At 47.0% G+C, this 144179-nt stretch overlaps 2 protein-coding genes and 1 long non-coding RNA gene across 4 annotated transcripts in view; 1 reads left to right on the top strand and 2 right to left on the bottom strand.

The window, feature by feature from the left end:
* The window catches only part of LOC119384044 (uncharacterized), a 30682-nt gene extending 4781 nt beyond the window's left edge, over positions 1 to 25901 (bottom strand). The window contains exons 1-2 of the long non-coding RNA XR_005181837.1: positions 25780 to 25901; positions 8316 to 8410 (exon numbers count right to left, since the gene is read on the bottom strand). This is a non-coding gene — a long non-coding RNA (uncharacterized LOC119384044). The remainder of the gene's footprint in view (positions 1 to 8315; positions 8411 to 25779) is intronic.
* Positions 25902 to 52447: 26546 nt separating this feature from the next.
* Positions 52448 to 84765, top strand: LOC119384041 (DDB1- and CUL4-associated factor 13). 2 transcript variants are annotated; one of them, XM_037652332.2, is made up of 11 exons: positions 52448 to 52627; positions 53560 to 53759; positions 55767 to 55874; positions 56999 to 57088; positions 60356 to 60511; positions 62333 to 62493; positions 68028 to 68095; positions 71466 to 71562; positions 72535 to 72670; positions 81604 to 81767; positions 84668 to 84765. In XM_037652332.2, the coding sequence occupies exons 1-11, from the start codon at positions 52558 to 52560 to the stop codon at positions 84753 to 84755; spliced, it is 1338 nt and encodes a 445-aa protein (XP_037508260.1). In that variant the 5' UTR covers positions 52448 to 52557; the 3' UTR covers positions 84756 to 84765. The 2 variants fall into 2 exon arrangements, with proteins under 2 accessions (XP_037508260.1, XP_049268702.1); XM_049412745.1 differs by lacking the exon at positions 60356 to 60511 and having other exon boundaries at positions 52463 to 52627.
* On the bottom strand, positions 84764 to 143559 carry LOC119384040 (succinate dehydrogenase [ubiquinone] flavoprotein subunit, mitochondrial-like). Its single transcript, XM_037652331.2, is given in 17 exon segments — positions 84764 to 85204; positions 85590 to 85703; positions 85993 to 86136; positions 90888 to 90986; positions 91642 to 91734; positions 97452 to 97640; positions 98068 to 98263; positions 111071 to 111206; positions 117031 to 117151; positions 117153 to 117189; positions 121893 to 122041; positions 125333 to 125497; positions 126255 to 126342; positions 133029 to 133084; positions 134804 to 134965; positions 142556 to 142624; positions 143440 to 143559. Coding segments are annotated over 17 exon segments (2016 nt in total). The 5' UTR covers positions 143551 to 143559; the 3' UTR covers positions 84764 to 85117.
* Between the last annotated feature and the right edge of the window lie 620 nt (positions 143560 to 144179).

Raw genomic sequence — 144179 nt, 5'->3', positions numbered from 1 at the left:
TCTAGACTTTAAGTTGTGTTAAGTGACTTCAAGGTGCATTTATTATTTCTCTTCTGCGTTACTCTACTGATGCTCAAATTAACATGTACACTTTATCTTGTTATTTTGAATTCTTGTGGGTCCTTAGCGGCTTTTAGTTAATGTGTTCATATGCTAGGGTCTGCTGTGCCAGGTGTTCTTATGCATACAAGTGATGTGTTTGCAGTATGCTTTTTAATAAAAATGCTGTTGATCTGCTTTATGTGCAAGTCTATGCCTCAGTCAGATCATCACGAAAAGCTGCACGAGTCTTATTAAAAGGCTTATAAGCATCATTTCTGATGACTGCATGTACCAATGCAGTCAACATTAAAGATGTTGAACTTGCTGGGGATGCTATGGGTGTTGTTGAATGGGCTGCTGCTGTGGATCTTGTGCTCTGTGCTAATATGTTGTCACTCATCCAACCGTTACCAGTGAGACTGTCCTATATTTGCCTTGGCGTACGTATTAGTGAACACAACAGCACAGTAAAGCAAGGGAAGAATGGTGCATATAATTGGTGCTCTGATTCTTGAATAGAGTACAACCTCTATAGCATGGAAAAAGCTGAAGTATGACAAGCGATACACCAACAAAAACCAACTCATACTTCTCCATTTTCAATGCTTCAGAAGCTGTACTCCTAACAACCTATGCACCATGCTTCACTTTCTTTACTGTGCTATTGCGTTCACAAATGTGTGCCCTCAAAGCAACTAAAAGACCTTCTTACTGGTAAAGGTTGCATGGGTGACAACATATTACCTCAAGACACAACATCCTCAGCAAGAGCCCATTCAACATATTTAATGTAAGTTACATTGGTGTGCAGTCATCATAAATGTATGAGAACTGCTTCCACGTGCTCCAAATTAGCCAAAATATGCATGATAAAGGCACTGTATATTAACTTGAATAGTCAGCTGTTAATTTAGATATTAGGCTTGTTAATGTGGAACTGAATGATGCATTATTAACCAGTATGTGCCCATTGTGCTGCATATAGGACGCTTCTTTGATGCACTCCCCAGTACATCGCTATTTCTTTAGCTGATGAGTAGCGCCACCTACAGCACATCATGCAGGCCTCAATGAGGCCTGCTTGATGCGCGGTAGGCGGCGCTAGTCATCAGCTAAAGAAATAGCGATGTTAGAGTGCATCAAAGAAGCGTCCTACATGTAGGACACTGGGCATATATGGGTTAATTAAGGCTTCAAAAATTCCGGATTTATCACGGATGTCCGCATTTAAAATCCGACAGGTGTCCCGTGGACGTTCATGTCCAAATTATTGAGTCCGACGGACGTCTGAATATCCGTGAAAGACGTGTCCAGGACGTCCAGTTTAACGCCTTTTTGTTTGCGCGGGACGGTCCGTCAGATATCCGCGGTATGTCATTGGGATGTGTACGGATGTCCACTGGACTCACGAACATCCGGCAATGAACATCCATCGGATGTACTGGGGATTGTTTGTGGTCCATTGGGCGTGTGAAACACCCTTCATGAATGCAAGCCAACATTTGACGTTACGCACTATTGAATACAAAGCTTGCCGGTCATGTCATAGCAGTGAAAGAAAGGCTGCCTGTGCTAGATGCCCCCCCCCCTCCACTTGCGGGTGCACCCTCCTGCAATAAGTTCTGCGGACGCCCTTGCCGCTATAATGAATATAGTCCCACAATTGTATCCGTATTTTCTGCGTGAGATATAAAAAGTAGTCTCCTTTACTTTCTACATGTATACCTTTTTGGAGACAGGACACAGCTCACACCAGTGAAATATTTGCATTTGTTTTACTTTATCGTCACTTCGCGTTTTTGCACGAGTGAGAAAGTCGCGCCTTTCAAGCGTACCTCGAACGCTAAGCGGCGTCTGCGTCGATATGAAACGCTGATTACGCGCAGCCGTCACTTTCCACAGCGGTGCGAAACGCGCGCCATACAGGACTGCTACGCTGTTCTGTGGCAGAGGTCTTTTTGTTCTGTGGTAGGAGCACATGTGCAGAAGCTCCGCCCCCGTAGCTTTCCCTTCATTGCCAGCTCTGTTCATTGCCAAGAAAAGTCCGCGTCTTCAATTATCGCAGAGTGCCCGGCACTTCCAGCAGCCCACGAATCACAAAAACTCTAAAAAACGTCTTGAAACGGCTATAGACGTCTTGGTCTACGAGAAGGCCTAAAATAGACATTTAAAAATATATATATAACATCTGCGTCTCAAATGTGCTTGCATATATACTGTTTATTAGCATTTTCAACAGCTACGGCCCAGAGTCTATTTTGCCAAACAAGTTCATAACGTCTACTCCGAGACATTTTTTAGACGTTTTATCTGAAAGTGCGAGTGCACAACGACTACCTCAATGATTCTTCGAATGTTTTGTCGAGAAAGGCCAATATGCCAAAACTGCATGTGTCAAACGAGCGGTGACTGTCGGTTTCACTCAAACAAATGACGCAGGCACCAAAACCCGCAAAATATTTGGCTTCACATTTATTGGCGACTGACAACTGGAGCAAAACGCAAGTGCACGCACGCAGCGCGCCGGGCAATCTGCAGCTTCGGCGGCACTCATGTTGAAACGTGTCCTTCACGATCGTGCACCGGCGATTGCGGAGGGCCCCTTTGGCGTCGTTTTGCGCAGGCAGCAGCTCGGCGGTCATCGTTTTGCGTTTTGTGTAGCGTTGCAAGCTTTTCTGTACGGTTCACTGGCTGTTATCTGGCATCAAGTAATTGTGCTCATGCCTTTTGGCGCATATTTTCCATCAAAAGCAGCTATTCGCAGGGGCGTAGCCAGGGGGAGGGGGGTTCAACCCCCCCCCGAAAAAAATTTCTGGCTACGCCCCTGGCTATTCGGATAACGTACTTCTTTCGGTAAGTGAAATTAAGTGCGTCTGACTTTTCATCATTACTGCTGGAACTTTTTAGCTGCCTTGTAATTAATACACTAAATATGACAGGAATTCTTTGCTGGCGGTTGAATCGTGGTCGAACGCGAAACTATATTTGGAGGACGCGCCGGTGCGAATCGTAAGACAGACTCTTAGCCAATCTGTTTACCGCTCAAATTAAGCCACTCCTTACTGGGCTGTCCCTAATCTCGACAGCAGTGTTTTTATAGTTTAGACAGGCGTTTTGGCACTGTTGCGACCGGGTTTTTGGATCAATCCCACCGCTGACTCCAGTTGTCGTGCCGGTGTATTTGGATCCGTCCCTTCTCGACAACCATGCTGTTGCTACGAGAGGGCAGCGTCGTACCCGGACTCCGTTTGGTAGCGTAGTCGAGTCGACGGGTTGAGGAACTGATACTAGCAAGGTGGGAAAACAATAACAAGTTTACTGGCACTTTTTGAACACTCAATTACATCGTTACAAGGAAAGAGTTCGGCGACGAGCGAATTGGATGAGCCTGTTGCTGTTACCGAGGGCTCAGAGCCCCATTTCTCACTCAGCATCGTCGTTTTAACCCCTCAGTTTGGCTCCTCCCTCTTGATGACCACCAATCACACACACGACACCTCCCACCATGGCACAGTCCATTTCACTGTCGCGGAGGGGTCATGGCACACTTGAAGCGGCAAGAGTCCGGCGGTTGTCGACACGCAGGTGGGGAGAAGCAGAACAGGTTCCTCGTGCTTGCCCATGCAGATCTTTTCCCGACGCAGCGAAAGGGTTGCGGAGACTCCCGTCCAAACATACCCGTCAGGTGGCTTCGGCAGCGTACCAAGCCAAGCCCAGGTGGTCCATTGTCTCCGGCATCGCCGTCCCAGACTTTGAGGCCGAGATTCTGCCCATTGTTGGTCACTCGCCGTCCCAGGAATTTTCGTTTCCAGGAAGGATACAGGTGTTCTAGCAGCGTGAGAACACCTCGTCCGCCGATTCTCTTGGTCAGTGCTTCGCCACCGACAGCCGGTCATAACAGCACTCTCCCATCATGGCGCTCTCTCTCCTCATCCAAAGCTCTCAGCGATTCCTCAATGCGTGGATGCATCTCAAAGTTGTTTACACACTTTTGCGCCATGTGTCCGCAGGCCCACCCTCACTGAACACCCGACGTGACAGCAAGTTCGCATGCCACGCCTGACATACGAGGGTGGTCTGAAAAGTTCTCGGCCTCAATAAGAATCACGTGAGCGAGAACTTGTAGCACTCATGTGCACGTTCATACAAGTCTCTGCAAGTCTCAGATGAAACGCCATCTAGTGCCGATTAGCAGTTTGGCTTTGACAGTCGATCACAGTGGGTGTAGTGTGAAGCACCGGAAGGCATGGAGAAGCTTGAGTACCGTGCGATGATAGAGTTCTTTGTAAAAGAAGGTTTATCTCCGAATGAAGTTCACCAATGGTTTGTTGAAGTTTACAAGCAAGATTCACCTTCATACTCCTCAGTCAAGAAATGGGCTACTGAGTTTAAGCGAGGGAGAGAGAGCATTGAAGATGACCCACGCGAAGGGCGCCCAAAAAGTGCAACAACTCCTGAATTGATTGACCGTGTGCACGATATGGTTTTGGAAGACAGGAGAGTGAAGTTGCGTGAAATTGCCGAGGCTGTTGGCATCTCAGTGGAACGTGTATGTCACATTTTGCATAACGAACTACACATGAACAAGCTCTGTGCAAGATGGGTGCCGCGCATCCTTACTCCTGAGCAAAAACGCAACCGCATGACGATGTCACACTCACAGCGTGCTTTGGAGCTGTATAACAAAAATCCAGCGCACTTTTTGCGCAGATTTATAACAATGGATGAAACTTGGATTCACCATTACACACCGGAATCGAAACAACAATCAAACCAGTGGACTGAAGCCGGTTCCTCTGCACCAAAGAAAGCCAAGTCAGTTCCCTCCGCAGGAAAGGTGATGGCCTCTGTTTTATGTGACGCTAAAGGCATTCTGCTTGTGGATTATCTTGAAAAGGCTAAAACCATAACTGGGGAGTATTATTCTGACCGTTTGACTCAATTGAATAAGAAAATTCGTGACGAAAGACCAGGTTTGCAGAAGAAGAAAATCATCTTTCATCAGGACAACGCACCGGTGCACAAAGGACATCTTGCAATGGCTAAATTTCACGATTTGAAGTACGAATTGTTGGAGCACCCAATTCATTCTTCTTACTTGGCCCCGTCGGACTACCATCTGTTCCCAAAACTCAAAATCTTTCTTGGTGGGCAACGTTTTTCATCAAAAGAAGAGGCGATTGCTGCTGGATGAGTACTTTTCAGGAATTCCACAAAATCATTTTAAGGACGGTATCCTGGCTCTGGAATATCGATGGACCAAGTGTGTAGAGTCTAGAGGAGACTATGTTGAAAAATAAAAATAATTTTGAAGGTCCAAGACGCTTTTTCTACATCAGGCCGAGAACTTTTCAGACCACCCTCGTATATCCACGCCATCTCACCACACTCAGCGAGCCAAAACCGCTGTGCCGGTCGTTCGAGTAATAGTGAACCGATCGCCACTGTCCCCTCGCACGGTAGTGTTTGCCTGTCATCGCATCCCCCGCGTTCGGACCGCGCGTCGCCGCGCCACGACCTTGAGCCCAAGCCGGCCTCTAGGAAGCAGAGCAAGGTCGTGTAACCGAAGCCACGGGGAGCTTGCGTCTGGCAGCGGACGAGACGAGCTGTTCGAAGGAAGCCGCTTGCATTCCAAAGATAAACGCACAGTCAAAGACCATACAGAGAGAGAGCCGAGAAAGCAATTGTATAACGTACAGTGCCGCGCTGTCCATCCTGCACGATCGACTTATGAGCGGCAAAACATGACAGCCATCACCTGCAGTTGTTTCAAAATTTGTTTGCTTGCATTCATGCATGCCCTTTGTCGCCTTCCTTGGCTTCGATCCGGTGACCCACGGAGAAAGAAGTATTTGAGGGAGAACCTTCGAAGCCTCGGCAGCGCGCGGCGCGGATGGAATGCGGTTTTCGCCGCAGCACGACGCTTCCGACGTGTGCTGTTGGATCCATAGGCGTGCGCACAGGGGGGGGGGGGGGGGGCAGAGGGGGCGACCCCCCCTAATCACCTAAGAGGGGGGGCGCAAAACCTGCCCCGTACATTGACCCTTTTAGTCACCTAAGAGGTGGGGGGGGGCGCAAAATCTGTCCCATACATTGACTTAGTAGGATGGGGGGGCGCTGCGACGAACCTTTGCCCCCCCTAATGGGGAACCCTGCGCACGCCTATGGTTGGATCACAAAAAAGACGCACCAATGGAACACACGTATGTACACAAGACGAGCGCGAACTAACAACCAGGGGCGTAGCCAGAAATTTTTTTCGGGGGGGGGGGGGTTCAAACATACTTTGTGTATGTTCGTGCGTGTGTTTGTATGTGTGCGTGTATATATACGCAAGCAAAACTGAAAAATTTCAGGGGGGGGGGTTGAACCCCCCCCCCCTGGCTACGCCCCTGCTAACAATTATAAAAAAACTTTTAAGAAAAGATCGTGTTCTTTTTGTTCGTCTTTCTTTGTGTTACAGCAGCGCTTCTCAAACTTGTATTGTCACGTGGTAGTGACGTTGGAGAAGGCGGAAGTCGGCGTGTTCAAAGACGAAACTCTTTATGAGGGCGAACTTGTGTCCGGAAAATGAAAGGCCAAAGTGCAAGCAGTTAACACTGTAAACTGATAGCGGCGAGCACAGTCGTCGGCCATCGAGTAATCTGCCAAGCGGTAAAGCACGTCGGCATTTATACATGTGCCATCGAAGATTCTAGCTTTACTGCCGGTGCCAGAGCAAACTCTTAAAGGGACACTAAAGAGAAACAATGAATTGGTTTAGATTGATAAAGTGTGCTCGGAGAACTCTTGTGTAGTTTATTTCACCACCATAGGTTTATTATTAGAGGATAAAACAAAGTTAAAGTTTCATTTTTAAATTTCGCGCCGAACTTTGCAATTCGTGACGTAAAAGGTTTCAAAGAGCATTTAACGTATTTTGGTGCCACAGGCTGGACTAAATTTCCACAAACTCGTTATGTCAAGTCTCTGGCCCCCTCAGAGGACAATGTACTTCGATTTAACCGATTAGGAACTACGTAGGCCCAAGCAGGCGCCGTCAAAAATATGTGACGTCACGGCAAATGGTGTGGGAATTCCAACGTGGCGTCGCCACCTGTATTTTCTTTTTGCGCGTTTTCTCGCTTATTAAGCGTCTTCTCGCAGCAAGCGTGGTGTTTTTGGTATCGTGGAAGACTACTTTACTAATGCCAGAAAAATGGTTTTGCTGTTTAGTGTCCCTTTAATGGTCATATTGTGCGCGTATCGGAAGGTCCTAAAATAATCTGGAAGGTTCCTACCATAAAATCCTGAGCAAGCGCCCCCCCCCCCCCCCACAAACGGCAAAAGATAATCGGACAATTGTTTTGGAAGGGGGGCCCTTGCTCGGTCTGGGACAAAAATTCAAGATGGCAGTGGAATAGCCGCTAGAATGCACACCTGTGCTTCTAATAAAACGCGTTATTGAACGCGCATGCATTTACTGTTTTTACTCAACTGGAGAGAATCCTCGTGTGAAATTTCACGTGTTATGACAAGGGGTAAAGACGTTTTTGAAATGTTCTGACAATTTATCAACCATGCACAACCAACTATAGCCCCTACACTCGAAGAAAAAATGGTGTCTTTTGACTCTATTTTGCTACACATGTGACTATCGAATGTATAAATCTTTTTATTGTCAGCGTGTCTTTTTAAAGATAGTCATATACATCCCACGACTCCGACTCTCTAAAGATTGTTATACACAGTGAGAACATTGGGTCCTGACCCCCGTTGTGTCCTGACTGGGAGGGACACCCCTTGCAAGTGTCCCCCCTCGAGATTTATCGTTAAAACATCATATATTTGAATTGCTTGACAGTTCAGCATTCAACTTTCTTTTTTAATTGCTGTTTATTTTTTGCTGTGTTCAATAACCTCAGCTGTGTGAGGGGACCATTAAAATCGCAACAGCCGCTCGAAGAAGACCGAGTAGAACGATGCAATTACGCGAGCTGAGACACCATACTCGTTTTTAAAATTTTATTTGGAAGCATGATTTTAATTCTTATACAAATACAAGCCACACTTATCAAGACAAAATGGCCGCCATGGCAAGATGTGTCTCCCGGCTGGTGATTTTTATCAATAATTTAATCCACTGTGTGAGAGTCACATCTGTAGCAAAGAAGAGTGTACTCTTCAAGGCGGGTTCGATTCCCGGACACGGCGTAATGCAAGAACTTCCACTCAAAGCCAATCCGGAGTTTCCTTAGACAATTAGTACGACACAATCGATCGTCATCACTCACCCGCACGTGAGCAGAAGGTGCCTGTCAGAACCACAACCCAAGCTTGTTGTTGCCCTTGTGCTCCTGTGGGGCCACAGTGGACTTGTCCCTTTTCTCTGCGCAACAAAGGAAGAGTCGTCACAACTTTTCTCATCACAATCCATAAACTGAATATCTGTTCGCATAGAGGCGTATACACACAACTTGTACAATTAATCGAAACGCATAATAATGGTGTAATTGGTCATCACTTTACGGTATGCAAATTATAATCTATAGGAATTGTAACCGCTGAATACATGCGAGACATATTTACGAGCAACGAATTTCCGCTTCGAGATACATCATCGGACTTTAAGTAAGGATAATCGAGGTGATTCCGCTTAGAATTCTCTTTTTGACAAAATGGCTTTTATGCATTGAACCACAAAATTTGCTGGACTGCCAATGCGTTTCGTGTCACTCTTAAGGACTACTGGAAGTGGTGCCCTCGTCGATTCCAAGTCGGAACTCATCGACTATACCGTTAGTAAATGCGATATACACTACAATATATTACGGATGCTCGAGGTACGATAGCTCCGTTGTTATCCATGATTGTTTAATTTATTAGCGTTTATAGATATTGTTGCGACTCCGGCTGTGCTCGGAATGGGCTCCGCACGTGTGAGGGTCGCCGACCGCCAAACATCCGTCCTGTTTCATGTTCTTGCACATTGTCCTCATGACGTCATTTTCGGACTCGATTTCTTGTCTGACCATTCCGCTGTAATTGACCGCTCAGCCCGTGTCGTACCACTTGCCTACGTCCGCCGACGTGTCGGAGCCAGTTCGGAATAAGCTTTCGTGTGCGGACTTTGTTCGTCTGCCACCACAAGCACTAAGCTGTGTCGCTGTTGACCCGTGCCCCAGTGTACCGGGTGGTGATTATGTGGTCTCTCCCGCTCCGAGTGTTTTATTGGCACGCCACGTATCTTCTCCATACACAGTGGTAACTATTACGGCGAACAAGCCGTGCCTCCCTCTTTTAAACTTCGGGGACAGCCCTCAAGCTCTACCACAAGGCACAGCTCTCGGTCGCCATCGCAAGAGTGTCAAATCTCATCGGTGTCACCTGACTAGCTGCCCGCTCTTCGAGACCCGACGTAGCCACATCCTCAACACTGCACAACAACACAACGAAGATGATTGCCTCCGGCCTTTTGCCCTCTGCATAGGCGGAGAGTACGGGGGGGGCTGGGGGGCTTGCCCCCCCCCCCCCCGAACTGCCTCATGGGGGGCCAGAGCCCCCCCCTGGCGCCGGCCCACGGTATTTTTTAAGAGCTTGGCTTAGGTCCCCGGGTCGTCCTGTCTGGCAGCTATTTCACAGGAGGCTGTTTATGCCCGCTTCTTTTTCACTTCAGCCATTTAAAGTTCGGCACATGGGCCAGTGACAAGTCAAACATTCAATGGAAAAATGCCCCTCAAACGGATTTTTACGTGCAGAATATGTTGTGCTGATGAACAACTGAAGCGACGACTTAAGCTATGACAAATTAAAAAATTCACCGGCGATTACGATACTGCCTAATTCGCTGAGCGTAGCCTCGTGTTCGCGCAACGCCAGCTGTGTTTGAAGTTTTAACTATCCGCAGTTGTAGCAATGTAACATTCGTTACATATTGCCACAGAAACTGCCAGCGCTCGAGCGCTACGCACACTATATACTCTGTGCATTGCAGCTGTCGCGAACCAAGTGAAACGCCCACAGCCCCGTTACGACAAGCGAAACCAGCCGCAGTGCACGTGCCAGCCCTGCATGCGCACGAGCTCCGACCGAGGGGCCAGCGCGCGCGACAGAGGAAGAAAGCGAGGTTAGAGGCCAGTATCTCGTGATATCGACAGACTCCGCGTTCGCTCTCTTTCGTCCTCGTTCGCGCTATCAGTTACGCCACCGACGCCAACGGCGATGCCGCTCAGCGCAGGAACGGACGCCTAAGAGCTGCGCTCTAATTGTCTTGAACCGCGTAGTGAATGGTTTTGAGAACACAAAAATGATACTGAGAACACAAAGCAATCCCGATACAGTCAGTCAGTGAACGCTTTCGCACAAACTTACCCGCCAATAAAAAAACGGGTAATTTCTTGGTTGCCTACATATTAGTACCCCTCGACATGCCTGCTTATATAAGTGCCGAGAAAAGATTGTACGCAATTTTGATTTATCAGTAAAGAGTTTTACTAAAAGTTCGGCCACCAGTGAGTTACTCGTCCAGATTCATAACCGCAGCTGCGCACAAAAGGTGTAGTGGTAGCAAATGGTATTAGCTACCATCTCAGAATTACTTTCGGCCGTCTTGAACTCACTGGCATATAATTAAAGCTTCCCGCGACCGCGTTAGCCTACTGTCTCCTGTGTGGCGCATGTTTTAACAAAGTAAAGCCTAACCCCACGCATTGCGTGAATCGATTTTACGCGACGCAGTCAACGAGTAAACGAAAAAGGTCGCCTACGCGACCTTTTTCGTTTCGAGCCAAGAGTTACGAGGTGGATCGATGTCTTTGTGTAAATTGAAAAATAAATGTAGGGTCTTCCACTTACAGATCTTCATTATGATATCGCAGGCACCTGTGAGACTAAAGTTACATTAAATTCTTTAATTTGGAAGTTGGACTCCTCTCTCTCTGTCTCTCTCGCGCGCTCTCCTCTCTACACAAACACACACACACACACACACACACACACACACACACACACACACACACACACACACACACACATATATATATATATATATATATATATATATATATATATATATATATATATATATATATATATATATTATATATATATATATATATATATATATATGTAGAAACATCAAACAGACGCGCGTGCGAAGCAACTTTATTAACGTTTCGCTCGGGGTCCGAGCTTCATCAGAATATATATATAGGGAGAGTTAGAGAGAAATGTGGAAGAGCAACAACTCGGGCCCCCGCCCCCTCCGAGAAAATGAAAACTCTCCATCTATGCTCGGTGATCTCCTTATAACCTACTCTGACATATTTGACTGTGATGGTAGGCCCTTAGGTGAAACCTCACAAGTCAAGCACCGCATATATAGATACTGACGATGCGCGGCTCCAACCCACAGGCGTCTTACCCAGTGTCACTATCAGAGCGTCAGGTTATCCAACAGGAGGTAGACAAGATGCTCACAAAAGGCATTCTTCGAGTCCGTGGGCTTCCCCTGTAGTCCTCGTTAAGAAGAAAGACAATACCTGGTGTTTCTATGTGGGCTATCGGCCCTTAAACAAGATCACTAAAGAGAATGTGTACCCGCTTACTCGCATTGACGATGCTCTGAGCTCCCTTCACGGTGCAACCTATTTCTCTTCGATAGACCTACGCTCTGGTTACTGGCAATTCGCCGTAGACGACGTTGACTATTACAAGACCGCCTTTGTAACGCCTGACGGCCTCTACGCAGTGACGTAAATCATGGGAGGGGGGGGGGGGTCATGACCCCCCTTGTATTCAGGCTGGGGGGGGGGGCACCCCTTGCAAGTGTCCCCCCTTGCCCCTTGTGATTTACCTTTCAAACATCATATTTGAATTGCTTGACAGTTAAGCATGGCTCACTCTCATTAAAATCAACTCTACTCTGAAGCCCTTCTAATGAGTAGAGACGAAGCACCAAAGTGAAAGCTGTTTTTGGTTTCAAAAGGCACTGTAGAGGTCGTGCTTCCTGATGCTACGGGTGACTTCTGACGCACCACAAATGTTTATTATGCTGCCCTTCGCCGCGCAAAGTAAAGAATCCCTGATCATCTGCTGTTATTTATTTATGTGGACGATTTGGTGGAAGTCATTGGCAATCACGTATGAATGCGATTGCTCAAATATAATTGTGTTTTTAACAAATCCCCGGTGAATATAAACACGTTTTACAAGAAAACAAAGGATCATTTTCACTTGAAACCCGAATGACATATCTACCTACGAGTCACACTTATAAACTAGCCTTGCCAACTTATTGACTGCTCAGGCCCATGTGCGTTTCCTTTTTAACTGATTCGAAAAATTATCTTAATTTTCATACAATTAAAAATAAAACGTATATTTATGAAAAAATTACGCCATATCCACGAAGTGAATGATGATTGAGGAGCTGGCTCGGAGATAATCGGGTAAACCGTGAATGCTCCGTACCCACTGTCATATAAAGATGTGACACGTTGTTAAAGTAGCGACTGTGGTCAGGTTGTTGTCGAACCACAAGCGGTCGCAGACCTTGCAGCTGTGGCCGAACGTGTCGCCGAGGAAATCACTCTTGAAGCGCGCGTCGGCGCCACCAACTTCAGGTAGCGACCGCTTTCGGCGCTTGGCCGCTGCATCCGCGCCCGTACCTCTTCGAAGTTCTCTTGCCGTCGCTTCCGCGCTGCTCTTCGCCTTCGCGGGCTTGTATCTCGAGGTCTGCGCGACGCTGACGTCTCTCTGCGGCCTCGCGAGCTCACACCTCGGCGAGCTTGCGCTGCTGCTGCCTTGCGAGCCCTCCGCTCCGCCGCTTTGTCTTCTTCGTTCATGTTATTAGTATCGAAGCGCACTGACTGAAGACTGTCGAAAGAGAGAGGAATCGCGCAGTTGTGGCCCTCTGACTGTCTCCTATCAAACTAGAGCACGCGCCGGAGTGGAACGAGTGCCGCATGCTACAGTTGGCTATGCTATATGTGGTTTTACCAGCGTTAATATCACCATCGAGACTCTCGAAGAACAAGAGGAAGAAGACTTCTCTTTCGCGCGAGCTGCGCCTGTAGCGGTCGCCTCTCGAACTAAGGTTACGGTTACGGCGCGGGACTTCACCCCAGCTTAAAAATGGCCGCCATGGCATCGAGATATGTGTCCCCCCTTGAAATTTTTCTGGATTCACGCCACTGCAGCCTCTACCAATTCAGAGTTATGCTGTTTGCCTTGTGCAGTGCGCCGGCCAAGTTCGAGCGGGTGATGGACACACTTTTACGCAGCTTTATCTGCCTTTGTTACCTGGACGACGTCATTGTGTTTGCCCCAACCTCATCTCGACCGACTTTCATCCATCCTCTCATTGTTTCGTGCACGTGATGTACCAACCGCCGGTCACCTTGGTGTTGCCAGAACATATGACCGTGTCCGCCGACGCTTTTTCTGGCCCGGCCTCTACCATTCCGTGCGTCGTTACGTTGCTTCTTGCGAGTCGTGCCAGCGCCGGAAAAGGCCAGCTATACACCCCGCCGGGCTCCTTCAACCTATCGACATACCTGCCGAGCCTTTTTATTGCGATAGCAATTATATGGACAGTCTCGGCTGGATTTTGCCGTCGCCGTCGCCGTCGCCGCCGTCATGCACCGTATATGTATAAGTATGTATATATATATAAAGGCCCCAAAGAAAAATAACTCAGAAAAATGCTTCCGAAGCGCGGAATCGAACCAGGGACTTCTTGCTCCGCAACGAGCGGCGCTATCCACTACGCCACGAAACGCAGATCCTCCACTTAGCTAACGGCGAGCGTTATATACACACCATTTAGCGCTGGACGGACTCGGAGACAGAAGGCGATAATAAGCGTTTCTTCATTACCAGCGAGGTGGCGCTAGGAGCCCGACGGGCGCATTTAAAAGTCGTCGGCGAGCTCGCTCGCTTCTTCTTATATTTGCGCATGGGAGAAGCTTGCCCTTCCGCTGTCTGCTCGCGCGGTTTTCTCGTGGCGCGGGGTAGAGGAATGTTTCACGCTTTCACCGTGATGTCCGCGCTCATGTTACGGCGCGTACGAATGTCACTCGAGCTCAGGGACGCCGCTAAACGAACAAACAGAAGATGAGCGCGAACTATCAAGTGTCACAGCTCGACACTTGAAGCACGCTAGTTTCCTTCGCTGCTTCGGCCGCCTTTGCAACAGAAGCGCTGTTCAAATTGAGAGTATCCATTGGCGAGCCTCACTTCGTATAGCATTAGTTCCTTGCTATCGCATTCATTGCTTCGCCCTTGCGGCGAAACTGTGACTTTTTCTTCGTGTCCGCCTTGACCTTCTCAGTCCTTTCCCTCTTTCGAACACTGATGGATCGCCGTCGCTACCGATTATTCAGCCCGTTTTGCCATCCTCTCCCGAGCAGCTGCGCTACAGACGTCGCCGGCTTTTTGATACAAGACGTCATTTTACACCACAGCGCTCCTCGTCAACTTCTCACGGACCGGGGTCGCTGCTTTTTATGCAAGGTAATCGATGACCTGACCAACTTCGTTCTTGTTCAACCAGGCACAAGCTTAATTACGATCGTCCACAAAAAAACGGCCTCACAGAACATCTCAATCGCACGGTCACTAACATGCTCGCCATGTATGTCTTGAGTGATCATCGCGACTGGGACACTGCGCTACCCTTTGTCACTTTTGCTTACAACACCTCGCGTCTCTTGTAAGGACGAGAACCGACTTTGCCGTTCGACGCGCTCGTACCCAACGCTGTCGACAGCCACAGCCGAAAAGGCCCGCCAGATCGACGTCTTTCCGACTCGCACGTGCACCATAAAGATGCAGTTGACAGTCACCACCGTCCACTTTAATCCGGGTGACGAGCAGCTCGTTCTCGGCATGTTGGCCTGTCCGAAAAGCTTCTTTCTAAGTACCCCGGCCCCTGCCGTGCTGCGCCAGGTGACTGACGCTACCTATGAAATAGACCCTCTAGACCCTGCCGCGCCTTCCATATCTTCCGACGTCGTCGCCCGCTTGAAGCCGTACCTTTCGCCCAACAACTTCTAGCAGGTGCCGGGTCGGCGCTTTCGCCGCTGGGGGTCGATGTTGCGGTGTCGCAGCTATCACAAGGGTCAGGGGCGTAGCCAAGGGGGGGGAGGGGGTTGGGGGGGTTCAAACCCCCCCCCCGAAATTTTTCAGTTTTGTTTGCGTATATATACACGCACGAACATACATAAAGTATGGTTGAACCCCCCCCCCCCCCCGAAAAAAATTTCTGGCTACGCCCCTGACAAGGGTCAAGTGAAGGAAGAGGACGACGTGTCCTGGGGGTTAAAAAGATTGCTGGAGTGGCAGTTATTGCGCAATAGTGAAGCCGTGCCCACCAAAAGATGGCGGCTGCGCCCGCCATCTTAGTAGGGGCATGATAAACCATCCGCGTTTGGCTAAGGAAAGAGAGCGTTTTCCACGCACGCCAGAGAAGTTTAATATGGCAACTTTGACGGGTCAGATACTGCTGCAAGTATGTCTTTGTTATAGCATAGTCCCTCGTTATAGTGTACTAGAATATTCTCCTAGTGGCGCGTCCTCGAGGGAGGGGCAATAGGCCGGTTCACGGCCGGTCTAGAGGCGCGCGCTCGCTCCTTCCCTTACGGCCTGAGCAGCCGCCGGGAGTACAATGGAACTTCTTCTATACAGTCACGACGGCGCGCTCCGCGTGAGGGCGTCGCGAGCCAACCGCCCAAAGCGCGTTTCGCCGCATGCGCTTCGTGTTGTAAACCAGCTGTGCCCGGCCAATTTCTCGTGCTAATTACTTCTTTCGGTTGTAGCAAGCGGTGAAGGAAGTACAGGTGCGTGTGGGGACAGTCTGCCTTTCTCGGCGATCGGCAATAGAAGACGCACACGCAGCGCTACTAGCAACAATATTTTTTAAGACCCGACCACCTTATATTAGATGGAGGCGAAAATGCCTGAGGCCCGTGTGCTTAGATTGCTGTGGCTGGAAAACGAATTTTCAGGCTACATTAAGCGCATCCGGGATTCTTCTGTCGCCGCTGGCGTTGGAAACTTTACAGACGAGACGTACACTGCCCTGCTTTTCACCACGGAGTCCACAGTGGACACAGTCTGATTTCTTCTGAGAAAAGGAGTAAACTATGTGCTCACGAAGAAATTTAACAGTGATCCTATAGAGGCATTGTTTGGAAAATTGAGGGCAATGTGCGGGGGCAATGACGCGCTAGACGCAAGAGCCGTCACAGCTGCTTTGACCCACATTGTCAAGGAAAAGGCGCAACCTTCAAAAGACATGGGCATTCGCGACGAAAACATTGAAGAAGAGGCGGTGTATATTCCGGAAGATGTCATTGAGGAACTTGAAGCTCTGCGAGAACCTCCTCGCAAACCACCGAACTCTGTTGCCTATTCAGGCTTGGTGTATGTAGGTGGTTACATTGCCAAACTCATCACTGATGTCGGTTGCGAAACATGCGCCATGCTAGTGACGACAAACAAAACGAGCAGTCCTTTGCATCATCTTCTCCGTCAGCAAGAAGCCTATGATCTACACTACTCAAAGCCGGAGTTACTATCAATGCTGGACACAATTGTGACGTTCTTCGAGAAAGCAGTCAAATATCTTCCTCGAACGAAAATCCTCGAGACTGCAATTGACTGTTGAGCCATACCTTGAAGATTCGCCACTTCTGGACTGTCCGAAAGGTGTGGACAAGAGTCACGCGAGAGTGCTGGCTCATATTATTTCTGAGAAGTTTCTCCAGATTCTTCTTATTAACTACACAAAAAAGTTAACAGATCAGAATGACAGGCCTTCCGGTTTTATTCACAAGCCCTCGCGGAAGCGTATCAGGCTGTGACAGACTTGACTCCTTTAAACTGTGATCGTCACTAGCCGGCACATACATTTGAAATAAGCATTTCCTAAAGCATGATTAAACCGTTTCCTCAACCAAATGCAATGTTCATCCTCTTACTTATTCTCGAAGTTACAGAAACCTAAAAAAAGCAAGGTTTTGTTATAACCGCGTCGATGCTTTGCCGAGCAACAGAAGCGGGCTTATTAGGGCTTATGAGCGGCTGCGCCACCACTTCTGTAAAGCGGAATTTACCAGAGTCATCATATATACTTGCTACCGTGTTTCTATCGCATTGGTACCATGAATACCATATAGAGTTATAACTTCAGAAAGCGCCACGGTAAGTCGGAAGCCGAGCACTCCCTGCGCGCGCTAGCCTCCGCAACGGCCGGGAGTGAGTTAGGGAGCAGTTGGCTCGGAGCGCCCCCACGAAATTGCGGCCATAGGTAGCAACAGCCCCCCGTGCCAGTGCCTCCTTTCCGTGCGCAGGCCGTAAAGGAAGGAGCGAGCGCGCGCCTCCAGACCGAGCGAGCGCGCGCCTCCAGACCGGCCGTGGCCGGTTGAAGCAAACGCCAGTACACGCCACTGGTGGCGTTGCTGCGCCTTTTTAGAAGCGTGGGTAGAACAAAATGATATTTTGGGAGAACTTCAGAATGGATTTCGAATCGACAGGCGGTTAGACGATAATCTGTTTGTTCTTACCCAGTGTATAGAAATATCGAAAATAGAAAACAGGCCCTTATACGTAGCTTATCTAGATATTACCGGGGCGTATGACAACGTTAATCAGGAAATTTTGTGGGATATACTGAAAGAAGTGGGCATAGGTGACGACTGTATACAGCTTTTGAGGGAAATATACCGAGAAAATACAGTTTGTATAGAATGGGAAGGAATAAGTAGCAAGGACAGCGTTGAAATCAGCAAGGGGCTGAGACAGGGATGTCCTTTGTCCCCGCTGTTATTCATGCTGTACATGGTGAGGATGGAAAAAGCGCTAGAAGGTAGCAACATTGGATTTAATTTGTCACACAAACAGGTCGGCACGATGGTTGAGCAGAAGCTTCCAGGTCTATTTTATGCTGATGATATTGTCTTATTTGCGGACAGTCAAGATGATATACAGCGACTGGCAGATATATGCGGAAGGGAATGTGAGGCTTTAGGACTAGGATTTAGTGCAACAAAATGTGGATTGATGGTATTCAATGATCACGAAGACCATGCGGTCTTTATACAGGGCCAAAAAATACCGAGGGTAAGCGAGTACAAGTACCTCGGAGTATGGGTAAATGAGGGGGATAGATATATGGAGGTACAAGAGAAAGCATCGGTAGCAAAGGGAAAGAGGAATGCTGCAATTATGAAGCACAGGGCTTTATGGGGGTACAATAGGTACGAGGTGCTTCGAGGGCTGTGGAAGGGTGTGATGGTCCCGGGGCTTACATTTGGGAACTCAGTGGTGTGCATGAAGTCAGAGGTACAATCAGGAATGGATGTAAATCAAAGGACGGTGGGCCGCCTCGCGTTGGGCGCTCACGGGAAGACGACAAATGAGGCTGTAAAGGGTGATATGGGATGGACAGGCTTTGAAGTGCGGGAAGCTCAGAGCAAAATGAGATTCGAAGAGAGGCTGAGGAAAATGAAGAAGAGTAGATGGGCAGAGAAGGTTTTCAGGTATTTGTATAGAAAAAGCGTTGACACGCAGTGGAGAAAAAGAACTAGGAGGCTTACCAGTAAATATACGGCTAGCAGTGCGGGCGATATGGCAACAAGGAGCATTAAGCGGAAAGTCAGAGAGGCGGAGAGGACTTATTGGATGGCAGCGATGGAAAAGAAGCCGGCTCTGAGTAACTACCGAAAGGGAAAAAACGAAATAAGGAGGGAAAGGTTTTATGATAATTCAAGGGGAAGCGCTTTACTGTTTGAAGCAAGGTCGGGCTGCCTTAGAACGCGTAGTTATAAAGCGAGATTCAGTAACGAAGAAGAACAATGTACATGCTGCGGGGGAACTAAGGAAACGATGGAACATGTACTGATTGAATGTGGCGATATTCACCCAGGTATACGTGTGGGCACGAGTCTACATGAAGCCTTGGGTTTTAGGGACAACAATGGAAAGCCGAACACGTCCGCGATAGAAATAAGTAAGAGACGGTTAGAGTATTGGTGGCAGAAAAGTAGAGATAAAGAACAAAAATAAATAATGGGGGGAAAAATAAGGTCATTCTGCCTTAAGAGGCAGAGAGATAGACCGTGAATTTATATTTTTTTTGGTATAATAACATAGATTTAATCAATGTAAATAAGGTATTAGGCCAACATAAAACAAGGAAGGTTTTTTTTTTTTTTTTTTCCTCCGAGCCTGGTGGCAGACATGTCACCGCCCCGTTACAAAGGGGACGCTCATAGCATCCATCCATCCATCCATCCTAGTCGCGGAGCCGGTTCGGGCTGGTTTGGGCCGGTTCGGACGCGCTTTGCGACTGCTTACTTCGTTCGTCTGTAGTGCGACGCTATACATTCCACGTGGTAGCACTTGTGAAAAAAAAAAACGGTGGAGGACTTGTTTTTGTTTTCTTATTTTCTCAGACGTTTCTATGTACGATGCTAAAAAGAAAGAGAGTCTCGTTGTACGCCGTGAAATGGTGTAAGGAAACGCCGGAATAATTTTGTTTAGATGCGGTTCTGTAACCGATAACAAAGTACAAAATTTTTATCACAATCAATGTGTGTCTGTCGAGGCCTTTATTTATTTGTACGCATTCTGGCATAGGAACGCAGCAGCGCAGACGTTGCTGTGCACTTTTATGTAGTTTGTGACCAGCACGCGATTTAAATGTGATATATATTGCGCCATAGAAGAAAAACAGGTCCATACATGCTGGGTTTGTGCAATGTATGATAAAAGTTGCGAATACATACTGCTGAGGCGACGTCCCGAACTGCAATGAATCCGCCGGTCTGCAGCCTTTACGCTAGCAGACGACGTTGTCGATACTTGTGTGTTGACGTGGTTTTCAGAAACTTTCTTTACACTATACTACAGTAAATACAGTCTTTTTGTGCTGTAATAAAAGAATCCGTTGCATAAGGAACGCCTACAAACTCGGACAACGTCAAACGCACCGGGAGACGGCGGCCGGTCTACTAGAAAAAGGCGCAGCGGCGGCACCTGGTGGCGTCTACACAAACGGGCACGCGCGCTCCTTCCCGGACGCGTCACTAGGAAATTGTTCTAGTACACTATAGTCTTTGTGTTACTAGTTTTCTTATAAAAGCCTTAAAGTCATGGCAAATTTCATTGGATATCAATCTACAATACTTCTCTCGACGGGTTACTTTTGTCGGCAACAACGGCCTTTTATTTTATAATTAACGTAGCATTTACACTAACAGATCAAAGCCATTTCATCTCTAAGTAGGCACCACCAGGAAAGAGCATGTTTCCGAGCTCTTTGGTGGGCAAAAGCTGGCTTCACTTTCGCTGGCAGGGTGTTTCGAGAGCTTCCACTCCAGAATTTTCTTTAAACCTCCTTGGGAACAACAACCATCACATTGACTGTCGGACTATTTTCCTCTGTGAATATCTTGTAAATATTAAGGGAGCTTGTGACGATGAGATGCTCTCGGATAGAGCACAAAAGCACACACGACGATTTCACAAGGCATGAAACAGCCGTGGGAAGTGTACAGTTCAAATGGCACGAAAATTCCGAAAATCCAAATAACATCGAGGACTATCTGAACGAAGCAGTGCCCGCCATTGCTGTCCACGATTGATATTAAGACACGAAAGGACTACCGGAAAACATGGTTTGATTGTATTCATGAAAACTTGATCATCTTCATCCATTCAGCCATGATCTTCTATTGTCACCGTGAACTTTAAAGATGGTATTTTTCTTGCGTATATCATGAGACCGTTATTTATAAACGCGCTGAGAATTCCTGAACAAAGTCAGTTCCAAGTCTGCGGCATACGCATAGAGTTCAATTTATATTGCCTATCTTCTTCACCGATAAGTAATAATCTTTTCGTTAATCGCACGGGTGCACGTTGTTTTCCTTCGCCAGCTCTGACGTAAATAAATAAGTAAGTGAGGCAACAGCAAGCAGCAATTTTCTTGCAATGAATACTTGGTGTGAACGAGTCGCCACGTTTCAACGTCGAGTAATCATTCATTTCTTTTTTTTTCTTTTATGGGAAACGAGCAAAACTAAAACGTTTCTAATGAGCGTTATGGATTAGTGCAACATTTGTGAGATGTCGCCCAAGTCTATGCAATAGACAGCTCCATCATGCATGCATCCCTGTACTGTATTATGGAACACAAGGACGTAAAGAGCTTCACGAATCAATTGCAAAAAAAAAGAAAAGAAGGAAGAAGGCGTGGTTTGCGCTGTAGTGGCGCAAGGCTGGGCCTTGTTTCTCTTTATTTTTTCTCTCTCTTTCTGTCTCTTTTTTTGCCTATCTCTTTTTGTCTCTGTTTCTTCGTATTTCTTTCTTTCTTGTTCTTCTTATCCTTTTTCTCTTCCCTTCCTCTCTCTCTCTCTATTTCTTTCTTCCTCTTTCTTCTGTCTCCTTCTTTCTCTGTCTTGTTCTTTCGTTGTCTTTTCTATTTTATTTCTTTTTCTTTCCTTTCTCTCGATAAGCTCTTCCTTCCTATTTCTTTCTCTCTCTCTCTCTCTCTCTGTACCCGCTCTCTTCCCCATCCGAGTTACAACATGCCACGCCGGACAATTGGCCGCAGCGGGAGGAGAGGGCGCGCCGGCATGATGATGATAGTTTTTGCGAACGCGCTCCACGGTGGTCTGCCGATCATAAACAGCTGCGCTCTCAATTTCAGAATCTGTCTAGTACGAGCCAAGAGCGGAGCATACAGGGATTTGTTGCACATCTTTGAGTGCCTTTTCTCTCCTTCCGTCCCGACGAGAGCGCTGAAACGCGGCGGCTGCATTTTCGATGGATGCGAAAATGCTAGAGGCCCGTGTACTTCTCAAATTCTAGCAAACTGCAGAGCGCGGGGAAGCACGTGGCTGCGTTAACAATGCAACACAAGAATGCTCATATCAGCCAATGGCCGGGTCCTTTCCTCCGTTGACGTAGTCGGTTTTGTCGATTAGGTAATTTGCCGAGAGAAGAGCGAGAAATTTCACGCTCTCCTTGAAACGTAACTGTGAATTCCCCGCTGTGTACAGAATTGTAGTATACTAACGATCGGCAGCGTTGTCTGACCATGTTCAAAAAGTGTTGCAGGGCCCCCTTAATTTGTGACGCCGCTTAGCGGCGCGCATGCACTGCGATGATATCCAACAATTAGCAAAGACTTTTGCTTTTGGCTCAACAAAACTCGTGCCGTCCACAGGACAATGCCGCCGCGTTTACATGAATGCGTATCAACGAAACAGGGGGCACTGGTCGAGGGCTCGTTTCTTTGTTAAACACAACGTAACGAAGATAAGGAAACTAATTAAAGGGCCCCTGACAGCAAAATTTTTGTTGGTGGCTTTTTTACTGTAATTTGTAGCTTTGTGTCTGGTAATCCCTAAGTTAAATCGTAAATGCTCTAGCGTATCGTATAACTAATTCTAGCGTAGTTAATTGTGACCATTTTAGCGTCACTTCAAAACGCCCGCCTAAAAACCACAAGAAACTAGCGCCCCATGCGGGGGAGCGTCAGAGACCACGTGCACTCAAGCTGTGGTGACGTTGAAAGCGCGGTTTTCAAATCGGGGTCCCGCGCGCGGTAGAGATTGAAAGTATGTGGGCGCCTCGGTATGGGTTAAACCTGTTAAGCGCGTGTCCCCTCACGAAAACTACCTCGAGAGCAGCCCGATAACAAAGCGAGAGGGGTGCGGAACAATAGACCTCGCCGGGTGCCAGTCGTCGTATTGTGCACGTGCACCCCGCAAACCTTCCGTGACGTCCACAATACTTGCTTTACTCGTGGAACGTCACACGGGGCCTCTATCTACGTCATACCAGGATGTCGCGAGGTGCAGCCAACTCAAATGAGCACTCACGCTTACTTTTAAAACCAAATTAAGATATCTTAAAGGCAACATTCGTCAATAATAATCAGTCAGGTGTGTCCCCGTATACAGGAAAGTCAAACAACAAAAACATCTCGAGGTTTCAATTTTGGTGTCAGGGGTCCTTTAAGGAAGGTATGGGGGACATTTTCTTGCAGGCTTTAACTGCAGTTATATATCGTATTTCCTAGTGCACCTTGTGGAGCACCCCCTTGGGTCCGGCGAATGCGTTTTGTCTGTACACGCCGGCAGCCGTCTCATGTTTGCACTTTCCGACGACGTGTGGCGTGCTCTTCATCGTCTTGTCACACTATCAGCACTTCAGCATCTTGTCACACTATCGGCAAATCACCTGGGCAAACTCGGATTGCGCTTCAACGCCAAGAAATCAGCGGTGCTGGTGTTCGCAGGCACGGACACATCGGCGGTGGTGTCGCTGCCGGAGGGTGGGCAGATTCCGTGGAGAGATGAGTACAAGTACCTCGGTGTTCAGCTGAGCACATCGAGCCATGTCCTAGACATCCACGAGGAAAACATCCGTCAGACATCACGCAAAGCGGCGAACGTGTTGCGCAAGCGAAGTCTCTGGGGCTGCAACCGCTTCCTGCTGGTTCGAGAAATGTGGAAGTGTGTGCACGTCCCATGCCTCTCGTTTGCCAATGCTGTGCTGACCTTCCAGTCAGGAACTAGACAGTGGCTGGAGCGAGGGCAGCGAGAGGTTGGTCGACTGGCGTTGGGCTGCCACGGGTGAGTTGCCATAGAGGCCATTCAAGGAGACGTGGGGTGGTCGTCGTATGAGGCTAGAGAAGCCAGGAGCAAGATCGCCTACGAGGGCCGCCTGCGTCTCATGAACGACCGCAGGTGGGCACGGCGCTTGTTCTGCTACACACACTTGACCGGAACGAGGACTCAATGGGCTGCGCGGTTGCACACCCTCCGCCGAAAGTTCGGGTTCTTCGCGAAGCCCGTGACGGCAACCAGGGAGTGCCAATGGGCTCGGGCCGTTCAAGAACAAGTACGGGAAGAAGAAAACGAAAAGTGGCGGAAGGCGATGTGTTCCAAGACAACATTGACGGAGTACCGCAAGCACAAAAGTGTTATAGAAAAGGAACGCATCTACGACACAAATGGGGGTAGCGGCCTTTTGTTTGAAGCGCGGGCTGGGGCACTGCGAACACTTGTGTACCGCCGTCGATTCGACGAAGCTACCGACGACACGAGGGCTTTATGCCGGGTGTGCGAGCAGGAAGAGGAAACCATCCCCCACCTTGTGCTACGCTGTACGTCTCTGTGCCCCCGCCAGCGAGAGGGCACTACTCTGCCCGAGGCACTGGGGTTTGCGCGCACGAGTGACACGGTGCTGCACGCAGGCGATGAAACGGCTGGTGCAGTGAACTATACAGCAGTTCGCACCACCAAAGCAAGGCTGGTGCGGTGGTGGCGAGCGACGCAGCGGCAGTGAATTAGCCGTACAGACTTATTTACGGTGCTGTGAGTGTGTGTGTGTGTGTTTTTTTTCTTTCTTCTTTTTTTTTCTTTCGCTGGCTAGGGCAAATTAATCTTGCCCGCCCGATACAAAGGGAATAGCCCCAAGTCATCATCATCATCATCAGGAAAGCGCGCACTTACAACGGGGACAAAGGGAGAAGATCACGACAACACAAGCGCTTTCAACTAAAGTTTATTCAAGGAAAAACCAACTCGCCCAGTTTTCTGCTTTGTTGTGGCGTGCTCTTGTGTACTGTGGGAATTCAGGCGTCCGCATCAGTTGCTCGACGCCATCTTCCCTCGCAGAATTCTCGTGTCTCTCTCCTCCCGACCGGACGGGTAGCAGCTGGTCACAAATAGCCGTCCCTTCTCTGCCACCACGCCCCTAAAATTTTAAACACGGTGTCCCATTGGCCTAATTTTGGCGGGATTCGGACCTTGCTCGCGCTCGCCCGAGAAGCGGGGGCGCACGACGGGGTTCGGGGAAACCACTTCGGGACGCCTGAGGGTGCGTATGCGCTTTGGCCTCTCCGACCGGCGGCGATCCTTTGTTTTTTGTTCTTCGTCGCCAGCCGGTGGTTACGTCGTCGCGTCAGGGCCCCGTCCTCGGCGGGCTCGCGCTGCCTTCCGCGGTCTCGAAGTCCCGAGGCAGCACCTCGCTATCGAGCACCGTATGCTTCTCTCAAGTGTTCGTATGTCTGTTCTGTTTCTTCTGCTCTGGGGTGCGAGATCGCGGGAGCGCTGGCCGAAGTGTAGGTCGGCTCTCCAAACTTGATTCTTTGTTTGTTTGTTTGTTTGTTTGTTTGTTTGTTTGTTTGTTTGTTTGTTTGTTTGTTTTATAGGTGTGCTATTCACGGCCACTAATCGATATAGCTTATAACTTGTGTTAGCTAATTGGTGCCATGTGTAATTATGTTATTTACGATAGGTTCTGGTGTAAAAACGGTTGATCTCTTTGTACTAAAATCCCAGTAATAAACAACTAATTTCGAGAGTGTCGCCTAGGGTCTCCCTCGCTGCGCGCGAGGGCTCGCCGTCCCTTCGCGGTGATCGGCCGAGTTGCAGCACTGCGAACAGTACACGGCGCGAGACAAGCGAGGACGCGGCACCCTGCATGAAGCTCGCAGGGCTCGAACCCGCGGTGGTGTTCGGCGCGTGTGGCGAGGCCGTGCGCGCCGGGGGGGGGGGAGGAGGTGGTAAAGGCAACGAATAACATAAGTAAACCCAAAACAACAACACCACAATACTTACATGCATTCTGTGAATGCGCCGCTTCAAGTGTCAGCAGCGCTGATGCGATTCGCGTTTCACGCGTTTACACGGATCCTATTGACGTAGGCCACACTGTATATATGGATATTGTGCTTACGTTTCGTGATGAGGCTGAGCAGGAAGAAGACGGTGGGGAAGATGACGAGCGCCATGAGCACGATCATTGCGATGATGGGGAACCAGGAGCGCGGCCGCGGCGAGTGGGGGAACTTGTCCATGGCCATAACCCTGCACCGTGGCATTAGCTTTGCTACAACGACGACCGCCATGCACCATGCGCGTCGGCAGGGGCACTTCAAAACGCCCGCCTAAAAATCACGAGAAATTGGCGGCGTAACATAATCTATTTTGAATCGGGTCCGCGCGCGCGGTGAGGAATAAAGCGACGTGGGTGCACTGTCTGCAATAGAGTCTTTTAGCAAGTTACGGAAGTACGGTACGCAAATACGGTAAGGCAGTACGGTAACGCTCCTCCTTTCCCGATCGTTGAGCGGCAAAAGCACAACTAGCGGGAAAGGAGGTGCGCTACCGTACGGCCTTACCGTATTTGCGTACCGTCACGGCCGCTGGATGAAGAGCATGCGTATTTCTGTAACTTGCTAAAAGACTAATGAAATAAGGATCGACACACCCGCCTGCCAAGCACCCACTGGACTGTCAAGAGTGCGTCCCCTCAGGGATTACAGGTAGTTATTTTGGCTGCAGGGGTCCTCCTGGAGCGCCCTTCACGCGAACTACAAGCCGCCATGTTTAGGCCGCCGCAGCAGAAGACACTCTGCGAGACTGCACCTGCTGGTGCGTGACGTTTCGCTAGCACGGCAGACAGCTCGCGTGTTGTGAATCGTGCCGGAAACGTGTTGCTAAGGTGGTTCAAAAGATGTGTTCCGTTGTGTCACCAAAGGCTAACGCGACGAGAACAAAAACATAAGCCACGGACATTTGAAAATTATCGATGTAAACAAATACAGGTACTGCACCTCGGCACAATACACTGCCAGTGTCATTATGGTCGTGGAAGCGCTAGACCATGTACGTCTGCATATTGTGGATTTGTACGTAAAATTCTTGTCCGTTCTCCGAGGCATGGCGCGGTATATAGACCATCGTTAGGGAGCCTTCATACACACACGCCTCCCGCCCGGTTTTAGGGTGGTGTCAGCCTTTGAAAGGGTACACGCCGACGCCCGCAAGTTTTGACGGTCGCCCTTGTTGCCAACTTCGTCTGCCGCCATTTTGATTCTCAGCTCAGCCGGCTCAACGTGGTAAACGTCAGTGCCGTGAATGTTCAGGTGGTTGCAGATTGTCTCCGCGCTCGCGGCGTTAGTTATGTAGCACTGCGACGACCATGGAAACAGTGGTTACACGTGCTCTATATACCTGTGCAGTTCGACGAGTGGAACTTGACGCCGTGAATTCTACGTTTTCTGTGGTGCGCTCGCGCGTCAACGTTCGCTTGCACTGCGTCACCGGTTGCTCGCAGCGAACAAAGCATGACAGGTTGTTGCGTTCCACAATGTTCAAACAACAGTCGGAACGGAGTGAGAATGTTTCGCTTCCCGTCGAGCCCAACGCGAAAGAATCGTTGGCTGGCCCAAATCAAGCGAGACCGGTGGTTGGTGATGCCGTCATCATATGTATGCATGATGAGTACTGTGTTTTGCAATGCTCTCTGTACCGCAGTTACATAGTGACGTAATTTGTACGCTATACGATTGCGTACTGCAGGCTGCCACGCATCGATTACATTAATTACGGTTACACAACATCAAAAAAAAAGGGAGGGGGGCTACCGCAGGCGTGGGTGAACGGGAATCTGGACTTTCGCGTGTGCAACCGTTACGCGGACTCGTACCAACCAGTGACCTAGGCAGAAATTTTTTTCGGGGGGGGGGGCACGGGCCCGGTGTGCCACCCGCTGGCTACACCACTTGTACCAACTCGCCTGACCTCCAATCATATTTTGAGAGAAAGTTTTACCTCCGTCCAACTCTAGTTTTCACGTTGGAATACACATAAAGCACGGAGACATCGTGAGGCAACCGTTGGATCGAATGAAAAGATATCTGTAGAGAAACAGTCATATGTAAGGAAAAAAAAAGAAAGAAAAGGATCTGTTATACCGAATGCGGAAAAACTCGTGTTAGGTACCATGTTCTTTTTTTTTTTTTTTGCTTATTCTGCGCAAAGTCGCAAGAGTAAGCTCAGCACCAAGTTTACAAACATTTACTTTTGCAGCAAACGCAGATATTGCAGAAGTGCAAACTACATCTGCTCGATCATCTGTGAACTTCATTATTTAACTGATGCCAAGGGTTGTACAAAGTCGCGCTCAGAAATTAGTGTTCAAAACTTTTCTCTACATCTCTTTCCTTTAAATGTTGTATGCGATTGCAGTTTACACAACTGTCATTTCCTGCCAAGCTGTCAGCTCAATTCTGTGGTTTTTAAAAACTGATCTTCAGAAATATTCCTCATGGCCTGAATTGGAAGTTTTTGGCGAAAGCGGGTAAATATCTTAACTGAAGCAAACCTAATGAAAATGGGTGCAATGGGTTTCAAGCATGACATTTTTTTTCTATGTCAGTGTGCTTGACTCCTTCATTGGCAATGATAGCTTAGCAGGTAGGTGTTGAAATGCTCAGTTCGAACTTTCTGTGGCATGGGTATGTGGCACAGAAATTGGGTAAATCCCACTACTCTCCACTGGTCCACGAAAAAAAAGAAGGCAACAATTAGACCAACACTAGGGAACGGGAAAGGCAACGGCGGCTACGAGAAGACCGCGAACCGACGGAAGGCCGACGCCAACAACGACGTGCCCGCAGATCTACGAGAGGTGCGAACGCTTGGTTTCAGCGCGAGGGTATCTCGTTGGACATCCATGTCGTGTCTGTGAGCCTATGAGAGGTGCGAACCAGGCCCGTAGCCAAGAATTTTTTTCGGGCGAAGGGGAAGGGGTAGGCCCTCACCTCCCCCCCCCCCCACCCCGGCTACAGGCATGCTGCGAACGCTTGGTTTCAGCGCGAGGTCCTGTCTCTGGAGTTTGGACAACCGTGTCGTGTGTGACTGTCTGTGGTTTAAGTTGAACCTCTCGGCTGAGAATCAACGTAGAAACAACCTAGCATCACCTAGCTAAAGCCTAGCAACGACCTAGAAGGAGCCTAGCTAGAAACAACGCTCATAACGTTAAAAGGGTGTAAACTTGAGCTCGTTGGCTTGGCTTCATAGCAGGGAATAGCGCAGATACATGAGACAAGAGAGACTGACAGGACTTGCCGCTGGCTAACAACATGAGCGTTTATTTCGTATGTGCACAAATATATACGCTTCTTGGAAAACAGAAATAAACAAAAGAGGAGGAGGAAAAAGGTCAACGCATGCGTCCCAACTTGTACATGATCACGTGCGGAGATACTTAATTTCCTTGTCGGTTAGTGCGACTGATGGTGTGCTTACACATGGTGGCCCAATAGAATTAATTGCGAGTGCTTCGCAGATTTCCCGGGCGCGGCTATAACGATATCTGCGCAAGATGCGCGTCTGATCAAAATTAGGACTGCAGCCACATTCAGGACAATGAATGAATGGCCAAATTGCTTCCAGTACGGGCCTTGAGGTTGTTCTTGTGTTCTCGCAGACGGTCGTTGATGCAGCGGCCCGCCTGCCCAACGTAAAGCCCTCCGCAGGACGTAGGAACCTCGTAGATCACTTCGGTCTTGCTAGGCACAAACAGTGTTGCATGATGCTTCTTGCAAGTGGAGGGACTTTGGCGAGGGTCATTCACCTTCCTGCACAATGAAGCCAGCTTTATCGGCGCCGAAAACACCACTCTTACGCTTGCACGTGTGTGTGTGTGCGTGCGTGCGTGCGTGCGTGCTTGTGTGTGTGTGTGTGTGTGTGTGTGTGTGTGTGTGTGTGCGCGTGCGTGCGTGCGTGCGTGCGTGCGTGCGTGCGTGCGTGCGTGTGTGTGTGTGTGTGTGTGTGTGTGTGTGTGTGTGTGTGTGTGTGTGTGTGTGTGTGTGTGTGTGTGTGTGTGTGTGTGTGTGTGTGTGTGTGTGTGTGTGTGTGTATAAACGCTCCAATCGCAATTCGCTAATAGTTCAAAAGCATGCTTAACAGTGGCGAACTATGGCAGAAGTTCAAAAGTAAATAAAAGCTGGCATACGAATAACCAGGCGACGGTGGTAAGTCCCGAGAGCCAAGGAGTCGCAGCCCCGCAGAGTGCTGGCGAGTCTTCTAGCGTTGGATGGGATTGCAGAGCAGTTTTACCCGGAAGTCTAGTTTCGCCACCTGCAGGTGGCATTCTCAGTAGGTCGATTCCATGAAAGATAAAAAAAGAGTGTATAATTGATGCTTCCGATTTTCCTGATAATTTTGTATGTTGTGCACATATGACTGCACAGCACGAAATCGCAGTTCGTTTTCAAATAAAAATTTTTTTCAACACAGCAAAATTCGACAAGTGTCGCCGGTTGACGACGACCATTTTACGAAGAGTGCGTTTCCGTAACTTCGGAACCATGCTGGCAGCTACTCAAGCTATATATTACAAATATCTTTCTTTTTAGCGGAAGTAGAAGTAAAGAGGAAATAGCTCTTATCATTTCATATACTTCTGAGCAAATTATGTATTTTTAAAAATTCACGAAAAACGCTGCGTTTTTGAAAATCAGTTAAATTTGGGACGCTATGGCGACTTCTGTGAACATCTTAGCTAGTTCATATTTTCAGTTTGAATAGGCCTTTATGTGAATAATGAACCTTTGCATTTGTATTTCTCTAATAATTTTCAAAGTAGTAAATTTTCATGCTCGAAACACCAAAAAGAGAAAAGTGCTCCTCGATTAAAAAATCTATAATAAAAAAACCCCAATCTCAATTTTGTTCAAAGTCACCCAAAATGTTCTCAAAGGACTGCAGAATGATATTATGAAAAAACATATTGCATCACTTTTATTAGAACAAAAGCAGAAAATGTCAAACATTGTGTTTCCAGAGCGTGGTGGCTACTGCGTAAAGGACATCTCTAGTAACAAGAAAATACAGTAACACGTCTTTTTTTTTCTCTGAGCTTCGCTAAACAACAGTAATGATCTATTCTTGGAAAGTAGGAACTGTTTTGTAAAGAAAAAAAAAAAAGATCGTTCCAAATAAATGCACTTGCGACACCACTTATATTCCTCGTCGACGGGCAGCACGGACATTTTCATTCCTCCGGATAATTTTTCTTTGAGTAAACGCGCTTATATAAAAGCAACGAAGCTAAACGCGAAATTTGTGTAGCTGAGTCGATCATGCACTGTAAGAATGTGAGAAATCGCAAATGGCTACAGTGGTGAACGGCGAGTACGGCAGTGCAACCTAAGCACAGCAGCCACACATTGTTTGCCAGGCTTTGTCGCTCTGCACAAGAAAATGCTGGGGTGTCGATTGCGTGGTTACACGATACATTTTTCACCGCTCGTCGCTCTCCCGCCCGGTCTCTGGATCCGCACCGTGCGGATCGTGTGGCGGATCGAGTGGCCCGCGCTACAAGCACTCGTGTAAACGGAGTAGCATGCGTTAGGCGGACAGGTGCAAAGGGCGGCGCGATAGACGCCCGCCTGAGAAGACGACAGCAACGAGCATGGTTGTGCCAGTCAGCCAAACACCACCTGAGATAGAAGTTAAGCATCCAAATTGTGCTTCACTTTGATGCGATCACTGTCATACGCTCTGAAGGTGGCTATGGGTAGGCGTTATAGCCATGACCGAGATATAGCGTTATAGCCACACCTCTTGGCCTCATGGTGCACAAAAAGAAAATTCCGCTGCAGCGGAATTTTCGTTATGTAGAAGATATCGGATCGAGTCTCTTTTGCGGAGGGTCATGAAGTAGGATGCGCGCTCAATTCAAGAGGGAGACCAGATCTGCCAGCACTACTTCAAGAGATACAAGGAGATGCAAAACAAAGCAGACGCAATGCAAACAAAACGTGTTTTGTCTGTGGCCAGAACTGCTGCCACCAATCTTCACGTAATCGGTTGTTTTTAAATTCTGCATTGAGCACATAAGGTTTGACAACATATATACACATTTGGGCCAACAAAAACCACACCTCTTGGCGACCGCTCTCTAGAAATTCATTTACATTCATGAAGAGACCTTGGCTTTTATACCAATCTCTCAATTCTGGCACAGCACATCATCATAAGAGATGCATGGAGGGAATGCGTTCTTTAGCACTCAAGATATGATTTATACTCAACTGAAATAGATGAAAGAAAGGGAGGCTATATACAACTGAAAGTGCCTATCTGAGGGATGTCTAACACTGGCGTGAAGTCGCAAACCACGCGAATGCATTTAATAGGAACAGTCTTTTTCTTTACAAAACAGTTCCCAATTTCCGACCATAGATCATTACTGTTGTTTAGCGGAGCTCAGAGAAGAAAAAAGACGTGTTACTGTATTTTCTTGTTACTAGAGATGTCCTTTACGCAGTAGCCACCACGCTCTGGAAACACAATGTTTGACATTTTCTGCTATTGTTCTAATAAAAATGATGCAACATGTTTTTTCATAATATCATTCTGCAGTCCTTTGAGAACATTTTGGGTGACTGAACAAAATTGAGATTGGGGTTTTTTTATTATAGATTTTTTAATCGAGGAGCACTTTTCTCTTTTTGGTGTTTCGAGCATGAAAATTTACTACTTTGAAAATTATTAGAGGAATACAAATGCAACGGTTCATTATTCACATAAAGGCCTATTCAAACTGAAAATATGAACTAGCTAAGATGTTCACAGAAGTCGCCATAGCGTCCCAAATTTAACTGATTTTCAAAAACGCAGCGTTTTTCGTGAATTTTTAAAAATACATAATTTGCTCAGAATTCCATGAAATGATAAGAGCTATTTCCTCTTTACTTCTACTTCCGTCAAAAAGAGAGATATTTGTAATATATAGCTTCAGTGGCTGTCAGCATGATTGCGAATTTACGAAAACGCACTCTTCGTAAAATGGTCGTTGTCAACCGGCGACGCTTGTCGAATTTTGCTGTGTTGAAAAAATTTTTTATTTGAAAACGAACTGCGATTTCGTGCTGTGCAGTCATATGTGCACAACATACAAACTTATCAGGAAAATCGGAAACATCAAATATACACCGTTTTTTTATCTTTCGTGGAATCGACCAGTATCCACTGGCAACAAATGAGCGGAGATCGACCAGTGTCACATACGTCCTTGTAAAGTTCCGGTCGGGGGCCGCGGTTGTTGTTGTTGCAAGCCGATGGTTTAATACGAATGAACCACGATTCCAGGAGTTTCGTTTGCCCCACTTTCGTTCCCGAGCCAACGTCCTCGCATCGCTTAGGTCGAAGCTATGTCCTGTGCAGGGGTGTGCAGGGCTGGCCCGTAGCCAGGGGGGGGGGGGGGGGGCTAGGGGCCCGCCCTCCCCGCTAAATTTTGATGAAGTAGGTGTTTTTACGAAAAAGAAATAATAAAAATACGCGTTTTTCTCAAAATGTCAAGGTTTTAAGCAAGTGCCCCCCCTCCCCCCGAAAAAAATTCTTGGCTACGGGCCTGGTGCAGAGGTGCTGTTGCGACTTGGGTAGCATGGACAGTGTCCATGGACACGAGGGGGCATTGTGCCCGGAGCAGTCAGCAGGACAAATTGATGGAAGAAAATACTTTACGTACAAGTATTTACATCGTTCGATCTCACTGAACATGCACCTGCATGCGCTCTTCAGTGCGCCGGAATAAATAACATGGTTGGGGTCCACCCCTTCTTTCTCCTCTCCAGGCGGTGGCCAGGATTCCACGAATCCTGCAGCAGCTGGTAGGTGCATAATGAAAAGCACACCCGCACCTCAAAAGTGAATGTCTAGTTGACGAGTTAGCGCTTAGTAATGCATGTTGCTGGGCGAGTCGGTCGTACATCATTAAACAAGATGCTGCGCAAAGGAAACACGGACAAGGAAGTGAACGAGAACGCTCACTTCCGTCCTCGTTCACTTCCCTGTCCGTGTTTCCTTTGCGCAACACCTTGTTTAATAATAGCGCTTAGAGGTTGAAGATTGACACCTCGGATGACCCTTTTTGGGGAATTGGCGGCTCGTTGACCCCACTTTTAGGCCCGTATTCTGAAACGCTCCTTACCTCAGACCATTTCCTTACCTTACCTGAGGAGCCTTTCATGCGTCCTTATCTTAAGAAGCTCATTGAGGGAGCCAGCGCATTAATAGCTTCCTTCAACCTTCCTTTCCTAAGGGCTGCCTCAGTAAGGTAAGGCGTGTGTTTCACAAGTCTGGGATAGAAAGTACGTGTGAAATACGGACTAAACGTCCGTTATCAAGCAAGAATTTTTAGGCATAACGATGAATAATAACGTACACTGTATATATTGTCACGGGGTCATGACGTCGACAAAGGCAGCAGGCGGCGTGTCGAAGATGAAACTCTTTTATTTGGCCGAACTTGTGGCCGGGAAAAGGAAAGTCAAACTAGAGCAATACACGCTGTACACTGATAGCGGCGAACAGGGCGTCGGCCGTCGATGAACTGACAAGCGGTGAAGCGCTTCGGCATTTATACATGTGCCATCGAATATTCCAGCGTTATCGCTGGTTGTCGCGCAAGCTCTAGAATAAGCTCGAGTGTTCGCGTCTCTTGCGCAATCTAAACAAAACGCGAAGCTTCTCGAACAATGAGAGAGAGAGAGAGAGAAAACATTGTATTAAAAATATATGAACCAAGCATGTGGGAGGGAACCCTAGTCCGGGGTCCCTATGATGATCTCAGCGACGACACGGGCCCGTCCAACCAAGGCCTGGCGGACCTCGGGAGGCCCGTCGCAGAGGGAATCGTCCCACAGCTCTTTGGTGCGGAAGGGGCGCAGGATGACTGGAAGGGGAAGGAATAATTTGCGGTGCACTCCACCGTGACATGGAACGCCGTTGGGGAGCTGCCACAGCCCGGGCAAGAGTCTACGTAGCGGTCAGGGTAGAATTTATGCATGGAGAGAAGGTTGGGGAAAGTACTCGTTTGAAGTTGGCGGAGTGCACCTCTTCCTCTCGCGAGAACGACGGTGGTGGCGGAGACATGGTTTGTTTAGCTCTGGTGTAGTATATTAATATGTCTCGGTATGTGAGTGAGGACCCACTTGATCTGGACCAGGGCTGGGCAAAGATACTTTGAAATAGTATCGCGATACGATACAAGATACTCAGGCAAGAAGTATTGGGGATACAGATACAAGATACTACCGCAATAATTGTATCCGATACGATACTTTCCAATTGTATCTTAAGATACTTCGATACATTCGCAAGTTAGTTATTATAGACTCCCATAACATAGCGACCGCTTATGCACGAAAAGGTTTGCTTTAAAATGTCTTTAATGTGACCAATTCGGTTTCATTTTAATGAAATGTCTGTTAGTATCTCAAAACTTTTGTCCTTCTTGCTCAAAGTGCATCAGTTTACTTCCGACAGAACTTATTGGGGTTTGCTTTGGCTGCTTAACAGGACAGCTCTTCATTGACAGCGGCTCTTGCTTGCCATTTTTGTAATTGATGGGGAGACGCTGCTCAGCTTGCCGACCAGCTAGCGGGTCGCCATCTAATCACAAGAACTTCAATAAGAAGCCTTCACACGATGGTGCAAATACCGGTGTAGAGTTTTACCTTGTCTATTAAACACCGTTTAAGCAATACCGAATCACAGCGGTGTACAGCAGCAACGACGGTGCTAGCGACATTTTTTGTGACGCATTGTGTATACTTGAAGCTTATAAAACTGCAGTGAATTTATATATTCTACTTATCTGCTGGCGTAAAGCGTTCGTTATCAATATACTCACTAACGTGCAATCTTTTAACAATTTTTCTTCAGCGAGAGAACATGTGCACCCCTAATACCTATTGTATTGTCACGTGGTGGTGACGATGTAGGAGGCGGCAGTCACTCTGGTAGAGACGAGGCTGCGCACTGGGCAAGCGTGTGCCCAGAAAACTAAGTAACTCGTGGCAATAAAAGTCGTGGGCCTTCGGTGTTCTAATCATCGGCGGAAAGCGTGGTCTTTTATACATTAGCGATCAAACCTTCCAGCGTTACCGCTGGTGCTTCCGTAAGCTCACCAATGAACTAGAGTGCTCGTGCCCAGCGCATAATTTTAATAATAATTGTTGCGGTTTTGCATAAAAAAACCACGATATGATTATGATGTACGCCGTAGTGGAGGGCTCCGGAAATTCCGACCACCTGGGGTTCTTTAACGTGCACCTAAACCTAAGTACACCGGCATCTAGCATTTCGCCTCCATCGAAATATGGCCGCCGCGGCTGGGATTCGCGCGTAATCTTAACGGAACAATCTCAAACAATCGCGAAGATTTCGAAACATCGCGGCGCGGCTTGAGCCGAGCGCTGCTAATATTTCTTTTGTGGTTTAAACCCGATCATACCAAAATAAAGAAATAAGAGTGCGTGGCAGTGTACTTGCACAAATCGTCGCAGGACACCGCTGCTATTCACGCTATTGCCACCTACAGCTCCGATTACCTGGCGATTAGTAATAGTAAAAAAAATTAGAGAGACCTCAAAAAGAAAAACAAATAGACGTAAGTAAAATAGAAAAGCCGTTCTGTATCAAACATTCATCGTGAATAAGTATTGAAACACGATACAGGCGGCACCCCTAATAGCTATGACAATTAAGCATGAAGTATCGTCAACTTCCTTCTTAATGTAAGACAATAAAAAGACTTAGTGCCTTTGCAAAATTCACTGAAACGGCTCCTTGGGAGGCTCACGAGAAAAACGGATCATTTAGTACAGCAATGTTTCTCAAATACCTTTCCTAACAACTTTAAGGTGGTTCCTAATATTTCCATTATTATAGTGCAAACTCAATTTCGCCGTTTTAATAAGCATTAAGCAGGTACTGTATACTCAGTGCGCGCCCACATAATTACATATTTATTTTAAAAATCGCCTTGGCAGACAGTAAACGCAAGTGAAATATAAATGTGTAAACAGTAGCAGAAATAAAGCAGACAGTTCAAAGTAAGAATAAAGCAGAGAGCTTATTTTGGCAGCACGTTACAAGCGACATAATGCTGTGACCAGACCGAAAAAAAAAAAAACAGTTCAAAGCCCTAGGTAATGTACGGGATGTAAGAGAAGGACAACTAAGAAAGCATTTGTGCTAACAATCAAATTATTATTTCAAAAAATCTTTCAAGAAAGATAGCAGGAAGATAATAATAATAATTGTTAGTGTTTAACTTCGCAAAACCACGATGCGATTATGAGGGACGCCGTTGTGGAGGGCTCCGGAAATTTCGGCCACCTGGGGCTCTTTAACGTGCACCTAAATCGAAGTACATGGGCCTCAAGTATTTTCGCCTCCATCGAAAATGCGACCGCCGCGGCCGGGACTCGATCGACAGCAGGAAGAAAAAGTTGTGGTGCACGAAGATATCTTCTGTTAGGTAAACGCTTGCTCTATTAGATCTAGCATCGATACTAGTGGTGCTATAGTTAGGATCCTATTTGCACATAAGTCAATCGCATGTAACTCTAAGTTACATCCACAAAATCCTTTAAATCGCTGATGTGTAAACGCCACGAGACGCAAAGCCACCCTATGCTTCAGATTTCGTAACGAAGCACCAAGCAGGACAGCGGCATTAGAATATGCGCGATAATCACCGCATGCGTTGTGGTACGCGGCGCTGTACAGTGGATCAGGGTAAGTGTCATGGCATTGGCACAGGTAAAAGGAAAAAATAATCGCGAAAAAATCGAGGGCGTGAGCTAAGCATAGACGTTCGCGCGCTTGTTCTGTCGAGACTGCGCGAGCGTTGTCATGTTACTCTGCTCAACCAAAACGGATGCGCACGCCTCATCGCCTGCCCTCACTGGTGGACTCTGCCAGAAAGATAGATTTATGTCACTGCCCTTAGTTTTATTCAGGCGGTTTAGTGGCACCAGTACCAACTTGAGAAGCGGAATTGAGCCAGCGATTATTGTTTCGTACGGTGGTGTTCCTATAGGAGTATCTTGTATCTTAAGATACACGATACATTATTGAATGTATCGGAAATACAGATACAGATACTCATCTTGCGAGACGTATCGCGATATAGATACAAGATACCCAAAGTGTATCTAAGATAGTATCTAAGATACATGTATCTTCGATACTGCCCAGCACTGATTCTGGACTCTCGGCCCCGCCATGCCGGGCAGCTCAGTGGGCAATTTCTCGAGCGACCGCGTGAGCGTGGTCATTACCAGGCAATGAGGCATGGCCAGGAGTCCAGAGCAAGTGGATACGTTGTGGGCTGGATGCGTCTATGTTTGATTACTTTTGTAAGATGTAGTGAGCCGCCTTGGGGAAGCCGCGTCCCATCAAAAAGGCTCGGCATGCTTGCTGGGAATCGGTTAATATGTACACCTCTCCAGGAATCTGAAGAGCGTGTCGCACAGCAAGCGCGACACCGAGGACTTCGCCGTCTGTAGGTGTAGCACTCCGCAGAGAGGCGGCCGTAAGTAAAGTTTCAGCGCCGTCCAACACTACCGCAGAATGCCCGTTGCAGCAACGTGCGGCATCGGTGTAATAGGGTATTTGTTTCAGGGATGTCACCGAGCATGCGCACCAGGTACCGAACACGAGCGCACCGGCGTCCCGCGTCATGCTCAGGACTCATGTTCCGGGGTAGCGGGTGCACCTTTAAGGTTCTACGGACCCAGGGCGGGAGAGCGATGGTGGTGTCCTCGACGTCATTGGGCAAGACTGGGTATCCCAGTCTCGAGAGCAGGTGCCGTCCAGTCGGTGTGAGCAGAAGGCGTTGTCTTTGGCTGGTCCACTGAGCCTCCAGTAGCTCACTGAGGGTGTTATGCGTCCCTAGGGCTAGCAAACATGTCGTGGCGGCGTAGTGTGGGAGTCCGTCGGCGAGCTTGGTCGCCTTTCGCAGCATTACGTCAATCCGCATCTGCTTCGACTGGGTAAGTCTGTGGAAGGGGAGACGGTAGGTGATGCGACTGATCACACAGGCTTGTACCAGTCGCAGCAGTTCCCGCTCTCGCATTCCTGAGCACCTGTTTGAAACCCGTCGCATCATGGCGAGAATCTGTTCGGTTTGTCGGGACAGGAGAGAGACAGTGTAGTTTGCTTTCCCGCTTGCTTGAACATGTAGCCCAAGTATGCGAGCACGCTCCACATGAGGGACATGAACGCCATCCACGTGCACCACGATCTTGGGTGGAGGGGTAATGCTACGCGCCCTGATGAGAACCAGCTCGGTCTTTTGAGGGGCACAGGTGAAGCTGCACTGTCATGCGTATGCGGTAACGATGTCAGCTGCCTGCTGCAGTCGATCCTGAATGGCCCCGTCTGACCCTCGCGTCGTCCAGATCGTGATGTCTGCGTAAATCGCATGGGCGACATCAGGGATCTGATCGAGCAGCTGAGGTAGTCTTGCAAGGGCACTATTAAACAGGATGGGGGATACAACTGATCCCTGAGGTGTGCCGCGACCTGTAAGGCGAATCGTGTCGGAACGGTGAGGCCCTATCCCGATGGTGGCTGTTCTGTCGCGCAGAAAAGAACGGATGTAATTATACATGCGGCCGCCGCAATGCGATTTCGCGAGATTCTGCAGGATCAAATCGTGTGCCACATTATCAAATGCCCCTTTTAGATCAAGGGCGAGGATGGCCCTCGTCTGGGCACGCGACGGAGGGCCCATAACCTCCTCCTTGAGCTGTAGAAGCACGTCCTGCGTAGAGAGATGTGCCCGAAATCCGAACTGTGAGCGGGAGAAGAATGACTGTCGTTCGAGGAAAGGTTGCAGACGCCGTAGAAGCACGTGCTCCGTTAACTTTCCGACGCATGAGGTAAGAGATATCGGCCGTAAATTTGTTATGGCTATGGGCTTGCCTGGTTTAGGTATTAGGGAAATGTCGGCATGACGCCATGCCTGTGGTAGTGTACCCTTATGCCAATAGTCATTGAACAGGCTCGTGAGATGATTTAGATCCGAGTCACTGAGGTTTCGAAGTGCGGAGAATCTAATGTGATCTGTGCCTGGTGCCGTGTTTCGACGGAGGTCTTGAAGTACTACGCGAACCTCGTCGACTGTGATGTCCGCGTCGAGTTCCTCGTTTGATTCTTCGTCGTGTGGGTAGTCGGGATACTTTGGAAGGGGGCCGGTAGGAACGAAACGTTGTTCAAGCTCTATGAGAAGGCCGGATGGATCGTCTTCGTACACATGTGTTAATCTCTGTAGTTGGTGAAATGTTTGTGTCTTGGTTCTGGATGGATCTATGAGGGCGCGAAGTATCGACCATGTTTTCGCTGTGCCCAGGGTGCCTGAAAGACGCTCGCAGAAACGCCGCCAGTTGTTCCTGACGAGGGTGCGTATTCTTGTGCTTCCTGCGAAAGTTGGTCGATACGCCGGCGAAGCTTGCGATTGAGGCGTTGGCGCTTCCAACGCCGCGTGAGCCCTCTGTGTGCCTCCCACAGATGCAAAAGGTGCGGGTCCACGTCCGGGTTTGCAGTTGTGGTAACGATTGGGCGCGTACACGCATCTAGGTCATCAGAAAAAGACTCTAGCCATTGCTCGTACACTGATACTTCTGTCGACGCTCCCTGAACCGCACCTAGTCCGTGATACGTACCCTCCGTTTGGGACAACGTGTATTGCGTAGTGTTAGGGTAGTGGCCACGATATAGTGGTCACTGCCTAGATGTTCGTCGAGAGGACCATGCGCAATTACTGGTCCTGTGCTTCAGGAAAAATTAAGGTCAGGCACGTGTCTCATGAGACACTGTTCCCTAAACACGTGGGGTGTCCTGGCTCTGTATGTAAGGTGTATCGCAAGTTGCATATATCATCCCAGAGCCGAGTTCCCTTGGCTGCAGATTTGCGGTACCCCCACGCTATGTGCGGAGCGTTGGTCTCCGCACACGAAAAGGGTGCGCCCAAGACGCCCAAACTCAATTAAATTAGGAGGCGATGAAATGAGTGCGTGCGCGAGCGGGGAGAACTGTAAACATTTAGTATGTATAGGCTATGACTTTTATTGCCCTGAGTAATTATTTCGAGAATTTGATGCGGGATATCGAAGCTTGTAGTGTGAGTGCTGCATGTGATGTTTTTTTATACTAGGGCTCCTACGAGTGGAGAGTTACACGTAAAAGTGTTGAAGCCGGATAGAGCAGGCGAGCAGTTCGGCTCCTGTAGGAGGATAACATCTGGAGGGTTCGTGGTCATAGCAACGTACTGTTGCAGAGATCCCCTTTATTGACGGTATCCCCGGCAGTTCCATTGCCAGAAAACGATCTGTTCCTGGCTAAGGCACGCCATCATCATCGTCAGAGGAAGTGGTTGGGCGTGAGTATGGGTGCGTCCTTCTTGCACCTGTTAGTGGTGGCTGGGGCCGCATGGCTTGGGGATTGGGTAGGGGAGCGACGGAATCAAAACGGCTCAGCGAAGAGGGAGTGTGTGCGCTCTTCTGATGCCTGTATTACAGCGATGATCTCCTTCCGAAGCGCTAAAGATTCCTGCCGCACATTGTCTATAGCTGCCTGAATTCTAGCGTTTGTACTCTCTATTGCAGCGTCCAGCTGCGCATGCATCTGAGCGTGACGCGCCTCCATGTCACGGCGTAGCCGCGCAATTTCGGGGAAAGGATCGGTGTTGGTGTTCGGTGGAGGAGAGGGGCGGTATGTGTTATGGGGTGGAGGATGGGGGGGAGTGAGCTGTGCGGGACCCTGCTCAAAACTTACCTCCCGAGGTGCCGCCATGTCATTGCTGTTATCCGAGGCCCGTGGCTGCTGATGATCCCGGGTAGCTGTTGAAGTTGCCGGTTTGCCTAGTAGTGCCTCCTTGTACGGCGATGGGGATGCCTGTGATGCCGGGGTAGTAGGGCGCTTCTCCTGGATGCGCGCTGAAGTCGACTGGGAGCAGTGGCGGATCCAGAGGGGGGGCGGTAGGGGCGATCGCCCCCCCCAAAGCATGTGTCAGTCCTCCCCCCCGCCTGCCTGCAGTGCCTGTCTCTCCTCCTCCCTACCCTACCCCCCCCCGCTCAGATGAAGGAACCGCCCCCCCCCCCCCCCCCAAAGTTGGCACCTGGATCCGCCCCTGACTGGGAGTGGAATCGGGAACGGGACTTGGATTTTGTCCGTGTCTTGGATTGGGATCTGGACCGTGTCTTCGAACGAGAACGCCCACTTTTCTTAGATATTTCAGAAGCATGAGTGGTCGCTGATGAAGGAGCCGCATCGGTGGATGCCGTCATTGCCGCCGTTCATCGCCGATGGCTTTTTTAACCCAGGATCTGTTGAAGGGCTGTCGCTGGCGTCGTGGGCACTTTGGGTCAGTGGTGGCATGATCTCCACCACAGGATTTGCACCGTGGAGAGCATGGATGCGACGGCATGGGATTATCGATGCCGCACTGCTCACAAATGGCGAGGTGCGGTGTGGGGAAGTCCCAATTTGAGGCACGTTTTGCAGACCGGCTGTCTGGGGCGGTAGCAGCATAGCTCTGCTCCTGGAAAGCCGACGAAGCGTGGCACGCGAAGCCCTTCGAAGGTGACCAGTGCAATGTTCGTCTGACCCATCATCCGAGCCTGTAGTATCTGGATGCCAGTCGCTTGCATTTCCTCTACCAGCGTATGTGAGGTGGTACCTGGTTCCAGTCCCGGAACAATACCTTTGCACGAATCGTCGGGGGCTGCCAGATATGAGGATACCGGGTAGGTGCGTTGGCCGAGTGACAGCTCTTGGACCTGCAGCAGGGCGTCTGCGACGTGTGATGACGGGGTGCTTATTACGGCCAGGTTGTGCTGTGGCCGGGTTCTTAGGATGAGGTTTTTTCGGTCACTTGGGCTCACTCCGGCGGCGGCCCAAAGCGCGGTGGCCAAGGTTGGTCTGGGCCATTGATCCAATCGGAGGCTTCCGAGAGGACGCAGGACAACCTTTTCATCTCGGAATGGAAGAGGAGGCAGGCGCTTTGTCCAGCTCGGCCTGGGCTTAGTGAGAGGGTTTTCCGAGTCAGTTTTGAGGAGCGAGGCTGCTTCGAGAGCAGCGGCGTTGCGTGCGCGTCGCTTATTGCGGACTACCTTCCAGCAGGCACCGCTGTACGCGTTGTCCTCTGTCGCGTCCGTGACGGTGTTGAAAGCCGCGGAATCTTCGTCCATGACTTCCCCAAGTTGCGGGTCATTCGTGCGTTCTGCGGTAGGAATACTGGCAGTGTTGTGGTAGGTCGACGACCCAATAGTGGCTGCCTTGTCGGTTGCTGTGAGCGTCTCCTCGGTGTCGCTTAACATCGTCGGCGTCGTTTGCTCGTTGTCGCTATTAGAAACGGTGCATAATAGCGACAATGAACCTAGACGCTGCCTGCGCTGGGGATCGTGGTTGTTGTCGTCAAGACCCAATGGACAACGAATATCCTGACGACGTCCGAAGAAGAGCCTAACGTCCGCGTCCCAGAACGGCGGTTCACGGGGCGTGCAGCGGACGTCGCGTTTTGGATGTCCAAAAAAGGTCTTCCGACAGACGTCCAAGAATATATAGCACGTGGACGTTTTCAATAATCCAGGCGTGGATATCAAGAGGACGTCGACAGGAGATGGCCGTGCGGACATTTCAAAGCTGTTTGGATGCAAACCGCTACACGCTAGTTCATCTGACAATGCGTGAAACTGATTTTGCAACATATGGAAACCGCCGCTAATTTTTATCTTTCGGAAAATATGTGATTGAGGAAATAATTCATGGATAATTGTGCGAGCATGTATGCATTGCATTCGTGGCATTTCTCGCGATTATTTACGTGCTTAGGAGAACGGTGAATGGGTGACGCACATACGTAAACGTGACTGCAGTTTCTTCCCACGAAACACAAAACCTCTAAAAAACGTATTAGTTTACGAGAAGACCAAAAATATATGTATTTTTTAAATATAGCATTCCCCTCAAATGTGCTTGCATACTCTTTATTAGCATTTTCAACAGCTACGGCATACCCAGAGTCTATTTTGCCAAAGAAGTTCATAACGCCTAGTTCGAGACATTTTTCAGGCATTTTGTCTGAAAGTACGAGTGCACAACGACTATCTCAATGATTCTTCGAATGTTTTCTCGAGAAGGGCCAATATACAAAAACGGCATGTCAAAAGAGCGGTTACCGTCGGTTTTACTCACACAAATGACGCAGACAACCATACCCCCAAAATAATTTGTTTCACAACGATGCCTCTAACAGCACGCTCGCACAGCAGCGACTGACAACAGTAGTAAAACCGGCAAAACGCAGGCACGAACGCAGCGCACCCGGCGCACCATGCGGCGCACCGTGCAATCAGCTTCGGCGGCACTCATGTTGAAACGTGTCCTTCGCGATCGTGCTGTGCACCGGCGGCTGCGGAGACGCCGTTGGCGTCGTCGCGTCGTTTTGCGTTGGCAGTAGCTCGGCTGTCATCGTTTCGCATTTTGTGTAGCGTGCCAGCTTTTCTTTACGGTTCACTGGCTGTTATCTGGCATGAAGTAACTGTGCTCATGCCATTTGCCGCATATTTTCCATCAGTGATTCGTGAAACAAACTCTACTGTGTGCTTTCGCCGACGGTCCGTTACAACAATGGCCTGATCTGCTCGCCACCTTCGTTACAGCTAGCAAGCAGCTATTCGGATAACCTACTTCTTTCGGTAAGTGAAATTAAGTGTGCCTGACTTTTCGTCATTACTGCTAGAACTTTTGACAGTTCTTGGTTGGTGATTGAATCTTGGTCGAACGCGAAACTATATACGGAGGACGCGCCGTTGCGAATCGTAAGCCAGACTTACTCGCCCTATTCCAGGTCGGTCATCTTGTTCTTCTGCGGGTTACAGCTCGTGTGTGGGTGGGTGTATGCGTGCGAGCGAGCGTTTGTTTGCTTACAACCATGCCGGCCTGTCGCTGACAAATAGTGCAACGATTCTACAACAGGTGCCTCGCTTTGTGAGTAGTTATGATTGTCGTTAATAAATACATGACAGCATTTGTGCACATCTGTAATTGGAAATCTGTCTTTAGAATGACTTGATGCTCAATTATTTGTTGTAAATTATACCTAGCTTACTTGCTTCTTCTTGTATGCAGCTTTTCTTCACCGCTGTTTGTACAAGACATGAGGCCCGAGACCACGCCAGCTTGTGTGAAAGCCAGCGCAGTTTCTTTGACGGGACCTGGAGTGCGTTCATGCAGAACTTGAATTTATGTTGCCGCTGCGTCAATCAGCTTCACCTTGTGCGGTCACCTTCTGTCGTATTTTGTGCCACATTCGGTGCGCTTTATTCATTAATAAAGCCGCTTTTGCAAGATCATTGGATAATTTATTGTTTCTGATAAGCATGATTATTTGTGCGCCATACACTAAACGTCATTTATGAAGTACGTGTTCATCCTCTGCATGTTCAGATTTATTATTTGTTCAGTAGTAAACCGATGTGAATTCTACATGGAAATTGGATATAAGTGGTGTGTAGAAGAAAAGTAAGGACACAAATAAGCGCTTGTTTGTGTCCTTACTTTTATTATCTGCGTCTCGATTTTTGAGCTGTATTTACAATGAGCCCATTGGTGCCCCGCTGGATATAGTGAGGCTTTTGGTCAATATCACGTCCAGAGCTGGACTTTCTGTGGATTTTTGGGCACCTTCAGGATATATCCTGAACGTGCCAAAAATACACAGAAAGTCCAGCTCTGCACGTGATAATGACCAAAAGCCTCACTGTGTCCAGCATATGGGTCATTCCACGGACGTTTTCTGGACGTCGGGTAAGATTTTTACAGAATTTGCATACGTCCAAGCACGTCCGAATATCCGGTTTTGACGCCCGGTGGGATTAACTCGGGATGTTCAATTCCTTTGCGCCATATAGTCCTGCGGACGTCCTGTTGAGCGTCCCACGGTATTTGTCGTGCATCCGCCGGATGTACGTAATGTCCAGTAAAGTGGTCCGATAGACGTCCCAAAGTTATTGGTTGCCCATTGGGGAATTCAGCATGAGATGCAACGTTGCCCACCTCGAGCGGCATGTACCGACGTCGCCGGGCCTCGGTGGTACAGACGCCGGCTCCGTTAGGCTTGTGGGAATCGAGCGCGCCCTTCCCTTTGGCGCCTCGTTCCCCAGCTAGCGCGTGTGTGGGCCCCAAGCGGCTCGAGCGCCGGAGACCGCCGTTAATCGGCAGTATGGCGACCACGGCGGCAGCGTCAGGCCTTTGTCTGGTGCGAGCCATGCGTCGGCTTCCCGGCGCGCGGGCACGCGTCCGGGCATGCCTTGACATGCTCACATGCTCACGCCACCAAGCTAGCTTACGTCACTGCGCAACGCTGTGACGCTGTCCTCATTGGCCGCCAGTGACAACCCCATTCCCCCTTGAGCTCGCTTCTGTCTGGCGCGGGCTTGCCCGCGTCAGATGCTCTCAGGCTAGCTCGAGAGGTTGACGCACTGCTCTAGCAGGCGGCTTCTCGTTCGTGTGCTCGACTGCTGCCCTTTGTGTGATAGTCGTAGCGCCGCTGGCAAGCGTACTCGATCGGTCTTGCGGAGTTCCCTTTACGGCCTGCAAGCCCGTGACTGTCGTACTGTGCTGCATCTTGGGTTAATAAACCCGTGTTGTTTGTTGACCTCCTGCCTCGAGTGCCTTTTCTGCGCCGTGCCGGAGAATCGACGAACCGTGCCGGAGAATCGACGAACCCTGCCGTAGCGTCTTTGTTCGCTGCGGCAGTGGAGAACGTCGCGTCCCTTGCCGGTCGCCTCGTTCAGTTCAGTTTTGCTGGCGTATATATACACGCACACATACAAAGGCACGCACGAACATCCATAAAGTATGGTTGTGAACACCCGTGTGTTCGCAAAGACCAATGTGATTTTCTGTTATCCGGACGACCGCACCTGCCTCATTGTGGAAGCAGCCCGCATGGCATGTCAAGAATGTCATCGTTAGCCTAATCCAAACAAGAACTGTCATTCCTGGAAGACGCCAGCACGAACGGTGGGCGAAGGGGGGCCTACCGCTTCGCATTCCTTGAGTCTGTTCTTTTTTTCTCTATTCCTGTAAAATGCCTTGTCCTCTTCGCGCGGCGCAGTCTTAACGAAAAATGTTGACAGCCTTTCGGCCGCACATTCCAAAACAGGCCTGGCAAGCAATTTTCCAACAACGACGAGGATACAATTACAGCGAGCTTGTGCAGAAGTGCAAGGAATCGCCAGAAAATAAGAAATCGGACACACTGCCGGGAAAGTTCGCACAAAAGCACTAAAAAATCTAGCTTCCATCGCACCATTCTAAGTTGGTCAAACGGGCTATCGCTTTCTCTGCTATGAAAATGCGCTAGTTAGGTTTTGTCCACGTGCAATTGCTTCAAGTTTCAATAATCAAGTCTGCAAGCTGAAGAAGGCTGGCTTCCTGGAGGTCCTCCTGAACGCGCATCGTAAGACGGCTCTGAAGAGGACAGGGCAAGGGTGGCGGTCATCCCCAGTGTACTCGATTCCACTTTCGTGTGGCCGTGTGTATATTGGGTAGACGGGGCGCTGCATTAATGTGCGTCTGCGTGAGCACAATAATTCCCTAAAAGGCCAAGCTAGCTCGCACCTATCACTGCACTGTCGCGATTGTGGTTGTGTGCCTTTATTTGGTAACACGGCCATTCTGTATCGACACAGGGGGCAGACGCAGCGGGAAATCGTGGAGGCTGCGCATATAAGCTCTCTGTCAGATGTGTGCGTTGCTCAGGCCTCAATCAGCTTAATTCAAAAAGAGATAGACTATCTGGGCATACGATGATAGTTACTACAGTTTCTGTTTGCTTGGTTTTTGTAATAAGTTTTTACCCTTTCGCCCCCTCATGTTCACGTGGTACGCAGCGATGTTATTTAAGCATGGGTTATGCGCAATAAATGTTGTAGTTGGCAATCAGCGCTTGTCCTGTGTAGTACTTCTTCTTTTGTCTCTCGTTTTTCGCGCTGTAAATTCACTATGATCCCATACCTACACGGTGTGCTGCACGTGCAAGCGTAAGAGTGGTGTTTTCGGCGCCGATAAAGCTGGGTTCATTGTGCAGGAAGGTGAATGCCCCTCGCCAAAGTCCCTCCACTTGCAAGAAGCATCATGAACACAGTTTGTGCCTTGCAAGACCGAAGTGATCTACGACGTTCCTACGTCCTGCGGAGGGCTTTACGTTGGGCAGACGGGCTGCTGCATCAACGACCGTCTGCGAGAACACAAGGACAACCTCAAGACCCGTACTGGAAGCAATTTGGCCATTCATTGTGCCGACTGTGCTGAGTCCTAATTTTGAACAGACGCGCATCTTGCGCAGATATCGTGATAGCCGCGCCCTGGAAATCTACGAAGCACTCGCAATTCATTCCATTGGGCCATCATGTGTAAGCACACCATCGATCGCACTAACCGACAAGGAGATTATCTCCGCACGTGATCATGGACAAGTTAAGACGCATGCGTTGACCTCTTTCCCCCCTCCCCCCCTTTTGTTTATTTCCGTTTCCCAAGAAGCCTATATATTTGTGCACATACGCAGTAAACCACTTTACACCCTTAAGGGGGTTTTGCCGTGTCTATAACTAACAACCTTACACCCTAGGAAAAGGGTGTTTTCACGTATCATACCATACCATAGGGTGTTGCCACTGGCCTAACACCCTTATCATGGGCTGTTTCCAATGGCCTAAACACCCTTATCACGAAAAATGTGAAAAATAAAATATACCAGTCAGGGAACATGCAATTACAGATGACTTCAGCATAGAAGGTGCACGCACGCTCCAAACCGCACACACAACAAAGCGTATTGTAAAATACCACATGGACGGAGCGCTCGTGCTACACAGCCTTACACTGACCATCTGGTATATATAGCCATAGTGTCTAAAGCCGCCGTTCAGTGCCGGTGGAGATATTCCTGTTCCGTATACAATATATATATATAGGCGTAAATTAATGGTACGCTTGTAGGTAGCCCTAAAAGAGACATATCTTTTAATCTAAACTCGCCTAAGATCCAACGATATTTTAATCAGCGAGTCCCAGTTATCATCTGGCACGCTGTTAGGGTGACTAACGCTGTGGAATGGGCCATGGGTGTTTCGATAACCCATAACAGCCTTAAAGGGACTGTCTACCGCTCGGAAATTTTTTTTTTCTGATTGTGGTGAAGATGAGAAGATCGTTCGTCACATCGGCGGCAACGAGCATGCTTTCGCCCCATAAAAAAGGAATTATATTTTTAATTTGATGTTGAAAATCATGAAAGAATGACCGCTAGCGTCACCCAACAGCGATGTGATCAATCTACTGGTAGGACAAGAAATCCTCGCAAGTAGACTCATTTTGCTTAAAAACAAACATGTATAACTTGAAATTGTATTTTACGCACTTGAGGCAGCTTTCGGTTGCGTCAGAGAGTAACTTTTTCCTTTTTTTTCTTACGCATCCAAAAAGGCGCCCGGTGGCGTTGCTTGCGGCGCTTCGATTTCGTCTGCTTCAACTCATGCGCTATGCCATGTGGCCCTCCGCGCTGGTCGTACTCTGCCGCTGTATTGTTGTTAGATTGTCTCACATGTGCTGTGCTGTTAAGACGTGCATTTATCGTATCTTTTTGATACTCAACTTGGCTTGGATTGCGGCAATAGTGCTAAAATAAACGGATATATAGACTGCGATTACAACGAAACAAGTGTTTTATAATCGTATAATAAGGCTTCATTTAACCGCTAGCGCGCTGAAAAAGACTGTTACATTCATTACATTCGTGTTCAGCGAAAATAAAGTAATCCTACAGAAATCACATGTGCTTTCGGTTTTAATTTTACCGGCACTACAATCGTCATCGCGTCCAACAGCCAATGTTGTGGGCATGTTTCACACCAATGGAAGAAGACCGAACGCAGATCTAAAAATTCAGTTTTAAAAATTTCTACACACTTTCCAGAGAAACAGCTGCAAGGTTGGACACATCAGACGGTACGCTTTCTATTGCGGTACAAAACAGAAAAACGATGAAGGACGGTAGACAGCCCCTTTAACTCCTAAAGGGTGTTTAGTTAGAGCATTACCCCTTAAAGGCTATTTTGGGGAGGGAAAACACCCTTACACCCTAATTTTTTAAGCAAGAGGGTGTTTTGCTTGCTTGAAACCCCCTTAAGGGTGCAAAGTGGTTTACAGTGTACGAAATAAACGCTCATGTTGTTAGCCAGCGCCAAGTCCTGTCAGTCTCTCTTGTCTCGTGTATCTGCGCTGTTCCCTGCTATAAAAGCCTCATCACCTTGCTAAGGCCTAGAAACAACCTAGAAGCAACCAGATTAGTCTTCAGAATTGTCCAGTTTCGCTGTTTCAAGGCTTGCGCGGCTTAGTGCAAGCTTCCCCAATTTTTTTGCATATACGAACAACTGCCCAAGCTGATAATAAACAAAATTAACATGTTGTTCTTGTTCATTAGTCTTTCGAGAGGAACTTTAGCTGCGATAATGTATTTCCGCCTCGACGTAAAGTTTACATGCGAAAACGACAGGTGCCTTATTGTCAAAGCGCATTTATGTTTCTATTGTCCACAAAAACACTATTTGATGGCGCGTGTTATTTCTCCTGCACCCCTTACTTGAGATACTGTTTTGCTAATTAATTTTTCATTTTCGTTTCATGGCCAGAATTAAATCGTAACACTTGCTTTTGTTCTTTTACTGCATTCATTCCACTCCAGCAATGGCCAGTTAGTTGTTGGGGTACCGTATCAATCAATCAATAAATCAATCAATCAAAAAAATAATTTGTGCGGCTGTGCATCTTTCGACTGCACACGCTTGGGTAATTTGGGACAAGGCCATGGCCGAGATACGTGAGTGCTTTCATCTCCCTTCATCTTATATTTCTACAACGCACTGGCTCCGAGAGCGAGCGGCGTTTTTAAGAGGACGACCCACTAGGAGCAGCTGGAGAACGCAACCGTTAAACAGTACCATATATATGCATTGCACGTGACGTCACAGACAGGTGCTCTGCGCTGGTCCCCCAACATGGCGGCCACCGTGACCTTTTTATCTCATTAGAGTGTGTCAGTGCAGAGGAGGACACCCAGTTCGGTCCCCGCCCTCTTTTGTGCTCTCCCCGCTTTCTTTTGTTCGCCAGCCGCGCCAAGGGGGAACACAAAGGAACGCGGGGGTTTTGGTGTGAATGATGCTTGGGTGCACCGGCACTAATCTGATGGCGAGCCGTCACCGTTTCTTGCTCGGCGCGTTGGAACGAAAGCTCACAGAGCGTCTCAACCCGCTGGTCCCCCATAATGGCGGCCACAGTGACGTCAGTGCAAGCTATGTAATTTTTCGCACATTAAGAAAAGTCATTCTTACGGCACTTGAGGATCCGGGATATCCTTATCTCGGCCTGCAATCAATCAATCAATCAATCAATCAATCAATCAATCAATCAATCAATCAATCAATCAATCAATCAATCAATAAATCAATCAATCAATCAATCAAGCAATGCTTTCCTTAATTAACATATGACTGCGTAAATGGCTTTCCGCGGCCTAGGCTTCAATAAATTGGGAGGGTCGCACGCTGAAAACTGCCATATTCACCTGCTTCAGGTGCTGCACCGGCGCCTTCAGCCATTGTCGAGGAAACACTTCAGCTGGTTGGTTGGTTGGTTGGTTCCTCAGTACTTTGGCTCAACCCACTGCGGGGGATAGGCCATGAAGCGGACGGTGCTTTGCTTAGGAAACTAATTCACTTCGTGAAGGAAAAAGCTGAAGTGAAATTTTTAGCCTTTACATATAAACTCGCAAGATTTAAAGAAGAGAAAAAGAAGAAAAAAAAAAACGCCTATATAGAAACAACAACAAGAACAAAAAAAAATATATATATATATACAGTTGCATATAAGACAACTGAGGCTACACTCAACATTCAATTCTTTTGGATTCTCGTAAAAAATTAGAGACAGCGTTGAAAACGCTCCTGTGGCTAAAACCAAATATGGTTGCCCCAAATGAAAGAATCACCGGAAGTGACAAATTCAAGCCCAACTTCCGCAGGGGTTCTTCTAGTAGTCTTTTTCTTTGTGTTTTAAATCTTCGGCACGTCAAAAAGAAGTGCTCCAGAGATTCCCTCTCATTACAGTGGAGGCATAACGGTGACTGAGCCAGACCCGACCTGTGAAGGTAAAAGTTCAGTGGTGGGACTCGACAGCGTAGCCTTGTAATTTGTATTTCTTCCTTCCTAGATGAACACCATCTGCTCTTCCAAGGAAATTTTAGCTGTGGGAAATCTGATGAAAACAAAGGAGATTTATCGAAGTTATTGGCCGTGGTACGCTTTTCAAATCTCGCTGCTGTGACATACGCTGACGTGGGCAATACAGACAAAATAGGGCCATCATGGGATGATATTGCCAGTGCATCCGCATATTCATTGAGTGCTAGCCCTCTATGGCCTGGTACCCACACTAATCGAACCAGCCGTACATCTGCGACAGCGTCGACCGACTGGGTCTTCGCAATCTTCTTCATTACCAGAAAACGCGAGCAAGTAAACGAAACCGAAACTCGCAAAACTTTGCTTCCCAAATGATTGCGCTTTATTGATACTTTTTTCACACAAAAATTTAATTTAACATTTTATTAGTCATAAATTGTATTCAATAAGAGCGTGAACAACTGTGAAGCGTACGACACTGCGGGTGTTGCTAGTTTCAACTTTTACGGCCAACATGGCTCTTGTGTAGCATGCGTGTGATGCTAGTGATGCGTGTGTCTGTGATGTTAAGCGAGGGTGGCTTGTTGTTGTAGTGAGTGAACGGCAAAGACATGAAAGTGAAAGTGCTGTCGAGAAACCCTGATGACTACCTGAGAGAAACCAAGCATGACATTCACAAAGGTAGGCTTCTGGCGCTGCATCTTCAGTGCTGTCCTTTCCTGTCACGAACACCTGAAGAGCATGTGATCTGGTCAGGCGCGAAAGTTACTTGCAGCATGCTCTTAATACTCACTAATAATGTTTGCGAGGTAGTGTGATCCGTCCCTATCACGTACGGTGTACTCGTTCCGCTCCTGTAGTGGCCCCATAGTTTGGTTGAGTATGGTACCTTGCAAGCCTGTGTCGTTTTGTCCAGGCGGAGCGAATCGCCAAGTCTACTGCATGCAGCGCACCTTCTTTTAACATTCAGCCTTCGCGTGTCCAGCTACGAGAGCTTCCCTGACTCGGGAAGAATTAGTCTGCGGTCAAATAAAGAAAGCTGGTGTGACAATGTCAGAAAGGATGGTAAATAGCCGGTGACAACCAAGTTGACTATGTTAAGCAAGAACACACTGCCTCGGGTGTGAGCTTTGTCAGCAAAGATGTCTAAGAAACGTTTGCGAGACGGCTGGATTGCTCGGGCAAAGCCAACTTAATTTGATCGCATAAAAGGACAAGAAGATTGTTTTGTACCTTGAAAATGCGCAATGTGAAAAGCTCCTATAAAGCACCACAGTATGCAGTCCTGTGAGCCTTCCATATGAGCGGAAATTAGGGAAATTGTACGATAACTGTCATGTCGTTAATATGTGAGAATCGTACTTGCTTTGAATAGCATGGCAACAAAAAATGGTTCATCACTTGGTGCAGCGATCACCATTCTGTCAATTTGTCAGCCGCTATTCCTAGCCTAGGGTGATGGTGTTTCGTGAATTGGCGAGCTTGGCACTTTCCAAAAGGGCGCATTCTTTTGACCATCTCGTGCACGTTACTGATAGGTGATATATGATGGTCCATGTTTGCCCATGTCACTTGTGACATTTGCTCTTGTACCATGCCCTGGCCTTTTTCAGTGCAACGCAACTTTGACCCGAGCCTGCACCCATTCGAGGTGTGTCGCGAGTACACACGAGCCCTGAATGCGGTCAAGTTGGACAAGATATTTGCGCGACCCTTCCTTGGCAGCCTGGATGGCCACAGGGATGGAGTCCAGGTGCTGCAGAAGCACCCCAGGTTCCTCGCCCAACTCTTCTCCGGTGCCTGTGACGGAGAGGTGCGTCCCACTCTGCTCACTCGGCATAGTTGCACGAGATTGCTTTGTTCGTACGAACATGGCATGATTTTTTTGTTGAAAACTTGCTGTGTGACAATCTGCCTTGAAATGGTGTGGATGAACATGGGACTTCGCTTGCTCTTTTCATTCAGTCATCTAATTTACATTCTCTTGAAACACATTACAGTAGAGGGGTTAAGACATTGAGAGTTGCGACATGAGAGAAAAAATATAGTGTGAGGAAGTCAAAAGACACGTAACAGTTGCATAACAGAATTATGTCGCATGAGCAGAGCAGAAAATAGTGGAAACAAAGAAGTTCGTTCATTTTAGGCTGATAATTGTTTGAAGCTTTACGACAGACTCGTAGATGAAAGGATTATGCTTTGCAAATATGAAAGTTGCGAAACTCTTGCAAGATATCTTGATTTTGTACTAAAATGGCTCACTAGATATGGCACTTCACAACAACATCATTAATGCGATGTCGTTACACAGAGCAAAAGTTTCATACATTGTTCAGCAATAACACTAGGTACGATGATGTTGCTTTCAAAAAAAGAAAAGAAAAAAACATTTGTGTTTACATTTTCTCTGATTGCGCTCTTGTGTCAGCTACAGTGAACCCAGGAAAAGAGAGAACTATTCCTGGAGTCACTGTGAAGTGTGCAACATTTTGTGATGTGTTTTCACTTTTGAACTGGTGAAACTGGTTCATCGAAGCAAGTTTTATATTACATTACTTAAGGTGCTGTTCTCTTTTCATGTTTTGTGAATTAATACGTTCAGCTAACAAATAAAAAGGTTGGAAATGTCATGTGAGGATTCCTTTTATCTCCAAATGTACTGACCTAGAGAGTGCAAGCATTGAAGCTCAGCACATCGCATTTGTGTTTGTAACCACACATTAAAGGTAGCACAAGTTGCAAGTTGAGCTGAGTTGTACGTGAAGAGGTAGATTTCAGTATTGCAGGCACACTACAGAGGACATTTTACACCCATTACAGTAATACGAAGCTTGGTGGGTGTAAATGCCGCTACCTGGCATCTTGAGATCTGGCTCCTGTGGTGTGGTTAAAAGGGCCATGACACCTAATTTTCGGACAGACGAGCTGGCGAAATTTTAGCACATTTGGTCAAGCACTTAATTTATAATTCAATATTCTGGTAAACAAGCGAGCGACCTGAGAGTCGGGCACTAGTGATGCACTCTTCAGCCGTGACATAACAAGCTGCTTACTTTGCGAGCGCCTACATTCCGGCGAACGATTTTGTTCCGTCGTCAGCTGCGTGTGCAATTGAGCTATTTCAGCTTTGTTCAGCTTGGCATTGAAATTGAACAATTTTTAACGGCTCAAACTTCGATAGACGACGTCAGCTCTGCTACACACCGTGGCACAATGGCAGTCGCCGGCAGTGGGTGGGGTTTACAGCCAGCAACTTCTAGGGCTCACTTTGCACTGAAATATTCTTTTGCAACCCATTTTTTGTATACGTACAGGTGCAATAAATGCTCTTTTATTTTTTCTGAAAACTGCAAATTGCGGGGTGACTGTGTCATGTCCTGTTTAATCGTCGTGCTCTTGGAAAGTTTCGCTGTGAGAATTCCTGCTACGTACTGTAAACTTGTCTACTCTTGCGTGGTTGGCTTCATCGCCACAATATTATCCTTTAGTCTTTTAACTGGGTCGTGAAAATCGTTTCTTGCAATATGTTCATCCAAGGATGTTGTGAGTGGGGAGTAGAAACCATCCTTGCTTTGCCTGAACCATAAGCACAACAGGCACAGGACTGATGTGCTTCAGCTGATGAAGGGCTGACAAAGGAAAATTGAAACAGTGGTTCCAGCTTTCACATGCGCCAAACCACTGCTTCACATTCTTGGTGAACATAACTGACAAGACAGTGGCAGCTCTGTGTAGGAAGTACTGTATCTGGAAACATGCAGCTTGTTGGTAACTCTTGCGTGATATCTGCTGAGAGTCATTTGACCTTGCTTGGTTACAGGTGAAGGTGTGGAATCTGGCAGAGCGCAAGTGCGTACGAACCCTTCAGGCTCACCAGGGCATGGTGCGAGGAATCACATTTCCGGGTGATGGCCAGCGCTTCATCACGGTGAGGTGGATCATAACTGTGTCAATAGCGTGTTTGAAGCTGCACCAGAAACTTTACAAATAATTTGAAAGATCTTGTAGTAGTTCACATGTAGTCTCAGGAAAGGAGTGGAATGAAACGGCTAATACAAATACACATTTAGTATGTGTAAGTCTTTTTACACAAGCTCTTTCTCTACAGCTTTCCTTAGGTCTGAGATTTGTTGGGTGCTGTGTGCTCCGATTCAATAACTACCTTGGATCTTTTGTAGGCACAAATGAGGGACCCCGCATATCATTCTATCATGTTACTCTGTGTAACAATGAAGAATTGGGTGTAGTTGTAAATAATGTACACATTGGTTACGCAGCCAAATTGTGGCATTTCGTTCCTTAAGGGTGGACACTGAGCCTTTAAAAGTTCTTGATATATTTGAATGAAACTCGCTGAGTTTATGTATATTTGTGTGCTGATTTCAAATATACAATTTTCTTCCCAGTACAATATGTAGTTTTTGAATTACAGGTGCCATTTCGGGAGCCATAGTTTGCCTAAACTGAGAGAGACGCAAAGTAATTAAGCACATCAGAATGACCTGGAATGAGTACAAAGTGCAAGAAAACAAGAATGGATGTTCTAAGCCCATTTGAAGAAAAGTTGTGGTATGTTGAATATTTGTGGCTGAAATCCCAGCTTGGTGGAGACTCATTTGGAATGTTCAAGGTCCCATAACTTTTGTTCAAATGGGTTTAGAATGTAGTGACGCGGCCACCGTCGCACACCCCCGTGGTCGTAAAAGCTCTGCGGAGTGCCTCGGGTTGGTGCCAGACCGCGAGCTCCCTTTTCTTCCTCCCTTTACGAGCTCGTTCACTCTTGCCACTTCCGATGCACTGTGTGCACTTGCCCTACTTTCCTCTCTCTTGTTGGGCAGAATAAACTAGACGTTGTTACTGAAAAGACGTGTCCGTCTCGTACAACCCGGCTCTACAAGAACATCCATTCTTGTTTTCTTGCACTCTGTACTCATTCCAGGTCATTCTGATGTGCTTAATTACCTTGTAACTCACTCAGTTCAGGCGAACTGGAGCTCCCAAAATGCATTTTCTTGAGAAACCAACCACAGGGGTGATGCTGTCCTCGCTTAGGTGGGGGACGACAAGAACATCAAGACGTGGCGGGCCGAGTCGCCATCCTGGGGTGAGCCAGACGAGCCGGTGCACACCATCCTCACTCGGGTGAGTCGCACGCTGGCTGTTTTTTCTGTCTCAAAGAAGGCAGGGAAGATGGCAAAGCATGGGGCGCATAAAAGGCATAGCAATCCAAGCCCTGGGAAGGGTGGCCAAGGACGACAAAGGGTTAGGTGGACTGACGAGATAATTTGCAAGCATAAAATGGCTTGCACAGGACAGGAGATCATAGGCCTTTGCCCCACAGTGGACAGGCTGACAATGGTGGCGACAGTATGAAGCTGGGAAGTAATAGGCACATGTGAAAGAAAGTGGCATGAACACACAAACCGGTGCGCTTTCCGAGTGACATTCCTCCTCTTGGCATCTTTGTTGTTTTATTGGGTGCCAAAGCTTACACAAAGCTGGAGCAGGTCATACCTGAATGTGTCTCTTCTTGTGTGTGTACGAGCTGGCAATCCGGGCTGAATTGGAATGTCTAGAAGCAACAAGTGCCCTCTTTGGCCCCCTCTTCGCTTTCTTTTGCTGCTATTCTTACGCACCTCATCACCTGCAGCTCTCTCTTTGCCCCAGCCCTTTTTTTCCTCCGCTTTCTTGCAACCATTGTAGAATACCCCAGCAATGGTCACTGTTGATTGCCTCTTTATTTCATTTCTTTTTTGTTTGGGCCCCCAAACTGCGTGTCTGTTGTGGTTCATTCCATTTCATTTCACTTCCGATGAAGACGAAATGGTTCGGGAGAAATAAATAGTATTTGTTGTGTTCCCCTTCGCAGCAGTTTTCAGTTGAAGTACCAAGGCAGGCTTGTTGGTACGGCATATTTGGATAACAATTGTAGCGCAAAGAAACGGTACACAAGAAGGCGACAGTGCTGTGTGTGTCTCTTTGTTGCCTTCTTGTGTACTGTTTCTTTGCACTGTCATTGTTATCTGGATATGCACTTTTCAAGTTTTTTACAAGTTTTATTGCGGTAGGCAGAAGCTCTAGTTATCTCTCATGCAGATACACATATACAGGGTGTTTTTTTTTAGACACTACAGATTTTTTATAAAAGTTATATGATAGTCAGGCTCCTGTCGTTTTCGCAGATGAACTCTATGTCAAGGCAGAAATACTTTCCCGCAGCTAAAATGACGTTGACGCGAGTAATTAACAAAAACTCGTTCATTAACTTTTTAAATTATTGACTTCAGGGCAGGTGTTTATATTACAATGTTGTAGTGCATGCCAATTTGTGGCATACCTATTTTTTAGAAATCACAAAAGTGGTGTGTAGTTCGAGATATTCATCATCGAATTTCAAGGGCGAAATCGAAACTGATTGCGCCCAGTGCGCACCAAGTGCGGCGGAACACCGTAACGACACGTGACAGGGAAGTGATGAGATTTGAATGAAGCGCGCCAAAGCAGAATCTGGTCAGAAAAATCGGCAAGCATTCTGGAATACAGAAGTAGACAGCTTAATGTTTGCACGCGACGGGTGGTGCCTATCGGTTTCTTTCTTAAACTATAAAAAGGCACGAAAAACTATTTAGTCTGTCTGCAAGAAGGAGTGCCGCAGTGGCCGCCCCAGAGTTTTATGCTTCCCAGACAAAGAAAAGTTTGATATTGCGGTTTTCTTGTCCACAGTTCGAAATAAAGAGATAAGCACCAAACACTACACGCAAAAGTAAGGCGACGTGCTAGCGCAAGTGAGATGACTTGCAGCTTTTCACAAAAACATACGGCCACGGTCCGCCATCATTCAAGTTTCATCACTCCCATTTGACAGGTAGTTTCGGTCTGACGTAGCAGAACGGCCGTGCTGCGTGTGCGCCTTGCGTGATCAGTTTCGATATCGCCCATGGAATTCGATGACGAATATCTCAAACTACGTTCAACTTTAGGGATTTCTAAAAAAATAGGTATGGCATAAGTTGGCACGCAACACAGCTTTGTAATATAAACACCTGCCCTCAAGTCAATAATTAAAACTTTAATTAACGAGGTTTTGTTAATTAGTCAAAACAGTGTCATTTTATCTGTGGCAAAGTATTTCTGCCTCAACGTGGAGTTCGTGTGTGAAAACAACAGGCGCCTTACTGTCATAGGTTTTTTATTAAAAAATCTGTAGTGTTTAAAAAAAAGTACCCTGTATATGTACATACTTTTTTTTTCTTCGAATGTACCCCCCCACCCAAAAGTTTGTGGAACGCATATTTCCGAAAAAGCAATATTCCCGCTTTGTCTGAGAACATAGCCTCCAAATAGATGATCCAGCCAGTAGTGGTCCTTGCGACCTACGCAACTACCTGCTAGGTTAGAAGCGCTGTGTACTAACAGAGCAGAAATTTGCATTTAAAGTGGAGCTCACGTTCCAAAAACTTTTGTGGGCGGGTGTACATGCCTGTTGTGTTTTTTTTTGCATGGTTTTCGAAGAAGAGTATGTATAAATGTTTTCCACCACCCGCTCTCTCTGATGGAATAAGTATGAATTTAACAGATGTTGTACTTGCGAACTTCACTCTCAAAAAAGGCGGGTTCCCTTCTTAAATGTTGAAATGTTTCTTTTTTGTTTTGTAAGCGTGTCTGCTCTTCTTATATGTATGTACATAATTTATTCGTTTGTTTATATACCTCACAGGCTCCAGAAGGAGTATTGCGTGAGGGGGAGGGGGCCAGTACAAACAGTAACAGAAAAAGAGCAAAAAGAAAAGAAATGTACTTCATATTGCATCATCTGTTGTGCTGCTAGGCTCAGCAACGCAGGTTTGGTTCTCGAGCATCGTTTCAGTGAGGGAGAATGCCAGAGCGCCCATTTATGCAGAGATGTGGACGCACGCCAAATGACAACTCCAGGTGGTCAAAACTACTGCGGAAGCCCCCACTATGGTGGGCCTCATAATAAAAGTATTGCCGCTTGAAACCCTAGAAATTAATTACTAAATTTTTTTTTGTACCTTGTCTTTTGCTGACCTTACTCTCAGCAGAAGTCCTCTTCGGTGGTTACAGTGTTTACAGTGCTTGGCTGCTGACCCGAAAGTCGCAGGTTCGATCCCGGCTGTGGTGGTCGCATTTCAGCAGAGGCACAGTGTATTGTGCGATGTCAGGGTACATTAAAGAACGTCAGATGGTTGAAATTTTCTGAGCCCTCCACTACGGCATGCCTCATAATTATATCCTGGTTTTGCCACGAAAATTCCCAGGGTATTTAATTATTATTCTCAAGAGAAACAGGTAAGCATGGCTGCTTTCATGGTCACAAGCGTAAGGTGTGATCTCAAGGTCGTTGGTTACTTTCAATAAAAAATGAAAGGTGGTGCCTCTTGTTTCCAGGGTGTTCTGACAGGCATCACTCATCACCGTCGAGATGCACTGTTTGCCACCTGTGGTGAGAACGTCCACCTGTGGGAGCACGCACGCTCTGAGCCACTGCGCACTCTCAACTGGGGTGTCGACACCGTCTACGCAGTCCGCTTCAATCCAATTGAGGTGAGCGGTCTTTCTGTGGAGTGAGCAGTACGATAACATCACTGCTCGGAGCACTGCTTTAATTCATCTCTTTTCAGTCTAGTGCAACTTCAAATATAGGACGCAATCTGACAGTCATTTCAAGTGACTTTTACCATTCATCCTTTAGGGCTCATGTTGCAAGAAGGAAATTGAACTTGCTCGGTGGCACAGAGGCTAGTCCACTTAAAAGAAATAAATTTAGCACCAGTTTCAGAACATTTAACCTCAAACTCTGTCACAAAACACATTGGCATTCCAACTAAGTTTTCTCGACTGGGCAAAAGAAAACAGGAATAAAAGACAGTAATAATGGACTTTCAAAAAAATAATTAACTAAAATGCCAGTCCACTTCCTAATTGACGATGCATACCTCGAAAGTGGTACTGCACACGGGATTCCCACAAAATGCGTACGGTTCAAGCACTGTCTTCAGTTCTGCAGTTGCAGGAACTGCTGTAAAAGAAAACAGTTAGCAAGCCATGGTTTAATAATTGGCTAATTGTCGGTTGTTGTCTACTCAGGAATATCCTCACTCCACTATGTGGTTTCCGATAACCATGAGAGTAGCAAGTCATCCAAACTCTGGGCCCTACACGGCACCAGTGCATTTTTTCTTGTTGGGGTCATGGCCTGTCATCCAAGCCATTCATGAAGCATCCATATGTGCTGCTGCTGTTAGAAATGCAGGTGTCCCACTTGCCCGGTGGGGGCAACACAGGTGGCTTCAAACAAGACATGATCATTTTGACCGTTTTTTTGTTTTCAGTTTTTAAAGGCTGTTCTTGTACAGTCTTTTGTTGCATTCACAGCTCCTTAAGTTTGGCTCATTTCATAACTTAAAGGGCCTCCAAAACACCACGAGGTCGAAATTTAGTTGTGGTGTTGCAGTTGTGCACGAGTCTACAGCGAACATGCAGCCGCGAGAATTTTTTGGAATGGTGCCATAAAGCGGAGCTACACGTATTTGATGATCCAAAAGTGGCCTCCGCTCTTTCCTGGCCGAGTGCTGCTTCTCACCGTGCGAGGAGACAGAGCAGCGAGCGCGTGTACCTGCAAGCAGACAAACAGGTTCTTCTTCTGAATGACATGAGCAGAAGCAAATGGTTGACGTCACGGCGAACGCTGGGGATGAAAGAATTGCCCAGAGAGGACGGGGATTGTTTCTTGCAATTCGTGTTGCGCCTGTGGCTCGCAGCGCTGCCGCATTTGCCATTGTTGGTCGTGACAGCATTCTGAACTCGATGCATGCATTTAGTTGACATGTTAAAAGATTATTGGAGGCGGTTTAGGGGCCCTTTAACCCTCTCGCGACCGTTGATGAGAATAGTCGTCGTGAGACTTTCTAACAAAATGACCGATGACGACTATACTCGTCATCAGCAAGAATTGGTCCCACTCTGAACCAATGAAGACTATACATGTCATACTTGTGTTTCTTGACGCTAGATGACCACACTGGTCCCTGTTGGGCCATTTGTGTCTCGGCTTTCGTTTTATTGCCATTTTTCATTCTATTTCCATGCGATGAAGCCACCTTCAAGTTATCACTTTCTACACGATTAGTGAAATAAAGGAACACCACTCAATTGAAAGAATGGTACCGTTTTAGGCAGAAAAAAAAGGTCTACAAAGTGAGCGAAAAAAAATTATTGGATTCTGGCACGTTTTTGTTCTTTTCTATCGGTCACAAAAGGGTTAAACTTGCTTAGCTTCACTGAAATTTCTTGCAGTTTCTAAGCTTGATGCTGGCCATCTATATTTCCAGTATAAAAGCTCTGTGTTGCCGCCTTTGTGTGCAGGTGAACGTGATGGCGAGTGCATCGAGTGACCGAAGCATTGTGCTGTACGACACACGAGAATCTCAGCCACTGCGGCGGGTTTTCCTCGAAATGCGCTCCAATACCGTTTGCTGGAACCCCATGGAGGCCTTCATTTTCACCTGTGCCAACGAGGACTACAAGTGAGTGGGTGCTGTTGCTGTGGAAAAAGAAATGCCGTGTGACCACTCCCTAGCTGCATCTTCAGCGGGTAGTGGTACTATCCTGAGCAATACGAGCATGGCAGACGATCTGGGGTGGCTGCTGTCTGAAACAAAGGGGGAAGGGGACCTCATTAATGTTGATACAAAACGGCAACTTGCCCTATTGAGTGTTACTACTCACTTGTGTTCATAAGGCAGGTATACCATGCAAAGTGCAGTAGTGTGCTTCCTATAGCTCCCTGCAAAATATCATTTTTTATCTGTCTTAAATGTGAAGCATTTCTTAGCGTACCAAAGGCACTTTGGCCTTTTCTGTCTGTCTCTCGGTTAATTCGTTCGCAGGTCATTACATGAACAACGTGAGTTGCCTGTTACGCACGTCACGAAACACTTTCCACCAGTCACATGTGGCCCTTTTGACGGCCCATGGTATACACGTATGCTCCACAGGTGATTCACATTCTATATCAACTTAGGGACAGCAAGAAGAGGCCTTGGAAATCTTCATGTGAAAGCGTTAAGAAGCTGATGCCAGCATTGACGGCGTTGTCGATGGGCGAAAAGTAGGGTTGTGCGAATATTCGAAATTTCGAATATTTTTCGAATAGCGATTGCTATTCGATTCGATTCGAACTGGAATTTTACTATTCGAACTATTCGAACTTCCCAAAAATAAATACAGCCAACGTCCGATTGAAAGTGACCCCTTCAGATTTTCAATATGCTTCACCTCATTACACACTCGTATTGCGACAAAGCTGCCTTTCAAGCTCCATTACGGTCGAACTTTGCCAAGACACAGTCAACGTTTGATTGGAAGTAGTCCCTAGAATTTCAATATGCTTCACCTCATCACACCACGGTATTGCGGCAAAGCTGCCTTTCAAGCTCTGCTACGGTCACAAATGTACTACTAACTCAAGAAAACGCTGGTTCCAACATGGAGATGAAATATGTGGCAGAGGTGGGGGCTCAGTTAATGCTGTTTTGGACCTTCAATTTGGGCAGGAAGTCCGAAAAATCGGAAGCCGAAGCCTTTTAGCATCCAAAATTTCAGATGTTCTTATATATCGACGTCTACGAGGCAGATTTGGAACTCTGGACTTGAAGGGAGCACACTCTTGCCCGTCCCATCAGTTGGGCTTCCACAGCAGTTGAAAGAGGAGGAGAGGCTGAGGAAATGGCATCTTTGCCTATCACGTGTAAAGTGTTGTCGGCAACACTTTTGTTGCACCAAATCATGTACATAAATAGAATTCATCCTCTACATTGCCTCATTCTTGATCAGACAACTATGAAACACCACCCCGCCAGTGCTTCATCAACCTAGCGAAAAGAAACACTTTCATGTTGCTATCTCATAAGAATATGCTTAGGAATCCTCTCTAACTTTTTTTCTGCAATTTCACTTCGAAGTATTCGAAAAATATTGTAGAAATATTCGAAACATATTTGATTTGATTTGCACTCACACTTCAATATTCGAATTCACTTTGCGCCCAAGATTTTGCTATTCGCGCAGCTCTAGCGAAAAGTCCTGATTTAAGCGAAGAATAAAGATCACAGCTCAAGCCGAAATTCAAACCCAGGCGTTCTTCATTGCACTTAAGTATTCTACCACAGAGCCACGCCAGTGCTTCAAGCTGCTTAGCATAAAGACCCTGTAGTGCAGTGGCGTCCACTTTTAGGTTGAACACGGCTCAGCGTGGCCGCTCTCCGCGTAGCACCAGTGCAGCCAGCGCGGCTGCACATCGAAGAGTAGCGGTGCATGCACACGGACACACGGGATATACAGTAGAACCTCGTTGATACATTCCCGCTTAGTATGATTTCCCAGGTCCTACGCTGGCAATTGCGAAAATTAAAAATAACCCAATACAGCTGTGTGTCATACGTTTCTGAAAAATGCGATTATTCGGCAGCAGTGTTCAGCACCACGGAAAACTGCAGTCGTATGATACATTTTGTAGCCAGAAACTCATTCAGGTTTGCAAAAAGGGCCCTCTCGTGTACTTGTGAAGCGCGAAGTGGCAGACAGCCGCCGCGCAGCGACAGTGGCTTCTCCGCAGTCTTTTCCCCCCTTCGCGTATCCTCCGAATTGCTCGATCGCCGCTCTCTGTCAACCACACACCGACCCGAAGGCAGGCGGCGACGCTAGCTGTCAAAATCTTTAAACAGCTTTAAAAAAAAAAGTCTTTTCTGTAGCACTTGGCACGATTTTGCTGAGCATTGCAAATCCTTCATCCGCAGCACGGTACATAGATGCACACTCGTCCCACACACTTTTGTTCAGAACACATGGCTACAACAACAGCCAGGGGAACTAACAATGCGGCCCAAAGAATGGAGGCTGTCACTCCTCCAGTCCGCCGCAGTTCGGTACAAGACCTACGGAAATGCACATGCCGCCTCCGCATTGCCGCTGCTGCACAACATGCAGCGACACACAACCATAGCAACGCCACCATTGTGCACAGTGGATATGGTCGATAATTTCCCCCACACTTTTCTCCCCATGCGCGTTTGTTTTCGGGTTGCTCTGCCCATTGCACGGCGCAATTCTAGTTGGCGTTCGTTTTTCTCTGGCTGGACAATTCTGCCTACCAGCGGGTCGTCAGAACCTGCCAGAAAAAATTTGTTCTGGAAGATATCTGGAAGGTTTCTGGTTATCAGACGCCAAAACGAGACGATGCGCGCTCACCGCCTTCTTTCTGAGGACTCGACGGATTAGAATGTGGGCACTTGGGGACTAGTAGGGCGGCAACAGGGGCTAGTCGGTACGTATTCATACTTGTAGTGCGCTTCCGGTGGACACGAACCAAGGAACAAGGAAAAACAACACAAGATGATGCGCAAACTCACAACTACTTTATTTCGATAACGTACAGCCTTATGTACGTACAAGAAATAAGGCACACTAAATGATTAGGGGGGGGGAGTGGGGATTCAGTGATGAGGCAGTATAACACAAAAAACAAGAAAAATATACATATCATGGCTTTAAACAGTATCACCGAAACGTGTCAAGAGATTACGCGTACGGTAATACGGTTTCCTTCAAAAAGTTAATTTCTGTTTGAGAAAGGGCGATCGAGGGTGTGCTAACGCACCCTTCGCTGATGTGCGTGTAAAATGCTTCGGTGATTTCCCTCTCTGTCTGGTCGAAAGATCGTGCCAAAACTTTTGTGTCAGGGAACATCGCCTTGCATTTACATTCTGCGCAGTGGGAAGCCAAATGACCAGGGTGTGTCAACAGCGATACAGCGTAATTATGCTCTTTTAGTCGCTCATTAATGCACCTCCCCGTTTGGCCTATGTAGTTCCTATTGCAGGAGAGGGGAATGCCGTAAACAACGCCTTCTGTGCATTCCACAAATTTGTTTCTGTGCTTAACGCTACAGCTCGTTTCCTTCCTTCCGCGTTCACCACTGTTGACCCTTTTACAAAGCCCTTTTAGTTTGTTTGGCGCTGTCATGTCATGTCAAAGTTTGACGTACGACTTGTTTTTTCAGCGCCAAACGGTGCTGAAAAAAAGACGGCTGCCGCTACACAAATGTGTGGTAAAGCAGCGCTGGCACCACTGGGGCGAAACCGAAACTTGAGTGACATCGCCATCGTCATCAACTAGTGGGGGCGATCGCAGCGTCACCGAACGTCGGCATCTTCTTTCTTCGCTCCACTGCGCCTCCGACGCCATTTTCCCTTGTGTTGTGTCGGCACCGTCTCTTCTTGCGGAGTTCTTGTTTTTTCCCGTTGTGACCGTGTTTACATGTGAGGGCCGAGCATGCGGCAGTAGCCGACGGTGACTGCCCGACCTTCGATGCTGTCCTTCCCACAGATATGACCCTTCAGGACTACATCGCGATTGATGATTGTGTCGCCACGACTGGTCTCCTGCCCGATCAAGAAATTATTAATGATGTCGCGACCTCATCGCACCTCACGGGAAGTCTCGGAGGCGCTTTTGATATTAGAGGGCGTTTGCCTGAGCACTTCCGACAGTTTGCGTGCTGTTGGCCATTTGGAAAAGTTAAGAAAAATTGTAATGTAAGCCGGAATCTGCATGAAAACGCAGACGACCATTACAAAATACTTCAGCAAATAAAGGTATGCTTCTCCAACTTGATTTTAATGTTGTTTTTCCTGTTCATTCGTTAATTCGGCATTCGGTTAATTCGGACATTTTTTCCGGTCCCGTGAAATCCGAATTAACGAGCTTTTACTGTATAGCGAAGTTGCATTTGACAGAAAATAACTTCGCTATATCCGAAAATTCGTTATAAGCGTACATACGAACCACTGTACCTATTATCTAGGCTATTCTTCATATACTTCGTTATAACCGATAATTCTTTATATCCGGGTTCATTATATCGAGGTGTGAGTGTAGTTTATTTTCTCCAGAAATGCACATTTATATGCGTAGCAGAAGAAGAAAACAACACGGAAAGAACAAAAGAAAGAAAAAAAGCACATGAAAAAGCAGCAAGAAAGAAGGCCATGCCATTAACCTTTATCGACAGGTGCTCTGTTAAGATAGTTCGACTCTTTCTTGGTGAGTGCTATTCATGCCTCACTTATGGATTGCTCTCCCCAGCAGTCAATCGCTGCTGCCTCGATTATTTCCCGGGTAACTGTGTCTGAACTTTTACCAATTACACGACAATTCTCAAACTGGGGCACGCAGGTACATGTGTCACAGTGGATGGCAAGGTGTCCGTCCGCTTTCTTTTGTACATTATTATGATGTTCCCTGAGCCTGTCGTTAATGCATATCCCGGTTTGACCAATATACTGCCTTTTGCTGCAAGTTAATGGTGAATCATATACCACACCTTGCATACAATTAACAACACGCTAAAGTATGTAGCATGTGCATAGGCGCGGCATATACTACTGGAAGGCATTGACTACTCCCCTCGAAGCTCGGTTTGTTGTAAGAACATATACATGGTGGGAGTGACAACAGTTTGTGGAAAAACATCACCCTTTCTGCTTTATTTTTGGCAGTGCCATCCAAGTATTGATCGAATTGCAGTTTGAGGCTGTTTGCCGCATTCTCGCATATTATGATGGTTCATGATACAGAACTGTCAAATTATTGGCCACAAGTGTGAATTCGTGCATTATGAACGATGAGCAAAGGGCCTTACGCCACTAGCATATGACTGAAAATGATGGCCTCATTAATGTCGACCAGAGGAAGGAAAGATGAACGGTGAGCCCACTTTGCAAACAGACAGCGAGGCATGCCTCTCTGTTCATCCACTGCAGTTGGAACAGAGCATGATTATTTTGAAACCTATGCAGATCATTGCCAGGGAACACAGTGCGCCCGGCCGTGCTAGTTTGAACAGCTTAGAGGAGTTGCCACTCATGTTTATGGTTTCTTGGTCATTAGTGATGTCTTTATCCCAGCCAGATTTCTCGATAACAACTTCCAAAATTGCAAAATGTGCTAACAAAATGTGCCTGACAGCATGCCAAGTTGTACACCTTCTCTTATCTTGTAGCCTGTACACGTTCGACATGCGGAAGCTGAAGTCCGCCATCAATGTGCACATGGATCATGTCTCGGCTGGTAAGTGGAGCTCATCAGTTGCCACTATTTTTTGATGCTCAGGTGTGAGAAATTTACTGTGTAGTATCACTTTGTTTTCACCACCTAAGACTCGTGACAGGTTGTCTAGGAACACCTTGAACTTACTGGCCTGCCCATAAAACGTAACAGCCAATTACATGTGCATCAGAACTATGAGTGAGGCAGACAGCATGTTTGAAGTAGAGTAGCCTGTGAACTCTTAAAAACCTGCAAGTCTAAATCTTGCTATTGCTGACTGATGGTTAGATTGAACAACAAGTGCTTTCTCTATTTTTCTGGCTGTCATAGCCATAAACCACACTAGTAACTGTGGCTTACCGTTTCCATGCAGCAGTTTGATAGCCTCTATTCAAGTGCACTAGCAGCTTTTACCGTTCCAATGCAGCCGTGCATATTGGGTAACTGCCCAAGTTGTTAAATTTCATGACAACGCCCACAAATATGGGTGTGGCCTATGATTTGTGTCATCGTGCACCTCATCTTCGTTTTTGAGTACCACCTTCCAGTAGGAGGCTGATGTGGCTGAGCACTGTGGAGGAGCTTTGCAGCTGTCAGTAGGCATTTCCGGTCTGCAGCTGCGAGCTTTTTTGCAACACATCGAACTTGAGAGATGCACTCTTACACCAAAGAATTTTTCAAATACAAGAGGGCTTGATGTCCAAAGCCAATTGAGGGTGTTTTTGTGGAGCCAATGAGGTGCTGCTGAAGGTGCCGGAGTGCAGTGATGTGATGGCTGCGCCAATTGCGCCAAACTGCTCCAAAAGACCAGCTCTGCTACATCCTGCTACATTTTGACTATTCTGCGCCAAACATGGTGTTTTCATATTTCGAAAACAAAACTAATCTCTCGAGGTCGAAACACTGTAGCATGCACCTGTCCTCACATGCACACGCCACGCTACCGTGGCTGTGAGTACGCGTAGATTAAGGAAAACGTGCGCACTTGTGCAGCGCTTGCTGGGCTACCCTTCTATTACACCATAGACCGCATATAACGTAAGTCGCCAGTGGAGCGAATATACTCACTATAACCAAAACACCATTTTTCAAAGACTGCACATGTGCAATAAATGACGAACAGGCAGCCGTGCCATTCCAAGAATCGAGTCATGTGACTGGGATGTGAATTCTCATTCCCTTAAATTTGCAAATGTTGAAAGGTTAACATTCGCGCACCGGCTGTGCCGACAAAACGAGTGCAGAAAAAAAGCGTTGTAGCAGAAAGTTGTCGAGTAACTTTTCAGAGCTCGTTTATGCGCCGAATTTCCCCGCAGAACGGCAACCGAATTTTCCGAATGCTTTAGATTTCCCAGGCGCGATGTCGAAAGCAGTGACGAGTGATGACCACAAACCACCACTCGAGCGTTGCACGCCGTCGTCTTCTTTGACGATCGTTGCTTTCAGAATCAGAAAGTTGTTTCCATCCATCTGCCCCTTTCGTAATGTAACCACTGCAAAGTTTTTCGTTGACTCAGCACCACACCACACATCCTATGGTGGTTACGCGGTTAGTGCATGTTAGGCCTATTCTGCGGCAAAGTTTGAGATTGGGCTAGTTCGTAATCCATCTTCAACAACTAACGTAGAACGGACAAGGGACAAGAAAGGGAACAGAGACAAGTGCGGGTTTGCGACTTGGCGTACTGCTCGGGGAAGGACAACATGAGATGGGGCGCAAAAGAGATCGCACTTATGAGCTCAACCAAGGGCAGCAGGCTTAAAACAAAGTTTGGGTTCGAGGTCGGGAGAACAGCCGCGACAACTATCCTGCATAAGCCTACCAAGCTTGCAAGTCTGCCTGCTGGTGGCAAAGGCGAAAGCTCACATCGCAAAGCCTTTACACTCGACCACCTTTCCTTACACCCTCGACATATCCTTTCTTTTTCTTCGTAATGCCTTTGTCACTCTCTCCTCAGCCAGCGTACCTCCTTTGAGAAGCGTGATCGTTACCTCGCTTATCTGAGACGCATTATAACCGTTCTTTCATCTCGAAGGCTGCACAATAAGTGGTATGCGTATAGTACATGGAATTCTATGGAAGGATAAACGGGAGTAAGAAAAGACTGCATTATAGCCAGTCCTGCAGTATAAGTAGTCCGATCTGTACGTGAATAGAATGTTGTGGAATGCTGCTTAGTTCCACTTTATTTAGCTGTTTTAGTTGTCACAAATTCAATTTTCCCACAGCAATAAGCATTTTTCCCTGCTGTAAAATACGCTTTTGGTTGCCCCAAAAGCCACTTTTCCTGCTCCAAAGTGCACTTTTGGCTGCTCCAAAAGCCTTTTTCCCTGCTCCAAAATGGTTTCAGCCAATCACATCGCTGAGAGTTTGGTGCACGAGGTTCACTCAGCTATGGGTGAATCCCCCATTATTAATTAAAGAGCCTATTGCACTACACTTGAAACTTGAGGAACCAGCTTAATTCCTTCGTTATAGGAGGTACATAGTCAGCCTGAGTGGGAATTTGGGTGATAATGAATTTGGGCATTCTGTGCTGTGATTGCCATGACTCGAAATTATTTTAGGTGCAAGAACGAACTTCTTGTGTAGGGAAGTCTTTGGAAACATAAAATAGGTTTGAGCGTAGTATTTTGTTTGCATTATTGTGACTTTACAAGCAGTAATGAAAAATGAGAGCAAGGCATTTTGAATTAAAGATGTTCACAAGTTGCCAAAATTTTGGGCTAACTTGAGAATGCCATTTTTGGTTGGCATCGCTATCTGTTGATGCACTGTCCTGTGCTCTTATTGTTCGCACATAGTAGCTGCAAGTGGATATGCTAACTGTAGTCAGATACAACTTAAGAAGTCCATAGTTAAAAACAGCACGAAGTAGACACGGTCAAGAAAATACACAGGACTAGCACTGTCCTGTGTAATTTCTTGTCCATGTCTACTTCGCACTGTTTTTAATTATGGATACGGACCAACTAGCTCGCATGCACTCGCTTTTAAGTTAAGAAGTCCGGAGAGGCCCCGCCCATACTACTGCAGTACGGTAGCCCATCACCTCTGTGACTAAAGAAATAGTCCCGCTCATGCACTCGGCAATGCTCTCCGGCTCATCACGTCAGTCCGTAGTGCACGCCCATTGGAGCAGGCTTGTGTGCATCCGCCTCTGAGAAGGAAATGCTGCCGACTTCTAAAGTTGTATCCAACCGTACATATGTTAAAATGTTGAGTGTGCTGGAGAATATGGTGAGGCAGCTGCAAAAGTCTGCTGCTGTGTCCACTGATGAATTTTGATAGAGTTTTGATGCTCATCTGAAGTAGCATAGTAACACTAACGTGACCGATAGCTGCAATGAATTCTTACCTAATTGTTGTTTTGTCTTTGCATTGTTGCAGTGATGGATGTTGATTATTCTCCAACCGGGAAGGAGTTTGTTTCCGGCAGTTATGACAAGACTGTGCGCATCTTCACAACAGACCATGGCCACAGCAGGTACGACTAGCCGGTGGCATAATTGAAGCTAGCAACGGGGACATGGCACTCTAAAACATTTTGTATAAATCCTTGACCAATGTGCATTGAACTTGCCAAGTTTATGTGCCAATTTCAAATATGTGGTTATTTTTCTAGTGTAATATATACTTTTTAAAATATCAAACATTTCATGCGCCTTGCTGGGAGCAAGATTTTTTTTTAACTGAGACAGTTGCAAAGTGTAGCAAGGAGTTGGGAAAGGAAAGAGGGAAAGGAGGAGGGGAGAGGGTGCCACTGCATCACAAATCAAGGTTTCCGTTCACGCCATGGACGCCGAGCCGGCTGCACATTTAGACCACCAGCGTCGCCGAAGGCAGGCGAATCACTGCTCTATGCTTCCTGCAGCTTGCACATGGAGCGCAACTGCATACATTTTTCCTCTTTGCCAGAAATAATGGTGTGGTACTAATATTCATTGATATGGTAGCGTATGTAGCCCATGCCTCACATGTGCAAAGCTGTCGAGGACTGATGTCTTGCTGCCAATCTCCACTTGCTTGCATAGTTTTGTGAATGTGCTCTAAGTGACTTGTAGCTGGCTGTTATTGTGTATGAAACTTAGTGACATTAGCTACATGCTGCCAAAAGAAAGCTAAGGACCAGGGATGTGACAGGCAATGTAATGGAAAAAGATTATTTATATGAAACGGAACTATGGGCTGTTTGGACTTTTTCATTTGACGTGATGGTAAACTGCAATGCAGAAAAAAAAGGAACATTAGCGCTATAGTCATTTGTCATCTTATTTTCTGCAATGCGATTTGTCATGGCGACGCAAGATGGGAACATGGATTAGGCCCATTAGGCAAGTACCATTGGTAGATGATCGGTAGATGCTGATCATGATGAGGAAGTATGTCACTGAGCTGGATAAGTGGAGATCACCAGGCCTTCAGCCTGCAGTGCTTGCAAGAGGATGATGTCTTGCAGGGAGGTGTACCACACAAAACGGATGCAGCGGCTCTCCTGTGTCCTGTGGTCATTGGACAACCGGTACATTGTCACTGGTTCCGACGAAATGAACATCCGCCTCTGGAAGGCCTATGCGTCCCAGAAGCTTGGAATGGTGCGTCTTCTCTTGTCATGTGTTCCACAGTTTGCCAACTTTGCGCTGATTTAAATTCACAGGATAGCTAGGTGGGCTAGTTGGTATCGCATTATGATATGAAACTTTGAGCGCAAATAAATGACGCAGGATGAAGAAGAAAAACGCATACTCGTTAATTTGAATTTCATAGGGGGATGCCCAATGAGTTCGAATTAAACAGAATTCAAACTAATGAAATTCATTGAAAAAACAGCAAGAATTGATACCGGGTTGTTGGAAAATCACTCAAAATATTTATTTGCGAAAATTATCCGTGATCACTGTCCACTTCTCTTCTTTGAATGCGATTGACATAGCCTTCTTTTCCAGTGCACGAATGTGGTAGAAAGCATCCTCCTCGCCTTCCTCGAAGCTGAAGAATAGGCGCGCAACATACATAGCCTCAATTTCGGAGCTGAGGGCCGCGTCGGCGCCTCATCCTCTTTGTCATCCGCACCTACATCGATGACGGGCGCTTTTCCGCCAGTCACCTGTGCAATGATATCACTTCACGAAGGATTTCTACCTTCTCCTTGAGCGTTTTGGTGCTCTGTCCTCTACCGTGAGAAGTCATACTGTAGTAAGTGCAGATATGCTAGGTCCAGCAGCCAAAGGCAACACCATCACAAAACCCATGAAACGGCACCGAACGACTTCTTAGCTCTGACGTACGCGAGGCCTAGCGACTGAATGTGCGGCACACAGACACGTCCGGCACGAACCACGACACGATGCGAAGAGCGAGCGCAATGACGCCAGTGATGTCACGTATCTGCGCTCAGTGCTCGTGGCATCTATTGTTGAGCCATAAAAGCTTGCGGCAGCAGTATAAAATACCACCACGCAGCGGCGCGCAGTTCGAATTGTCAATAGACGAGCCAATGTGCGCGTGAACTAACGAGTTGGTTAACCCATAGATGCCTATATATCGTGGCCGGACCATGACCATCAGTTCGAATTAACCCGAAAGTTCGAATTAATGAGGTGCGAATTAACGAGCTTTCACTGTACCACAAGCGCTCCCCTGTGTAATAGAAATGCATTGTAACAGGATGGCTAGGTGGGCTAGTTGGTATCGCATTATGATATGAAACTTTGAGTGCAAATAAATGACGCAGGACGAAAAAGGGAAACACACACCACAAGCGCTTGTGGTGTGTGTTTCCCTACTTCGTCCTGCGTCGTTTATTTGCGCTCAAAGTTTCATATTAAATTCACATTTCCCGAACACAACGTGTTGAGAAAGGTGCTTCGTGTTTCCCATGTTAATTGATCATATGCGGTAACAACCATATGAAAGTTGGATGTGTAGTGGATAGTGTGCTCAGAGTCGGCCATGGAAGAAGTTGCCTTGATGGGATATTGCCGCAGGGACGTCTTTGATGCACCTAGCTATATTCGTAAAGTAATAAAATTTTGGCAGATCCCACGCCTGGTGGGAATCGGTTTCATGCGAAGCAGTCGGCGAGTAATTCTCTATGCTGCATTTTTTGGGGGCTTTGAGCCAAGTGTTACGAGGTGGATCGACGTGGTTTTGTAAGTGTAGTAGTTGTGTGCACATCGTAGTCTTACCAGGAGCGTCGACTACACTGACATTTAAACGGTAACTACGGTTTGATGTAACATCAGCACTCACGTTAAAGCACAGACATCAGTATTATCGAAACGAAATGCCCTTTATGGTGCGATGATGTAAATATGATACGTAACATTCTTTAGCGTATTCCTCCGGGTTCGGTCAATGCTTGAATATAGCTTGCAGAATTGTAGGGTAGAGCACTGCACGGGCCCGGGCCGGCCCGAAAGCCCAGGCCTGGCCCGGCCCGCGGGCCGGGCCGGGTAAGGGATTGTTTGATCGGGCCCGGGCCGGGCTCGGGCCCGTGACCTTCGGGCCCGGTCTTTTTCCAAAGCAGCTTCAAGACTTGGCGTGGCTCTGTGGTAGAATACCTGCCTGCCATGCAGAATGCTTCTGGGATCCTAATTTTTATTCTTTGCATTCGTCTGGTCAACACTGCCGATATTGGTTTTTTTTAACGCTCTCGTATTTAAATTACCAATGTCTGTTCTCGCCGTTCCTGGGTAGATGTAAACTGTCGATCGCCTGTGGTGAATACCGCGGCTCGTGGTAAATGGGTATGTGCCACAGGTATTAGGAGGAAAGGGTTTGACGACGTACACGACAAGATTTTCATGTTATTCATGTCGTGACTAGACAGTCATATTCGTCAAGCCCTCTTACCCTCCCATACCAACTTTGGTCTACATCAAGTTAAAGAGGCGATCACGAGAGCACCGAGACGTAGGCAGCTAGATGGATGGATGGGCAAGCGGGCAGGCAGGCAGGCGGGCAGGCTTCGCATTTAAAAAAAAGAAACTGCGTGTTTAAACTCTAGTATCTCTATATTCAAAATTGTTCTGTTTAGGCTGATACAGCTGTCTGGTCTGCTTGCACAATTGCAGTATTTCTTTTATAAATTCTCTTTTATTATTTTCTTAATCATGCATTCGAAAATATTTAAATGTTCAGATGACCAGTTCTTGGCCAATCCCCCACCCAGAGTGGGTATGTGCTGTTGAGGAGGCATCTAATAAACAAAAAAGCACCACTAGCCAGACAAGTGGCAACAGTGACGCCAGCTTAGTCACCCGGCTGGAAACTCACAGGGTTCTATTTGCATTCGCCTAAGATGACTCAAAGGTGAAAGCCATCTTCTTTTGCTTCTCAGACCCGCTCCGATAGCTTTCAGCACTTAAAGGGACCGACAACCAATTTTTATGGCACCTATTTTCATCAGCGCAACGGAAAGCTTACCAGTCCAAGTGTCTAATCATGGAATGGTAATGTGGAAAACGCCGTGAAACATTTGTAATCGGAATTTTTCTATCTGTGGCAAATATAAAGTCTTATGCACAAGTGACAACACATGCTGCAAACAGTGAGCACGAGAGCGGTTCGTTTTCGAGCGCGGCGGTTTGCTGCGCATGCGCTGCGGCTCGACATGTTCCACTGGCTGCCGCGAAGGCAGCGCCGCTTCTCACCATGCAACTCCTTTTACCTCGTAAGCAGCACAGAATAGAGCGGTTATAGATAATAATATACATGTTATAATTTTCAGGACTAATTATGGCGCTCATGACGGCATCAGACTACATGACTACGTACAGCAAAGTGGTCGACTCCTTAATCCAGCTTCAAGGCTCTTCCGCTAGGCTGCGCGACATACTGGTTTTTGCTTAGTTTTAGACACAGTTCAAAAATATAAATCCTACTCACAATGCGAAAAGGATGCTGGAACTATATTTCACGGTCTTTTCATTTCTACCAGGATCTAATCACACATTCAGGCCAGTTGTTGGACCCTTTAATGTGGTTTCACACAGCCTCCAGGATCAGAGGCATGGCAAGCTTTTGCCACCTCACCTGTTGTTGCACTCCCTCCATGATCGGCCCACCTTTGACCAAGTACCAGTGCCATGTGACGACGTCATCACGTGGCGTCATGTTATCTGACGTCATAGTGATGTCATGATGACATGATACATCACAAATTTTTGTGATCTGTGACGTCATCATGTGATGATGATTTCTTGCATCACTCTTGTTGATGCCGACTATCAAATGTCGCATTTGCGTTTGTGGTTGTTGTTGTTTTATTCAGGCATCACATAGTTTGATGAGGCATCTAAGGCTTTCGCCTTAATAAATGTTAGTTCCCTTGGGGCCTTCTGTTCTCACATAGGCATATGTTAATACAGTTGAGTTATAATACCCCTGATGGGACTTATAGAATCGAACAACTTATCTGCCATGCCATATTTGTCTTTTTCTGCATTAATTTTTCTGTTCTCGGCAAAAAAATTGGATGAGCCCCGTGTTATCTTTTTTATACACACTGCATGCATTTTCATTTGCTTACCTTTTACACTGGCTAAGAAAACAACTTATAAAAAAATACGTATTTTGCCACTGAATTCATTGTTTTGCAAGAAAACAAATCTTCACTTTCCTCCTCAAAACAACCCATAACTGTATGCTATATCGTACCTGACACAGCAGATAATGCTTGTCTTGCAGCACAAATTGAATGCATTTCACAGCCAAAACATCAGTATAGGCTAATCAACGATAAACAACGCCCTGATGATTGTCTGCTGATCACAAGTGAGAATTCAGAGAACAACTAGTTCTTACAAACTTCTTGCACATCTGAGGTGAGCTGCCATCATGAATTAAAAGAAAAATAACTAAAAAATCATTTGAAGCAGTGATATTGCTGTTTCACGTAATTTTATTGGTTGGGAGGACTTAGATTCTGGGTGATTATGTAGGATTTCCCTTCTTTTTGATTCTGTTATGTTAGAAAAGTTGTTCTATTTGTGTTACACAATACACTGTGTGAATCCAAAAATGGTTCAGGGGAAGCTTGAAGAAATGAGAATTCGTGAACACGGGGTGTCGCTGTAGCGGACTTGTCTTCTTCAAGGTTGCAAGTGCTTTCCTTAGTGTGTATATTGCCACGCGTATGTGCCAGTGGCGTCGACACAAGCCAGCCGGCCTGTTGCAACCTGTTCATGTGCCGACGACACCATTTGCACAAATCAGCATGGATTTCCTGGGCCCCTTCTCAACGTCTACTACAAGAAATAGGCGGATAATCGTCGCCACTAATTACCTCACCCGACGGGCAACAGCAGCTAAAGTGGCGCGATTTTTTATCGAAGCCATCGTTTTAAGGCACGGTGCTCCCACAGTTATTAGTATCACTGACAGAGGGACTACGTTCATGGCTGAGCTTTTGGACACCGTCTTGCGACTAAGTGGTACCGCCCAAAGGAAGACAACGGCGCATCATCCCTAGACCAACGGGCTGACTGAACGTCTCAACAGGACCTTGGCTCACATGATAAGCATGTACGTAGATGTAGAGCACAAGAACTGGGACGACATCCTACCCTACATCACATTCGTGTACAACACGGCTCATTAGGAGACCACTCGGAAGACACCCTTCAGTCTCGTTTACAGCTGTGAAGTTACAACAGCGTTAGACGCGATGCTCTCTCGTGGAAATGATGGCAAAGAGACGGACGTTGAAGAGTTTATGCAGCGAGCAGAAGAAGCTCGCCAACTTGCCCGGTTGCAAATCACCGGCATCTCCGGCACACACCCGTCACATACAACGTGGGCGACAAAGTGTGGGTTTGGACACCTATTCGTCATCGTATGCTCTCTGAAAAGCTGTTGCGGAGGTACTTCGGGCCTTACGAAGTCCTCCAATGCGTCAGTGACATCACTTACGAGGTTGTTCCAGACAGTCATCGGTGTTCAAAGCACCGAAGATATTCATCAGAAACCGTTCACATGCTTTGGACGAAGCCATACTTTCAACGACTAACTGCGCAGTGTTTTTTACCTTGCTTTCTGGATGTCTATCATCGGGACAATATTTTTTTAAGGGGGAATAATGCCGCATGTACTTGCCAGTGGTGTCGACAATAAAGCAGCGCGAGAACACTTGCTCCAGTGCAGGGACGAAGAAGACGTTGCTGTCATTTCAGCTGCTGATAAAGCATATTTGTTGGGTGGTTCTCCTTTTGATCGTCGATCCTGCGTCGTTACAATATGCTTTGCACCTCCTCCTTCAACTCAAACAAAAGAGGAGGAAAGGGCAGGTGCAAAAACGGGGCTGAGGGAGAAGGAGGGGCCTTGCGTGCCAAATTGGGTGAGTAAAAAAAAAGAGGAAACAGTCAGTGAAAAAGAAAGCATGGGGTGTGTGTGCGTGGGGGGGGGGGGTGCATTTGCGTCGAAGGGTAGAAAGGGAAGTAAGCGTATCGCTGAATTATGGTTGTCACAGGGAAGGGTAAGAAGCATATACACATACAACCTAAGGAGAGCAGTTGCAGCAGCCTTGAAGAAGACGCTTGTCGAAACGTTGGCTCCAGCGACACCCCATGTTAACAAATTTTCATCAATACACCCTGTTGTAAGGGGGTTAAGGAAGGGGCAAAAAATCAACATAGGTAGGCTCCACTACAACGTTTACACGCATTTTTGCCCATTCAACGCACATTCAAATCAAATGTACACTCAAGCGAAACACACTCCAGCCTTCTCAAGAGACAGAGATGAAGTAGCACGCCTATGATTCTGGTACTCGTAATTAACGTGAATCCTGTAGAGCTTATCTTCGCAAAATGAAAGACTTCACTTAATGCCAATCTCAGACAGCCTACAGCGTGTCCTCTGCACCAGCCTACCATGTTTTGTAATACCTGTTTCTTGAACAGTTCAACCATTGCAGATGGCAAGCATTGAAAACTTGTGATATGACTTTGTTGCTGCTTTCTTGTAAAAACCTCAAGTTTTGAATGAGCCTTTTTAATTAAATCTTGAAAGCAACTCATCGTCATCATGATTTTGAGCAAAAGCTTGTTGTGCTGCCACTATGTGCTAACAGTTACACATCGATATGAAGCGAAGGTGATAAAATCGGCAATTTACTTTGTTATGTTGAAAATTCGTTAAATTGTAATTTTGACATTTTTCAAGCAAAGTATTGTTGCAAAAGGCTCTTTTTGTGCTCGGGAAGTGTTGGAAGAATCTTTGAACTGTAAGCAGTACAAAAAGCTAACCTGAGTAACACGAAAAAAAAAATTAATTTTCTTGAACCTGAGTGCCAGCGACTGTGGGTTCATGCTGTGCTGGCAAAGACCTCTTCACGGTGGCCGAACGTGACGCGTGAACTTAAAAAAAAATCCAGGCCAAATGCACTGTGTTAATATGGAATAAGCAAAGGTATTGTGCCTGTTGTGCTACTGCGGCTTGTCATCAAAATCTTGAGGTGCAACGCCAATGCAGGGAGTTGTATGCTGTAAATGCGATTACGATACACAGGCAGTTCGCAGACTGCACTTATTTTTGGAAAGTTTGTGAAATTAGGCCAATAATTGGCATCTTTTTTGTAAGTTGCATTCACTGACTGATAAGTAATATCAAGACTGTATGTACTGATGTACTGCATTGACTTTGGCTTGGTTCAAATTGGGGAGGAGGAGAAAGAAATAGCCCTGTTCAAAACAAACAAAACACTCGCACACTGATGGAAGCTGGCACTGAGTGCAATATGCCACTTGACACTTGTCATAGAGGTTTCTTTCTGAATAAAAAGACGAGGGACGCCGACCACAAGAGAATCAAAATGTATTGATGTTTCGGCACCCAGCATGGGAGCCCCTTGTCCACAATAAAAATATTATTGCCGAAACGTCAATACATTTTGATTCTCTTGTGGTCGGTGTCCTCGTGTTTTTATTCAATGATTCTTCACGACCAGATGTGTGTCCGTCGAAGCCTTGATTTCAGGTTCCTTTTTTTTACATAGGTTCTGTAATGTCCTGTATACGTATAATACGAAGGATTTATGATGGCAATGGTTAACATGTCAAAAAACTGTCGATGTAATTGATAGGTTTCTAGTGGCCCAATGAGGAAGCAGTCGTGAAGTGTAGTGTTGTTGGCATTCTCTAGCTATGTCATTTGTCTTATGTAGGCATCGTTATAACACGATCAGTCATAGGCGGAGGGTTTTCATTTTCCTGGAGGGGGCGGGGGCCTGACTTGCTGTTCCACATTTCTCTATCTCACACACACACACACACACACACACATATATATGTGTGTGTGTGTGTGTGTGTGTGTGTATGTGTGTGTGTGAGAGAGAGAGAGAGAGAGAGAGTCCGACTTACCAACTTCAGAATGGGGCATAGCGCTAACTTTCAACTGATTGTTTATTTTCGCAAGCACCAGTATAAATAGATCCGTATGCAGAAGTACTACTCATCGCATTTGAAAACCTGCGGCGTCAAGAAAGGCCAATTCATTGGCAGTCAGCGCCACCGACGGGCAGCTGACACAGCTATCACTGGCCCTCACGATCATGGCGGCTTCCACAATCTCCCTGGTAGCCTTATCGGCATTGCTATATACTACTGTGCACTCTTTAAACAATGCTTCACACCCACAATCGTTACAATGCACAGACACATGCCCATCACGATAACGGCCCAACTTCGACTTATGTTCCCTTAGCCTATCATTCAGGCATCTCCCCGACTGCCCAAGTAGACGTTGCCGCAAGAAAACGGGAACCGATACACTACATTATTCACACATGGAACAAATGGATATTGATGTTTCTTCACACATTCTGCATGTCTCTTAGCTAATGGGTCTGTGGCCTTGCAAATGCTCATTAGTTTCTGTGGGACAGAAAAAGGCATCTCCCCAGACTTTGGGGGTTCAGGGGGTTAGCTCCCACTCTCCCCCCAGCCCCCTAAAATATCTTATGCTTTAACTTTTCGGGTGATGCTAAAATATTTACACGCCTTCACAGCGACCACCAGTTGCCAAAGTTAGCCGTTCAAAATTCCTGGGTACGACCCTGTGGTCGGGATTGCTTTGTATTCTCAGTAGAATTATTGTGTTCTGAAAACCAGTCGCTACGTGGTTCCTGATTTCTTTTAACTTGTCATAGCGTAAGCAGTCGCTTCAGTTGTTTATCAACACAAGATATTCTGCACATACAAATCTGTTTGAGGGAAAGTTTCAACTGAACGTTTGACTTGTCACTGGTCGCCTGAAATGGAGAAGAAGCGTGCATATAACAGCTGCGGCCATCTGTGAGATGGCTGCCAGACTGGAAAGCCAAATATTCTGCTATAAGTGGACGGGGACCTAAGCCAAGCTCTTAAAAAATATCGCAGGCCGGCGCCGGGGGGGGCTTTGCCCCCCATGAAGCTGTCTGGTGGGGGGCCTGAGCCCCCCAGCCCCCCTGTACTCTCCGCCTATGCGATCAGTCACAGTATTACAGTGCTGTAGTATAATGCGATTGCTTTTTTGAAATATGGTTCAGCTGAGCCACCGGGAGCAGATGGCGTTCCAGTACCAGGACAAGCTGAAGGAGCGCTTCAGGCAGCACCCACAGGTGCGCCGCATTGCCCGCCACCGGCATGTTCCCAAGCACATCCACAATGCTCAGAAGGAGAAGCAGGCCATGCTCGCATCACAGAAACGCAAGTACGTACACTGCTGCCCCAAGTGTGTGTTTGCCTCCAGTTTCTATTGTCACATATATTGCACTTCTGTGCAGTACAATTTCTCCCCATTGCGTTCAAATGAACACTCTGGGTACCTTTAATATGAGGTTAAAAATACAGTACATAAATGCATGCATGGCTTGTAAAACATGAGCGTGCCACCATTTGCAGCAACATAAAAACTAGGCCTGTGCAAATATTTGTGCGCCTGGAATATTCGAACAAATATTACAGTATTTGAGTTCGCTTCGACATGAAATTACAAAATGAGGGTCCCTTATGCATTTGCGTAAGGTGAAAAGCTATCTTCCTCTTCTTCCCAGTCGATGTATTCATCCTTCTCTAAAAGCTTTCAGCACCTAATGTTGTTTTGCACCACTGCCTCCATGACCAAGCGACGATGTTATGTGATGACATCACAAATTCCGACGATCTGTGACGTCATCACGTGATGATTTCTTGCACTACTCGTGTTGACGCCGACAGTCAGTTTTCATGTCTGATGAGGCATCTAAGGCTTTCACCTTAAAACCGGAAATTTCGAAGTATTTTATCACGTGTTACTCGCATGAAAAGGTGGTTGCACTGCAGTGTGCGGCCACTGTGCCACGAAACAGCCTGCACTGCCACACTTCATAGTCCAGTGTGTTTGTTGCTTGCACCCCAATTAATTATCTTTAAGCTTGCCAAACCCCTAATAGCTTCTGCACAAAACCGGGTATGTGCCAAGCAGTTCCTAGCTTAGTGTGGCCACGAATATTAGTATAAAATAGCAAAAGTCTGGGAAAGGGTAGTGAGGTTGAGGAGGAGGATGGGAGAGGGTAAAGCATTACATAGTCTTGTATAGACGCTTTCCCGCAGTGGCGCACGGTTGCAGCCATGTTTGGTCACCTATCATAACTGGCCTGCGGCCAGTAACGCAGCCGGGGTCGTACCACACAAGCTGGTTGCGGCAGGGTGTAAGCAAGTCATTTGCTTGCACAGCAAAACATTGTTCAATATTTAATTGCCCAGAAGTCGACAAGGTTGAGACATTTGAGTTTGTTTGGCACATGCTACGCCACAGCAATAAGTCGTATGCTTATTCTACTTCACATTTATGGCATGCATAGGTCGGCGAACTCACTCAGACTCGGATCGAGCCGTGAGTCTGAGCCTGAGTGAGTCCGGGTGAATGTAATATTTTGGTGAGCTTGAGTATGAGTGAGTCCGGTTGAGAAAAATTTTAGTGAGTCTGAGTGAGTCTGGTAGAGGGAAATTTTGGTGAGTCTAAGTCCGAGCAAGCCCTAAGCACAAAATATATTTCTTGGGTGAGTCTGAGTGAGCTCCACATTTCTTTGCCGACCTATCGTTCTATCTACACAACTTCAGCATTACTATCAGCCTTGTGTCGGCTCACGTCTATACTCCCACTGACTCGCACATACTTCAAAGCACTAGCGTTTATACGCCAGCTCACTATTTATTAATCAGAGGCGTGAGTTACGTAGAACGGGGGGAGGGGGGCAGGTTGACCTCCCCTCGCAACCTCTTTCACAGGAAGTTCTCAAGAAAAATATCTTGCGAGTCACCAGTCTCATTAAAAATGTCCTTACTGGATTGCAACCACTGACAACTCATATTTGATGGTTCGAGATCAAAAGGCACCAAATAGAGCACCAAATATGCTAGATATTGGTGTTAAAGAGCGTTGACACCGTAGTCAGAAAAGCCAATTATACGCTGACGAACTCATGAGTCGACTCACTCAGATTCAGATAAAGCCGTGAGTCCGAATGAGCAATATTTTCGTGAGTTTGAGTCGGAGTGAGTCCAGCTGAGAAAAATTTCAGTGAGTCCGAGCGAGTCCAGTTGAGGAAAATTTTGATGAGTCTGAGTGCAGGTGAGCTCTAAGGACAAAATATGTTTAATGAGTGAGTCTGAGTGAGCTCCACATTTTTTGCCGACCTATGATGGCATATGCCTTTAATTGTTGCGTGAGCAATCGCCAGTAGGTGTGGCTGCAAGCCGACATGGTACTAGCACCTATGCAGACGCGACCGCCTGCTTTGATCCAATCTCATGCTTGCTATTTACCCACTGTCCTGACATCAATAAATAAATGGTGAAATCAGCCATCGCTTTGTGTCATCTCACGCTGGGTACCAAGCATCAGGTATGTTTTGTCTCTATTATTGAGAACAGCTGTGTTTTTTTTAGCCACGTCTGCCAAGCTTCGTCTATAAAGATTTAGAGTAGATCTTTGAAACACTGCAAAATACTGACAAATACATTGCTCTCAAAGCTTCGGGATGCAAATATAAAGCAAATAACAATGTAGTTTCGAAGTACGGGCCACACAGCGCAAAGTATAGATTGCTTTACGTAATACATGTGACGTGTCCAAGCTAACAGCTGGTTTATTTTCAGTAGAACTCTATTACTATTTTCAAGGACTCAATCTCATACAGTACAAGGTGAACACAAATATGGTCTACTTCAGAAGGTTGCGGAATGCACAGGAAGTGGTGTTAATATGAGAAGGGAAATGTGATGGAGGACAGCAAATGATGAAATTGGGAAAATTGCTGGTGTAGGGTGGAAACTGCCTTACACAAGATATGAGTAACTGAAGACTGCTGGAGAAGTCTGTGTGTTGTGGTGGTTCCAACGACAACATACTGCTTGCACGTGTGACAGTGATGAGAAACCTTATTGAGGCCATAGTTAGCGCACACCAACTGTTGGGAGTACAACAGAATGCAAGCAGGATTGAGGGCTTTGCATAAGCCAAGGTCCTTTGTGTTATGCTAAATACGAAGGTCACTTCTGCAGCTCTGGTACATAGTTGCAACTGTGGACTTATATCATGCTTGCCTCTTTTTTGTCAAACAAACGCAGAGAGGCCAACCGCAGGGCTCACAGCCGTCCTGGCACCGTTCCCTACAAGGCAGAGCGGACCAAGCACATTATCAACGAGGAGCAGTGAGGCGAATAAACGGTCTTATCATCGTCCATCTTTTATTCCTCCGTTGTTCAGCACGTCAAGTCGTGTGTGGGCAAGTTCTGCCCTTGCATCTAAAAAAAAACCAACACAATATGCTAAGCGCTAACAGCCACCGAGTAACAGAGCAGAAAAACAAACAAACAAGGTTGAGACTCGTCAACCAGATCTATGTACAAGGAGAGTCCAGGCACGCCGCTTCCCTCGCAGGATTGCACGACGAGCGCTGAAAGACGTTTGTGAACCTCGTTGCTTTGTCCCGATTTTTCTAGAAATGAGCGGCCGTGAGAGAGGAGTCTGTGCGCTTTCCTTGCCGAGATGAGGTGCATTACGGGCAGCAGATTGACTCAGTAGACCCTGACAGCAGGGGGCACCATCTTGCACTCCTTCTGGTCCAGGGTCTCGTCAATGACTGGTCGGTAATCCAGCGTGACCTGTGCAGTGACAATACAGTGGAATCAATCTCAGGACTCCAATGATCTGATCGCGGCGGCTGCATTTTCGATGGAGGCGAAAATGCCTGAGGCCCGTGTACTTAGATTTAGGTGCACGTTAAAGAACCCCAGGTGGTCTAAATTTCCGGAGCCCTCCACTACGGCGTCTCTCATAATCATATCGTGGTTTTGGGACGTTAAACCCCAGATATTATTATTATTATCCAATGATCTGATCACTGGTACTCTTATGATTCAAAGGTTCTTTGCGCTTACAGCATTCTCATAACGGATCAGCTGCTACATGTGACAATGCTTATAGCTAGTCAGGCAATGCAGTAGCCGAGAAAATGGCTCTATCACTATGTGTCATTGAAGCACGCACCTTGCCCGTTACTATGTCCATGTCCGAGAGGGTGTGCTTCCGCCAGTGCTTCTCCAGGGGAAGCTTGTGCTGGCCTTCCAGGGGCTTCGCATAGTTGTACTCGTCAATGCGATCCTAAAACAGAAAAACAATTGCACATCGAGCCCGACATCAGAACCTAAGGCAGGGGGCTTTCCAGGCAAAGAGAAAAATTTGGCAAATTTATAATGTACAAAACTGGAGTAGAAATCACGCTTATTTTCAGTATGCACACCACAAGTTTGCTTTACAAACATAGGTTACCCCCGTTTGAGGTCAAAAGTGCCCTGTTGGATAACAACCGACCTAAAGCATGACAAAGGCATGCAAATCAAAGGAGGAAAGGATCCATGCTGTATTTGGGGGCAGAGGCACACCACTGTACCTTGAAGTCTTCACGGGCATGTGCGCCTCGGCTCTCCTTGCGGGCCTCAGCGGCGTAGATGGCCTGCCGGGCACACAGCAACAGGTTCTGCAGCTCCAGCCCTTCGACCAGGTCAGTGTTCCACACCATGCCTCGATCGCTCACCTGCACGCCGGCAAGAGGCATTTGTGGCCAAACAGGTTCACTAGGCTTCCACGCTAAGAAAGAAAACACTACAACAGAACAAAAACCATCTGGCACAGCAGATGAAATAGCAGACAGAGGGCTCTGTCCTGTCGGTTGCGCTGTACACGCCCAAGAACACTGCCTTACCGACTAGCACAGGGCCTTGTTCAGACCATTTCACTTTGGTGGAAAGTGCACAAGAGTATCACCCACGTCCAGGCTCAAAAAGCATGCAGCTCTAACACGCTGTGGGAAACACAAGCACAGCTTCAGTGACCTGGCAAGACAAAACGGTAAGAAATGCCGACGAGATTTTAGCAATTAATCTGCCCTGTAAACAGTGTCCTCAGCCACGGAACATACCCTGCCGAGCAAAGGTATGTTTTACTTGGGGGTGATATTCCAGAGCGATCACTTTTGGTCACCTTGACAAGATTATGCATAACTCAGTCTCGGCATTGGATGCATTGAAGGGGGGACGTGGCCTGTGGAGATATTTTGCTGTATTTCATGTCCAAACCCGATGAAGTTACACAGACTTGTATAGTTTTTCATGCTGAATTCAATTATGCAGTAATTTTTCTTGAAGGTCAACTAGTTTACAAGATGCACAAAGCTGCCTTTCTAGAAAACATTGCTTTCAGAGACAGTAGGAAAAATTTTGTTCAGCAGAAAGTGAATATCAGTGATGTGATTGACTGAAGCTGTTTTGGAGCAGGTTTTTGGAGCAGCAAAAAGTGCGTTTTGGAGCAGGTAAAAGGGCTTTTGGAGCAGCCAAAAACACGTTTGGGAGCAGGGAAAACGGCTTTTGGATCAGCTAAAAGCTCACTGCCAAGGGGAAAAATGAACCGTGTCAAGCAAAACAGTCAAATAAGGAGGAACTGTTCTGAAATAAAAAGTTCTGTCCAATAATGGCTGTTTGCATAACACCACTGGTTCACCTAACAGCCCCGTAAGCGTAAACATTGGACAAGGGTGTCAATGCAGGCTGCCATTGGTGTTGTGGTCTTATAATGGCTTAGAGTGGCCAAACTAACAATGCAGGTAGGGTTTCCCAACTACAGCAGAATCTCGGTGATACGAATCTGAAGGGGGAACGACAATATTCACATCGCCCAAAATTTGGTATCATCAAAAGACTAGCAAGACCTGTTTTCAAACCACGATATACGCACAAAACATTAACTTCTGTCAAAAGAACTCACGTATGCCTTTCTGGGACACACGTGAACGGACAAATAAGGGACGGCGCAGCTGGCTGCCGCGAAAGCGCGCGTCAAAGCTCAAAGCTTCGCATGAGGCCAACTGAAAACTAAGTGAAGTCCGCTCAACCATAGTGACAAGCGAAGATCGACACGGAAAGGCTTCGTGGCAGGAGCATAGGCAGGCATAGGCAGAAATTTTTGTCGGCGGGGGGGTTGTCCGTGTGACAGGGGTATAACACTCGTTCGAGTAGCGGAACTTAAAAAAGGGTGCAAAAATAAGACAGGCGTGGACGTCGCTGTACTAACAACTGAAATTTTACTTCTATGTTGCTGCGGCGGTGCGGTCACACCAGCTCGCGGCGAGCCGCTCCTTCCAAGGTGCATATTTGGGGGGTCACGCCAATTTGCAGCAGTCTGGAGAGGGTTATGTCGGTTATGGTTATGTCCCCAAAAAGCGCCGGGCAGCGTGCCGAGAAAAATGATGCACGAACACATTCCTCTCGCGGCACGAAAATTTTGCCGCGCGGCAGCTTTGGAGTGTCGCGTTTTGCCGCCGGCGGCGCGCTGCGCACGTTTTTCCGCTAGTGTGCTTATAGTTTGGCGCAGTTTTGGCGCAAAACAGCTGAGATGTAGCAGGATGTAGCAGCTTTCACGTCTTGGCGCAGTTTGGCTCAATTGGCGCAGCTATCACATCACTGGAATATTATCAGATACAGCTAGATACTGTAATATGCGATAAGTGTAATGCTGCAAACAGTTCTCGAATCAAATCATAACTAGTCATTCTGTAATTGATCAAAATTAAATGTATGTACCGTGACTACCAAAAAAATATGAGTGTAGCTTGCACTGGAGGCGTAATGCTAAAGAGGCAGCAAAGGTGATGGGTGCCTAGGAAGTTCTGGCTTTTGCTGTTTTGTTATAACCTTCTCTCTGTTTCTTGCGTACTGCCTTTTTCGTCTGTTTATTTCTATTTCTTTCTCTTTCTTTGATTCTCTCTATGCTATGCTCTACTCTCTCCCTCCTCCCACTTCCCTTTCCCACCCTTTTGCTATACTGTACTATACAAGGCTATGCTATGCTCTGCTAGTGTACCTGGATAGCCGAGTGGTTAAGACGCTCGCCTTGAGATAGTGGGTATGTGGGTTCGAATCTTGGCTCGTGAAGGAATTTTTTCCCCCTAGAATTTCGCTCTTTCTCTATCTTTATTTCACTCTGTTTCCTTCTCGCTCTCTACTGGTCTCGCCCATCAGGGTTATTGCATCCCGCACCGGAAAATCACCGCACGTGTTCTGGGAGCATAGCAGTAGATGAAGCAGAGAACGAAGAGAGCACGTGCTGCGAGGCGCTGCGAGGCGGTTTCCTTCGGACACCAAAGTTTTTACGGCCGGCGTAAACAACTCCAGTGTTAAAACACAATCAAATTTTAGAAAATCTGTGAGCAGAAAATGTGATTTCCGCCCTCAGCACTTTGTGACACACAGTTTGCACTTTACGTTGAAGAAATAACTACAGCTCTAGCTGTTCTAGATCATGAGATATCACTCTGACAAGGTAAATGAGTGAGCCAAAAACATTTCAGATTCAGCACGTACTCCTTGCATATACAGTAGAACCCCGCTGATACGTTTTTGAAGGGACCGTAGGAAATAAACGTAAGAGACGGGAAACGTAAGAGCCGAAAAACAGGAAAAACGGCGAAATATTTAGTGGTACAGAATTTTATTTCAATTCTTACGAGCAGCACGAAAATTGGCGCGCTCAGCCGCGATCTAGTCGATGGATAGAAACGCGGAGCTTAGGACGGCCTTATCCACAGAAATGTAATCAACGTATGTGATTTTTTTAACACCAACAGCTGTAGGCATGAAAGAACTAAGCACACGCAATCACAACCGGCGCGGCGAGTCCGACCGCGAACCGCACGCACGACCATGCGAGCTCCAACCAGCTCGAACTCCTCCCGTTCTCCGATAAATAATGATGATGATGAGTCTACGCCAACGCGATGGCAGAAGTGAATGGCAATCTCGAAGGCCTTGCTTTCGCAAGCAATTACGTCATACACGCCATGTTTGTGCAATGCAAATCTCAGAGGCTATGCTTTTGTCAATAGTAAATGCCAATCTCAAAGGCCTTGCTTTCGCGAGCAGTTACGTCATAGACGCCATCTTTGCAATTTGAATCTCGAAGGCCATGCTTTTGTTTGCATCAATTGAAAGATTCTGTTGCTTGCGCCTTTCATGCGGCTAATATTACGGTCAAACGAGGCCAAGCTGCGTGAAAATGCACCATGGCCGCTCTCTTTCGTAGTCACTCGGTCGGCTCCGGGCACACTTTGCGACGTATCATACGGGAACGGTCCGACAGTTACGACGTAACAGCAGGGTTCCCAATACATTGTATCCTATGGGAGCTATGCCGGGACCGGCGGAAAACGACGTAACAGCCGGGAAAACGCAGCAGTGAGGAACGTAACAGCGGGGTTCTACTGTACCTAAACTGCAGATGAAATATACGGATCTTAAGACTTAAGGTAGGCTTTACATGTGAAAGAATAGCTGTAGATTTCGATAATGTAATAAAATAACTCTTTTTCCTTTTGAGGATTTCTTTGGTCTCTACAAGCCATGTCCCCCCTGAAATAGATGGCTGAAAGGTGCTCCTATACTGAGCAACAACTTATCTTGACAGTGGAGCGAAGGCTACGGAGGCGGTGCTTCCACACATTCGTGTTGCTTCACAAGTAGTACGGCAGCTTGCGGCTAATTTCGGTTTTGCTCGCTTGCATCGTTAACGCATTTACAAAAACATATACACGAAAAATGTCAATGGGAGCGACATTTCGATTGTTCAGTGTACATTTTAGTGTCATATTACGAGTATATTTTTCTGGAAGAACTAAACAGCGCGTTTGTGGCTGCACACTGACCCACCACGTCACGGACACCACGTTTACTTTGGAAAACGGGCGTGCTAAAAAGGTGGTGTTGTCTAAGAAACAGAAAAAAAGGGAATGCGTTCTTGCCAAGTGAACAATAACTGTATTTTACCTATGGCTTCCCGCAACTGTTGGAGTTTCATAATAAATAAAGCAGTATTTATTTCAGCAAGGCAAGTGAGAAAATTATCAGTAAACTTAAGTACTATTTCTCGGCGCGGTAGCAGGCATGCGTTTCGGTTCTGTAGCTTCCACAGTACTGCCAAGAAAAGTTGTCGCCGAGTATAGCACCACGCTAAAATAGCGAGCTTGACAAAATGCTAGAAACACTGTCCACTGCACAGACTAAGTCACGTACCACATGCTCAGGCAGGCGAAACATTTCCAAAGTGAATTTACCTCCAGTAATGGTGGCAAGACTGCCTACTCAACATGGAGACATGACAATACACTGAATCACAAAGAGGTTGGCTAACAAAGTTCTGCTTTGAAATATTTATGCTGACTAATGCACACATCACTCTTTTCTCCCATCGTAAAACATTGGCTGGCAAGTAAACTGGGCCCACAGCTATCATACAAACCTTGATGTCCTTCAGCTCATTATAGACGCCATCCATCTTGCGACAACCTTCCTGCAGACTGTCGCCCGTCCTGAACACAGCCGCATGCTGCTGCATTGTCTGCGTAGTCGTATGGAGACATGGAAAGCATGGTCAAATGATGCAAGAATGCACAATAATGCACACATTTTTTTCCACAGCAAACGAGATTGTGGACTGCGGACATAGTGGTTAGTTTAGAGTATCATTTCAATGAAAACTTGCTGATTGGGATTAAAGATTACATTCACCAAAAAAAGAATTTCCAACTTCAGAGAGGAATACATGGAGGTAAGTTGCACTTGTGCTGAGCACACCCCCATTATCTACAAAACAACATTAGGCTTGCAGTGAATATTGATTTTAATTAATTGCTCAGGTTTTACGTGACAGAACCATGACATGATTATTAGTCACACTGTAGTGGGGGACTCCGGATTAAGTGTGACCGCCTGGGGTTCTTTAAGCTGCACCTGTATCTAAGTGCACGGGTGCTTGTGCATATTGTGGAATATGAGGGGGTGCCGTGAAGGCATCTGATGTATCAGGCACATCCAAGAAATCTGGCTAATAGATACAGTTTCTTGCAAGAAATTAAGCGTTAGTTGCATTTATTTGCGCGAGTTCTACGAGCTAATCTTTTCTTGCTAGGATTTTTTATGAAAGACGTCGCTCGTATGTATAAAAATACGGTACTTTCATTAAAAGAAAAAAGAAAGTGAGGGAACATGCTGACCTTTTGCATATTGAGCCTGATCTTGGACACTGGCAGGGACCCATTGGCATTGCGAAGCTTGTCCAGGTTGGCAACAGACTGCTCGCCCGCATTCTGGAATGCAATTAGAAAGGACACCTTGCAAACCAGCCGCTGCTTGCAGAATGGCCCACACAGGAAAGAGAGAAATCCTCTTTGAAGAGGAAATGGGAAGTCACACAGCCAGTCGCAAATCGAACTCGGTGTAAGTCTTAGGTTGAAAGTAATGTGTTCACTGGTGGCATTATGAATACAGCCTTGTCATAGATCGATGGTGCAGTTAGTATATACAGTTAAACCTAAATAAATGAACTTCAATATAATAAAGTATTCATCAGAAAAAAAAAGCACCTTTGTTGGCCCAGTGGCCAGAAAAACTTGTCAATGCGCCTCACGAGGGTTTGATAACTGAAGCACTCTCGCTGCACATGCGTTTGAAAGCCAGGTCATACCTTCTTTCGAATTTACGCAGCCAACCATTGTCAAATTTGCAGCCAATAATATCAATGCATAGTGCAAGGGTCTCTGCCTTTTGTTTAGCCTATTGCCAGACACAGGTGTCTTCCTAGCTACAGTGGCACTAAACCACATGTTCAGCACCTCTTCAAGCTTCGAGGGGCTGCCGTCACGGAAAGCTTTGTGCGTTCCTACACACACTTTTTTCTACTGCCTCCAGGATCTCCTTTTGCTTCAAACAGAGACGGTTTGCTTGGAAATCGAGAACCTCGAGCAACTTCGAATTGAGGTCGGCCACTTTCCACCTGGCAAATAATTGCTGCTTTTTTTTTTTGCCATTGTCAGTGTCTTGTACTTGCCGCGTTTCTTAATTAGTCCTGACCGGCAACAGCACAGATGAAACGGGTGGTGTCAAAGCAGTTTTAGCTGATCAGGCTTCGTGTGCCAAGAAACAAAAAGAAAGAGAGCGAGACGCAGTTCAGGCCTAGCTGCAGAAACAAGCAACAACACGAAGTGCTCAAACTAGGGATGTGCGAATACTGATTTGGTCGAATAATTTCTAATAGAATAGTTCAAATAGTATATATCACATATCATAAAGAAAAATGAGCATATCTGTCATGACCCAACTAACCTGCACAATATTTATTTTAAAAATTGGAACAAGGCATGTGCAAATGTCATTCTTTTTGGTTTGAAGTGAAGTGGAAGCAACTTTGAATAGTAGCAGGATTTGAATTTCAACAGAATGTAAGCGATAACTGGTAAAATATGTCATGTTTTAAAATGTACTATACTTAGAGCAAATATACGCTTGTATAACAAGCTTTCAAACTTAAAAAATGATTAATCGATGTGAAGGTAATATGTTCATTTAACCATGTAGGGGGGCTTCGCTGCAATGTGCATTTATCCTGGATAGATGTTTTCACAGCATAGCACTCCTTTGCTGCAATGAAAACACCTTTACTGGGACTGAGGAACGCGTGAGCGCGTTCCCGCTGCCGACAAACAGGCTGAGTAGGCCGCACTTGCCCCCGGTAGCTCCAGAGCTTTCCGCCAGAGCCGCAGCGCGGCGCTGTCGTCGCCCCGCAAACTTGAGCTTGGGTTCCCTATAGGGTGCATTTAAGCATGTGCAGCTGACCGTTGACGGTCTGCACAGCGTGCTTACGCAGCACCGGCAACTAACACCGATGTGTGCAACACCCCGTTACCTATATGCTAAGATTTAGAAATGGGAAGAACCCTATGATCTGTTGTTTGACATGGTGGATAAGTTGCACTTATGAACTAAAACAATTGTATTAAAGTGACCGCATTTCACCAGTGACCGTGTGTTGGTTCATAATTGCAACTTATTCGCCATGTTAAACAACAGATCTTTAATTTTTTCATTTCAATAGATCCTTTTCTTAATCGTGGTGATCATTCCACTTCTAAATTTTAGCGTATAGGTAACGGGGTGTTGCACACATCGGTATCACTTTGCGGTGCTGCGTAAACACGCTATGCGGGCTGTCAGAGCGAACAGCTGCACGTAATTAGATGCACTCTACTAGTCTAGTAAGGTTCGCATTTCTCACTGACTCGCTAGTAAATCATTTAAATAAGCGTGAAAAAAGCTGATAATGTTGTCCAGATGTTCCACGGTAAACCTCATGTCCACGCTGCTTTTATTTACCACCAGGATGCATGGCTACGAAGTACTCCAGCAGAACACAATCTCAAAAATATTTTTCTGGCTTAAACAAAAAGTCATTTGATAAAACATATCTTTTTTTTTTTAATTACTGACGTGATGTAAGGAGATCAATCAGTAGACAAGTAATGTCGCTAGTAAATGCACTACTTAGCATAATTTTACTAGGACCACCTCAACGTTAAATTTACGACTAAACACGTGCGAAAATGAACTTTTTTTGCAACATTGTCGCCAGCTGTACGCACCACTTCACGCCATATACATCTCAAACTAATTTTTGCCTACAGTAAAACTTCCTGGCGATCAGTTAATACAAAATATTACATTTCACTGAATGTCACCCTTTTATGAAAAAAATCCCCAATATGGGCCATACTGTCCACATTTAAGGCCCCATAAAAAATCCACGAAAGCGTAAACGTTTGTGAAACTTATTTTAAGTGAAAAGCCTACGATCGTTCTGTAGAGAAAATTTTGTCCTAGCCTAATTTAGAAGAAGAGATGTTTTTGAAAACGTGTTTTACAAGCCATAGTTTCGAGCTTTCCAAAAAACTTCACATGCGGTTTGCGGCACTGTAAAATATTTTTTCGCGAAAAATATTTTGGCGGAAATCTTCTTGCTTTGGATAGATAGTCCTCGATTTTTTTCATTCAAATCGCAGGTGGTCGAGCACCAAGGCTGGGACAGTTGGCGTGAAATGGCCCATATACAGTCGACGTCCGATTTCCCGGACCCTCAAGGGACCGCGAAAACGTTCGGAAAATCGGGCAGTCCGGAAAAACGAACGCACGTGAAAACGCACCTTTTTGGTAGGTATTTTTTGCTGACGGAGAGGGTCACAGCCGGAGTACAAGATTCCCATAGCAATTCAGCCAATGCATCGTTTAGGTGGCTCTGAAAAGAGCCGTTTATAAAAAAAAATACGACGTGGCCGGCACTACCTCATAGGTCAGCACTTGGGCGCAAAGAAGTCGCTTATTTTCTTTTGCACGGTCCGCTTGCCCGCGATTATGTCTGCCTCAATTTCAGTCAACGTCATGTTGCCGCTGTACACCAATGACAGTGTCATCAGTGCTCGCGTCAACTCCGAGCTCGTTGGCTGTGTAGGAGCTGGCTCTTCGTTCTCGGTGTCGGAGTCATCGGACTCCTCCGTAACTTGATGAATGATTTCATCATCGGTCAACTCCGCACATAGCTCGAGGTCTTTGTCAGCGTCGGCGAAGCTCTCAAGGGTTATCTCGGCTGGAATCAACACGCCACCAGCGCGCAGATCGTCGAAGGCAACGTCCGCGGATGGCAGTTTGTCATCGTGAGCCTACGAGGTGGCTTTGTGCGCTTCGAAGGCGCGGACGAAGACGAAGGAGCAGTCGGTGCCATTACCGTAAACGGCGAATCCGCTCGACGAAAAACGCAGCACGAAACAGCTAGGAACTCGATGGATGCTGAAGGTCGGGAAACGTGATCACTGAAGGTAGCGCGCAGCAGCAAACGATCAACCGCAGACACGACCGCAGAGCTGGCACAGCTGACAAAACAACACGTGAACGAACACAGTGAGGTTTGGCTTGGCTAAGCTACGGCTGGCAATGGATTGACACGTGCGGTTTCGAGGTTACGGCAGCCGCGGCGCGGTGCGGCGGTGCTGTTGGCCACACCTGCGATGCGAGTATGGTGGGTTCAAGGATATGAAAATGAAAACAATCAAAATGGCGGCGTCGGTGGTGACTTTGGGTCGGCAGTTAACAGTAAAAAGTCCGGGAAATCGGATGGCGAAGGCTATAAGCGTCCGGAATTTCGGACTTTTTAATACATTGACTCTACGGGGAACTTGACGGTGCCACAGATGAGTCCGGGAAATCAGGCATGTCCGGAATTTCGGGCGTCCGGGAAATCGGACGTCGACTGTAGTATAAACCGCATGTAACTTCCCTGTAAAGGTGGTTTCGCTGTAGTGAAGGGGTGCTATACTGTGAATACCTATCCAGGGGAAATCCGCACTGCCGAAAAGCCCCACTTCAAGGTTAAATGAATATATTACCCTCACATCGATTCATCGTTTTTTAACTTTAAAAGCTTGTTATACCGGCTCATATGCTCTAAGTGCAGTAAATTCCAAAACTCAATGTATTTTACAGGTTATCACTTGCATTCTACCGAAAGTCAAATCCTGCTACTGTTAAAAGTTGCTTCCACTTCCCTTTGAACCAAAAGGAATGACACTTGCACATGCCTTGTTTGAGTTTAAAAAATATTGTGCAGATTAGTTGGGTCATGACAAATATGCTCATTTTTTTTCTTAATAATATGTGATATATACTTCATGGGTTCGAAACAGCGCGTAAAATACGAGGACACAGAAAGAAAGACAGGACCAGGTGCTGGTCCTGTATGGTCCTGTCTGTTTCTTTCTGTGTCCTCGTATTTTACGCGCTGTACCAATATTTTTTTGGAGCTGTTTGCAGTTACCAGCCATGCCGATATCAGCTGAATTAAATTATGTGGCTTTTCTGTGATAAGGCCAAGTTACAAGACTTTTAATGAGCAAGCGCACAGCAGTGACCGAAATTTGTGGTGCTGTCACGAGTCTCGCTTGATCGCTGGTTTGGCGCGCAACATCACAATACAAAAAAATGTGACCACATGAACGGAGGTGTTGTAATTCACCTTGCTTTCGTGCAATGTTAGACGGCAGCTCTTTTGTTTCTGTGGCGTGCAACGGTTTTGGATATTGCGCATTTGTCAAACTGAGCGGAGGCCACAGTGGGCTGGAGCTGCATTCGTTTCGGCTTCATGCTGTGGGGGATTGCATATGCATCCCAGTATCTCCCGAGCAGTCGCACCTCGACTCAAGAGATGTTTACGCACGCAGTGGTGGATAGGGCACATCGCTGTGAGCCTCCTTCCTCTTCTCTAGGACTCCTCCCCTCAGCCTGGGAATGCATGTGCTTTCTTGAGGCTATTTTGTCTTTCGGCTTGGGACCGGCTTCATCTTGATAGAGCACTGCCACTCGCTGTCACCCCTGCACGGGGCACCGCCCCGGCCTTCTAGCGCAAACCACTGCCGAGGATCCAATTGCAAAGCCATGTGAGGTGAGCGGAGCCCTTATCATTCTCCCGACACGTCCTTTGAGCGTTGTTTTTCCCCAGCCTGTGTGCAATTCTCCTCCACTGAAGATTTTGAATGTACGGTAGACTCTCTGTATACGGGAACAACTGCCTCTTCTATGATTTGTTTTGAGCTATTATTCTGCACCCCTGTTCATCTTCCAGTAAACGGAACTCCTGTTAAATGGAACATATTTTCCTGGCCCCTTCAGGTTCCGTTTAACGACAGTTTACTGTGTTTGTTGCCACAGGTGGTGGTGATTCTGCGAATGAGCTGAATAAACACCTTAAGTCAAAAAGACTCGTCCCTGTGTCCCTGGCCATCCGTGGTCACAACTCGACACCAACAGTGGGTTAGGGCTGCCACAGAAGTGTCTGTGAGTGACTGCCGCTCTACTGGAGCAACGCAGAGCTGAGCTAATGCAAGTTAGTGAAATGTGATTTCAGTGAAATGCCTCAGGCAATGGACTTTGGAGCACAGATGAGGCGATACGGTGTAACGGCCACAGAGGTTCGTCAAACACTCACAGCAGGCAGGTCGGGCACCTTGTCCCCTGGTCGGCACTGCTTGGAGATGGTGTGGGCACAGGCACGACCAAAGACCACTATGTCCAGGAGCGAGTTGGCGCCCAGTCGGTTAGCACCGTGCACGGAGGCACACGCTGCTTCACCTGCCGCATACAGGCCGGGCACCACCTTCTCCCCGTGGGTCAGAACCTGCAGGGAGCAAAAGGACTCTGATAGCAATGCACCTTAGTATGTTCTGAAGGCACGTGTCTTGCATACATAGCAAGCAACTCTACTAACGCTAGAGAATCTATGTGCTACCATTTGCAGCCACACTATGATCGAGGCGTGAATCACATGATGCCCCTCAGACTAACTATATTGTTTGACAGCATGTGCTAGGATAGTGTTTTTTTGTTGGGGTACTTCTTTAAAACAAAAGTTTAAAACTTATAATTTCTGGGGTTTATAGGGCACGCTGTAGTCAAGGGCTCCGAAAATTTTAACCATCTGGGGTTCTTTAATGTGCACTTGAATCTGAGTACGCAGGCCTCTAGCATTTTGCCCTCCATCAAAATGTGACGGCAAATAAAACCAGCTTCCTCATTGCTCCAGCCAGACATGGGGTGTGCCCTACCTGGCCCTTGTAGTTAGTGGGAATTCCGCCCATGTTGTAGTGGACAGTGGGCAGCACCGGGATGGGCTCACGCGTGACGTCCACGCCAGCGAAAATCATGGCCGTCTCCGAGATGCCCGGTAGCCGTGTCGCCAGTTGTTCAGGAGGCAGGTGGTGCAGCTGCAGGTACACGTGGTCCTTTTCGGGCCCACAGCCTCTGTGCATAGACGGGACAGTCAGTAAACTGCAGCAACCGAGGCTGAGCTCGTGGAATGATTGAGAGCACTGCACCAATATTTCGTACCACACCCAGGGGTACTCAAACCTCATTATAACAAAGTCACATCTGCCACGAAAATAACTTCGTTATATCCGAAAATTCGTTATAAACATTTATTTGTAACACTGTATCTATGACAAGACTAGTCTTCATTTACTTTGTTATAAGTGATAATTCGTTATATCTGTGTTCGTTATATCGAGGTTTGAGTATGTTCAGTGAGTGGCACTGCGTATTTTAGGAAAATGTAAAAAGAGGACACAAGTGCACTATGAAGTGTGCACCTTGTATGGTGCACAGGAGCAGTTGCCATGGGCAGGCGTAATACTGAAGTTCAAGTATTGTGTTAAATGTTATTCACACTAATTTCAGTGATAGGCTACCGCGACAAAAGATGCGACAAAATTCCATTACCTCGAAGTTAAAAAGTTTCCAGGGAAATGAAATCACGAAAATGAAGCACAGATCACGTGGCGCCTTCCTAAAAATTCTGTCAGCAATACTTGCAACTGGTTCTCGTGCCTGGGCACTGGGCACCTCTGCACTTACAGGCAACAGTACTAGTGGCACTGCTCCAAGACAGCGTGCCAAAAAGCTCGCTGTGATGTGGACGCCCACGTGTGACATGCTGTTCACACCTCACCGTCACCAGAGCACGAAGCATCCTCACCAAGCCACAACCTTCCTTTTTACATTGTCGAAAAACCCTCACTGTTTACGTCAAAAGCGAGCATCCTTATCAAAATGCAATCTCACCAAAATGCTGTGGGCTCACATGCTCGCCTCGCTCAGCAAGTGTGTGCATAGTAGTATCATGCTTCCTCAAAAGCACAGATTGTTTTGCTCAAGAATGATGCACAGCTGACACCATTCTAAATGTGAGGGGGAAGAACAGAGACTGTGTTGTAAATGCGGTGTCAAACCACCACGTGATGTGTGCGCTGTCATTGCGCATGCGCCAAGTTTCTGTTCATTGTTTTCTGTCGCATCCTTTCCCTTTCCACTTTACTTATATATATGCGTGCAATAAACGCCTTTTGGTTGTTCTCGGCTGACACGGAATCATCAACGTCTCCGTCCTTTCATGACGGCAGCTAGGCTGCCTCCGCTATGCTACAGTGGCGACGAGCAAAGAAAACACCCACGCGGTCAAGCAGGAACCCGAAGTTAAGCATCCAGTGACAACCGTACTGCTGACAACGATGGCCTCCTACATGCTTCCCAGCTTCGACGACGCCACAGATAAGTGGAAACCTTACCTCATCAAAGTGGAGGCTTATTTTGAAGCGAATGCTATTTCGGATTCCGCTAAGAAGAGGGCACTTCTAGTAGCTGCACTTAGCACCTCGACGATCCAAATCCTGATGGGGAAAATAGCACCTGCAAAGCCCAATGCCTTAAGTTATGATGAAGTAGTCAAGGTGTTAAATGACCACTACGACCCAAGGCGCAACGAAATTGCTGAAAGCTTCCAGTTTTTCAACCGCTGTCAGCAGGAGGGAGAAACCATTCAGGATTTCGTCGTCTCAATCCGACGCATTGCAGACAATTGCAATTTCGGAGATTCTCTGAACAGGCTACTTAGAGACCGAATTGTCTGTGGTGTGCGTTCGGGTGCTGTACAGAAGCAACTTCTGGCAAAGAAAGATTTAACTCTGGAGGAAGCCGAGTCGATAGCAGTAGCCGCGGAAACTGCCGAAAAAGACGCCAGGACAATGTCTGTAGACGTACCGCCTGTTCTTAAAGTGGAAGCGCGTCGCAAACTGCCATCGCGATCAAGCATGGAGTGCTCAGAGCGATTGGAGTGTGGAAGGTGTGGCAGTTCTAGACATGATGGCAACAGCTGCAGATGGAAGAATGCACGATGTTACGCTTGCGGCCTGAGGGGTCACCTCGCTAAAATGTGTCGCAGCCGCATTGGCAAAGATGTTGCCGCCCCTCGGCGACTACCTCAAGCGAAAGCTTTGGCGGTAGAAGAGGCTTCCTCAGAAGAGGACAGCAGTGGTAGTGCTCAAATTTGGACGTTAGCGTCAGCACGAAAGAATTCTCTTGCGCCGCCAATAAGACGAACGTTCAGTTGGGGAGGCGTAAACTTGTCCATGGAAGTCGATACAGGTTCACCGGTTTGCGTCATATCACGGCAGCTTTTTGAAAATCACCGCAAATGCTGGCCAAAGTTGAAGCCTTCGCACGTAAAGTTATCATGCTACAGTGGAAGGTTGCCGGTGATGGGTGAACTGCAACTTTGTGTCAGATACCGCGATACTTCTGTTGACTGTTCCCTTGTGGTTCTAGACTGCCCCGGACCAAGCTTGTGCGGCCGAGACCTACTAATCCTCCTGGAACAAGCTGGCGCTCCGGTAGTGAGAGTCGCACACGAAGACGAGGCGACGGCTTTTCGAGCGAAGCACCACAGCGTCAACGCCCTACGCCACACCTACGAGGATGTTTTTTCGGAAACCTTGGGCTTGATCAAAGGACCACCAGCCAGCCTCCTGCTGAAGGACGACGCGGTCCCCAAATTCTGTAAGGCGAGACCTATTCCATATGCTTTACGTGACAAGGTATCGCAAGAACTTGACAGGTTAGTGTCGTTAGGTATAATATCACCAGTCAAGCATTCTAACTGGGCGACGCCCATTGTGCCCGTTCTGAAGAAGGACGGCTCGGTCAGAATATGCGGAGACTTTAAAGCTACTCTCAATCCCGCTTGTGCCACGGAACAGTACCCGCTTCCAGTAATTCAAGATATCTTTGCGTCATTAGGAGGTGGCCAGTTGTTCAGTACGCTCGACTTGCGGGACGCATATAACCAGGTGGCTCTGGACGAGGATTCCCGGAAGCTCTGCGTTATAAATACTCATAAAGGCCTTTTTTGTTACAATAGGCTTCCTTTCGGCATTTCTTCCGCGCCAGCAATATTTCAAAAAAAATAAATACAATACTGGCTGGCCTACCTGGCGTTCAGGCTTACTTGGATGACGTTCTGGTCTCTGAAACGGTTGGCGATGGCGGAGCACGGTTGCAAAATGTGTTAGAACGGTTCAGAGAACATGGCGTGAAGCTCAGGTACGATAAGTGCAAATTTAGCCAACCATCGGTCACTTATCTTGGGCATCGCATTGATCAAGCCGGCCTTCACCCAACTGAGAAGAATGTAGATGCTATCGTAAATGCACCTAGTCCAGAAAACCTAAACGAGCTGCGTTCGTTTCTTGGGATGATAACATTTTATTCAAAGTTTTTGCCGAACATGTCAGATACGTTGTTTCCATTGTACCAGTTGTTGGAAAAAAACGCGCGGTGGCAGTGGAAGTCATCCCAGGAATCTGCATTTCGCAAGGCAAAGCAGTGTCTTAAAGATGCCGAGGTACTGGTGCATTTTGAGCCATCAAGACAACTGAAGTTGGAATGCGACGCATCCGCTCGTGGGATAGGCGCCGTTCTTTTTCACACAATTGGAGGCACTAACAGGCCAGTCGGATTCCGGTCAAGAACCCTGACAAAAGCCGAAATAAATTATTCTCAATTAGAACGAGAAGCACTGGCACTTGTTTTTGGAGTTACTAAATTCCGGGATTATCTCCTAGGTCGAGAGTTCGTCCTGGTTACCGACCACCAGCCACTACTGGGACTGCTGAGACCCGACCGCCAGACGCCTGCAATGGCCGCAGCTCGCATCCAACGGTGGGCCCTCTACCTGGGAGGTTACCGTTACAAGCTTGAATATGCCCCAGGAAGGCAGCTACTGAATGCGGATGCTCTGAGCAGACTGCCGCTGCGGTGCCAAGATGCCGCCACGGAACCTGAACCCGAAGAGTATGTATTTTCTTTGAAATGCCTGGATGAAGGGATAGTCACAACGCGCGAGCTGAAGGAGCTGACAGCCAATGACTCGATCTTATCCCGTGTAAAACAAAACGTGTTGAACGGTTGGCCGAAAGGTGCAGTACGTCTTGACCCTGCCTTAGTGCCTTTTGTGGATCGCCAGTTGGAGCTATCTCTGGCACACGAACTTGTCTATTGGGGACATCGTGTCGTCATACCTGCCGCAGCGCGGAAGCGGTTGTTACAACTACTGCATGAGACTCATCAAGGCTCCTCGGCAATGAAAACAGTGGCGCGATCGTTGTTTTGGTGGCCAGGAATAGACCGCGACATAGAGTTAACAGCAGCGCAATGCACTAATTGCATTGACAATTTGCCTATGCCTCCAGCGGCCCCGCCTTTAAACTGGCCACAAACACAAGAGAGATGGTCGCGTGTTCACGTCGACTTTGCAGGGCCGATAGAAGGTAAAATGGTCCTCGTAGTAGTGGATTCTCACACGAAATGGGTGGAAGCGGTGCCATTGAACCAGGCTACTTCGGCAACCACGATTAACTGTCTGCGTGACATATTTAGCCGTTTTGGTGTACCAAGAACACTAGTGTCTGATAATGGAACGCAGTTCACCAGTAACGAGTTTGCAATGTTTGCTGACAGAAACAACATTACGCATCTAAGAACCGCCCCTTTTCATCCGCAGTCAAATGGAGCGGCCGAGAGGGCAGTCAGGACAATCAAGGACGGTCTTCGGAAGATGAAAGGCGGGAAGCTCGAGCATAACCTTATGCGTTTGCTGCTCAATTACAGAAGGACCCCACAGAAAGCCGGACTATCGCCATCGGAAATGCTGCTGGGGTACCAGATACGGTCACGCCTGGACACGTGCTTCCCTGCGACGACTGCGCCCAATTCTAAAAAGGAAAGCGACGATTTGTTACCACCAACGAACTGTGATGTGCATGTCCGCAACTACGGGTCCAACGGTAGATGGATGCCAGGACGTGTAACAGCTACATCGGGAGGACGGATGGTCACAGTGGAGACACCTCAAGCAATCGTGCGGCGTCACATAGATCAAGTGCGTACTCGTAGGGGATTTTCGCAAGACGAACCACTGTGGACCCATCCAGGTGATATCAGCAAAGGCAATACACCAAGCACAACGCCACTCGACCCACCGCCACCCACGAACCCCGATGAAGCTGTGGAAGCGTCACCCCAAGAAACTCTCCCAGACACCGACCAGCCTGAGCCTGCTGCAGTCCCAACACCCCTGGCAGCTACGACGGATCAAGAAACCGCACAACCGCTCCGGCGCTCCACAAGAACACGCAAGCCAGTGCATCGTTTTTAAGAAGGAAGAAATGTTGTAAATGCGGTGTCAAACCACCACGTGATGTGTGCGCTGTCATTGCGCATGCGCCAAGTTTCTGTTCATTGTTTTCTGTCGCATCCTTTCCCTTTCCACTTTACTTATATATATGCGTGCAATAAACGCCTTTTGGTTGTTCTCGGCTGACACGGAATCATCAACGTCTCCGTCCTTTCATGACGGCAGCTAGGCTGCCTCCGCTATGCTACAGACTGCTTCTGCACGAGAGCACAACAAGATGGCTGAGAGCAGCAGAACAAGTGTGCTCAAGCATGCAGTGAATTGCACTCAGTGCAGGTGGATGGCCAGCAAAGCTGTCTAGCACACGGCGCTGAGTGTAACACGGCAGAGGCCAGCTAGGTATGAAAGGCCAGGCCGTGAATGTGCCCATCAACCTTCAAACCACTGTGCAGAGTCTACTGTAGCACATCGATGACGACACTGCCAGCGAGTTTTTGAGTAGGCTTCACTGCAATAGACAACGTGGAAAAGCCAGCCTACAAAGACCGAGATTACACACATCCCTTAAGGTAAGCTTGACTTCTAAACAAAAATGAATTGCTGAAAAGACATTTCTAGGGATGGGCGAATAGTAAATTTGAGGTTCGAAGCGAATCCGAAGCGAATAGTGATTTGGTCGAATAATTTCGAATCGAACAGTTCGAATAGTACTCACCACATATTATTAGTATTATTAAGAAAAATTGAGCATTTTCTTCATGACCCTTGCACAATATTTTTAAGAATTGGAACTAGGTATGAGTGAATGTCACTTTTTTGGTTTGAAATGAAGTGGAAGAAACCTTGAATGGTATCAAAATTTGAATAGCTGTAGGGTGCGAGTTATGAGTGGTACAATATGTTACAAGTCAAAAATTACTATACTTAGCGCATATAAGCCCATATAACACGCTGTTAAAATTTTAAAAATATGCACACTTAAACTTGAAGTGTGGCTTCGCGGCAGTGCAGATTTCCCCTGGCAGGGTGGTTTCACGGTACAGCAAACCGACGCTGCAGTGAAACCACCTTTACAGGAGGTTATGTGTGGTCAAACATACATATATTCGTTCATTTCGAATACTTTGAAATTTCAAATAATATAAATTCGCATCGAAGTGAATTCGAATACTTTAATATTCATTCGAATATTCGAAACATCCGAATATTCGCCCATCCCTAGACATTTCTCCAGGGGCAATACAAGCAGTCTTATATCAAAACATGAAGGCCCTGTGACATTTTTCATAACTTTATCAATTGTTTGCTGTTGCTGTAATTGTTGGCCGTTGGCAGTCCCAACCACGGTGGCAAGGCACTCATATGGCTCAGATATATTTACATTTTGCAAGCATGCGTGTGTAGCCTCTGCCTTAGACCATTTCAGTTTCGCCCAGTCAGAAAACGCTATGCGGACTCCTTTTTGTAGCATTCCCTTTGCCTGTCAAATAAAGAAAAAAAAAAGGCGTACAACCTAGTAGTTAAAGCCTAGTGGTACGTGCTTGGGTGCCGGATTGTGCGGGTGTGTGCGTGTGTGAATGTGCCATTTGTTTGCGCTCAAAGAATTCACAGTGAAAAAAAGCCTAGTGGTTAAGACACTTGCCTTCAGACTGCGGGGACCCGGGTTCAAACGGAGAAAAATTTGTTTCCACTGTAATGCATTAGTTTCTTCCACCACTACCTTAGGGAGCAGCCCGCCTCGGCCCCGGTCGCCATGGATACGTCTCAGGCACCGCACAGGTCTAGCGCACCAAGCGCCGAGCAGTCGAGAACACACAGAAAGAAGAGACAGGAAACTTACTCTCGGAACTCAAGGATGCCTTCGTCAACATGCAGGCTACCTTAGCGAAAATTCAGGAAGCTATGGCGCACCCCAACATGGGATTAGGAGCACTCAGTGAGCGCATACGCAAATTGGAAGAGAGCGATGTCAGGAGAGACTGCAGGCCGACTCTTTCGCAGGTCGCAGCACAACGCAACGTACTAGCGCCACCTACTGAGGGCGCGATCCTCAGGGCCGCTTCAGCTGCTCAACCCCCCCCCTCAGCCTAAACATGGACAGTGCGGACGAGAACCTTAGCATCTGGCAATGGAACTGTGGCGGATTTACAAACAAAAAACCGCTTCTACAGCAATATTTAAGAACCCTTGAAGCTAAGCCCCAAATCATCGCTATTCAAGAAGTCGCGTCTAGCACCCCCATCAAACTCTCGGGTTATCTGGTGGTGTCATCGCATTCAGGAGGTAGGGGAGTTGCTACACTAGTCAGCAAAAGGTACAATTATCTATCACGTGACCTCGGAGCAGTTGCCGGTGGCATCGATTACGTCATGACCGAAATTCTCATGAACTCACCCAAGAAGGGCCTCAGAAGAAACAGCCTTTTTATCCTCAACGTATACTGCAGTCCCAGCTATCACAGGGCGAGAGCGGACTCTCTCCTCAAGAGGGCCGTCAGCATGGCTGGTAGTTGCCCCCTTGTTGTAGTCGGAGATTTTGTGTGGGGATACGCCTATGATACTCCCAAGGGACGCGAGTTATGGCAGACTGCGACAGAAGCGGACTTGACCGCTTATCACTGACAAGGATTTCCCCACTAGGAGAGGTAACTCCACATGCCGGGACACTACCCCGGACCTCACTTATGTCAAGAATGTCGGTGAGGTCAAGTGGGTCAACACGGCGCTAGACCTAGGAAGTGACCACTACGTCATCGAGGTATCCTTCGCGATTGCCCGCTTTAGGACGAGGAAATGGTCGACTGGGACGTTTTCCGCAAGGTCAGAGCCGAGCGCGCACCGACGGCCGGGACAGATTTTGAAGGTTGGTGCAAAGAAATCAGAGATGACGCGGCAGCAGCGACCAAGGCGGTCGTCACTAACCTCGACGTTGAGAACATGGACAGCAGGTTGGCCCACCTGCTAGAAGCCAAGCAAGCCCTACTCACGAGATGGAAGGGGCAGAAACATAACAGGAGGCTACGGAAGAAGGTTTCCGAGGTTAACAGAGCGATCGAGGAGCACTGCAAAACCCTCTGTAAACAACAATGGCATGAGCTCTGCGAAAGCGTCGAGGGCCAGCTCAGATCCGGGAAGAGCTGGGGTCTTCTCAAACACCTTCTCGATCAGGGCAGCACCAGGTCCAGCCAGAGACGATCCCTCGCGCGAGCCATTCATCTTGCTACCGACTCTACCCCGGACGAGTTGGTTGTCAACAAGCTCATAGACAAATATATCTGCGAGTCGCGGATAGCTCTGCTCCAACCCAGTTTCCGGACTACGCGGAGTGCGACGTGCCGGAGTTGGACCAGGACTTTAGTGTGGCCGAGATCCGACAGGTCCTTTTCTCCCTGAACGGCAGATCCGCCCCTGGCCCGGATGGCGTGACTAATAAGATGCTGAAGAACCTTGATGATGAGTCCATAGATTTCCTCATCAAAAAAATTAATGAGGTCTGGCGCCGGGGGCGGGTCCCCGCGCAGTGGAAGACGGCCTACACAGTACTCATCCCAAAACCCTGGTAAAGCACCAGGAATCGATAATTTAAGACCAATTTCCTTAACGTCCTGTGTCGGTAAGGTCGCAGAGCATGCCCTGCTGAACCGCCTCAAGGTGCACCTCGAGACCCATGACATGTACACCCACAATATGATTGGTTTAAGAGCTGGCCTCTCGACACAGGACGCCATGAAGTTGATAAAGCACCAGATCATCGACCGGAGCACGGGAGATACTAGAGCCATCCTTGGATTAGACCTGGAGAAGGCTTTCGACAATATTTCCCACGAATTCATTCTCCAGTCTATCGCCGGGCTCGGGCTTGGGAAGAGGGTGTACGACTTCGTGCGATCTTTTCTTAGTCAGAGAACTGCCAAGCTCAAGATCGAAGGGTACTTCTCACAAGAGCTCACCCTCGGTTCACGCGGCACACCTCAGGGCTCAGTTATTTCGCCAACATTATTTAACATCGCAATGATCGGGCTCTCCAAGGAGCTCGCCAAGATTCAAAGAATCAACCATACCATCTACGCAGATGATATCACCATCTGGTGCGCCGGCGGGAGCGATGGCCAAGTTGAGCAAGCCATGCAGAGCGCCATCGATGTGACCGAACGTTTTCTCCGTCCAACCGGGCTCAGGTGTTCTCCATCGAAATCTGAACTACTGCTCTACAAGAAAAGACCCAGAGGCGGCGGCCACCGTGACTGGAAACCTGCGTCCGAAAGCGAAATACGGCTTTTCACTGGTGACCTGTCCCCAGTGTCCAGAGTGGACTCGCTCCGAATACTGGGGATGTATATCGAGTCTAACAGTGCCAACGGAACCGCACTCAGGCGGATCACTGCCAAGACGGAGAGTGCTCTCGGCCTCATCCAGAGGATTGCCAACAGACACCGGGGAATCAAGGAAGACAACCTCATCCGCATTATACATGCTTTTGTGCTCTGCCACCTTTCGTACTCGGTGGCCATGTACAACTGGCTCGTTGCAGAGAGGAGCAAGCTCAATTCCCTCATCAGAAAGGTTTTCAAGCTCGCCCTAGGCTTGCCTGTAAGCACTCGCACCGAAAACCTGCTCAAGCTTGGAGTTCACAACACACTCGAAGAGATAATCGAGGCGCAAGAGCGCTCACAGCTGCTCAGGCTTTCCGGAACCAAATCCGGCCGCAAGATACTCGATGAAATGGGCCTCAACTCTGTTGACCAGTGCCCCGACGTCGTGCAGATTCCCAGAGACATCAGGTCTCAACTGCACATCGCACCCGTTCCCCGCAATATGCACCCCGCACACAACGTCGGTCGACGTCGGGCTAGGGGTAGAGCTCTGCTCGCACATGTCCGTAGCGAGCACACTGAGGCAAGCTTCGTAGATGCTGCGGCATATGTCCTACACGAGGCATTCGCTGTCTCTATCGTCGACTCAAATTCCAGGCTCATTTGCTCCGCTACGGTACGCACATCGAAGCCCGTGGTAGCCGAACAGGTTGCAATCGCGTTGGCTATGCTAGATAGTCGCAGAGAGTCAATATACAGCGATTCCAAGGCAGCTATCAAGGCTTACGAAACCGGGATGGTCGCCCCTCAGGCCCTCCACATTCTCCAAAGCGTCAAAAGCATAACTCCCCATTCTATCACTTGGTTTCCCGCTCACCTTGGGTCGACTGAGGGCTCCAACCCTAACGAGGGCGTGCACGAGGCCGCGCGAGGACTTACTGACCGCGCCGCCTCCGCAGTCCCCCTGCCTCGCTGGGAACCCTTGCTGACGTTCAACGAGATAACTAAACATTTCTATCTGTCAAGACGGGTATTCCCCCTCCCACACCCTGCCTTGTGTAGGGCGAGGGCAGTTACCCTTAGACTATTACAAGCCCGTGCGTATCCTAACCCTGCGGTTCTTCATGCAATATACCCTGAACGGTATGCCAGTGCGGACTGCCCTGCCTGTGGACAATTAGCAACATTGAACCATGTGTTATGGGAATGTGAAGCCATCGGCTCCGCCTTCAGCGAGGACAGGTGGGCAGTGTTCTTGCGCAGCCCAGAACTCCATGACCAAACCCTGGCTGTCCAGAGTGCCCGCGAACGGGTCGCCAAGCTCGGCTTGGCGGTCCCTACGTGGGACTAGCCGGGTGGCGCGGGGTCTCCCCTGCGTCTTCTCTGGACCCCAATAAAGTTTGCATCATCATCACTATCTTAGAGGATGCCAGGGGGTTTTGTGAGCACGGATATACGACTGGCCAAGTTATATGCAGCTTTGCTGTAAAAAGATAAGGCTTGGGAGCATCTCAGCAGCAGTGCTTGCACTCTCTTCGCGAGACTGCTCACTGTGCTATCCTCTGTCACACTAGTTGCAACACGGGTTTTTTGATAATTTCACAGCTGCTCACTTTTGGGCAATGACTACTTGCTGTAGAGATTTCAAGATATTTGGAGTCAAACGCAACAACTTTTTCCCAGATATAATGAAATGCATGGACTCGACACCATGACGGAAAAACCTGTAACCAACTTATACAGTGGAACCTCGATTATACGTACACTGGTTTTGTGACGACACGCATTTTACAACGAATCAGTTTGGTCCACATAGAAATAGTGTATTGAAAACCTCGGTTATACAACGCAGTTTCACGCCTACCCTGCATCATATCACGACACTCGTGAAACTGTCCGAGGAAAAAAAAAATCACTTTTTTACTCAAATCTGACGATCAAATATTTGCAGGTGCAAAATGAAAACTAACATGCCCCTAGGTTACTGAAAAATGGTGACAGCAAATAAACATATCTGTGTCACCATTTTAGGAAAAACTGGTGACACAGATACAGCATGCCTACTCAGAATGAAAAAGTTGAAGATAAAGATTCACTTATGCCTCCTTCAATTAAATGCTTAACTGTCTTTTTAAAAAATAATTTAATCTACATTCCTTGGAGAAAGTGCAGAGTCGTGCTGCAGGTTTATTCAGGCTGTCTGTACCCTTTTTTGGGCAAGGCACCAACTCCTTCTTGACCTTCTCGCAGTTTTTAGCGCCTCGAGAGAGCTCGGTTGCAACGGCTCGCTTGGTAGCAATGGCCAGCACTTTTCACTTTGTGCCATCTGCTAGCACGGCAAGCTTCCCAACCGCCATCCTGACCACGCACGCACATCAACAGCGAGCAAGACGTGCACGTGTGACAGACAAGCAAGGATGCGTGGAACTGCTCTAGGCCCAGTTTCTAGCCAGAAAAAGAAACTTCTGAATTCGAGCCGGCATGGCTGGCATCGTGGAGCGGTGGAGACAGGCGAAGGAGTTGCGATAAAGAGGGAGGGTAGTTCGGGTAGCTTGATAGGTCCACGAAATGTGCAACTGACGCGTAAGAAAACCTGGGGAGAGTGGCCTGCACACCTGGAGGTCAGAGAATCGCATTGTGGCACCGGCTGTTCGCGTGTCAGAAAATTTATGTCCTGTTCCGGCTCAGTTCGCACGCACACATGCGGAAGGGTGAAAACGGCTGTCACACGAGACGGATCGCGAAATCGCACGTGTGCGGGCCAGCGACACACGTGCGGCGACTGCCCGTACGCGTGTGGGCACTTCGCTGGAGCACCGTACTCTGTTCACTGTAACCGATCAGCAGGGCTCAGAGACATTCGTTGTAAGTGCGATTTTGTACCATTTAAATACTTTATATTTCCACGGTCACGCGGGTATCGTTTGTTTTAAATGAAGGCTCAACTGTATACGGTGCCCGGATTATATGACAATTTTGCGTGGTAAAGTCACATAATCGGGGTTCCACTGTACTTTGAGATATTCGAGTTCAAGCTAACCAGAGTTAAGTAGACAAGACCAAAAGCGGCAGAAAAATAGAAAGCTCTCCCTGAGCTCAAAAGATGCAATAATGTCTGCCTTGGAGTGGGGGGACGCAGCGTGGATGTGTTTCCTGTCTTCTGCCAAGTCAATCCACTTTTGTAGCTGATGCCTGCAGCCCATGCAGCATGCTGAAAATGCGCACCCACAGCCAGTCTTTCAATCCACCGAACACACAAGAAGTTGCCTACCTGCCCTCTCGGATCTCTATGGTCATGGCCCGCGAGACAACGTCCCGCGATGCCAGGTCCTTGGCAATGGGCGCGTACCGTTCCATGAAGCGCTCTCCTTCGCTGTTGATGAGATAGCCACCCTCACCACGACATCCTGCACACCAAGGGAGACAAACAGTGCTGTAATCACAACTTGGCCTCGCTATGCTGAGCTTATTCAAATAAGCCAGCAATTGAAATAAAATATCGAGACTTATTATTAATAGAGCTGTGCGAATAGCAAAATTTTGGGTGCGAAGCGAATTCGAATATTGAAGTGTGAGTGCGAATCGAATAGTATATTTTTCGAATATTTCTCGAATATTTCTAGAATACTTTTCGAATACTTCGAAGAGAAATTGCAGTTAGAGAGGATTCCTAAGCATATTCTTATGAGATAGCAACATGAAAGTGTTTCTTTTCGCTAGGTTATGAAGCATTGGCAGGGTGGTGTTTCATAGTTTTGTTATCAAGAATGTGGCAATGTAGAGGCCGAATTCTACTTATATACATTATTTGGTGCAACCAAAGTGTTGCTGACACCACTTTACACGTGATAGGCAAAGATGCCATTTCCTCAGCCTCTCCTCCTTTTTCAACTTCTGTGGAAGCCCAAATGATGTGGCGGACAAGGGTGTGCTCCCTTCAAATTCGGAGTTCCAAATCTGCCTTGTAGACGTTGATATATAAGAACATCTGAAATTATGATGCTAAAATGCTTCAGCTTCCAATTTTTCAGACTTCTTGCCCAAATTGCAGGTACAAAACAGCATTATGATTGAGAATTAAATATTCGAATTTCCCACCTCTGCCACATCTTTCATCTCCATGTTGGAACCAGCGTTTTCTTGAGTTGCGACCATAGCAGAGCTTGAAAGGCAGCTTTGCCGCAATACCGGGTGTGAATGAGGTGAAGCACATTGAAAATCTACGGACCACTTTCAATCTGACGTTGACTGTGTCTTGGCAAAGTTCGACCGTAACGAAGCTTGAAAGACAGCTTTGCCACAATACTGGGGTGTGACGAGGTGAAGCATATTGAAAAATCTAGGGACCACTTCCAATCGGACGTTGACTGTGTCTTAGCAAAGTTCGACCTTAACGGAGCTTGAAAGGCAGCTTTGCCGCAATACGAGAGTGTAATGAGGTGAAGCATATTAATCACTTTCAATCGGATGTTGACTATTTGTTTTTGGGAAGTTCGAATAGTTCGAATAGTAAAATTACAGTGAGAATCGAATTGAATAGCAAACACTATTAGAAAAATATTCGAAATTTCGAATATTCGCACACCCCTTATTATTAACCATTGAGTAGGAATACAGTATAACCTCGTTACAACGGATTTGTTTATAAAAAACATTTGGATACTACTTACCAATTTGCGGCGTCATGCCGACCTCCATATTTGTTCCATTGATTGAGCTTTCTTTACAACGGATTTTGGTATAACGGACATTCGAATATAATTACTAAACTGTGAGGCCAACAAGGTGGTCAGAACTCCCTTAGAGCGGACTTTTCTACCACGGACATCCCAAATTCAATAACTTCTGACTTCAAACATCGCTTAGCATACTTTTGGGACGGGAACAGCGCGCCGCGGATATTGATGTACCGATTTAAGAACGAAGGCCACCGATCTCCAGTCTGTCAATGACCAGCAAGCCTAGCTGTAGCGACAAAAAATCGGCGCGCAGCGTGCTTGGTCTTGCGTTTTGGGACTCTGAACCGCAAAATTGCTAGCCGCTGCCACCACTTCTCCGAGCGGTCGCTGCACGGCGAGGTTGGCTGGGGGGTCCACTGCCAATGCCCAAAATGCCCATCTGCGGTTCTGAGGAGCCAGCAGGCGATGCGATTCGTTGCTTGCGACGAAGGACATTGCGGCTTCTTCGCTTTCACATTTCCGCTAGTGCGATGTTCTTGCCGACAAAGTTTGGATTTGTCTTTTACATCAGCACCGTGAGCGGAGTTATGCCTAGCCACGACTTCGAGCAGTAAGCTCGGTTGCAATGTGAGTGGCCACGGTGCCCGATGTTTCAAAGTATAAGTCATGCTCGATCATGAGTACAAAGAGTTATCCTGCAGTGGTCTTCGTCGTAAGCTCCGAAATGCTAATAAGAAGAACCTCAAACAGCAGGTCCAACGAGTCAACGCTACTACAGTTGCACGTCTGCAATATTCCATGCACGTCTAGGCACGTATGCGATGTTCGCGACGAGTGCGGCGCGCTATCGTAATCTGATGATTGAGCTTCTGCTTGCAGCTGTCAAACTAAAGCATTATATCCAAAATTCGTTATAAACGTTTATTCGTAGCACTGTATTTCTGACAAGACTATTCCTCATTTACTTCGTTATAACCAATAATTCGTTATATCCATGTTCGTTACATCGAGGTTTGAGTGTATGTCTTTAATGTGCTGGCAAGGTAAGCTCGAGATCTCTGCTTTATTTTTATTTTTAGCTGTCTGCATCATTTCTGCTACTGTTTACACACTTATAGTATTCTACTTAAGTTTACTGTTATGTCAAGGCAACGTTGAGAACAAATATAAAATAATCTGCACATGCTTGGAGTGCACAGTAACAAAAATTCTGCTTATTGGTTAGTAAAATAACTAAATTGAGTTTTCATTATTAAAACGTAAATTATTAGCAGCCATCTCAAAGATGTTAGCAAAGGGAGTGTTATACAAAATGCTGTTTTTCTAATGAGCATCTCAATGAGTCAGTTTATGCTATTTTACATAGGCACTGAATTTTCTATGGTCTTACCTTAAATGCATAATTATCATAGCTATTAGGGGTTACCCTAGCAGTAGTCTAGTGGTTATGGTGCTTGACTGCGAAGCCGTAGGTCGCGGCAGCCACAGTTCGATGCCTGTGTGCTTGTATTTAAGTTTCATAGCAATATGTGGTCGAAATTCTGGAGCCCTCCACTACGGCTTCTATCATTATCATATCGTGGTTCTGTAGGACATTGAACGCAACAATTATTATTAGCTCTTTGGGGTGCCGCCTGTATCACGTTCCTATATTTATTCGCTGTGCTTGATACAGAACCGCTTTTCTATTGTACTTCGTTATATTTGTTTTTCTAGTTTAGCCTTCTCTAAATATTTTTACTATTACTACTCACCAGGTAATCGGAGCTTAAGTGGCAATATAGTGTGAATAACAGCGGTGTCTTGCCGCACTTTGTGCAACTATAGAACACGTCTGACACGTTTTCTGGGCTGCAGATGTTCTCTTATAAAAAAAATTGTTAAAAGATTGCGCATTACTGAGTACGGTGCTAACGAACGCTTTGCACCAGCAGATAAGTAGAATATAAAAGTAATTGAAGTTTTATGTCCTCTACGTAAACACGACGCGTCACAAAGAATGTCGCTACCAGCTTCTCGCTAACGTACACCTGTCCGGTGATCGGTTATTGCGAAAACCGTGATACGTTTAGGGGCAGGATTTGCACCATTGTGTGGAGGCTTCTTATTGAAATTCGTCTGATTAGATGGCAGCCTGCTATCTGGTCGGCAAGCAGAGCATCGACTCCACCCAACTGCAGTAGCGGCAAGCAAAAACCGTTATCAGCGAAGTGTATGAAGAGCTGTCATGATAAGCAGCTAAAGGAACCTCAATAACTTGTTTCGGAACGACAGTAATATACCTTCAGCAAGAAATACAAAACTTTTGAGATACCGGCAGACATTTCATTCAAATGAAACAAAAATGGTTGCAGTTAATAAACTTTCAAGTAGAGCTGTGCGAATAGCAAAATTTCGGGTGCGAAGCGAATTCGAATAATAAAGATTGAGTGCGAATCGAATCGAATAATTTTCGAATAATTTTCGAATATTTCTCAAACATTTTTCGAATACTTTGGCAGAAAAAGTTGCAGAGAATCCCTAAGCATATTTTTATGAGATAGCAACATGAAAGTGTTTCTTTTTGCTAGGTTGATGAAGCGCTGGCGGGGTGGTGTTTCATAGTTGTCTTATCAAGAATGAGGCAATGTAGAGGCCGAATCATATTTATCTACGTGATTTGTTGCAACCAAAGTGTTGCCGACAACACTTTACACGTGATAGGCAAAGATGCCATTTTCTCAGCCTCTCCTCCTCTTTCAACTTCTGTGGAAGCCCAACTGATGTGGCGGACAAGGGTGTGCTCCTTCAAGTCCAGAGTTCCAAATCTGCCTCGTAGACGTTGATATATAAGAACATCTGAAATTTTGAATGCTAAAAAGCTTCGGCATCCGATTTTTCGGACTTCCTGCCCAAATTTCAGGTCCAAAACAGCATTAATTGAGTCCCCACCTCTGCCACATCTTTCATCTCCATGTTGGAACCAGCATTTTCTTGAGTTAATACATTTGCGACCGTAGCGGAGATTGAAAAGCAGCTTTGCCGCAATATGGGGGTGTGATGAGGTGCAGCGTATTGAAAATCTAGGGACCACTTCCAATCAGACGTTGACTGTGCTCTTGGCCAAGTTCGACCGTAACGGAGCTTGAAAGGTAGCTTTGCCGCAATACGGGGGTGTGATGAGGTGAAGCATATTGAAAAATCAAGGGACCACATTTAATCGGTCGTTGTCTTGGCTAAGTTCGACCGTAACGGAGCTTGAAAGGCAGCTTTGTCGCAATACGAGAGTGTAATGAGGTGAAGCATATTGAAAATCTGAAGGGGTCACTTTCAATCGGACGTTGACTGTATTTGTTTTTGGGAAGTTCGAATAGTTCGAATAGTAAAATTCCAGTGCGAATCGAATCGAATAGCAAACACTATTAGAAAAATATTCGAAATTTCGAATATTCGCACATCCCTACTTTCAAGCAAACATTTTAGTGCATCGGCGTTTAGTGCTACATAACCATATAGACAGATATATAATAACAAATTTCCTAATGTATCGAAGTATCTTAAGATACAAGTGGAATGTATCGTATCGGATACAATCGGCATTGTGGTTTCGTGTATCTGTATCTCAAATACTTCTTGCCTGAGTATCTTGTATTGTATCGTGATACAATTTCAAAGTATCTTTGCCCAGCCCTGATAATAGCGCAATTTTCGACAGCCATGACCTCGCGACACACAAGCAGCAGACGACGATCCCGAAGCGAGCATGATGGCAGAAGCAGCCAATCGGAGGCCTTGAATTTAACTTCAAACAGGTGCTTTTTGTATGCTTGTTACTGAATACAGGAGCTAGCTGAAACGGAGAACTTGTACACGGAGAAATGCTCTTTACGGCGAGTCCAAATGGTGGCGCCAGGTTGCGCCGTTGCCGCACTATAATTTTGAAAAACGCAGTTTTTTTTTATTGCTATTTCCACAATTTTCGCCAAGTCGGCAGACGCAAAAAAAATTTTATAGCACTTCTACATAGTTTTCAGTGAAGATATTTTGGAATCAAATAGAAAAAAGGCTACAGAAACTGAAAATGCGATTTTCCAAATATCGCATTTTTTCTGGTCCCCCAGTTGAGAATAAGACCATGTTTGTGACATGCAATTGTCTCCGGTTATAACAGACACATTCAGTGTTTACACAAACGTCTGTTGTAACAGTACTTGGATTTTACGTACTCCCTTTACAACAGACCAAATTCCTCTTCACTATGAAGGTCTGTTGTAATAAGGTTACACTGTACTAAGGTCAAATACTGAATCAAATGCCCAATAATGGCACGCATCATTTCTTGCATCTGTATCCCCAATTTCCTCACATTCCGGGCAAGAAAATTTTACATGTTACCTTCTACCGTTGCATGGTAACTTTTGCTTGATCAGGTAATGCGTGAACTATGGAATGCGCATTTTCCCAAGGTGTTTCCCACGGCATTTTCCCACGTTCGAGAAATCGGTGATAGAGCACAAGATAAGCAGCAGAATTTGTTCCTCAGGCAGAGCATCACTTCAAAAGGCCAGCTCACCCTCGGTGATGAGACATCCAGCCCCATAAATGCCCGTTGGGTGGAACTGGATGAACTCCATGTCTTGCAGGGGCAGCCCTGCTCGGGTCACCATGGCGTTGCCGTCACCCGTGCATGTGTGCGCCTGATGTGCAAGAGAAGAAGGTGCGGCCATAGCCCCTGCGCACAGAACAGATTGAGAATGGATCGAAAAAGCAAAAGGTCACTCGAGCTAGCTGTACAATGACAATTGCTCAGCTGGTTGGTCTGTATTTGCTGTGGTGTGTGGGAGAGCACCGGCGCCCATTTTCTTTTCCTTCACAGAGGCGTGATCGCAGTCTGACAGCGGGGACAAACCGGTCACTTAGAAAGGGACACTGTAGCCCCTTTTAGGAGAACCAATTCCACCCTGCAGCCAGCTCGCTCTGCTCCTCGTTTCTCCGCTCGCGGGAGAGGGTACCCTTCCCCACCAAGTGAATCAACCCGGGGGAGGGAGACAGGAGGGGAATAAAACAGCCGATCGCCCGCCTCCGCCCGCAGCACAGTCACTCGAGCCTCGCTGTGCGTGGAATGGTGGCACGGTTGACTCGGGGGTGTTTAGGGGTAACACGTCGGCATTGTTCAAACAGCCCATGGGGTTTCCCAGTTGTTCTAGTTCCAAAGAAGGATGATACTTATGGCCTTTGTGTAGGCTACCGTAGGCTGAATGAGGTTACGAAGAAGGACACATACCCTTCTCATCCATTTCATCGTTAGTATCCAACGTAGGCGGGGCGAAGTACTTTACGACGCTTGATGCTAGTCGTGGATATTTTCAGGTCGAAATAGACGAGCGGGACAGAGAGAGGTCAGCTTTCACATGCCACAGGGGACTTTTTCAATTCAGGAGAAAGTCTTTTGGCTTGGTGGGGGCTCCCGCTACTTATCAGAGGCTGATGGACCAAGTTTTTGGAGATGCAAAGTGGCAGCACACCCTCGCATATCTAGACGACATAGTGGTTCACTCAAAAACGTTCGAGGAGCATTTGCACCACTTAAGAGACGTTCTAGAAAGGCTGAGGTCTGCGGGCATCACTCTGAACCCGAACAAAGCTCAGATAGCGGCGACCCGAATAACATTGTTGGGATTCACGCTTGACGAGGGTCGCATTTTGCCGAATAAGGGTAAGCTTGAAGCGATAGTCAGCTATCCGTCGCCGAAAGACATCGGCGAGCTGAGGCGCTTTCTGGGGATGGCGAACTTCTATCGCCAATTCATTCCAGACTGTGCGGCAGTGCAGGCGCCTTTGACAAAGCTCTTGAGGAAAGGTGAGCGTTGGGCTTGGGGTCAAGAGCAGGAGGCCGCACTGCGTCGCCTCGCTAAGTTGCTGGCTAACACGGCTGAACTGCAGCTACCCAATTTGAACAGGGAGTTTGTGATTCAAACAGACGCAAGCGACCTAGGCTTAGGAGCAATTTTGCTTCAGGAGCATGGAGGTGCCCTCCGACCGATTGCGTTCACGAGCCGTTCGTTGACGCCTGGCGGAGAGGAACTACTCGGTAACAGAGAAAGAGTGTCTCGCGATAGTTTTTGCTCTCCGTAAGTTTGACTATTACATCGACGGAGTGGCGTTTGTTATTGAGACGGACCACATGGCGCTCACGTGGTTGAGGCGCTTGAACGAACCAAGTGGCCGCCTGGCTCGTTGGGCATTGCTGCTGCAGCGTTACGACTTCACCGTGCGCTACCGCAAGGGCAAGAACAATGCCGCGGCCGATGCACTATCGTGTGCTCCAGTCCGACACAAGGCATGTCACGAGACTGACCCGAAACGGATTGAGAGCGAGACATGTGAAGTAGCGCTAACAGGAACAGCAGAACAAACGTCAGTTCAAGGCAAAAGCATGAACCACGTAGAGGCTGTCGTTAGCGCGGGGATAGTTTTCAGCAGAAGGGAGCTGAGAAGCTCAGCAGAAAGATCTGTTTTGTCGAAAGGTGTTCGACGGGCTCCAGGAGCCAGGTGGCGAGGCCACTGCGCACACGGGGCCAGCTGGTATTGCTGTCGGTGCAAAGTGCTCGGCAACAGCTGGTAATGCTGTGAGCACGCTGGATTCTTATCTGCTGGATTTTCATGGCGTCCTGCTGAGGTACATCCCATCCGACGATGACACAAGTGACCCATTCAAGGTTCGTGATACTATACAAGTTGAGAGGAGCACTGCTTCGCTACTTTCATGACTCGTGCATTGCTGGGCATGCGAGCGGCCCTAAGACTTATGCTAAGTTGTGTCGCCTCGCTACCTGGCCAGACATGAAGCGGGATGTGATTCGTTACACCCGTTCATGCCACGTGTACTAAAGCGTCAAGCCCCGAGGCAGACGATCGCCTGGCCTCATGCAGCCGATCAACAGCCAGACCCCCTGGCAAATCGCGGTATGTGACGTAATGGGACCGTACCCCACAACTCCTAGCAGAAACAAGTTCTTAGCAGAAACAAGGTGGTCACGGATCACTTCACTAAATGGGTAGAACTTTTCCCCCTTAGAAAGCTGACGGCTCGAGTGATAAGTTGATGGAGATTTTCACCAGCTTTAGGTTCCCTGAGCAGACGATAACAGACAATGCGTCTCATTTCACTGCAAAGTTGTTTGTTGACACGTGCGCCACGCTTGGCATTAAGTGCAAGAAAACAACCACCCAGCACACTCAGTCGAACCCCACGGAACGAGTCAATTGCAACACCAAGCACACGCTTGTCGCGTTCTCTGAAAGGCACAAGGACTGGGATACCTACCTTCCAGAGATCGGGTTTGCACTGCGATCGACTGAACTGCTCAACTGGGTATGCGCCTTCTTTCCTGAGAACTGCCGAATCCTGATAGAGACGGTTCTCGCAGATCGCAGTGGAGTACCAGTGGCGTCATCAGCACGAGCTGAATACGCAGCGCAGCTATGCGAGAAGCTGGCAGAAGCTTTATGTAAAGCACGCCGTAATCTCGGCACTGCTAGGGCACAACAGAAGGCGCAATCCGATCGCTTGCACCGTAACGTACAGTACAAGTGGGCGATCTGGTGCTGCGATGCCATCATGTTCTTAGCGATGCTAGCAAACAGATTGCAGCCTCACTGGCACCGAAATGGTCCGGTTCGTATCGAGTATGAGAGAAGGTTTCCTCGCTTGTTTATCGGCTCGCAAACATGAAAGGCAAACCGAGCGGCGGACCGGTGCCCGTATGTGACTTGAAACGCTACGTGTCACGGGAGGAGCATGGGGACGACAATCAGTCCCCCTCCAAGCCGCAGGCTGCGGCTGAGAACGCTCGAAACTGAGTGAAGAGCCCCGAGTTTCGGTACTACTTGCGTAACAAGCGGAGACAACTTTACATGGTAGGCCATGTTTGATATGTTCTACATGGGGTGCAGCGAATCACGCGCAACACGATCTGCGAGTGTTAACCTATTCTGTGTCGGCTTTAACCGAGCACATGGATAACCAAAAGGGAAATAGGCGCCGCTGAGACTGCTCCGAGAGGAGACCGCCTCCTGATGGCGAGCCCACACCCATTCCGTCGTCGTTGTCACAGCCCCACCACCAACGACAAACATCACCATGTACGCCTGACTGGAGGTCGACCGATACCTCACAACACCACTTCCACGCTACCCCATTGCCTCACCACCCGGCCTCCACGCAAGAGAGGCCCGAAGATCAACGCCAACCCAGCCGGGAGAGCCAGCTGCCCCGGGGTCGCAGCCACTGGGACATGCCAGGGTTGTATGGACACTCCAATGGCCTATGCTGCCTCGAGGCCATGGCGCAGCATGTCGAAAAGGGAAACCCCGAGCCCTGGCAGACCGGAGGAGCCTTGGCCACTAACGACCAGAGAGGTGGGGCTCAACGGGGCGTGGTCCGGACAACGGGGCTACAGGCGCAGGCCAGATCTACCACAGCAGTGGTGGCAGAGGCGACGACTGGGGAAAGAACCATGACACAAGCGCGGACGGCAGTGGAGACCGCAATGAGGCTGGTGGTGGCTACTTCGGAGGCAGCTGCGACACCAGTGGGGGCACTGGCGACACCCCTGGCAGAGGGCCAACCGCAGGAGGGCACGGACCTGGACCTATCCGTCCTGGCATTCCTCGATGAGGAATAACAAAATATTACCTCGTGTTTCAGTCTCTGTCGTCCGAGGGCCTTCCTAAGGGGAGGAGGACGTGGGAGAGCACGGGCGCCCATTTTCTTTTCCTCAACAAAGGCACGATCGCAGTCTGGTAGCAAGGACAAACCGGTCACTTAAAAAGGGACACCGTAGCCCCTTTTAGGAGAATCTGTTCCACCCTGCAGCCAGCTCGCGCTACGCCTCATTTCCGCGCTCGTGGAAGAAGGTACCCTTCCCCCACAAGTGAATCAACCCGGGGGAGGAAGACAGGAGGGGAATAAAACAGCCAACCGGGCATGGAGACAAGCTCTCTTGCGCCGGTCACTTGTGCCAGCGACCCACGTACGAGATTAGCCCCAGGACCTGAGAGCCGAGCATCGACAGTTTGTTTTCTGCTAGAGTGGACTATCCCTCTACGCGATGCTTATGTGTTATTGCTAGTATAGCAATAAAGTGTTGTTTGTTGATCTAGCCTGTTGCCTTATTCGCCCGAACCCGTGGTAGTTGCGATGACTCGCACTATGGGAAGGGGATGTTGACGCGTGCATGGTATGACTGTGCGAGGCTAGAACTGAAGCTAGGCGTCTGCACCAGCCATGCATAGGAGCGGACCCCTTCAGGTGCAACAACATTGTGACTCGATGAAGAAACGAAAGGAGAGGAAAGAGAAAGGACACCATAAAAATACAGAAAAGCCAGCCTCATTACTGTACTCAATGTACTCGAGCGAGTGCCAACTCACCCGGTGGCAAGGACGGTGTTCTTGGCCCGAAACCTGTGGAGAGTGCCATCCTCCATGCAGAGTGCCATCACACCCCGGCACTCCCCATTCTCCATCAGCAGATCCATGGCAAAGTACTCCACAAAGAAGTTGCAGTCGAAGCTCAGCGACTGCGCACGGCCACAACACAAAGAGAAAGTCACTATCGAGTTGCAAGCATAACAAACATAACACGCATTTTTTTTGCGTGTAAGTTGCCCAAGAAGGTGGTTTCCCGGCAGTGCCTGCCATATTGCAGTGAAACACTTTTAAACCGAGCTCAGACCATGAAGTCACAACTTAACCAGCCACACCTCGTGCAGATTATTCAGCTCTGAAAGGAAGTGGCAAGCATGCCAATAAATAGATTAAAGGTAACAACCTTATAAAAGGAATGAGGTATTTCGGCCCGCTTCAAGTGTTTCTGCTATTCGCTGATAAATGGTAGTGTGAACTGTGGCACTTCATTTTGGTTGCCTACTAGGGCAACTTTTATGTCGCACATCTTCAGTGCTCCAAGTTCAACATGCTTTGATGGTCATCCAAATAACTTGAGGTGTGGCCAAATATGTCCAAGCTAAGAAGAATCTATTTTGCTGCAAATAATTCAATGGCAATGAATAATGCATACGCTTGCCAGGACCTGAGGGCAAGTAAAAATGATCAGATTTTTCAAACTTGTGTGGTCTGTAGAGTAATATACCTCGTTAACTCAAAGTAATCAAAGCCTGAAATAATTTCAAAATAAAGTGGATTTTTAAGATAACCATAATTTAGAAAATTACAGAAAAAAGTTGAGTTCTTTTAAAAAATTTCACCACTACTCACCAGCTTCTAAGCTGGATTGTCATTGAAGTTACAAAAAAGAAAAAAAGACATACCAGAGATATCAACCACCTGCGTTTTGTGGCACTCCCACTTCATCTAGTGCAGAAAAACTGCATAAGGTTCCTCTGCCTCGAGGTAGCACTTGAACCCAGGAAGAAGCCCTCAAGGAACTTCACATATCGTATGAGAAGGCCGTCCTGTACTCAACCTTATTTCACAGCAACCTTATTTCACAGCAAACGAAGCATCTCGTTTTGGCTGATGTTGGCACCTCTCATGGTGCCTGCCTTCTCTATCAACAATCCTGTGGTGACTGAAAGGAGACAGCTCTTGCATTACGCAGCTGCACCGTGAGCACTGCTTCAACGTCGGGAAATCCACGCAGTAAGCATTTTTCAGAATAAGGTTGAAACTGAGACCACACCTCTGGTGGTAAATCATGCACATTGCACAGAGCAAAGTGCACCAAGCATGCTCTTTGGCAGGGCCTGCCTCTATGCACATGTACTACGCCACATGACGCGCCACAGGGTTGCTTGACAAAGTTCTTGCGCCACAAGATTCAGACTTCACATTTGGGGATGCTGTCAACCTTACATGAAACTTGTGGAATGCTCTGGTCGAGTTTTTGCTTTACTCAGTCATGATTTCAAGATATCCACAATTTGGCCTGAAAATACTTCAAGATAGATGGCAATAAGTACACGACACAGTGGGAAATGGTTGAGTGCTATGAATAACTTCGACTCAACCAATTTTTCAAGATGTGGGAGTTAAAGTTAATGAGGTATTACTCTATGTGAAATTTCACTAAACGAAATTTCCCGACAAAGAATATTTTCTCATGCCCTGTCAATTTCAATTTAGCAGTACAGTAAAGCCTTGTCAATACATACTCAATATAAACATCTTAATGGTTTAAGCATGCTTGCAGTGAATTCCTGACTGAGTCTCATAAAGTCTAATGTATTCGCTGACCACTTAAGCTGTAGTGGCTCTTCCTATACTAACCGGTCAGTGCATACCCTGCACTTTTTCTATCATAAAAGTTAACTGCACCGCTTAACTGGCTGACGCTACAAAGTGCCACAAAAGGTCTTTTGAGGAAGCACAGAGGCTAGTCGATGAACAATCCGCCTCTTTCATTTTCCTGTGCTGCCCTCTGCCGTTTTGGTAGGGGTTTAGTAGGGGTCAGGACAACCGGTATCCCCAGAAGCAAAGCCTCCGAGATGATGAGATGTTTCGCGACTTTTCCGCTAGGGGAGAGTGCATGCGTGGGGGCGCCATGAAAAAGGCGGATTCTGATTCAAGTGCGATTGTGGTGATGCCGTTAGGGATAAGAATGAGCAAGGAACAAGGGCAACATCATAGCATCATGGCCACTGACAAATGCACCAGTATGACCTATCGCCGACAACCCTATCACAATAACCATCTTCAGCTATCTGCATGGCCACGTATGTGGCGTAGCAATATTCTAAGGGTAATGCACACTAATGTGGCAACATAACAGAGTACCTGCCGTTCGCTGCCGCCTCGCTGCGCGGCACTGCATTCAAGTGCGCGTCACTTTGTAGAAATAAAAGCAGCTCGCTGTTGCCAAGTCGAGAGCAGCGGACACCAAGATACCTCGCTGCACTAACACTGACGCACAAAACGTATGCATACAGTACAGCATGCATGGTGCTGTAGTAAGTGTATTGCGCGCTTTTATTAGGCGACAACCCTAACGGGCTTCCATCCACTGCCAGCTCATTGAACAGTGCCACCAGAACACTGTGGAGATGTGGAGTGCGCGTCGATTGCAAGAAGCCCATCGTTGCCACCAGCAAGCAACTCACTGCACCTGCCCATAGCCTGGAGTGGAGTGCATATGAAGAACACTCCCACAGTAAACACACGTGTACGCTACAGAAAGCAGCTCAGCAGTAATGGCGTGAGCTGTGTGGGCAACGTGCTGCACTTAACAAGCCAGGAACAATCAACTCCGTGCGCTAGCAGAGTGTTTCAATAAAACAGGGCCAATTTTCGTTCAGTAGTGGACTGTGGTACAGACACACACAAATGCATCATGGAAAGCCATAACGCGTGTCCTTACATTCTGTGTGCTCTACACTCTGTATTAGTTTCGAAATGCTCCTTGATATCGCCACCACACAGACCACGCTCTATCACATGGTTGTGCAAGACAGCCAGGATCTTTCCTATACTCTGGTCAGAAGAAAGAGAAAGCTTAGTAGTGTGTACTTTAGGCAATATTTACTATGGCACTGTATTTATTTCTCTGTTGGTAGAGGCACATGTCAGAAGATGCAAATTCGCATTTGGTGGTTACCGCGTACTACTATCTAGCACAGTAGTTATAGTATCGCATTCCTGGCAGGTACGTATTAATGAGGTTTTACTCCATTTGGTTAAAGATTCATGATGTCATGCTCAGCACCTACCAGCTATACTACCATTTTCCAATTTTCACCTTTACTGAGCTACGGCTATGTATGCCGGAAACTGAACCAAACACATTTTGCTCAGTATCCAGACCCGACTGCATGCCTCATCTGCAAGAACTGTCAGTGGGTGTATTGCCCACGTACCTGTCCATACAGGGTGTGCAGAAGGGAGTGACCTGTGCGGTCGGCCACGGCACAGCACCGGTGGGCCTGTCCGCCCTTGCCAAAGTTGTACGACTGGCCACCAAAGGCCCGCTGGTAGATCTTGCCGTCCTGTGTCCGGCTGAATGGCATGCCATAATTCTCCAGCTGCACGTGCATGGGACAGAAGAGGAGCCTCACACAACGGGTCATGGGCAAAACCAACTACACCAGTGATCAGGCCAGAAAGGCATTGGAAGACACTGTGTAAACCATTTAGAGTAGTGGGCCTGAAGCAGTAGAGCATGCAGGTAACTTTACGTATTAATAGTGTCGTATGACCAGCACTGTAGCACCGTTCGACTGGCACTACCTAGACTTGCACAGTCGAGGTAGCGCCGGTTGAACACAAATGCAGATCATGTGCACACAACTGACGCCTGAGAGTTTCTTCTTCCTCCTCTACACTAAAATTGGTTCAGTTTGACGTGTCTTTGCAATAGTTTGGGGTCAGCAATTACACTGAATGACAAAAAATAAAAAGTGGAAAGGGAATGAGCATACATTTCTCTGCGTTATTTAAGAAATGACAAGCACAAATTGCCTGCACGATTGAGCAAGCTTTTGCAAGAGACCTGAACAGCAAACCACTTCCTTGTTTTCACCCTTGCAGGTGCAGCCAGTGGAAATGAAGACCTCGTAACCAAAAGCACTTTGCTGCAAGTGCTGTAGCAATTAACTCTGAAGAGCCACATAGCCTTACTTGTACCCTTTGGCTGTGTTTCACAAACTGTAGAAAATGCAAGCAAATATAGAAGTGTGCTACTGCACAGAATAACAGAGTAAACGAGATGTGATCAAATGTGACCACCAAAGGTCCTCAAGTTGTTGTGCAGCCAAGCTGATCAATGGCCAAAACGCTCACCTCTCGTACAGCATAGGGAGCCTCCTTGGTCATGTAGTGGATGGCATCCTGGTCACCCAGCCAATCGGAGCCCTTGACTGTGTCATACCTGCCAGTAAGGAACTCCTGTGCTCACATTCAACGTAACCTCAGTTGTAAGGCATACAATCACGCTTCTAAAGACTCGTGTCCTAATCCCTGCCATCTTGTCATGTTCTATAACGAGCACTAGCTGCATTTGGAGGCCTCGTTTGTTAAAGGGACACTATAGGCAAATAACAATTTATGTCGCAGTAAAAGGTCAATGTGTGAGAATGTCTAAAATGTCAACAGTATCAACAGCGGGATCGAATCTCGCCACGGCTGAGATTCGATCCCGCAACCAGCAGGTTAGCAGTCAAGCACCATAACCAAAAGACCACTGTGGCCGGTAGTTTTTCTTGACTACTCGCTCACTTAGTGGTTTAGTTTCACATTTCTCACATTAGTTTTAGTGCTTCTGTTTAATAGGACATGTTTACTAGTGAAAAAGACGAGGACGAGAAGAAGGAATACAGGACAACGCTAGTCCTGTATTCCTTCTTCTCGTCCTCGTCTTTTTCGCTAGTAAACATGTCCTATTATTCACGTTACCAACTAGCCCAACTTTCCGCCTTAAATGCTTCTGTTTACTACAAAAACAAATTGATGTTAATTGCTGAACCTTCTTGCTGTCAGCTTGTCGCTTCATGGAGCATCGTAGCAGCTGTGTTGTCAGACCTGTACTGCAGTTTAGATAACAAGCTCTAAATTATTTTGCCTGCAGTTAATTACCCCTGAGAAGCACGAACCGGTATGTGGACAAGGTGTGTGACACAAGTCCGTGCCTCATTGAGACGAATGCGGTTTTTGCGTGGGCCACGTCGTTGAGTGCTCCATCGAAACAGTTCAGAACGCTCATTTCAACTTTCTGGCTTTTGTTTTGCAAATAAGTGCTAGTAGTATTCAATGTGAGGTTAAGATTAACGTTTGCTACGCCGCAGTAGATAGGACCAGCTGTTCACGCAAAGTACGGTACGACTGCATTATCGCTCACTACTGTTGAGAAGAAATCAGTAGTTGCTTCATGTACCAATATCTTTGTATTTCCAAAAGCCCTATGTGACTAGTGTTATTACTTTGTTGAATTTTTCAAATATGCTAAGTGATTTTTGTGAGAGACAGAACTACTATCTAAAGTATCCGTAGCATAATGCCCACTTCTGTCAAATTCACTAGATTATCTGCAGTGGCGAACGGAACTTGCACAATTAACAGCGAAGTATAGTTCATCTATTAGTAAAAAAAAAATGTCACAATTTCATTGGTAATACTTCGGGACACATGTTTAAAGTGCGGAGTCTAAGCCAAGCTATTATAAAGTTGCAATCATTTGGCAAAAATGTTTTCTTATCACCGCTTACTTGGAATATGTGGTGAAAACAACGAATATTTTGTATTTGTGCATCACGTCTTCACACTAAGGCTTCCGTTTACACAATAGTTTGGCCATTCTAAGCGCTATTACCCAAACTTTCGACAGCTTAGTTAACTATGGGTAGTAATGAACACTTACACTTTCGACCATGCGAGATTTTAGTTGCGGAACTGAGGAACAATCGCCATTGCATCGCAATATAGCGGGTACACGGTCCGCGAAGAAAAGGGCAATTGTCGGCGGCAGAGCAGAGGCGTCCTTGCCGTGACATCACATCATCGTGACTGCAGCGATGCCAGTGTTCGTTCTCGGGACTAATACAGTGTCGGCGTGGCCCGGGGCTGCATCTTGGCAAGGTTGATGGCCACTGTCGCGCAAGAAACCGTAGCGTCGGCGGCCGGGCAGTAAAGGCAGGCAACGTTGGGCACGGCAACTGCTACATCAGAAGGCCCGTTCAGGCGGGTGATTTGAACTGCGCTAGCACCATGCGGACCACTAAAACGTCATTTTCTCTCAAAATAAGCATTTCAAAACGAGCACTACGAGGTTTCTGGAACGCTATTTCAACAATCAACGTCGACTTAATATTTGCCTTTAGTGTCCCTTTAAGGAGAAACAGTGATAGCTAGCTCAGCTAGCTATGACTGTTTGACTGTCATGACTAGTTGTCATGACTAGACTGACTAGACTGTCAGACTGACTAGACTGTCATGACCAGGATGCCATGACTGTTTGACTGTTTGACTAGTTATGACTGTCACCACTTAGGCAAAACTACAACAATCAGAGGCACGGACAGCCTCATTTTGCAGCATATTTTCCCACCAAAGCATAGGAACCAGAACTGTGGGGTGAAGACTGTAAAAGGTACATGCCATGGCCCCAACAAATCAACTGGCTTCATTACACAGGAGGGTAATTGCACATAACTATGCCCTTACTGCCTAACTATGTGAATTCAAAGACATAATTGAGTCACCTTATCTGCCTTTAGTTAACTCGCACAATGTCTGTGAATACCATGCTTTGTACAAAAATCATGATAGCAAGCACGAAAGGTATGGGCGCTGAGCCATGCACCCCTACAAACACGTGGAGCAGGTCTCACAAATTTTTTTATATTCTTATTTATTCATTTTTTCGACAATACAAGGTATTGCCCACAGGACAGGACAAAAGGGGATGGCTAACCTCCTGATGTGCTCCTGTTTGTGCTGGGTGTAACAGCAGCAGTGCTTCCTCAGGTACACATAATCAAAATACACGAACATATATAAAGTTATCTAAAGCAGTGGTTAGTATGGCCACATGAAAATTTTAAATGATGTGATTTTCAACTACACAATAACAAGTAGTAATACTAATATATAGCAAAGGTGAACAGAACATAGTTGCCACAAACAAGCCTGAATATACATGCATTAATAGGAGAACTTTAGTGGAATACTAGAGCCATACATTTTCACCTGGCCTTTGTGTGGTTATCTGATCATTTCTAGGCTTGTGCCAATAGTAAATTTTAGGTTCAAAGTGAATTCGAAGCGAATAGTGATTTGGTCGAACAATTTGAATTGAATTCGAATAGCACATATCACATATTATAAAGAAAAATGAGCATATTTGTCATGACCTAACTAACCTGCACAATATTTTTTTTAATTTGAAACAAAGCAGGCGCAAATGTCATTATTTTTGGTTCAAAGGGAAGTGGAAGCAACTTTCAGCAGTAGCAGGATTTGACTTTCGGTAGAATGCAAGTGATAACCTGTAAAATAAGTTACATTTTCAAATTTACTATGCTTAGATCATATAAGCCGGTATAACAAGCTTTTAAACTTAAAAAATGATGAATCGATGTGAAAGTAATATGTTCATTTAACCTTGAAGTGGGTCTTCGCAGCAGTGCGGATTTCCTCTGGATAGGTGTATTCACGGCATAGCATACCCCTCCACTGCAGTGAAACCACCTTTACAGGGGGGTTACATGCAGACTATTATAGTTAAAACTGAATATAACGAAATTGACAAATTCCTGAAAAATTTTACAAACAGGTTTTCGTTATATGCAGTTTCAGCACGAAAATTCGGAAAATAAAGGCACAAATGAAACAAAATGGGAACTGCGGGGCAGTTCACACAAAACGTTTATTTAGCGGCGAAAAACTACGTTATTTTGCTCTATTGCTTGTTCGTGAGGGATGGCAATACTGAACATTTCTTAGGACATCAATACAATGCTGCTCCATCATCGTCTAGCCGTGGCCTCCACGATTAGCTCCGGCACCTTGGCGGCGTGTTGCCGGAGCTAATCGCGGAGGCCACGGTCTCGTAAAGCCGCGGCGCAAGACGGCAAAGCACGGGACGAGTCAACCTTCGAAGATCTGTCACCGTGGTCACGAACAATTTCCACCAGCGCCTAATCTGACACCTCCTCGGTAGTGACGACACAGTTGTCCACACTAAAAAAAAATCGCAAAGCTGCAAGTCGTCAGGGGCTGCTCCATGTGCACACAGTGAAACCACGCACGTGCATGGTGTCGAAAATGAAGAGCGAACTCCATATGCGGCGCAAACTCGAAGCGTAACGACACGGAGCAAGGATTTTTTTTTTAGTGGCGTTCCCTGGTGTCACGTTAACGAAGTGCAGTTCAGAGACTACTGCAACAACCGAATAGCGCTGCCAACGCAAAAACCTTTCTTTAAGAAAGCCGACACGGTTAGTGTGGTCACAGTGTACTAGAGGGGGGCAGTGGAACGAACGAAGCGGCTGCGATGCATTTCGAGTGATGCTCCGATGGTCAATTGTAGCGGCGGCACTGTAGTCACTTTGTACTGAAGCTGTCAAAAGCATCTGCATTTGGTGCGCGCGCGTCATAGCCTACGAAAGCGTGTAATGCGTGTTTTTGCACATTTAATGCATTGCTGAGCCTTAATCGGTGTCTCAAAGCGCCATGGCAGGCGTGAATATGCAGGCGTGCCTAAATTGTGCTGAGACAAACCCTGTTTGCCGACCCACAAGAAAGGCGACAATCAGAATTCACCCAGATCCGCCTAACTGCTCACTGAATGTTCTGCAGTTTGCAAGCTACACTTCGTGCCATGCTACATCATAAGTGACTACGAGCGCACTACGAAGAGTGAAGTAGTATCACACCTGCAAGGAAAGCCTACGATCATTCTGTCGGCATTCTCTACGATATACAGAGCATTGATCCTTATATAAGCTCACATCCACTCAAATGTTTTATGAGTAACCTGAGCATGAATAACTATATCGCAACATTTATTAAGGCGAAAGCCTTTTATGCCTCACTGAATACGACATTTGACCATCGGCGTCCTGCATCGTCGTTGTCGTCTCGCATCCTGCGGCGTCAGGGACGAGTGGTGCAAAAAAAATCATCATCATGTGATCACGTCACCATATGACGTCCCAGATAGAAAAAAATTTGTGACGTCATCATGATGTCACAAATTCTGGCGTGACGTCATGTGACGTAACGCCACATAATGCCGTTGTAGCACCCTCCTTTGGGCGGCGAACGAAACCGGAGAGCACGTGACCTCAAGAGAAGAAACAGGACGAACCACTTGAAGAAGCACACACGGACAGCACCGTGTGTGCTTCTTCAAGTGTTTCGTCCTGTATTTCGCACTGTGCAATTCCATCGTTATGAACTAAGGCAAGAGCTGCAGACTCGGGCAACTCAGTATTATTATCCACTGCACAGACATCGGCAATGCATTCTTTAGAATGTCAACATTTGTTGCTCTTTCTAAGTTCCTAGGGGTGTGCAATTATCCAAAAATTTCAAATACTGACTCAAGTTCACAGTGGCATGTTATACACCTGTCACACGGGCCAACTTATGTGCACTTCGAGGGAGTGCACTTAGCCGCTAGTATCATTCACACGCGGCCTCACGGGAACGCTTAGTGACACTCGCTACAAAACGCAATTGCCGGTGAGTACGTTCGCCAAACTCGCTTCGCCGAGGCGAAGTGTCGCGGACAGCTTTTTTTGGAGTCTCAAATGCTGGGAAAAGCCACGCTGTTTAGCATACGGCCCCCGTGTCCGTGGCCTTGGAACACTGAACGCGTGCCTGACTGAAACTGCTACTGTTCTCCCCTCCGAAGTGGGCCATAAAACGGGGGATACGTGCACCAGTGTCAGTGGTTGTTTCCGTGTGTGTGTGTTTGTGGTGCAAGGAGGGAAGCCCGGCGGACTCTGCAAAACATCAGTCACCGGTGAACCTTTTGAGCTGCATGGACGTTTCCTATTTTGGTGTATCAGTAAATAAGTTTGTTTGGTTTTAATCACCAGCATTGTTTCACTCTTGGGTGTTGCAAGACTACAGCAATCGAGTCGTAGCGACACTACACGGAGTATCTAGCCTCGGTAGCCATGGCTCGAGAACAGATAAGTTATTATCCGAGGCTGACTTCAGAGTAAAACTATAGTTTCGTTATTAGAAATATTGTTATGCACTAAAACATACTATGCAACTAAAAACTGCTATTCTTGTTGTCAGGCAGCTTACAGCTACGGCCACCAGGGGCATGCCCAGCACACACCGTGCAATGGCCGCATCTGCCACATTTGTACGTGAAGTTTATTTTAAGGGCTGCTTATAGCCAAACACATCATTACTCAATAAACATTACCTTAATCAAATATCTGCTGTGCTACTTAATTACCCCATCGCCTACACTTCCCTTTCTCGTGCAGCGGCATGCCATCAAAGTGGCATTCTGGGGGCGTAAGTGCACTCGCTCAAAATGACATTAAATTTGCCAGTGTGACTGGGGTATTGGATTCAGTCTTAGAATTGAATAGATGCTACTCATAAATACCAATATTTTTCTAATAGTTCATGAGTATTTCAAATGTTTACCGCACCAAATATAAACACTAAATTCATGCAATACTATGATAAATTTAATATATACTATGTCTAAAACGGGAGAGAGTAGGTAGTGCAGTGGGCTACATTGCTTGGGGAGCGAGGGCTTCACCGGCTATGCAGCGATTGCTTGTACTTCCTGAAGAGTTCTGTGCATTCAAAGAGTCTGTTTATTTGTTTGCAGCATTCCATTTATGCTTTTAATGCTAAAATCCCAAATGCTACAATGTGATCGTCATTTTACATTAATTGTAGAAATGCCTGTCCAACATCTGTTTGAAAAGTATTCATCTGTTTGAAAAGAATCATTTCGACATACTTCCAGCATTATTAAGTTTATATTCAATTTAGTCTCAAAAAGCACAATTCCCTTCTCATTCCCTACAAGCAATGTTAGTGAGGCCTAAGTGGTAAACTGCGCAAAGCATAACTCACATGTGCCACCGCCAGTCGTCAGGCTCCATGTTTCCCAGGGCAGCGTTGATTCCTCCCTGAAAGAACACATCCTTGAAGCTCACAAAAGCAAGGCAACAAGACCCACACACAAAGAATGCATGCAAGGCAGCAGGTGTTCAATGAAATGAGGAGGACGTCACAGGAACATGGCATCTTGCAGCAATTGACAGAGAGAGCAAGGATGGTAAGCCTCAGCCTAGAGTCAACACTGCTCGTCTTCTAAGAAGCCTTAGATCGAGAAGTGGCATTTCTTGATCAATCACTTTTGGCAATATTGCTCACAGCAAGCAGTCTATTTGCTCAGCTCTCAGGCAGAAGAAACTCGCACATTGATACATCAATAAATGCAAAAAATGAAAATGTTGTCAGGTCCTACAAAATGCACAAAAGAAAAGATAACTGTTTTCCCTTTTTCCCAAGGAGAAGATTTCCCCATGGAGAAGATTTTTCCCAAAGAGAGATTATTAAGCAACATTTATTTACAAGCAAAAAAAAAAGAGAGAATGAACTAAAGGACAAAAAGTAAAAGAAGGTTTACATTTAGGCAGCCACCCTTACAGCTTAGAAATACGAAGCTATACTAAGTTGACTGCGGTTGCTGTGGTTGTGTGCTGTTGTCCGCTGTCGTGCTCGTGTTAGTAGCCATCACGTCCAGGTCATCAAGCTATGGGGAACGCGACATACGTTGCCTATAGACAGACAGGCGTAGGTGAGCAGCGGAATGTACGTCAGCACACGATGGTCGCTGGAGAGAGAACATGATCTTTATTTCGCGTGTATTGCGCCCGCAGCTATACTAAGTTGACTGCGGTTGCTGTGGTTGTGTGCTGTTGTCCGCTGTCGTGCTCGTGTTAGTAGCCATCACGTCCAGGTCATCAAGCTATGGGGAACGCGACATACGTTGCCTATAGACAGAAATGGCGTAGGTGAGCAGCGGAATGTACGTCAGCACACGATGGTCGCTGGAGAGAGAACATGATCTTTATTTCGCGTGTATTGCGCCCCACGGTGCGGGCGCTGTAAGCGGGTGCACACTGAGCGCACTGCTCGGAGTTCGTGTCACTGTAAGCGGGAGCGAGGGCGTGCCGCTACACCACAGATCATTTCTTTAATCATCATCAGCCTGTCTACGCCCACTGCAGGGCAAAGCCTCTCCCATGTTCCACAAATCAACCCGGTCCTGTGCTTTCTGCTGCCACGTTGTACCTGCAAACTTCTTAATCTCATCTACCCACCTAATTTTCTGTCTCCCCCTCACGCGTTTGCCATCTCTTGGAATCCAGTCAGTTACCCTTAATGACCACCGGTTATCCTGCCGACGTGCTACGTGCCCGGCCCATATCCATTTCTTCTTCTTGATTTCAACTATGATGTCCTTAACCCTCGTTTGTTCCCTGACCCACTCTGCTCTCTTCCTGTCTTTTAAGGTTACACCTATCATTTTCCTTTCCATCGCTCGCTGCGTCTTTAATAGTACTTCACATAATAGCACATAATAACACATAATAGTAATTTCTTTAATAGTAAATTGCAAAGAGGAATGCAAACATGGTTCGGAAGAGAGGACAGGAAAGACACTTTAGACATAGTTACTTTAACTACGTTAATGAGGCACTCGATGCAAGCAAGTGCATCTGGTTATCCTGATACTGTGGTATTTTTTTTCCCCAAAATGAGGCAGCAGATGTTAGTACTGGCCATGTCTGCTGTGCCTTACATCGACTAGTACAAGCAACTTGTTAGAGGCAGCCCACCTGTGCAGCGACAGTGTGGGAGCGAGTGGGAAACAGCTTGGTGATGCAGGCGGTCTTGAAGCCGGCCTCCACAAGGCCCGAAGCAGCCCGGAGGCCCGCTCCACCAGCTCCCACCACAATGGCATCGAAGGTGTGGTCCACCACCTCATAGCTTCCGGCAAGCTGCAAAGAGCCACAGTCACCTTGGCGGGAAGTGCAGCTTCCACAGTCCCACACCAGTGAAAACAAGTTCGGGGTCTAGAGAAAGGGGCTGACAACAACCCTGAATATGTCAAATGAAAAGATCATGAATAACGGTGACAGAATCAAGCACGTCGTTTGCAATTTAAATGCAAATTAGCACATAAAGTCACAAAAGATGGTATGTTGCACCAACCTTCAGAGTAGCCTTGGTACTTACTACATATGGATGCACTCGTATTATGGCAGATACTCATTTTCTCAAAGAGCTGTCCTTACATAGACATTTGCACATTGTTCTATATCTGTTGTGACGTAAAATAGCTTATGCTGGCAAACGGTGTTGCGTTTGCTTGCCAGCAGCGAGTGGAATGGCAGACCCATGGTGAGCTGTGGTGTCACCTCAGTGCACAGCAGCGCACATTAGTGCTTTGTATGCATGGAAGTTTGTGAGTACGTACACAGTTCTAAAATTCAACACTTCAAGAAACGCAAAACAGGGAAACAGTGATGCATTAAAAAAAAAAGCATGTTCTTAGTAAGCCCGCAGTGCTTCACATGAATGCAAAGATGGCATCGAGCTCACTGATCAGCTTTCAGCATGTTGCCAACATAGTTTCATTTCCACTGCAGACTGAAAAATTCTGATTGAAAAATACTCCATTGTTTCAAGCATTACTACTGCATGACTAGACATTCTGATCGGTGACGGTTTCTGTTGCTCAAAGACGAATGGATAACCACGAAAATTGGTTTTCAGTCCCTTTAATACCTGATAAGCTTACGCAAAATGTATGCCATATTCACCCCTAGCGGCACATACGCGAAATAAACTGGTAACAACCGCGGTAAGCGTGACCTGCTGGTGCAAATACAACAAATGTAGCACTGATGCATGGATAGCAGCAACCGCAAGGTTTTAAATTTCTCCAAATGCCCAAGGCAACCAATGCCAGCTGAATCAGTCAAATTGTGCACGCACACACAAGAAACAACCTAGGTAATGGTACTTGGTACCATAGGTTGGCAAACTCACACGTGAGCTGACTCACTCTGTCTCACTTGGACTATGATTGACCCATGAGGCTGAGTCTAAGTGAGTCTGTTTGAGTAAAATTTTGGTGATATTGAGCCTGAGTGAGCAGAATTTTGGTGAGTCTAAGTTGGAGTAAGCACGACTGAGCAGAATATGGATGATTACGAGTTGGAGTGAGCCCAGCCAAGACAAACATTGATTAGTTTGAGTTCGATTGAACCCGGATGAGTATAATTTTGGTGAGTCTAAGTGAGTGCTGTGTGTTTTGCCGACCTAAGCCTGGCACACGCTGTCACCACTGATCCATAATTGTCGGGCTCAATTCCTAACTAGTATTTGAAGTAAGTACTTTTTCAACATATATCCCAACAACACATTCTTCAAACCCATGCAAAGATGTGCTCCACAACTTAGTTCAGAGTCGCATTGTTCTAGCTACTCCGTAGACCTAATGGAGGCACGACTCCAGGGATTTGCTAGTGGTTACCTTGCAAGTACTTGTTCAGTGGTCTGTTCTCCATAACGGCACTCAGAAGCATAGAAAAAACCACTGCACTACTTGTGGCAACACCATAGTATTCTTTTGAATGTAATATAAAAGGCAGAACAGAAACCTGTCTCAAGCAGAAGGGAAACTTGATTAAACACAGCTTGTCTAAAGGCAGCCTAAATCCACTGGCGTCTGCTATAAACACAGATGTGCTCGCAATTGGCTTCCTTCCAGCAGGTCTAAACACACCATGTGTCAGCTCTTCAAGTGGCCATAAATTAAGTGATAAAGGCAATTAAGTAACACTAACTTGACTACTACGGTCAGTTCTAACCAAAGAACAAGCTCCATTGACAAAACCATGGTGCGCTTGTCCGTCACCTGTGTAAGAGAGTCTTACCAGTTGGTTTTCATACAAAACGCGGTTACCTCGTCTCTGCTAATGTAGGCACATTGGAAGACAAAAGTTGCCCTTTTCCGACTAAAATATTGTCTTCGGCTAAGTACTCATGTCAGAATCTCCAACAAAATTTGTTGGGACATTGAAGTTTTCTATACCTAAAACCAGCAACACAAGCACAGCTGTGTGCGGTGAAACCTGACAGTCCTCAGCCTACAAAAGTGCTTGACATCATGAGAATGAGCGAACGCAATTGGTCGGGGAGGGCAATGGCTGGCAGTGGAGCTCGTATTTATTCATCGGTTGCAACCAACTACAATGCCTGTCATTCAACTGTCTCCATGGCTAATAGTCTTGCTTTCTTGTGTGTCTTCCATTCCTGTGAAACACAACCGAACTGGTGATTAAGACATCAACCTATATGTTTCAGATGCCCACAGCAGAAGGAATACCAAAGTCCCTGTACTGTACCAGCAAGTGCAAAAGTATAGATGTTTCGTATCAGCTTCCGACATGGGGAAAAAAAAAAGGGATGTTCACAGCCAATGAAACTGTGTCACAAATTGTGCATGGTAGCCCCTGGCAAGCAAAACTATAAAATAAAAAGGCCTGCTAACACAATTGAGACTCACATGTTTTGCAGTTGCCACCAGAAGAAGAACGGCTATTTGGGCTAGTTGGTTAATATGCATATTGAAAGGGTTTGCAGCGCAAGCACGGTAGTGCTGAAGGAAAGGTATAAAAGCGAGGAACGGAAAGCAAAGAAGGACGACACGAGCGCTGACTACCAACTGGTTTTATTGCTCACGACACACACGTACATATATACACAGAGGTAAAAACTTTTATCAAGCAGACGTCAGTAACGTGACAAGTAACGTGTGTTGGAACGCCATAAAGAGAAACTAACACGAGAAATCGCTGAGGCGTATCACATTAGAAAATATGAAGGTGAATGCGTGAGCCAGCCTTCGGTGGCCTTGCATGAAAAAGAATTCGCGCTTTTGGATAAGGGTTAATCTTTTAATAGTTATCAATCTACCTTAGTTTTATCGGACATGCTACCGAATTGTGTCACGTTACTGACGTCTGCTTGATAAAAGTTTTTACCTCTGTGTATATATGTACGTGTGTGTCGTGAGCAATAAAACCAGTTGGTAGTCAGCGCTCGTGTCGTCCTTCTTTGCTTTCCGTTCCTCGCTTTTATACCTTTCCTTCAGCACTACCGTGCTTGCGCTGCAAACCCTTTCAAAATACAGCTGCCACCAGTTAACCGAACAGCTGCTGCCTTATGATGTCACTGAGTCCCTCTCTGTATATCATGGCTGCAGCCTGGATTTTATTACACATGCCGATCAGAGTGGTGATATGAACAGGATATGCTTATCTGAGCACTGTGGTATACAGATTTCCTTCTGATGTGGAGGATAGAAGGTGATGCTTCTTTCATTATTTTAATACCCAATGCGAGGCAAACAACACCAAAAAGAAAAAGACCAATACCAAAATGGAGGTGACAAAGAATAGTGCCAAAGTAGATTAAAAATGCTCAGGAGGATCATTCATATTTTTTTAAAAGATTGAGCAATTAAAATTAATGGCGTAACGCAAGGCAGGAAGTTGTCGGGCATACTTTTGCTTGTTGTGGATTCTTGGATTACTCGTAATCACCTGGAATAGTTTTTTTATGAGCACTAAAAACTGGTACCTGAGTGCTTTTTTGCATTATCCTTATTTTGGCTTCACAGATGCTACAGTGGATGACATTATGTTTCCTGTTGGCCATGCACCCAAATGTGATTAGCCACACCCAGCATTTCTGCTATTTTTGAAAGCAACAAAACTCCATTTTCTGGAACCTTTTTGTGCTAATTTGTAATGGTGACAAACTGCAAGAAGTGATTGCAGACCTAAATCGAGAAAGTGTTCACAGGTAATTACGAAGGAGAAAAGGATAATGTTCAGTGGCCCAGTGAAAGAACGAGAGTCCGCAGGGGAGCCCAGCCCTTAGAAGGAAATTCACTGACGAATAAGGATGGGCTGGTGTGCATATGGTTGGCATTCCCAACTTATGCACCCTTTGCTGGACATTAGATGCTGCCCAATGAGTGTGTGACATACATACATGTTCTCCATCCTCCCTTTCTTTTGCTCTCTCATATATCCTTCCACCATGACTGGAAAGTAACATTTTCGCTGGAATATATATGACGATGCTGATCCCCTCAAATACCACAAAATCATTGAAAAAATGTGCTAGCTGAGTTGTGCCACAAAAGAACTGTTCATCCAGCAAATTTCACTTACGACAGCACTTACGACACCTTTATTCATGCAAGCTTACAGACAGGCTATTCACCTCACTGAAATACATATTAAAGGGACCGTGTGGGGGTACTAGCACCCCTTGTAAAGTCGTTTGCGCCTCACGGCACATGCGCGTCTCGTGTATTCGCCGCAGTTAGGTTAAACAGCCGCCGAGGAAGATGTGGCGCTGTGCTTGTGCGGGTTAGGGTTAGCGCGGTGGTGCCGGCAACGTGCGGCGTGCATGGATGGACATCTCCCACAGTGGGTCCGTGGGGGACGATACCGTGGCACGTTTCCCGCAGGCCCCTCGTGGTGAGTCAAACATCAGCAACACCGCATTCACTGTGCATTGTATGTCTTATGTTGTCTTGTGTTTGTTATGTTTTCAGTGTATTGTATTGGCATTGTATAAGGTTACTCAGCGTGTTACCAGTTGTGTATCAGATTCGGCAGGCGAGCTCGTCGTATGTAAAAGAGGCTAATAAACGTGTACGTGTTCTTGCACGACCACGTGAACTGTGTCCTTGTGTTCCGAGAGCAGCTTATACTCAGACTCCACAACCGACAACCAATTTTCATGGTACCTATTTTCTTTAGCGCAATGGAAAGCTTACCAGTCAGTGTGTCTAATCACGGAACGATAACGTGGAAAACGCCGTGAAACATTTGCGATCACAATTTTTCCATCTGCGGCGAATATGAAGTTGTATACACACGTGACAACACATGCGGCAAACAGTGAGCGCAGGAGCGGTTCGTTTTTGAGAGCGGCGGTTCATTGCGCATGCGTGCACTCCGCATGCATGCGCCACGGCTCGACATGTTTCACTGGCTGCCGCAAAGGCAGCGCTGCTTCTCAACATGCAACTCCTTTTGCCTCATAAGCAGCACAGAATAGAGCGGGGATAGATAATAATATACATACTCTAATTTTGAGGACTAATTATGGCGCACATGACAGCATCAGACTATGTGACTACGCACAGCAAAGTGATCAACTCCATAATCCAGCTTCAAGGCTCTTGCCGCTAGGCTACGCGACATACCGGTTGTTCGTTACTTTTACACACGATTTAAAAATATCAATCCTACTCACCCCGCAAAAAGGATGCTGGAACCTGTCACTATATTTCACGGCCTTTTCATTTCTACTAGGATCTAATCACACGTTCTGGCCAGTTGTCAGTGCCTTTAATGCACTAAAACCTCAGACATGCAAAAGTTCCTTAGAGGAACCCTTGCATGTCTGATTTTATTCGCAGGAGAACAGCAGAAAATATATAGGCCACACCATACATGCGCAAGCAGCTCTGCCTCACATAATCATTACACATCAAACACAAGGGCATTGCAAAGCCATTTCTAATCCAGCAAAGAAATATAGAATTCGAATTCAGACGTGCACAGAGAGGTGTCAGTTATACACAATTCGACTTTCTTTTTTATCCACAAAGCTTCTGTTCTCCTGTGCATAAAATCAGTAGCGAGTGACGCTCTCTTCTTGTGCCTCTGCTGGTGCTGCTTAGGCGTCTCGGTCCGTTCGTTCATATTCGACTTTTCTTCTGGTCCACAAGTACGTGCACTTATCCTACCCCTTTTTTAAGCACTTGACTACTTTGTCAATACTTCACAGCACTTCTTAACGTTATTAAGGGACATAAATAAGCCTGATGTGCACTGGCGTAAATCACAGGGGGGTCCTGACCCCCCTTGTGTTCAGGCTAGGAGGGACACCCCTTGCAATTGGTAACCCCCCTTGAGATTTATCTTTCAAACGCCATACATTTGAATTGCTTGAGAGTTGAGTATCAACTTTTTTAGTTCATCCCTTTCTATTTTGCAGTGTTTAGGCCTGTGTTCAATACACCTCAGCTCTGAAAGACTATTGAAGTCACAACTGCCGCTCAACCACTTTCGGAGAAGACTCATTAGAACAATGCAATTGTATGAGCTGGGAACCCATGCTCTTTTTTTCATTTCATTTCAAAGCATGATTTAAATTTTTATATAAATAGAAACAAAATGGCCACTATGGCAAGATGTGTGTCCCCCCTTACCATTTGTCTGGATTTACGCCACTGCTGATGTGTGTAAAATAACTGTCCTTGTGACATGTTTCAGATCAACATGAGTTATGTATGAGCCCAACAGCGCCATTTGGGTCAATCTTTCTTTAATACCAGCCTTGGGTAGTCCACTTTCCATCGCGACGAGCCCAATCATATGATCAAAAGGGGGCCATGATTAGCTTTCGCAGCTTGTACAAATGGGCCAATCGCAACAGTAAAATTCAATGCCGATAGAGGCCAGATCACGATCAAAATACACTGTGCAATCTTTAGCCAAACAAGTTCCTAGTGCACACACCTTTAATCTCAAGAAAGACTACGATAGGTAGGGGTTATCAACACAGGCGTGCGTGTGTGTGGGGGGGGGGGGGGGGGGAATTTCGTTAGTAGTGTTCAATAACATTACAGAAAATGTACAGTCAGTTCTACGTAGCATACACTGGGACAACCTGCACATATACGTGCTCTGCGTGTAATAGTATTGCAAGGAACACGTTTTATACATTACCCACACAATTTTATGCTTGATGAAAACTTCAGTGCAAACCAGGACGGACCACAAAGAATAAATGAGACAAGCACAGCGCCAGTGCTTGTCTCATCAAGAACATCTAGAAGCTACTCACTAATAATTGCGTTTATTTTTATGTAGGCAACAATTATTGCACATTTTCTTTTCTGTAATTAGTACACACTTATTTTGCAGATATTTAGGTTTGCGTATCTTATATTTTGCCTTGTTTGCTCCTAGTTGGAATAGTGTTTCTGGCACATTGTTATTATTACTATTACTATATAACTATTACTGTTAACATGTCAACCACAAGTTCTGTTTAAGTAAGAATTTGGATTATTAGGGGCGCAGTACATTCTTTATACTCATCGTATTTGTATTTGCAACTTTGCTTGGAGCGTGCGAACTACAAATAGAAAATAGTGCAATAATAGAAGACAAGGAAGACTAAATAGGATAAAACAAAAAACAAAGACCAGCGCTGAACAGCGCTCGTCCAGCGCTCGCCCCCCTGCACGCCTACGGTTATCAACAGGCCGGATCGGCAAATGTCTACGCGGGGAATCACATCAAAGTCAGCAGTGTGGCGTGTCAGGGAGGTTTCCCAACAGTTGTTTGTGGCGGACTAGACTAAATATAACTGCGACGTGTTGGGGCATGCAATGACATGCTTGGGATTGCCACACCGTGGCGTGAGAGCGGTTTCGTTTTGCTCTGGGTTTAATCGATCACTTACTCAAACGGCCCAGTACTCACCTTTTGCTCGTTCTTGCGAGACGCGTGGAACTTCCTCTGAGCGGCTGCTGTTCTGTTCGCCCTGCCGAGCTGTAAGGTCAGAACGGAAACAAATGATGCGACAGATGCTTCTGAAACAGAAATGCGATCGAACGCCGCAAGCGAGGGGCGATGCGGGCGATGCGGGTCGGCGAAGGGGTTCCGAGAGGAAGCGATGCCAGCCGGAACTGGCGTCAGATAAATTGACGCCAATGTCCGACGCGTCGCTCAACACGGCCATTCATTCCACTCCGTGCGTTTAAAAATGTGCCGCTGTCAAAGCTCACGGTGCCATGCGCGCAGCGAGGCGGCAGCTGTATCCGGAACGAGCTACCAGTGTCCACGGATCACGCACATTTCATGCAAACTGTGCAATCGGGTCCCATTGCATGCTACGCGGATAAAGGAGTCGTTAAAAATTTACACCGACAATGGGCAGTTGAAGGTTATTTCTGAGACTATTGAAAAGAACTGCGCGTTATGGAGAACGACACACGAAGCGCCGCTCCGAGAATTGCTTATGCAAAGGTGACCTCGTCGGAGCTCGCATACGGCGAACTCGGCGCAGGTAAGCGCTCGTAAAATATCGAGATAAAAATTGACACGGCTGTTACACGTGCTTTACGTTCTCGTTAAAGCGGTATCGGAGTGGTCTGCGAGCTCCACGCTCGCGATGCGCGTCAGACACACGAATGTTTATGTGCTCCCAATTAACCGATGAGTTTCATCGCGTTAGCGAAGGTGCACTAGAGAGCCGCATCGTTTACTAAGCACACGACGAAGCACAGGACACGCAGACCATCCCGTACGTCGACACGGTCACTGGGCGCCAAACACAAAAACGGGAGCAAACAAATTTCGCTCACCGAAAGATCGCGAAAAGCCGGCCGGACGAGCCACCGCGACGCGCTGCACAGGGTCGCCATGTTGCCGAGAGAAAGTAATAAAAAATATCCCACTCCGCGAATTAGAACCATTAGAACACCTATTCGCGTATAAACGACGCGGCGATAGCGTGGCGGCGCTAGTGATAAGACGAGCGGCTAGACAGTGGCTGCGGATATGCACGAGATAATAGCTTGCGCAATTTCTATCAATATAGGGAATTCCCTGACTCGCGTGACATGATTTACGTCATGCGATAATTTTTTTCCGACGTCGGCCTGTTTGGGGCCGTTGGCCGAGAAGCGCTTCGGCACGTGCGCCAATTTGAACCTTGTTCTTTATTAATTAATTAATTTATACTCCCCTCCTCTCTGTGCAGATTTTTTCAGGGAGCTTACCGAAAGTATAACAGCACAAAAAAAAAAAGAAAAAAGAACGGTATGCTAAACAATGACAAAATCAGTGTCCGCATTGCTGCAAATAAATGCACTGAACGATGAAATTTATTGCAATTCACGGAAAGAAAGGATGTTCAAGGAATTATAAGGTGTTATTCATAAATCACATGTTTAGCAGAGAAAATTGACACGTTGAGTTTCAAGCAGGAACAGCAGTTTCCCTGGCTTAGGAGTGGTGGATTGACTTATGTCATACTTATTGAACTGAACTGAACTGCACTTATATGTTTGTGCACTGCCTTTCTCATTTATATAATGATTGA

Source organism: Rhipicephalus sanguineus, chromosome 2, assembly GCF_013339695.2.
Source record: "Rhipicephalus sanguineus isolate Rsan-2018 chromosome 2, BIME_Rsan_1.4, whole genome shotgun sequence".
In the NCBI taxonomy this organism is placed as follows: domain Eukaryota; kingdom Metazoa; phylum Arthropoda; class Arachnida; order Ixodida; family Ixodidae; genus Rhipicephalus; species Rhipicephalus sanguineus.
Note: the sequence above shows the minus strand (reverse complement) of the source record. Positions and strands in the feature narration are given on the sequence as shown.

Coding starts and splice junctions, on each gene's coding strand:
- LOC119384041 (XM_037652332.2), top strand. CDS start 52,558: ATGAAAGTGAAAGTGCTGTCGAGAAACCCTGATGACTACCTGAGAGAA. Junction 62,494..68,027: donor TGTGCCAACGAGGACTACAA/GTGAGTGGGTGC, acceptor CTTATCTTGTAG/CCTGTACACGTTCGACATGC. Junction 81,768..84,667: donor CTCGCATCACAGAAACGCAA/GTACGTACACTG, acceptor AAACAAACGCAG/AGAGGCCAACCGCAGGGCTC.